This window comes from Chelon labrosus (assembly GCF_963514085.1).
Source record: "Chelon labrosus genome assembly, chromosome: 24".
Classification (NCBI taxonomy): Eukaryota; Metazoa; Chordata; class Actinopteri; order Mugiliformes; family Mugilidae; genus Chelon; species Chelon labrosus.
In genome coordinates, this window is record NC_140357.1 from 12508209 (window position 1) to 12648136 (window position 139928).

Here is a 139928-nt window from a genome sequence, read left to right on the forward strand (position 1 = left end):
ATCCTTTGCTGCCTCCACTCTCACCCCCCCCACCACCATCTGATGGGATTAGAAGCTCCTGGTTCCTACCTGATGGCCTACATATACTCCTCCTCCTCCTCCTCCTCCTCCTCCTCCTCCTCGTTTGGAACAATTGAACAGGTTTATAGGCTGAGAGCGACTGAGGTCTCAGTAAAGGTCACGACCAATCACAGAGCAGCAGCATCAGCATCCACCATCAGCTGTTTAGTCTCATTCTGAACCAACAGACTCAAGTTGACTGACTGCTGCTCCTGGTAGAAAGGAGTCTGCTTCCTCCTCCTCCTCTTCCTCCTCCTTCTCCCTTCTTCTTCTCCTATTTCCTCCAGGGCTACTTTTCTCCACCTCCTCCTCTTTCTTTTTCATTACTCTCTCCCCTTCCTCCTCTCCTCCTTCTCATCTTCCTCCTCTCGCCTCTCCCTCTCTCATCACCTTCCTCCTCTTGCCTCTACTTCTCATCCTCATCTTCCTCCTCCCAACTCTCCTCTTCGTCTTCCCCTGCCTTCTTCATCTTCTTCCGCTCGTCTCTCCTCCTCTCCCCCTCATCTGTCTCTTCTCACCTTCATCCTCTCGCCTCTCCTCTTCATCTTCATCTTCCTCCACTCCTTCTCCTCCTCTCCATCTTCCTCATCTTCCTCTTCATCTTCCTTCTCTCGCCTCTCCTCTTCATCTTCCTCCTCTCACCTCAACTCTCCATCTTCATCTTCCTCCTCTACCTCCACTCCTTCTCCTCCTCTCCATCTTCCTCATTTTCCTCTTCATCTTCCTCCACTCCTCCTCCTCTTCATCTTCCTCCTTTCATCCTCTTCCTCATTTTCCTCCTCTCGCTTCGCCTCCTCCTCCTCATCTTCCTTGCCTCCTCTCCTCATCATCTTCCTCCACTCCTCCTCCTCTCCATCTTCCTCATCTTCCTCTTCATCTTCCTCCTCTCACCTCAACTCTCCATCTTCATCTTCCTCCTCTACCTCCTCTCGCTTCTCCTCCTCATCATTATCTTCCTCCACTCCTTCTCCTCCTCTCCATCTTCCTCATCTTCCTCTTCATCTTCCTTCTCTCGCCTCTCCTCTTCATCTTCCTCCTCTCACCTCAACTCTCCATCTTCATCTACCTCCTCTCGCTTCTCCTCCTCATCATCATCTTCCTCCACTCCCCTCTCCTCCTCTCCATCTTCCTCATCTTCCTCTCATCCTCATCTTCCTCCTCTCGCCTCACCTCCTCACCTCCTTCCCTTCTTCCTCTTTCCACTTCCACCTCCTCCTCCTCCTCCTCCTCCTCCTCCAGTAGAGGTGTTGCTCTTCATCAGTCAAATTCTCCAGGGTAAACACACGTGTGTCTGATCAGATCATTTTATTTCGTCTCCATGGAAACGGTCCATCTCTGATCAGAGCGACTGATCAGGTTGAAGACGTATTGATCCAGAGAAGAGGAGGACAACATTCATTCATTCATTCATTCTCTGTAACTCCTCTGGAGGGCAGTGGAGGGCAGCTGGAGCCTGTCCCAGCTGTCACGGGGGCGGGAGACGGTGTCCACTCTGGACAGGTCTCCAGTCTATCTCAGGGCTGTGATAGGAACATGTCTCTGATAAATTAAAAGAAAGAGTCTCTTCCTCCTCTTCTTCTTCCTCCTCCTCTTCTTCACAGAGCTAATCCTCCCACTCAGTAACAGCAGCATATGGCGAACGCTAAGCCGCCGTCAGGTCATCACCGCCGGGCTTCAAACTCTGCGAGCCGCTGGCGCCTCAGCAGCCGTCGGGAGGGATTAGCGGTGAGCTACACTCCAGTGAGCCGCAGCTTCAAACTCAACGAAAAGATGTTTATTAAAAGTTGGTCAGATTAGTTGATTGATCAATAAATAACCTGGAGAGGTGAGCAGCAGGTTCAGATGTCAGTCATCTTCAGACGCTTCTCACTTCACTCTCAGGGTTTTTAAGGTGTCTTACGGCAGAAGCTCGGTGACGGACAGTCGGGTTAATCAGGTTGTTTTTAATCTGGTTGAGGAGCTCTGGGTCCTCTTCCTGTCATCATGATCAGCTCTATGGTTTCTGCTTCAAGGTCACCTGCTGCTGAAAGGTCACAGAGGAGAAAGTCCTGATGCACCTCCTGTCCTGTTGTTGCTTTCACCATCTCTGTGGTTGTTTTGCATCTAGTTAAGATCATTTTGAATCAATTTTAAGATAATGTTGCATATTGTTTTGTTGCTTTGAGCCTGTTTTGTGGTTGTTTTTCATGTTTTTGCATCTGTTGTCATTTGCTGTTTGTTCTTTGCCTCCTGAGTTGCTTTGCGTCACTTATTTGTGTCATTTTGGGTCCATTTCTATCTATTTCAGGTAATTGTGTGTCTGGTTGTGGTTGTTCTGCATCTCGTGATGACTTTGCACCATTTGTGTTGCTCTCAGCCTTTTTGTGGTCGTTTTGTCTCTATTTGTAGGTCATTTTCATCCATTTCTGATCACTGAGTTTCATTTTTTGGTCATTTGACATCTTTTTGGAATCGTTTTGCATTGCTATGAGCCTCTTGGAGTTGTTTTGTGTCTCTTTTAGCCCATTTTGCATCTTTTTGGATTTGTTTCGGTGGCGTTTCCATCTATTTCAGGTAATTGCATGTCTGGTTGTGGTTGTTTTGCGTCTCTTTGAGATGATTTTGCATCTTTTTTGGGTGTTTTTGTGCCTCTGTGGTTGTGTTGCATCTAATTGTGAAGACTTTGCATCGTTTTGTGGTTGTTTTTTGACATTTTTGCATCTCTTTGGTGCCATTTCCATCTCTTAGTGGTCATTGATTTGTGTTTGCTTTATGTTCAGATGCATGTTTTACTTAAGAGCTGTTTTCTTTCCATCAAAACCTAAAGATTATATTTATTTTAAGGCCTCATAACGATCCTAAAGTGCACAGTGTTTGGTCCAGAGTTGAAACAACCATTTAATTCTCACTTCCCGTGCGCTTCACCAGCTCAAATTCACCCACTTAAATGAGATTTATACGACTGCACACAAACACACACTTCCCCTGACAAAATTAAAACCGAGTTGGTGCAGTTTTATATTGAAAGCGACCGCCCTCATAAAGAGCGTGTCTCGCCTCCTCGGCAGCTTCATCAATCACCGCCGATAACGACGATCAGTCGGGAGGAGCTCGGGCGAATGAAGGCCGAAAAAACATTTAGGCGAGCGCCGCCGAGGAGAGGTGTGAGATTAATGGCGATAGCAGCGACTGGGACAGAGCAGAGGTGCAGTGGGCAGAGTTTTAACACTTAAATCAGAAGCAGATTAATGCGGACACGTCGGTGTAAGTATTGGACTCAAAGGAGCAGCCTGTCAGGCTCTGCTGTTTACTTGTTCCCTTATTATGTCTCAGAAGATTAAGAGCTCATCATTAGAGAAGGCTGGGCAAAGGAATGATGGGAAATGTGGTCCAGATGAGGAGGAACTTGAGTCGTCCTCGGCTTACTGAAATGTCAACCCAAATCTTTCAAGTTAACCGTTGCATATTTTTTTAAAAACATATATTTTGTGCAGTATTTCTTGATGTTCACTGATAATTGTGCAAAAACATTACAAGCTGTCTTAATAGGAAACTTGCCGTTGTTTATTTGCACAAAAAAAATAATAATTTAAAGCTAAAATCACCTCCAGTCCACCTCCATGTCTCTGCACGACAACTAAAGCTGTCTTAGCTTTAGCTTAGCATAAAGACTGGCTGCAGATGCTTGATTGAATTCGTGCAAAAACAATCAGGATCCGTCAGTTAACAGATTATTGTGAGATTTCAGATGATGTTAAATTGAAAATCTTGAGCTTTTGCAGACGTTTCTTGAACCCAACTTTTTTAATTAACATCGCTTGCAACCTTTTAACCAAACCGCTGATAAACTGTCTTCTTAAACCTCCATTTACAAGGTTATTGTCTATTTTAAACCTCGCTTTCATGTTACGTTATCCTCTGTTGATCATCCTCGACTGAGTGTCCTTGAGCGATACTCCAAATCTCCTCTTGCTTGTTCTCTTTGTACGTCGCTGCAGATAAGAGCAACAGAAGATGGAACATGCGGCCGATGCAGAGGATCCAGGATGCAGTGGCATGGTAATCGTTTAGCAACCAGGGATTTAGGGATTTAAAAGGCCTGCCCTTCAGAAAGTAGCATCATTTGGTTTCATCGTGTTGACAGAGTGCTCTCTGTATTTCAAACAGCAGCAGGGGGTTTGCAGTTTGATCAGCAGCATGAATAAAACGCCAAAAAAATAAAAAAAAACATGAGAATTTATGAAACTGGCTATTGTCCAGCCCTCTAAAGGATTCTTGAAGTGATTTATGGTTTGCTAAAATACAAATTTACCATCAGCAACGAGCACTAAATCCTAAAAAATGCTGCCTAAGGACAGAGGGGGCTGCACATTTCAGGTGTGTGTGTGTGTGTGTGTTTGCGTGAAGATACAGCGCTTTAATCCGTGGCCTTTCCCTGCTGCTAAAAACCAGAAAGTGATGAATAAGTAATTTCCCCGTGAACATGTTGTGCAGCCTCGAGTGAGGAGTCGTTGTAGATGGAGGCGAGAAGAGGAACGGGACCATTATAGGACCGTTTGTGGATGAAATAGCTTGTTCTCCCTGCAAAGAGGGGAGAAAAAACAAACTAAATTTCTACGACTTTACACTTTTGTGCTAAATTCCTGTGCATGTAACTGAAGATATGTAAGAGCCAAACGCAGAGAAGAGTTTAAAGGAACTTACAGAAGAAGAAGTGCAGCCGTCTCTGAGCAGGATGAACCCTAAATGAGTCAAATTAAAGGCGTCCCAAAAGAGAATAAGTCCAAGAGTAGCTCAAGACAAGACACAACCCCGATTAATATGACACTTCCTCTAACTGGTAAGGTTGCTGGTCAGGTGAGTTTCGGGTCACCAGTCACATCTTTAAGAAAACTTAAAGTCTAGCTTCTTTCGTTTTTGTTTTTTTGGATTATCCCACGCTTCATTGACCCCTCCATCCACCCCAATCTCCTCTTTTGCTTTTGAAAGTCCCCCCTTATGCGTTCCCTCCAGGCAAATCTGACATAAAAGACTCATATTTTTGTACATTAACTTGCAGTTTACTGTATTGTTTTTATTTTTTTTATGACAGGACAAACCAAACTACTATTTTAAGCTCTCGTTCGCTTCGCTTTCCAGGAATTCCCATGCCTGCTATTCATCAGAAATAATAAAACCCTTAAATTCCTGGCGTTCCTTCCCAGAACCAACCTGGCTGACAAGCGAACGCTGCCGAGGTATTCTGATGCAAAGCGAGCTGCACTGATAGCGAGGGCTCCTCGATAAAACGCTGAATAGAAATGGAAGGCTTTTTTTTTCTTTTTTTAAACGTCCCACGGTTCCCATTCAGCTCAGATGAATAGACGCTTCAAATCCAGTCTGGGCCTCTGATAATAAGAGCTGAACCACGGGGCAGCAACGGCTACTCTCCAACGGAAAAAAACATTTATCTCTTTATACAACTCCCTGCTTTCTCAGGTTTCTCAGGGGGTGTCTACATTTGCTCGTGGTAAAAAAAATATCTTACGCTGGAAATGTCCTGCAGAAAAATATGTTTATGTAGATTTAAATAACAAGCGTCGAACATTATTGCTTCTTTTTTACTGCTGATGAGTCTGAATCCAACAGGGTCTAGGTCTGAAATTAGATTCTTGTTTCTGAAATACTTGCAAGTTAGCAAATGTTAGCATGCTAACAAGGCTCTCTGTCATCCAGGTCGTAGTATATCCAAAAAAACAAGCTGAGACTAAGACATTTCACCCAAGTCTTCATTTTTAAAAGACTTGCAGGGAGTTTGGGTTTAAATAGGAGCTGATGGTAGCGATTGATGCAGTTGACCGTCCACCATTTTGGCTCCTACCACCAGATTTACCATGCATGGAGTTTCTGGTCAAAATCTACCGGTGACACACAGCTCTTACCCAAACTAAAGTTTGGATCACTGGATCATTTTCATCCATTTCTGATCACTGAGTTTCATTTTTTGGTCATTTGACATCTTTTTGGAGTTGTTTTGTGTCTCTTTTAGCCCATTTTGCATCTTTTTTGAGTCGTTTTGGTGGCATTTCCATCTATTTTAGGTAAGTGCATGTCTGGTTGTGGTTGTTTTGCGTCTCTTTGGGATGATTTTGCATCTTTTTCGGGTGTTTTTGTGCCTCTGTGGTTGTGTTGTGCTGCCTTTAGCCTCTTTGTGGTTGTTTTGCATCTAATTGTGAAGACTTTGCATTGTTTTGTGGTTGTTTTTTGACATTTTTTGCATCTCTTTGGTGCCATTTCCATCTCTTAGTGGTCATTGATTTGTGTTTGCTTTATGTTCAGATGCATGTTTTACTTAAGAGCTGTTTTCTTTCCATCAAAACCTAAAGATTATATTTAAACTATTTAAACTAAAGTTTATATACGACTTGGGACCCAAAACAAATGTCGTTCAACTAAAGGATAGTAAGAGTACAAGTCCAGAAACAAATATGAATCATTCTTTGTGCAGAAACTTGTTCAAATGAAGTGTCAGATTCAACTGCAGCTCTCAAAGTGCATCGTCCAAGGTGACCTCTGCCCGCCGAACAGCTACGAGAGCGAAGCATTGATCTCCAGTCGCCTTACAGATATCCATCGCGTCCCTCTCTCGGCCCCGGGGCAGAGCGGGACGAGGCAGCGTGTGAAGGGCCAGTCAGATAAATCGCCTTGTGAAGCTGCTGCAGCGTTCATCACGCGTTCTCTCCATGTGTGCAAACAGAAAAGGCAAAGAGACGCCTTCTGGAACAATCCTGCAGCTTTTCGGGATGTGACTGAACTGTGAAAATGAACGAATGAAGGAGAGCGGAAGAAGATAAGAGCTCATGAATTAACAACAGAGAAGACTTCTTCTACCTTCATGTTGGTTCAGATCTACAGAGCGTAGAATGCTGAGACACAAATATAAAGCTTTGTGCTTTTAGGGCAATGCATTTCAATTGATTTCCTCTCTTTGTCCTTCTCCAGCGGTTGACGCTTGCTCTAATTAGCCGCCTTGTTTGGAGACTTTGGATGCCGCCTTCACAATCTCCCTCAGGCGTGACTGAAGGGAAGCAGAAAGGCTGAAGGGCGGAGACGATGCCTCGCTGTGGCATGTGGACGCTCGTCGTTTTCCTGTGGTTAGGACAGACTTCAGGATGGGACGATCAAAGTCTGGTGGATTTAGTAGAGAATAAACAACACAAAGGTATGAAATATATCATTTTTGGTTGTACATTGTAGTATAAGTTCATATTATTGTGCTTTGGGAGGACTAAAAACAATTTACTCCACAGAAGAAGTTGACTAGTTGGCGCTAACTAAGATTATTTTGCATATGCATCTCAAAATTTTGACTTTATCTCCAATTTTATTCCTTATTCACATTCTCCCCTCCATTTGAATCCATTTTATTTATTTTATTTGACAATTTGTGCAATTTAGTTTATAGTTTTACTTTCAAATTCATAATTATCTCTTGTAATATTGTTGTATGTTTGTATTATGGGCGTGTCTTGCTGTTAATTAGCTGATTAAATGCTTTTCATTACACCCCCGCACATTACAGTGGCTCCGCCCACTCAGGTGGCTCCGCCCTTACAGTGTGGCTCCGCCCCCTCTGGTCCAGCAGCGCTTCAGTCCTCCGGCAGAGCGGAACAGAGACGCACGGGACTACTCGCTCTTCCTTGCATGTGTCACCTTTAAGAACAAAAAAAATAACTTAACCGACCGGAAACTCTTTTTATTTTATATTTAATTTAATTTAAGTTATTATCTTTTTAACCTTTAAAACAAATGACGCGAGAGAAAACGAGGAGAAGAAGAAGCAGCTCCCCATCAGCTCTCTCCACCTTCCCCTCACTCCGCTCGTTCTCTGAGCTCTCATTCAGCCGGAGGTCAGTTCACGTTATAACCAGTTTTTAGATTTAATTACTTCTGATTGTCTCTTAAAAGGCGCAAACGCACAGATTTCTTGTTAATCTAGTAAAAGAACGTGTCAGGATAAATTCGGCTTTACTTACATGCCTGTTATATTTTGTTACGGTGAGTTTATAGTTGTATTTATCCCACATAATGACTTTTCTGGTGTTTTATGACTATTTAACAGCTCCTGCAGAGGTCTGCGACGGGTTTAATGTGCTTAACAGTGACAGTTATGATTCTCTGGGATTATACTGTGTCATATTCATATGATTTTATTATATTAATAATATACTATCCTTATAATGAAGCTTTAAATGCTGTCTGCAGTATATAAATACACATGCCCTGGCGTTAAAGCGGTGTTTTTGCAGAGCAGAGCTCGGCAGCAGATGGAGGAAAACGACTGGAAATAATAAACCGGCAATTAGCGAGTATTGTCACGCGCGTGCACACACATCCACATGCACGCGCGCTCGTCTCCAGCCCCTGCCTCCTTAGCTCTGTCAATAAGGTCATCTGATAAGCTCTGATAATCAGCCTCCAGGTTTAACAGCACCGTGTTTCTCTCCATCATCATCCTCCTCCTCCAAACATATTCCCTCATATGGATCCTCCTCCTCCTCTTCCTCAAAGATTCTTCTTCTTCTCTGGTTTTCTTCTGTCCCGTTTCATTCCTTCCACTTTTCTTCAGGACTTCCTTTTGTCTTTTTCATCCCTGTCCTCCTCCTCCTCCTTCCCTGTTGTGTTCTTCCTCCTCCACCCTCTTCCTCCTCACTTTCTTGTTTGTCTTCCTTTTTTTGTCTTATGAACGTCCTCCGCTTTGTCTTCTTCCTCCTCCCCTCTTCTTCGTCTTCTTCGTCTTTGACTTTTTCTTCCTTTTCTTTTCTTCTTTGTCATCCTACTCTCTCTTCTTCTTCTTCTTCTGTTTGTCTCCTTCTTTGTCTTTGGCTCCTCTTCTCATTTTCTTCTTCATATTCTTCCTCATCCTATGCCTCTTCCTCACCCTACTCTCTCTTCTTCTTCTTCTGTTTGTCCCCTCCTTTGTCTTTGTCTTTTTCTTCCTCTGCTTCTCATGTTCTTCATATTCTTCCTCATCCCACCGCCTCTTCCTCTTCTTCTTTGTTCATCTTCTTCCCCACCCCACTCTCTTCTTCATCTTCTTATTCTTCATTTCTTCTTCATCTTCCTCATCCTACTGTCTTCTTCTTCTTTGTCATCCTCCTCTTTGTTTCCTTCTTCCTCCTCTTGCCTTCTTCTTTTCTTCTTCTTCTTCTGTTTGTCTCCTTCTTTGTCTCTGGCTCCTCTTCTTCTTCATATTCTTCCTCATCCTATTGCCTCTTCCTCTTCTTCTCTGGTTCATCTTCTTCCTCATCCTCCTCTTTGTTTGTTTCCTTCTTCCTGCTCTTGCCTTTTTTCTTCTTCGTCTTCTTCGTCTTCTTCCTCTTTGGTTTTTTCTGGTGCAGACTTAGCAGGACCCATTAATGCCACATTAAAGGGAAATAATCTAGAAATAAACATGAGTTATGCTCTAAATGTGACCAGGGTGGAGGTTAAACTGCGCTCAGAGCGGTGGCCCTCAGAGCGGTGGCCCTCAGAGCGGTGGCCCTCAGCCGACGCTCATTAAACCAAATGAACTCTACAGAAATAAAAGGTGCAGCCTTTAATTGGAGCCGAGCGCCGTCCTCCATCGTTCCTCACTTTTATTTGGCAGCGTTCAGACTCACAAGGACGTCTCTGACCCACAGCTACAGCTCAGGTGTAAACAGACGTCCTCCAGGTGCATGCTGGGAGCTGAGCTGCATCGCCGCAGGGGCCGCAGTGTTTTCCTCTCTCTCGCTCTCTTCGTCATCCTCTCTTTGACTCCTCTTCCTCCTCTATACATATTCCCTCTTGGAGGATTCTCCTCCTCCGCATTTTTATCTACTCTTCCTCCCCAAAGATTCTTCTTCTCTGGTTTTTCTTGTTCTACCTTTTTTTGTGACTTCATCTTGTTTGTCTTCACATTTTTACACTTTTATGCACATCCTCTTCCTCCTTCTTCTTCTTCTTCTTCTTCCTCCCCATCCTACTGTCCTGTCTTCTTCTTTTTCTTCTTACTCCACTCGCTTTTTATTCCTCTTTTTCGTTTCTTCTTCTTCATCCTACCTGCTATCTTCTCCTTCCTTCCATCTTCATCCTGTGTTCTTCTTCATCATCCTATCTTCTCCTTCTTCATCCTTTCTTCTACTTCTTCCTGATCCAGTCTTCTCCTTCTTCATCCTTTCTTCTTCCTCATCCTATCTTCTTTTTCTTCATCCTTCCTTCTTCCTCATCCTATCTTCTTCTTTTTCTTCCTCTTCTTCTTCTTCCTTCTCCTACCTTCTTCTTCTTCCTCACCCTAGCTTCTTTCTCACCCTACCTTCTTTTTCTTCTTCTTCTTCTTCTTCATCCTCATCCTACTTTCTTCTTTTTCCTCACCCTACCTTGTTCTTCTACCTCATCCTACCTTCGTCTTCTTCTCTACCTTTTAAAGAGGCGAGCAGTAGAAAGCAGATTTCTACAGTCCAGATCCAGATGAGGTGTCTTCTCTTATTCCATTTTTATTGAAGTGAAAGCTTCCTCTGCTCCGTCTTTTATCCCTTCAGCATCCAGCTTTGATCTGGGCTTACACAGAAGGTTTTAATATTGCCGCGTATCGCTACGAGCTGGCGGTTTTGTTTCTCTCTGAAACAGCTGCGATGGAAGAATGATAAACTCTCCTGGAGCACACGGCTTCTGTAAAACGGTTATTACAGTATCGTTCATCCGGGGGATTAGCACCGAGGGCCGACTCGTGGCTAATTAAACTTTCGACTCCGTTCGCTCCGTCAGCCTGACTGAAGCTGAACTATTTCACAGACTCGGATATGAATGCAGTCCTTGTTTCCAACTCTGAGAGGCTAACCCAGAAACCTTCTAGTCGTTTGTAGTTTTTGTTTTGAGCATTTCCATCTGTAAAAGAGTTCATTTTGATGTTATTTGGTGTTTTTACTCAGATTTCTGCTCAAATCCTGGACGTTTTTTCTCTGCTTTAAGGAAAGATTGAGCTTCCAGGAGTCTTGAAAGCCGTCCTCCCCTCCTGCTGCATTTAGCGGGGACAGTCTCTGTGTCATATCGAAGCAGGCGACGGTGTCTTTGTCTGTTTGCGTCTTATTGATCGAAGCTGCTCCCTCCGCCCGCTGAGCGCTCATTTTCCAGCGAGGAGAAAGGAGGAGTGTTTATCGATGGATTGACACCACGCTCCGTAAGGATGCAGGAAAATGAAATGTCACCTTGGAGGAATTTGACCAGACTTCTCCTCCCAGCATGCACCTCTGCTCCAGAGTGGAAGCTTTGGAGAACGCTTTGTGTTTGAGTTACACTGTCAGATATGTTTTCTGAATAATGTTTGTTAGATTACTTTCCTCTGTGTGGAAACAAACTCGTGCACATGAATGAAAATCTTGCAGAGAAATTCAGCTCCACTCTGTGACGATAATCAGGCCTCTTCTTCTTCTTCTTCTTTGTTCTTCTTTGTTCTTCTTTCCCCATCTCCTTCTCTTCCCCCATCTAATGATTCTAATCAGGCGTCTTCACGGGGTCTCCCTCGCTCTGTCTTTCTTCAATCCGATTAAAACGCCGTCCCGTCATTAGAGTTCAGATGCAGATCTTCCCGCTGCCGTCCCACAGGTATCGGCCGTCCTCTTTCTCTCTCTCTCTCTCGGGACGGTTCTCGCCGGCTGTCTAATCGGATCACCGTCCTCTGCTGACTCTTGAGTTTTCACGCGCAAATTGAATCACAGCTCAGCTCTGACAAGGAGATTGGGAAGTTGCTCGACACGATCTGAGATGTAGAATAAATATGGGAGAAAAAAAGGCTGAAGCCTCTGAGACGGGCTGTGGACAGGAGGACAGACGTATGTGGACGTCAGTGTCCAGATACTTCATCCAGGCAGAACATCATCATCACTCCTCCTCCTCCTTCTTTTCTTCTTCTTCTCTTTTCTACTCTTGTTAGTCTTCTTAGTTTTTGTCTATTTGTGCACAGGCTCCTTCTTCTTCGTCTTCTTCCTCTTTGTTTCCTCTTCCTCTTCTTGCTGTCTCGTTCTGTTCTTCTTTGTTTTCTCCTTATTGTCTTCTTCTTTTTACTCTCTCGTCTTTTCTCTTCTTCTTCCTTCTCTCTTCTCTTCTTCTTCCTCATCCTACCTTCTTCTTCTTCTCCTTCCTCCATCTTCTTCTTTCTCTTCCCCTTCTTCTTCCCTTTTCTCTGTTCTCTTCTCCTCGTCTTTGTCTCCTTCTTCCTCCTCACTCTCTTCATGTTCTCTCTTCCTCTTCTTCTTCTCCTTCCCTCCTTTTTTCTTGTATCACATAAACCGATCAATTTCTTATCTGCAGCTTTTGCAGCAGAAACCATTTATCCAAACGCTCTAATGTCCTCGTTATCTAATGTAAAACTGCATCACATGAGCCCATCTCGTTGAATGATGCTCTTTACTGGCTGCTAATGTGACATTTAGCTGTTTTTCTGTTCTGTTAATGTTTTAATGTAAACTAATGGTTTTTTTTGTGTGTTTCGTTTCCCATCCAGATGAAAAGCTGCAAATGAGCCAACGTTTCCACGAGCATCGGCGATGGCTGCCCATCGAATCATCAGAGCGACGAACAACAATCACGTCCTCCCTCGCTGCAAGTCTGAGGGGACGCTCATCGACCTCAGTGAAGGGGTCACCGGGGCCAGTCTCAATGACGTTAAAGGTCAGCCTCGGCGCTTTAAATTCATTCAATTAAATCACTCTATTGTTAAATGGTGTTATTCCCTCTCTCACGTCTCTGGCTTCACTCCGTTACAGCTTTTTGTTTACGTGCTCCACATACGCTAATGAGCTGACCTAAAAATAGTAAATTTATGCGTTGAATTATGCAGCTCGTCTGCTCAAACATACCTGAAAGATTTATAGATGGATTCAGATGATTAGAAATACACCAGTCAAATAAACTACTGACCCATTTGGACGGAAATTACTGCAATAAGTTGGAGCGCACCAGTCCCAAAACACTTTGCAATCTGAATAATTACAGCTGCCATCTCTTTCCTTTTCAGTGCCTTCTCCCAGTGCCTTGAGACTGGACACTTCATCCTCCTACGGAGCTGCACAGGAGGTGGTTGCCATAAAGGATTACTGTCCGAGCAGCTTCACCACGCTGAAATTCTCCAAAGGCGATCGCCTCTATGTGCTGGACACGTCAGGTGGAGAGTGGTGGTACGCGCACAACAACACAGAAATGGGATACATCCCGGCCGCCTACGTCCAGCCGGTCAACTTCAGGAACTCTTCGCTTAGCGACAGCGGGATGATCGACAGCGTTGGCGAGGGGTACGAGGACGGGTCGAGGGAGTTTGGAGGTCTCGGGGAGTGGACGGGCATGAGCACGAAGCCCTCCTCAATTTACAGCAACACCCCCTTCTCTGTGAACCCCTTTATCTGTCCGTTAGATCAAAACTATCGAGACGTAAGTGTGAGGAACTCAGCAGATCTTATTCTCTTTGACTCTCTGGCGTCGCCGTCATCTTGCTCTAACTTTAATACTAGTGCAACCATGAGCAATGGGTTCAGCAGCTGCCATATTAACAGTACCAATCATCCCACCAGCCCCAGCCAAGAGGTTGCACCCCTCTACCACAGGGATAATCCATTTTTCAGGAGTAAACGTTCCCATAGTCTGTCTGAGCTGTCCGTCCTGCAGGCGCAGTCGAATCCAACTTTACCTTCCTCTGGTTTCTTCACGGGACTCAAAGCTCCTTCACCAGAGCAGTTTCAGAGCAGGGAGGACTTTAGGACTGCTTGGTTGAACCACAGAAAGCTAGCCAGGTCTTGCCATGACCTAGACTCCTTGGGTCAAAGTCCCGGATGGGGTCAGACACAGCCGGTGGAGACCAATATAGTGTGCAGGCTGGACTGTAACGGAGGGGTTGTTCAGCTTCCCGACACCCACATCAGCGTCCACATCCCTGAGGGCCACGTCACCAACGGAGACCACCAACAGATCTCCATGAAAGCCTTACTGGACCCTCCTCTGGAGCTCAACAGTGACCACTGCTCCAGCGTCAGCCCTGTGGTGGAGATCAAGCTCAGCAACATGGAGACCAAGTCCTTCATCACGCTGGAGATGAAGGTCTCGGTAACCGTGAAGAAAGAGAGCTGCCACACTGCCAACCTGCTTTGTGTTCGGAGCGATTGCAAGGAAGGGCCGTACACGCCGATCCCCAATGCTTACATTTACAAAGACACAGTCCAGGTGCAGTTGGACAGTCTCGAGCCGTGCATGTATGTGGCTGTTGTGGCTCAAACACAGTACATCAGCATCAATACGACTGTTTGGGACCATGTGCAGAGGAAAGTAACTCTGGGTGTGTACGGACCCAAGCACATTCACCCTTCCTTCAAGACAGTCGTGGCCATGTTTGGGCATGACTGCGCACCCAAAAACTTATTGGTGAACGAGGTGGGCCGGCAAGCAACCACAACCCCGCCAGTGGCGCTCCAGCTGTGGGGGAAGCACCAGTTTGTGCTGGGGTACCCTCAGGACCTCCAAGTTGGATTGTACTCCAACATGTCCAACTACCAGGTGAAGGAGAGCGAGGGCACCGGGGTTGTTCGTGGATTTCAGGTAAAACTGGGGAAGGTCAGCAGGCTCCTGTACATGATCACGTCGCTCAACCCCAGCAGCATCTCGGACTTCACTCTCAGGGTCCAAGTCAAGGACGCCCTCGACTGCATCCTCACCCAGTTCTGTGTCCAAACGCCGCCACCGCCACCAAAAACCGGTGTGAGGATTACAGGCCAGAGGAGATTTCTGAAAAAGAAAGAGGTGGATAAGATCGTCCTCTCGCCGCTCGCCGTCACCTCCAAATATCCAAAGTTTCAGGACCGGTGCATTACAAACCTAAAATTTGGCAAGTTGATCAAAACTGTTATCAGGCAGCACAAGAGTACGTACCTGCTAGAGTACAAGAAGGGGGATGTTATTGCTTTGCTCAGCGAGGAGAAAATCAAACTACGAGGGCAGCTGCGAACCAAAGAGTGGTACATTGGATACTATCAGGGGAAGATGGGGCTCGTCCACGGCAAGAACGTTTTGGTTCTGGGTAAGGTCAAGCCCGTTTACTGGTGTGGGCCGGACCTAACGACGACAATGCTGCTGGAGCAGATCCTGAAGCCTTGCAAATTTCTCACATACATCTACGCCACTGTGAGGACGGTTTTAATGGAGAACGTGGGGAACTGGAGGGCGTTCGCAGACGCACTCGGGTACGGGAATTTGCCGCTGAATTACTTTTGCCGGACCGAGCTGGAGAACGAAGCGGAGAAAGTGGCGTCGGTTCTGGAGAAACTCAAAGAGGAGTGTACCAACATGGAGAACAAGGAGAGGAAGTCCTTCCAACGGGAGCTCATGATGGTAAGACAAATACTTTTAAGTTTGGTCTTATTGTGCAGCGGCAGCCGTCAACAGTCGAACCTTGTGACACTAAGTCACATGAATGATAAACAACTTATCTTACAGCCTGAGGTGACTCCTAGTGGAAGTAACCGTCACATGAAAAATGGCAAAGAATAGAAATGAACTTTAACATCTGTACATCGGGTGAAAACCACTCTTTCTTTTCCCAACGCACCGCATGATGCAAAATATTCCCGAAGCATTTCCCTCGCCAGACGCCATTATTCAGAAAGCACTTTAGCAAAGCAACTTATTCTTGATGAAGTGTGCATGGTGCTGTAGGTTTCGGTCATCGGAGCAGCTGGAGGTAAAGTGCCTTGCTCAACTGGGACTTTGACTGTAGATGTTGTAGATGTAGATGCAGGCAGGCTTTTATGTTGTACATGGGCTTTTATTCTTGCAGCTATCTCCAGCTTTTCAACTGTGTGCACAAAGACTGGCTTGGCTTTTTTATCTCTCAGCAATCCTTGACTCCACTGGGTTTAATATTTTTCCAATATTTGCTGGACGCCCTCGGATGTCCTTCACTGAAGTCCAGCAGTTTTCTTTTTCTCGTTACCAAGGACGGATGGTGAAGAAATTCATCCCGCCGACCTAGACGCAGAGATTTGTTCAACACATGACTCCACCGTAGAGCAAACAGCAAACCCTATAAATGATCAATTGCTTCCTGTATCCCTTGTTTGCATTTTGAGTATTTTTATGTGGAAATTTCTTTCTTTTCCCATCACAAAATGCAATAGGGATCCTTAATGATCATGATTTTATTTTAGATTTTTGATTGGATTGATGGTGACGCTAATGGTGATGCTAATGGCAAAGCTAATGGTGGCACTCCGAGTTAGATGAGAAGTTCTATAACCATTGTGTTTTCATGCTCAGTGTAGCACTTCAGCAGGGAGATTATTAGCTTAGCATGATGAGCTAGCATTTACAATGAAATGAAAGTGTTAAGTCACACTCAGTGTAATCAAACCCCAAATTAGCTCGACAATGATGGACGGTATCTTTAGGTACAAGTTAAACTATTAAAATAATGTCATTATAATTATGTTTGAATAAAAGTTTAATGGCGATGCTACCGGAGGTGCTAATGGTGATGCTAATGGCTAACATGGCAGCACTGCTTTCCAGTTGTAATCTTGACGTTGCTGCTCTAGAGAGTCTTTGTTGAGTTGTTGTCTGAAACACAACAAGTGATGAACATACTGGGTCCCTAGTTGAGGAAATACTTATATACTAGCCACTAAAGTTGGAAATGGACGTAAACATACTGTTGCAACTGAAGTTGATGATTTGTTGTAGCCCTAATCAAAACAATATTGCTGCTTTAGAGGAAATATTCCCTGCAGAGCAGCTCTTTATATTCCCTTATTAAGCTGCTATTTTTTTCTTCTTCTTAGACCTTTTCACATGAGCACACCTTTAATTAGAAACCCTCACGCCCCCCTTTCAATAATTACAGCAGTGTGCTAACTTAGCTGTTTCAAAACCCAATAAAATATTGTCTAATTTGATTTGCGTCCAGCGTTCGATGCCAAACGACAAACGCTTCACGACACCAGCCAGAGTTTACCGCTCTCAATTACTACGGGGGCGTAGCGTTTGCAGCAAAGCGGGACGTAAGCAGTTTCGAGGCGTGCTGGCACAGCTGGATTTTTCTTTACCTTGATGAGGAGAGCGCTTCCTGCTGCTTCTCTTCATCTAAACACTTCCCTGTGGCTTTTTTGCATCCCTGCACTGCAATATTTGATCTGCTTACATAATCATCAGATGCATCCATTTGTTTTTATGTAGGCTGATTCTTGTTGAACAATTGCGACACAAACAAATCCATCTTCAGCCTCCTGCATGGCCACACATATGCTAATCGGTTTACCCTGCTGCAGACGGCGAGGTAAAGACATTACATTATACAGAGGAAGGCAACAAGTTATTTTGAGCCAGACACTTTAAAATGAAAGCACTCTTGGTTTAGGGTTTTTACGGCAGCAACCTCCGAGCCGACAGGTGTTCCCATGTGAAATGTGAGCAGGCATCGATCAGGACAGAGCTGGAGGCCTGAGGGGGCATCCGACACCGCCCCGGCAGATCTCTTAACGCAGCGTATCGAGTTACAAAGGCGGAGGACGAAATGAGAAAGCCGTCCCTTGTGCTTGTCAGTGGAGGAGAGCTTCGTTTAATAATAGATCCCTGCACAGAGGCGGTGAGAATCACTCCTGCAGGGGACGTAATCAATCCCCCCCACCCTACCCCACCCCTATTATAGAAAACGAAGGCCTTCAGTCATAAAACCCAACAGTAACGGCACCGCAGCGAGCAGAGGGTCCACAGCTCGGAAAATTAGACTTCTCCATAAATGCACGGCCACTCTCTATCCCCAGTGACACCCAATAAAATCAGCAAGTTAATTAAGCGATGAATATTTAACAGCCTGCCTGATTATTCAGACCTGCCCGCTGCAGGTTTTACTGGGTCACAGATTAGAAGTGGATCTTGTGAAACATGAGATCCTCTGAAGGAGAGAGTTCAGTCTGCGAGGAGACACTTTCAAAAAATAAATCCTCATTTAAGTCCCTGAACTGATTCAAAAAGTTCAGGAGTCATGCCGTCGGAAAGGGCGAGTTTGTTGACTTCGCAAAGGATTTGCTGCAGATTTATCAGACCGCAGATTAGAAATGTATCCGAGAAACTTGAGATCCTCTGCAGCAGAGTTAAAGTTCCTGCTCCATAAAACAAGTGATCAAGGAAGCGTTTTGGACGGGGAACTTGTGAACACCAGCCTCCAGAGAATATTTTCTAAAGAGTTTGGTTAGTTATGTGAATAAAATCTAACAAAATGTCCACCCCTATGCTCTAATTCTGATAATAGCAACCAGAACTTGAGTCTTGTTGATGGTAATCAATATGCAGCACCGCAATCTCCCCCCCGCTGATTCTGAAATGTCTGGTGCACTCAAGTTCAGGAGTCCTGCCGTCAGAAAGGTCGAGTTTGTTGACTTTAACGTAAAGGATTTAAGCATTTTGTCCACAGATTGGTGCATTCTGCATGACTGATTCAGTTAATTAACAACGGTTTGCATAATCTGCAGCTCAGTGTGGAAAGGAAAGTCATTAAGTCTGCTTTTTTTTGTTTAGTGATTTTTAGTGTTTCTGTGAGGAAAACTAATGAGATATCTCAGTTGCCGACAAAATAAATGAAGCTCACGTGCGTTAAAAACTCAATTTAGCACCTAAAAATAGAAAACGCTCCGCTCCACGAGAGACTAAAGCGTCCAAGCGGTTTGAGATGCAGGAAGCCCCGAAGCAGACGGACAGACGGCGCTGACAGCTGAGCGAGCGGCTGTCAGCTAAATGAGCTTCACTCTTTAAAAAAAAAAAAAAAAAGCTTCAACAGGAGGAAGAGTGAAGAGGGAGGGTGGTAATACTGACAGGTAGAAAAGAGAAAGAGAAGACGAGACGGAAAAACCAGCACAGCTCAAACAAATGAGCAATGGAGTCCCACAGGGATCTATTCTTGGCCCACTGCTATTCACAGTATACACATGTGACGTTTTTCTTCTTAATGAGTACATCAACATCGCTGTCTGTGTACATAATACTCTTTTAAGTCTTGTCTACTTATGTACTCTGCTTCCTACGTCCATATTTGGTGTCTAAAGTTAGTTAAGCCACGCACCCTTTTTAGTTGCTGTTGCTCAGGCTGTAAATATTTGCACAAAACCTAAATATGGGCTCGTTTTAATGCAACTTTTTAACCAGTCCTGATAAGAAGATGAAATATTGAGGAGAAGGGCTTTAAAATGAGACAAAAGTCATTTTAACTTGCAAATATCATGTAAAAATAGTGGCGTTTGAAATATTTTAAGACATTTTTGTAGACAAATCTGCTTTCTTTCCTCAAATTTATGTTATTATTGTTGCAGCAATCCGACACAATAACAAATATTCTCCAGAATAAGCTCAAAGGTGCTGCATGCATGCTCCAAACTTGTGCATCCAGCTTGGGGACTTTCTTCATTTCTGCTCAAGGAGGTTTGATTCTGCTGTGCATCTAAAATAATACAGGCATTTAAAGGAATGTGCGTTAACTTATATGAGCAGCGTTATCTCAAATTAAGTCCAGAAAACTCAAGAAATAGCAAATCAGCAGAGAGGACAAGCTTTAAATTAGATTAGACTGAGGAACTGAAATGTAAATGACTCCGTCTGGGACTGAAACGACAGCTGACCGAGTGTCCTTGAGCAAGACGCCGACCTACGACGTCCAGTTTGAGCGTGACGACACTCCATCTGACCCCGGGACCTTTATTTTGAATCACAGACTCCTTCCTGTTTCCTGTCATGCCTCTTTGCTTTTTAATCCTTTCCGGCTTAAACAGCACAAACACACACACACACACACACACACATACACACACACCTCCTGCACCCACAGCAAGATCCTGATTTGCATTTGAACGCATCGTTTCCAGACGGGCAGCGTCCTGACCGCCTCTATATTTAGACTGAAACCTGTGTGAGGGCGGATGAAGGTCAGAGAAGTGGCCGGGCAGGTGGTGCAGAGAAAATAATCTCAGAAACGTCTGACCTGGACATTGTAGGTTATTTGGGTTAATTAACTTTATTGCAGAGTCTGTAATAGGAAAAAAAAGACACAAGAGATAAAGGAGTATAAAAATAGATCAGTAAGGAGGCAGTGAGTTTACATTTAATTCATATTTTGGTGCATTTTTCTCAATTTAAACCAAATCAAATATTTATTTATGGACAGAAAACGGTGAAACAAGTGTTCATATTTGTTGTGTGTTCATAGAGAGTTCTAGGAGCTCAGTCTGGACATGAATAATTAATGCATAGGCTGATCAGCTCAGTGGCTTTCAATGGATGCTGCTTTCCAGGAACAGCAGTGTGAAGGGTTTCATTTACCTCGATTACATGTGTGGGGCTTTTTAATGCTTTTAATAATAAATATTAATGATTATCGCCCATTAAATGCACACGCACACGTGTCCAGTGTATCTGGTAGTAAAGCTACTCTTGTTTCGAGGGTCGACGTTGAAGGGACTAAGATGTTTTTTTGGCTTTAGCTCCGTAACGCAGCTCGACAAAGCTTCATGTGTTTGATCCTCTCCAGCAGCTCTGCGAAACGCGACTGATCTCCAAGCCAAGCTGCCTGCTGCCCAGTCTGCTTTCCTGGCAAAAAATTTAAGATCAGTTTTTCCTGCTGTGGTGCTACCGCGCATAGCCGAGCCGTGATCGCCTCTGTGTGTTTTAGATTCTGCAGAAAACAGAAGTAAAAACTGGGAAACTACATGAAATTAATACTAAAGATGATCAAACTGCAGAACATTTCTTATTACGTGCACTCTCTCTATGTTTTATACATATATAGAAAATAATATATCTGGAGAATCCTCTTGAGATGACTCACGTTGCGTTCAAGGCGTCTGAAGGCCATTACGACGAATCTTATGTGAAAACCCTCGATGACGAAGGCGTTTCACGCAACGACGAACGCGGGCCGCTGATGTGACCCGACGAGGCCGCTAATAAGCCGAATGTTTGCAGCGTTGGGAAAGTGGAGAACAGAGGAGCAGTGGCATGTTCAGCTTCGATTAGACGGCACCTCCATCACAATAAGGCTACAGGCTTAAAAAAAAACTAAAAATTGCAAATTGAGGCATCGCTTTTGCTGCAGATTTAAACACACATCTGCAAACATGAAGGGAAACCTCCAGCTGTGAAGAAGCTGTTCGCCCAAAGTCTTGTATATCTCTGGACAGACGTGAAAAAGATCTCAGTGCTGCTTTTCAAGAAGGAGGAAATCTTGCCTGGAGTCTATTTCCCTGTCAGCTGCTGTTATTAAATCAGTACTCTTTAGCCCTCATTTAACCGGGTTAGCTCAGCAGCAGCCTGAGGAGCAGGACTACGTACAGAGCCTTGTTTATTCCTGAACTTACTCTCAACTTTTGGCTTTTTGTGGATTTAGACACTAAATCTTTTCCTGACATATAAAGGCACAAGAGACCGACTGGACGAGATTGATAACTTCCGCTTTAGAGTTTCAGCTTCTTTTAGGAATTAAGGTCAATATAGGCTCAGACAGGTAGCAGTAAGTAAGATGGTTAACTAGCAGCTGTCCCAAATAATATCTGCTCTGTCTATGGTTTTGGTATTTTGCTAATAGCTACTGTTCACTTCCATGCCAAATAAGATCTAAATTCTCCGTGGTCCCAGAAAACGTCCACTGGAATTCATCCGAGATGGATCCTCTTACCATAATTACTAAAGTTAAACCTCAACTTGTTTTCAGTGCAACAGAAATAACACACTTAGACAATCTGATCCATTCCTACATACAAATATTTCTTCTCAGTGCCTCAGATATCAAAAACCCAAATGCTTTCTTTAATTAAAACTCTACTCGTCCTTTCTTTTAACCTTTCTTTTAAGGCGTTGCTGAAGATGGACTGCCAGGGTCTGGTCGCCCGGTTGGTCCTCGACTTCGTCTTGTTGACCACGGCGGTGGAGGTGGCGTCCCGGTGGAGGGAGCTGGCTGAGAAGCTGGCCCGGGTGTCCAGGCAGCAGATGGAGGCGTACGAAGCTCCGCACCGGGACAAGAACGGTCTGCTGGACAACGAGGTGAGAGATCATGTGCAGCGGGTTTTCTACATTTCTGCGTAAAAATGACTTTTGACTGTTTATATCTGTGAGCTGTGAAGAAATAATAGCAACTAAATGTTTCCGGTAATTGCTGACCGGTCTTTAACAACTCGTGTTCTTGGGCTAGTTGTCTTGCTGCATGACCCAGTTCAGTCTCTTAAGCTTCAGCTCATGGACAGATCTTGTTTATCTGCCCCTGCAGTCCATGTGGAAACCAGCCTATGACTTCCTGCTGACGTGGGCCGCCCACGTCGGTGACAGCTACCGGGACGTGATCCAGGAGCTCCACCTCGGCCTGGACAAGATGAGGAACCCCATCACCAAGAGGTGGAAGCACCTGACCGGCACGCTCATCCTCGTCAACTGCCTCGATACCCTCCGCAGCGCCGCCTTCTGTCCGACCGGCTATGGAGACTTTGCCGTCTGAAAGTTGTCTTCCGATGGCGGTGGAAGCGACTGGAGGTCAGTTCTGAGGTTCGCCCCGTGGACAGGATTAACTGTGGCAGTCCCATGAAGCTTTCAAGAACAAGTGCACGTCCTAATCTTTTGTTTGGAGTCTTGCATCGAACAGTTTCTGGCACTGGATGAGTCAAAGCGAAACTAAAGCATCTCCCTCTCTCTTCATGTTGTTTTTCCTTCTTTCTGTCTCCATCTCTTTTCTACCTCACTCTTTCTGTCTGTCTCCGTCCCTTCAGTCTTGACCTCTTTTCCATTTCAGTGAATCATCAGATTTTTCTTGTCGCTCCTTTCCGTCACCCTCAGGACAACATCGGAGACCTCAGCCACTGCAGTGCACATCTGTGACATTTCCCCCAATATTTAACAGTTGATTTGACCTCCGCGTAGAACAGTCATTTTTTTTACATTAAAAAAAAAAAGCTTTGTTTTGATTTTGTGATCAAGTATAGTCCATCAGCTTTGGTTTCTGCTTTCAGTATCATTTCTCTTGGGTATGTTTATGTGTGTGTGTGTGTGTCTGCTGCAGTGTTTTGAATACGATCTGAACAAGAACCGCGTGACGAGTTTATATATTTGTACCGAAACTGACCGAGTGTGGACGCAGTCGTAAATGAAATCTGTTCAGAAAGTATCAATAAAATCCAGAAATTGAAAAATATTTCCCACTCTGCTTCCTGTCCCAGTTCCTGACCTATCTAGACTTCTGAAGGTGTGCTGTGGTATCTGGTACCAAGATGGGATTGGATTGAGATCTGGGGAATCCAGTTGATAGTTTATCCTAAAAGAAAGGTGAAAACGGGTGAAACATCTTCAGGAAACTCCGGGGATATATCTGGTATATATGTTCCTCAAACCTCCAAATCACCAAGAGGCCCCTTCTATCAGGGAATACTATTTCCATAATGGGATGGACATGGTTTCCAACAAACCAGATGAATGTTAGGACCTAATGTCTCCCAGCAGACTCCTTTCTGTCAGAACCAGCAACAACTTCTTCATCAGTTTAAGCTCCAGTAGCTCGTCTTGTCAGCCTTCTTAACCTTGGCCTTGGTCCATGACTCTCTCTTTGGTTCTATTCCTTCCTTGGACCACTTTTTTTTTTTTTTATCTGACTACTGCAGATCGGGAACATCCAACAGAAGCTGCAGTTCTTTGACCCAGTGGTGTAGCCATCATGGTTCGGTCCTTGTCAAAGTCTCTAAATACCTCAAATTGAACATTTTCCTGCTTCTAACATCAACTCTGAGGACAAAATATTCATTCAATACATCTTTGTTGTTGTTGTTACTCAATGTGCTTTATGGTCAGATGCATCTGGAGGGTGAGGTGAATGGTGCTGATTATCTGGGTGTCACGGTTCGGTTGGGGGAGGGTGGTTGTGGTTCAGTATCTACCCATTTGCTCAGACAGGTGCCATGCATTAGGTGCAACTGATACTTTGAGCTTGTGCACATTCTGGGGATTGAACCTTATGGTTTGTGGACAGCTTGCTCTACCTACTGAGCTATAACCACCCACCCAACCATGCTATCCAGATAATCAGCGTCATTCCCTTCACCTTTCAGCCGGCCATGATTCTCCCTCTGAGTGTCAGAGCAGATTCCTGAACACATTCTGATATCACACATGAACGCACAAACAATGTCATGTAGCGAGGCATGCACAAACGGCACACATGGATGCACACGGAAGCCGATCCCGCTCTCTTTCCCGGCCGAACGTAATCCCGCCTCAAACACACTCGCACACAGTTTAACGTACTTAATTAAAGCAGATAATTATTCTCCCTCAGAGGACAGGCCACCTTGACGGCGTCGTCCTTCGCCTCTCGATGACTCACCCTCTACATTCCTGCTCGTCTCCTGGATACGACTCGACACTCGAACCAAGGCTGTGTGTGTTTATGTGTTGGATTTAAAAGCTTGGGTGAGTTTCGTGAAAACTGAATTCTTTTTCCATCTCTGTTGATTTTTAAATGAGATTAGGAGACAAGAGATATTTGATTTAAGTTGTTTGTTTCACATTTATTTATGTACTTGTCATTATTGCGACAAAAATATGTTTCGTTTGAGGCCAAAAGCTCTGTCTCCACCACCTCCCAAGGGAAACCCAACTGTATAAGTAAATTCTGCCTGTTTGTGGCTTTTTACAGCTTTTATTTTGAAAATTCCTCACAGATGCTAAGGAAAATGAACCCAGAAACAACAAGGTAAATATGATGGACGGACCAACAGAAAGGCAACCATCACATAGTTGGAGCTAACCAGCTAGCCTCAGCTAAATCTCCTCAATTTCATGCATGGACCTTTGCCTCCATCTAATTATCTATTGGTGGGGATACAGATAACAATCACACACAGAACTTTGTGCAGAAAGTTAGCTTTGCATTGATATCTCACCATGTCTTGGGGATTAGTTTCCCTGGGGAGTTGCACGCATGAACAACTGTGATATCTTTACGGATTCTATAATGTGCACAATCATAGAATTTTGATGATGTACAGGCTAAAGGAAATGTCTAAAAGTTGAATTGTGTGCACAACCGTAGTATTTTATAGCCAGATTCTCTTTCAAGAGGTAACCACCCAACTGTGGAGACTCGGCCTGGTTCTATTTCTACTAAAACCTTGGTAGAATATGTGTGCTTTGTGGTATTTTTTACAAACTCTCCGTCCAGTTCTAGTCAACTGGTTACTGAATGGGTTCAGTGGCATCTCTGTGCGTGATATCATTGCTATCAGTTTACCGGCAAATTAATCCGACCAGGGTCATGCATATGGAGTTTCTGCAGCTATTTCTGATTTATTAGGTCTTTTTTTAGGTGAGCGAGCGTCACCCACCACCTGAATGTGAGAGGAAACAGGGCTGTTCTCTTCTCTTTGTTAATTTGGTTCAAACTGACCAGCTTCAATCAGCCCTTTTTGAAAATGCAAAACAGGTGGCGAGATGAAAAGCTCGGGCCCGCCGCTTCGTTTCATCTGCTCTTGTTTCCTGGAGTTCCTGGAGGACGTGCGGAAACCAGGCCAGGTTTGGTTTCATCCTCTTTGGCCCTGAGAGAAAAGAAGAAACAGAAACAAAGCTTTAAAATGTCAGTATGCACATTCAAACCCAAATTCAAAAACATGCTGCTTTGTTTTAACAGTTTTAATTCACATTTTGGTTTTATTTTTAAGTTATTAGAGATCAAAAGGGTTAAACAGTAAGGGAGACTCTTGTTTAATGGATGAGAAGATGGTCCAACATCCAGAGAGAGAGACAGTTGTGGTTTTATCTTTTTCTTACCCTCTGGTTCCATCTAGTGGTCCAAACGCCACATGACCACATCCAACTAATTCTCATTTAGTTCTCATTCTTCTCTCTAGTAACTCGTTTTTGTCTGAATCTGAGCAATAAAATAAACGTATTAGCTGCTTCAAACCAGAATCTGACTAATTCTAAGAGCTAACTTTATTTTTTATTTTATTTTATTTGATGTTTTACAATAAAAAAAACATGGATAACAAAGAGGTTCATGGTTAAATTATTACAAAACGCAACCACATCTGTAACATTAGGACTGTGTCACGTAAAAAAAGATGTAAATCAAAGATTAAGTATTTAGATTTTTGTATTTTTATTGGTGGTCAGGTGTAGTTATGACCACTAGGTGTCCGTGTATCACAGCTCGGGAGTCTGAATGCGCAGAGGAAACGCTGCATCCACACCTTTCACAATAAGATCCTCCTTTACTCTTGTAAATGTGTGCAACAAGAGCCACTAACAGGCTTTTATTTTAAAAAATCTTTCGCCAAACCGGAAGACTGAACGTCTCTGGTGTAACTTTACGCACCTGTACATGGCATCGTTCAGACCCACGCGTCACACTCCATCACTCGTGTTTGGGTTCCTGCGTGTGTTCAGCCGCTGCACACTTGGAGACAAACAGCCACGAGCAAAGACGTGATGTGACACCCGGCCGGCGCGTAATTTACGCATTTGGAGAGCGGTGCCGAATGCGTCCGTGAATGCGCCATGATTTGACATTTTCCTGGACGCCTTGGAGTGAGTCCAGGGATGCTGCGGCTTGTCTGGCTGCCGGAGTGCCGCCGCGCAACCACAGGCTGTGCCCTCCACCTCTGCTGAACAGGAGAGGCGCGGATCAGGCGGTTTTGTTGCGCGTTTTCTTGGGACTAACCTGCCATGGATCCCTCCTGGGACATTTAAGCGTCTCCTGATTTTGCACCATGGGGAACAGTTTCTCCAACCTGGCTGCCTTCCAGTCCCTGCACATCGTTATGCTCGGCTTGGACTCCGCGGGTAAAACCACCGTCCTGTACCGGCTCAAATTCAACGAGTTCGTCAACACGGTTCCCACCATCGGATTCAACACGGAGAAGATCCGGCTGGGCGGAGCGGGGGCCTCCAGGGGCATCAGCTGCCACTTCTGGGACGTCGGGGGCCAGGAGAAGCTGCGGCCCCTGTGGAAGCCCTACAGCCGCTGCACGGACGGCATCGTGTACGTGGTGGACTCTGTGGACGCCGAGAGGCTGGAAGAGGCCCGGACCGAGCTGCACAAGATCACCCGCTTCTCCGAGAACCAGGGGACCCCGCTGCTGGTCATCGCCAACAAGCAGGACCTGCCCCGGGCGCTGGATGTAGGGGAGATCGAGAGGCAGCTTGCCCTGGCCGAGCTGAGCCCCTCCACCCCGTACCACGTCCAGCCAGCCTGCGCCATCATCGGAGAGGGACTGGACGAGGGCATGGACAAGCTGTATGAGATGATAGTGAAGAGGAGGAAGTCACTGAAGCAGAAGAAGAAGAGGCAGTGATCCCATTCACAGAGAAAAAACATTTAGAAGATGGGAATATATATTTATAGTGATGCCACATGAGCTCCCTCCATAAACTCATGAATATCCACATTTTCCTGCAGGAATCTTCCAATATATTTGCATATTAAATCATCATGAATGCTATAAAGTCACTGAAGAGTTGTTATAATCTCAGATTTATTGGAAGAACATTGACGTTTGCCTCGTTAGTCGACTGTTTTGACCTTCCTTACTGGCCGTTAGTGTCTCTGATGCAGGAATCTTGACCTGGACTGTTTCACTGTAGCTGAGATTTTTATTTTATTTTATAAAGAGTGTTGATCTGGTGTGAGACTGGGGATGGACAGGCTGGTGTTTCAACCACCTGTGATCATTCCTCCTCTGGAAGCCATATCGGAGGCCGTGATCTCTGTGAACAGCTGATTTTTGTCTGTAAGAGTTGTAGTCGTTGCCAAATACTGGAAGAGAGCGAGTGTTCGACATCATCAGCAAAACTAATCCAACAGTTTCTTAAATCATCCCTGTAATGTTTGTCTTTTGCAGAAAACTCATGAGCTTAGCATGATCTACATGAGCCTCCTTTTAACCCAGATTTGTTAAACACGTCTTTGCACTGAAAGGCCACGAAATATTTCACAAAAATCAGAACAAATGGCTTTGCTGCGTAAGTCCATGACTTACGTTTGCACAGCTTTCAGTTTCTTCTCCCTGCTCTTCTTATAAGGCGACTATTTCCATTCCTTTTTAACCAAATTCGCTTCAGAATTAAACTGGATCTGATCCCAAAGACAATTTGAAGACGTTTCATCAATGAAGGACACATGCGTTTTGTTACAGTTTTTAAATCAAATTTGTCCAAGAATTAAACTGGATCAGAAATCATTTTTGTTTTACTCAATGTTGCAAACATTTAACCACGAAGGGACTCGAACCCTCAATCTTCTGATCCGAAGTCAGACGCCTTATCCATTAGGCCACGTGGTCTCTGATTTATGATTGAGGAGGGGGAAAAATCCAGTTTAAAAACAAAACTTAGAACATAGTAATTTTGAAAGTTTTCATTCACAGATTAAATCAGACACCGTATCCTTTAGGCTACGCGGACGCTGCTTATGAAGTTCCAAAAAAACTAAACTACATTTATAAGTTTGTTCCAGAAACTAAACTGGAACAAGATCTGACACTAAAAGCTTTTATTTCTTTCCTCAAAGTTGCCTGTCACATTAAAAACATTAAAGATGTTTTAAATTGAAATGTCAAAGCACTTTAACTTTTATAAAGTAGCTTCATCGCTAACTAACATTTCAGTTGCCCGACCATCTTAAGCGAAAAAGTGCATCATCGTCGACATATAGAGTGACCTTGGCCGAAATCAGATTCAGCTCCTCCAGATTCGATCAGCGGTGTTATGAGTGCAAGGAGACAAAATGTCTTCCAGTAACAGCCATGAAATGATGAAACAAACGTTTAATCATCCAGATTAAACAAATAAAATGCCATTAGCTCTGGACTGACAGGACTGTTGAATGTCTTACAAACTGAATCCAGCTGCTGCAGCTTGGAGAATATTTAAACCTATAGCCTGCAGCATGTTAGAGGTGATTGTGTTTTGAAGATGCTTTTATCATTATTGAACTCGTAGCTACCACCAGGGGCCAGACGTGAATGTTACTCCAGTCAAAACGTCGTATATTCCCGACATTGTAGTTCAGCTGAGCTCAAGATTGCATGACAGCGACTCCTTCAGACGATGTAAATTATACAGTTCCGTGTTGCAGCAAAGATACAGCAAGACCAAACGATGTATAACATGCCAAAATGAAAAAAAGAAAAGAAAAACGAATAAAGTATTTTTGGGATTAAACTCTTTGTAATTGAACTTGTCTGTGTGTGTTGTCTGTTTAGTTTCCAAAGGTTCAATCAGGCTGGGGAAATTCCCTGCATAGAGCCATGCTAGCAGCACTGTGCGACTTTGAGCTAACAGCTAATGCTAACACATTAACTTAAGCAGGTATGTGGTGTTAGCATGCTAATATGTTAACTTAAGCAGAAATGTGGTGCTGGAACGCTAACATGTTAACATAAGCAAGTATACACGGTGTTAGCATGTTAGTTTAAGCAGCTATATGCAGTACTAGCATGCTAACACCTTAATGTAAGCAGATATACAGTGCTAGCATACTAACAGGAAGTGTTGTGATCACATTGTTTAAAAGATTGATTTTTGGATAACTTTAAGAAACTCTGCAACATGGACAAAGTCTATGAATGTCGGTTAAACTGAGAAATACGGGATTATTTAATGTAAATAATCAAAGATGAACGTGATTCCTTTCTCCATTTAACTTCTGTCACGTTTGATGTTGTGTAATTTGTGAAAATTATGCAGCGATAACTCTAAAAACAGGCTAAAATACCATGTCGGTGTTTTCCTCCTCCTTGTTTACAGCTGTGTTACCTTTCTGCAACTAAACTGTTATTATGGTTTGTGTCGTGTAGCTGCTGTCTGCGGGTTAAACTGCCCGGGAGACGAAGAAGAAGTAGAAGAAATCGATTTAATCTGAATATCTGAGCTGAGAGGAGAACATGGGAGTCATGGGAATCCAGGGTCTGTGTGCGGAAGTAGATATTTTAAGCTCCGACTGGATCTCGGAGGATTTAAAACTGATCCCATAACAAGAGTTATGAACAACGAACAGTGCATTTTATTCTCAGGAAGCTCACATTTCTTATGTTTACAAAAAGTTTCTGGCAATGGAACAACAGTAGTAAGAGAAAGTTAGGAAACTAGTTGCAACCTAGTCAAGAGGAGCTCAGGGTGGATGGCTGAGTCAACAAAACACTGGGTTTAAACTTCACGTCTTACCGATTCTTTTACTTCACTGATGAACAAATATGCAACTGATCAAAAATTTGTGAAAACCCTCCCCTAAAGTGACGCTCAGCACAGCCCTCTGAGTTATTTAACTATTTTTATTTGTGTTGGCGAAGAGTTGAACGGTTGGATCATCATAAAAATTCCCCTTCAGGTTGCAAATCAAATTGATCTCCATTTGAAAATGGTTGTTTCAACATTCCTGGATTCTGAAAGCGGCTAAATCTTAGCAACTCACAAAGCAATCGCTGAGATACGCCAATAGATTTTAGTTATTGTTGCCATTTTGCGGAGGGAGAATCAAATTTATGCCATTTTAAAGCCTCATACAAGTCCTTTCTTCACAGGTTCTGTTTCCAAATCTCTCAGCTGTATTTAGGCGTGTAGTTTGCCTCCTTTTCAAACCGCTGACAGAGCGTTCAAGCTCCATATTCAAGCGGTATTTTTGTTTTCCGTGGGTGGGCGTGAAGGAGATTTTGTGTTTTATCTGCGGCTTCCTCCTGCACGATAATCCTTCACACTTGCATGCTTGCAGTCCAAAATGGAGGACTGTCACGTTTCAACACGCAGAAGCTTAGAATATGGTGCTCAATGTGCACGAGTGAGATTATTTTATACCTATTGAATATATTTGGTTTAATTTTAAATGGAAACAACGCAACTTCAGCTGTTTTAGTCAGTCCACGAAAGCAGAAAGCAGAGTTCTTTCTTTGTCTCCAGTGCAGACAGAAACAGTTGTTGCATAAGTTTGTTGTCTTAATGTCAGTCTTCTGTTGAGTCAACACAGGCTTCACTGATGATCAAATGAGAAGCTGTTGAGACAATAAAGTTGTGCTGATCCTGACCTTTTAGTCGGCTCTCTGGTTTTGGTTTGCTTTCTGCAAGTACAGGTTCTCGTTGCAACATCTCACCGGAAAAGTAAAATATGCAAGAACGACTTTATTTTGCTAAGGATGGAAACCAAAATGAATCAACTCCCCTGTCTAAAATACCATCCCAAAATCTTTCCCTCTATGTGGACATGATATCTAGATGCAGAGAGTGAAAACATGAGGCCTGAAATCTGCTGTGAATTGAAACAGAAGCAACAGCTGCCTCCGTCTGAAAGCAAAGAAATCTGCTCAGATGTGTTTTTCTGTGTAGGTGGCAGCCGAGCTCTGATTCTCTCTTTGCCAAAGCCAATTATTTCAAATGTGCCACAGACACACACACATTGACAATGAGGATATTTAAATGCGTGCAAATCCCATTTTTGGCAGACAACATGAATCTTCCTTTCAAGGAGGAATCATAAATAAAGTTCAGTGAAATTTCCAGGTCAGAATTAAACCGGAGCACATTCTTCATTCTGTGCTGACTTTTACATTATCCATTTTATTTAAGGATATGTTGCTACTGATATCAGATACCAAGAGAGGATGCAAGAAACACTCCTGAAGCTGACTTTTATGAGATAGGTCTGGACCTATCTCATAAAAGAAAAGGGCGTCAGATTTATAACTTTAATGGGAACTGTTTGGTGGAGTTTGTTATTAACATGTTAAATTACACGGCTCACGCCTGTATTCCAGAGGGGGACTCTCCCAGATGATGCAGGGAGAACATTTGACTGAAATAAACTGAAACACACTGAAAACACCCAGACCACACTCAGAAATGAAGCTGTCTGCCTCAGAATTACAGCTTTTCTGTTTGAAGTGGCTCTAATTCATGATAAGGAATACAATTTGATTGCCAAACAGGGCTGGCTCAACAAAATGAGTTTTAAAAAATGTCCTGAACACGACAATTTATTTTGGTAGCCATATTTTTTTGTAGTTCACTTTGAGATAATTGCTAACACCATTGTTTTTAAGTTTAAACTAGTTCAATGTCAATAAATTTAGCTAAAGATTAGTTATTTAAAACATTACTGTCATGGTTGTGCAGCTAACTGACTCAAATCTTAGCTAGCTTGGCTAACAACTTGAGCTAAAAGCTTTGCTAGCAAGCAATTAAATATGTAACTTTACACTTGAAAAATGCAGTTTAATAAAGATGTTGAAGATTTTGAATAAAATTTCACCAAACTAGCAAAACATACTCCAAATAAACCAATGCTATTTGACTAAACGAGTAAATAGCATCAGTTACGTTAGCATAATTGCTATTTGTTCTAGAATGCATGGTCTGAAACACATTACTTTTTGCCTACGCATGTAACTAAAAGAAAAAATGCACTTTTTGATTTTCATAATATTTACACTGACTTCCTGCTTACAAAGTGCTTAGACTTAACTGAAGTGCTAGTAGCTAAAATAAAGAAGCTGCCAGGAAGTGATGTGAAATATTTAGAGTACTGTGTTTGACCTGTAGCCTACTATTGTTTATCATTATAAAAGTCTGTTAAATAAAAAAGTCGCAATCAGTTTCCAACCATGTGGTTTTGGGACGTTTTGCTAACCGGTGATGCTAGCTTGTGATGCTAGCTTGTGATGCTAGCTTAAGTGACTTCCTGTTTACATTTCTGGAGTTTAAGTGGTGAAATCTGATGTAGTAAAACACTAATTAGTTGTTACAAAGAGCTAAGGATAAACAATACTTTAAAATGTAAACCAAAAACAAACATTTAATCCATTCACTGTCAGATTTTTAGCTCAAACATGAAATGGGAACTCCAGTTGGTTTTGATGATTTAAAAGCATCACAGTCCCATGTCTCCTGTTCTCAAAATATTTTTCGCCCATGTGGATCTGAAAGGATGTTTGGGGCTTTTTGATGCTTTTATCTAACGGCGACTCAGGCTTTCATGTGATTTTGGTCGTAAGTAATGACCAAATGGACGCCACGACAAAAATGTCTTTGTGGTTTCTGATGTTCTTGGGTTGAAATAAGTAGCAAATCCACCTCAGGCATGAAACTGGCATCATCAGGCTTTCTATTAGCTCACAGTCTGCCAGAAAAATGACTCAAATGTTGCACAGACATAAAAATGACAGCGTACTATATTTAAATACTGTTCTTTCTCCAGTATGTGCTGGCCTCAGGGCAAATCCACAACAGATTTTTCCTCACATCACCTCATGCTCTGTCTTGTTAATTGCTGAGTAAGTAAATGAAAGTGGTAGTTTCCTCACTTGGAAGACGTACGCTGTACTTATGTAGGGAAATAATCTCGCAAGAACCATTAAACCGTGGCTGAAAATTGGCAGGGCACCTAACTGTATGGGGCAATTTGCTGGGTTACAGTTTAATATGGTTTATTGTGACACCTTGTGGCCGATATATGCTTTGACTTAAATCTCTTTAACTTCTAAATCAGAACATCAGCATGGGTTAAAGCCAAATTTTTTCTCAATAACTGATGGATCAAATGATAACGAGCTGACAGGCAATCGGTTCTGCAACAGAAAATAAAAGAGGAGAAGGAAGAAATATAAACATTTGTATAATTGTTATTTCTACAATTAAAACAAACGTATTTTTAATTTTTAAATGGTGCCTTAAATGGGTTAAATTTGAACATCCTGCTGACTCATCCTGGATTAGGCTTTTTGGAGGGGGTGCGGCCTCCCTAGTTTTGTATTTACACAAATAAATGATTTACATTGTGCACTCCAATAAAATTGGTTAATCATTTTGTGTAACAAAGTGATAAACCCACAAGGACTTCTCTTACAATTACACTGAATATTTTAGCTTAGTTCAGGTCTTTGCAAAGTATTTACCACGTTAAATTATCATGGTGCTCTTATTCAGATAATAACACCTTCTTTTCCAGTGGTTGTTCCCTCATTCCTTTTAGATAGGTGCGTATTTGTGTAGGCACAAGCTGTGTCTGAGAAAAACACCTACATCTGATTCTGATTTCAGATAAGTCTGGAGGTCACAAAATCCTGAAAACAGCCTCCAGGATCCCAAAAATGATTGTTGTTGTACAGCCTCAAACATATTTGGTTTGTCTTAAAGGGTTTGTCGTCTCCCCGGGAAGCCTACCAGGTGTAATAAGTTAATGAAACTTGATCCGGTGAGAAAAGGTGGAGCTGTTTATGTGGAACCTGGGAAAAAAAATCTTGAGTAAATAAACTTGGAGGAGATCAAACAGGGACAGGGATGGATCAGTGCTCACGCTGCTGGGTTTTCCAGCACTTTCCCACACTCAGGCATCTCTCAGAGGTTATGAAGTACAACTTTAACTCTGTTATACCTGCGACCTGTGCTGCACAGTTGTTTTATGTGCAAAAGTGAATGGAGACTGGACCAAATAATTCTTCAAATAAACACAAGGAAGCTCCAAAAATGATATGCTGGACCGGATTATACTGTTGCATACTTCTTATGGCTTTTTGACTGACATTGTTTTTGCTGCAGGGTCTGCCCTTGGCTGCCTTCACTGAAAAGCAATGACATTGCATTGCAACTATAAATTATTATCAGTAACACCACAAAAGCAAATATTTAAGCCAGGGACAAAGGTCAAAGCTGACCCTTGTTTTAAATGCACGTCTTCTAACTTGACAGGAAGTCAGAAATTACAAAAAAAATGGCTAATATTTATATATTAAAAAGGTTATTTAAAAAAATTATGGGTCATTGTTTGTGGGATTTGTATGTGTTTTGCATTTGAAATAAATTAACCTTAATTTAATTTGAAAAAAAAAAAAGAAGAAGAAGAAAAAGAAAAAACCGTTAGTATTTTATTGTGAAAGTGTCCTGGGGCGGAAGTGCTGTAGTTTCCACTGTCCCCATAGAGACCAGTCAATGATAGAGACATTAAAAGACAGCCCGGGGACTGTCCCCTTGATGAATTGTTGTGCTGCACTTGAAAGATGTCTACAGGGACGGAAGGAAACGCTTTGTGCTTCTTTGTGAACGGGAAAAAGGTGAATTTATCCATTTTATTTACTTAAATCAGCGCCTTGTATTAAGTTTAGCTAGTTTTAGCCGTTAACGGCAACGGTTTATGAGGCTAACGGTCGTCAGTTTTCAAGTTTAGTTTGAGTTTCTTCTTCGACAACATTTATATTTTACTGTTTTTTTTTTTTTTTTTTTTTAATGAGGCAAAATTGTAGAATAAAAAGTGAGTTAAATTAATTTTAATTTTAATAAATTAGTATAAAATCTCTGTCTAGTTGTAAGAATAAATAAAAAGCAGGTGCCAAATAATTTTGAACCGTTAGACGCTGCGGCGGAAGTGGGCCAAATGATTAACAGAATAAAAGCTCATCAAGCTTATTTTTTTTTTTTTTTAAACAAAAAAAAACAGCTTGTAATATGAGCTAACTTAGCATTTAGCTGGGCAAAGATCAGTTTATAGTTTAAATGCACCTTGTTACCAATCAACTGATGTTCATGTGTAATTAAATATATCACAAACATGATAACTAAGAATTATTGGATTTATTCCAACCAGAGGGAAACCAGCAGATCAAGATTAGGGGATCAGTTTGGGTCAGTGTATTCTGACTGAAGTGGTTACATGAGCCAGTTTTATTCTGATTATTAGTGGAATAATATTCTGCGTATTTCATGTGAATCCTGCTGCTTTCTGTCCAAACAGGTAACAGAGGAACATGCAGACCCTGAAACGATGCTGCTTCCCTTCCTCAGGCAGGAGTGTATCCTTCACATCAACCTACACAATTAAACATGTTTGATGAGTTTGTATTACTTCCTCTACATCTCTTATGTCCTTAACCGTTGCTGCAGTGAGGTTAACTGGAACCAAGTATGGCTGCGGCGGTGGAGGCTGCGGGGCGTGCACGGTTATGGTGTCCCGCTACCAACCAGCAACCAAAACCATCATGTATCCTTTATCTGATGACCCAGATCTGCACCAACTCTCCCTCCACAGTCAGTTCCTGTTCCACAAATTCCAAAATACCCAAACGTTTGCCATTTTATTAACAAAATTAGATTGTAGAAAACAAGAGTTCAATGTTCAGCTGGTTATCTGCCAACGCGGTTCAGATGTCGCCGGTAGTTTCTCTTGCTGGCACCAAACCAGTTCAGCTTTTGCTTCACTGACACAAACACAGACTCACATTCAGATCCAAAAACAGAGAGGAAATAAAACTGTTTTTATTATTTATTATTAATTATTAACCATTGTTAAAAAATCCAGATGTTTGTCATTATTTCATACCAGAACACTCAAAACACTTACCGTCCCATAGCAGACTTATAAATATCCAATTTTAAACAAAAGTCTAACATTTTTAAATATCTGAACGGCTTTATTATTTGCAGGATATGCATCTGCACCATATGTGCCAGATTTGATGCTTCCCATTCAGACACATTACAGCTGCAGGGGGACCAGGGGCCTCATGTACTAACAGTTGCGTAGATTTCCTTCTAAATCGTGACGTAAATTCAGATTTAGAAGCATTTCGAAGCACATTTCCTTTGTACATCCCGATTGAACGTACCTGACTCCTCCCTGTCCACGCCCCTTTTAAATATGCAACTCCGTGTCCACGCCCATTTTAAATATGGAAATTATATTTAAATTGACCCTGCACCTGAGATTCCCCTCTCTGCGCGATCAGAAAACGAAAACATAAGAATGAGTAAGACGGGAAAGAAGAAGAACTTCACAGAAAGAGAATTGGAGACGCTACTCACTGGAGTGGGGATGCGTAAAATGTCCTCTTTGGCACGCTGCCACAATGTTTACTTGCATCTGCACACTGATCGAATGAAAATGTTTCCTGTTGACATTTACAAATTCATGCGATGGCGCTTTTATATCAATGTGTGTGCAGTCGATAGCTCTGATTACAGTCAGAAAACCGTCTCTGGCTGCAGATTGCTCTTTAATGTTGACCTGTTCAGATGCATTGTGGGTATCTGATATACCTGGCTGACATGAGGATAACTCCGTCCCACACTGCTGGCATGGCTCTGCTCAGGGTCGACCGGCTCAGTCCCGATCGGTCGGAGTAATAGTTTTCACATTGATGACAGTTTCCCGGCATCACCTCTAAGTGTCGCCAAAGGATTCGACATCTGTAGAATCCTACTTACGCCAGCCACGTTGTTGGCGTAGGGACGTACAAAATTCCCGGACATTTCACTACATACATCTGAACTTTTACGTGAGCGAGTACTTACGTAACGTTTTTGTACTTAAGCAACGTTCGTACATGAGGCCCCAGGTCTGCATCAAAACTAAAACATCCAGCTCAGTTTACCTTGACTCTACCTTCAGCCATTACTCGGCCAACGCCTGCCTCCTGCCGCTCTGTCAGCTCCACGGAGCGGCCATCACCACCGTGGAGGGGATCGGGAGCACCAAGACCAGAATCCACCCGGTACAGGTCAGTGCTGGGACGCTCTCGCTCGTCATTAGATAGGACTGTGCTACAAAATACAGGATCAGCTAATCGGCTGCTGTTCCTCCAGGAGCGAATAGCGAAGGCTCATGGATCTCAGTGTGGCTTCTGCACTCCAGGGATGGTGATGTCCATGTACGCTCTGCTGAGGAACAAGCCTCAGCCGACCATGGAGGACATCACTCAAGCTCTGGCCGGTTCGTAGCTTTTGATTTCTCTCATTTTCTCTTTTTTTTATGAGTAAAACCATCAACATGGAGGTACTCCCTAAATTCCAGCCCTGTCCTGACTGTGTGCTGCTCTCTCAGGTAATCTGTGCCGCTGTACTGGATACCGCCCCATCGTGGACGGCTACAGGACCTTCTGTCAGGTACACATTGAACATTTACAGGTGTGATGGGAGGCCTGCAGAAAGGCTGAACAGTTAATTTTGACATCAAACAGGAAGCCAACTGCTGCCAAGCCAATGGAGACGGAAACTGTTGCCTCAACGGAGACGAAAAAACTGATGAGTCCGAGCAGGTGAGTTTCTTTCAACATCCTTCCTGCTGCCCTGCTTTGATTTATCATCTTTATCATTTTTCTTTTTCTTCGTCTGCAGGAAAAGCCACGACTGTTTGGAAAAGAGGAGTTTCTGCCATTGGACCCGACTCAGGAGCTCATCTTCCCTCCAGAACTGATTGTAGCTAATGCCTGAAGTTGATCGGTTTTTTTTCTTTTAAAAGTAAAATATATGTTTATAAAAACTGAGTTTCTTTCCTCACAGCTGATGGCAGAGACGGCAAACCCACAGACTCTGACCTTTCATGGGGAGAGGATGCGCTGGGTGTCCCCCGCCTCGTTGGAGGAGCTGGTCCAGCTCAAGACGAGACACCCCGAGGCTCCTCTGGTGATGGGAAACACCAACATAGGTCAGCAGGAAATCCTGAGCTGATATGATGCAGGGAAAGAAGCCAGAGTTACACATATTCTTTGTGTTTTAGGTCCAGACATAAAATTCAAAGGCGTGCTGCATCCACTGATCGTATCTCCAACCAGAGTGGTGGAGCTGTTTGAGGTTTCTCAGACACCTGAGGGTGGGTACACCTCTACCTGTACAGTTAGACTGATTCATGGGGTTTGTCTTTAAGTTGAGGTCTGTTGTTCTCTGCAGGAGTCTGGGTGGGAGCAGGCTGCACTTTGTCTGAGCTTCACTCTCTCTTGGAGAAACTGGTTCCTCAGTTCCCGGAGGAGAAGACGGAGCTGTTCAGAGCCCTGGTCCAGCAGCTGGGAAACCTGGGAAGCCAGCAGATCCGTAATGTTGCTGTAAGGAGAATTCATTCACATTTATTATTTTAACAGAGTCACATTTACTCTAGTTACTCCTGTAGCTGCTGCAGTGAAGACTTGAAGTGCTTGAGCTGAATGAAATAGGACCTGAAACAATCTGAGTTTCTCCTTCCTTTAATCTGACGTTCTGAGTTTAAATCTGTGTTTATTTTTATTTATTTTCATATTGAGTCTCTTGGAGGCCACATCGCGAGCGCGTATCCCAACTCAGACCTGAACCCTGTCTTGGCTGCAGGAAGCTGCAAAGTCAGCGTCATTTCCAGCGGTGAGTCGCTGCCTCTTTGATTAGTTTTAGAAACCAAAGAGAAAGATTCAAGAAACGAGTTCTGTCTGAATCCACCAGGAGGAAGACGACAGGTTCCCATCAATCAGGACTTCTTTGTTGGCTTTGGGAAAACCGTCCTGAGGCCGGAGGAGATTGTTGTCTCTGTTTTCATCCCATTTACCAGAAAGGTATTTAAAAAGCTTTCAGACGACCTTATCCCTCGTTGACTGGATGTGAGCGTGTACCTCACTCTCTGCAGGGGGAGTTTGTTCGAGCTCTCCGTCAGGCTCCAAGGAAGGAGGTCTCCTTCGCCACCGTGACCACCGGGATGAGGGTGTTGTTCTCAGAGGGGTCCAGAGTGGTTCAGGACGTCAGTCTTTACTTCGGAGGAGTTGGTCCAACCACCATTAGTGCCCCCAAAACCTGCACAGCCATCATCTCAAGGTCAGAGACATGTTTTCTTGCCTCATGTTCCCCTACACCAGTCTTCTTCTTCTTCAGAAACCAGATTCACTCGATACTGTTCTTTGTTTCCATCAGGCCGTGGGATGACGAGACCCTCAGCCGGGCCTATGACGTTCTTTTGGACGAGTTGACCCTCCCTCCCTCTGCTCCTGGAGGGATGGTTGAGTTTCGTCGTTCTCTTACTCTCAGCCTGCTCTTCAAATTCAACCTGGAGGTTCTGCATAAGCTCAAAGAAATGGTAAAGAACGGAGCTCACTGGAACACTCTTTACATTGTGTACCTATTTCTTTTTTTACCAGAGACGTTGTCTTTTCAGAACGTGATCAGAGACGAGCTTCCAGAGAAGATGCTGCCTTTACCTAAAGAGATCCAGCCCAGCCTGCAGGAGTTCCACGTGAGAAAACCACTCAAAGAACTTCTTATACTACCTGTAAACTACCTGTAAATGCTTCGTTCTTGTAAACCTGACTGCTTCCTCCTCTTCTTCAGCCGGTGCCAAAGGACCAGCGCGAGCAGGACCCTGTGGGGCGTCCCATGATGCATCGCTCTGCCATCAGCCACGCCACAGGCGAAGCCATGTACTGCGACGACATCCCTAGAACAGACGGGGAGCTCTTCATGGTTCTGGTCACCAGCTCTCGAGCACACGCTAAGATCACGTAAGGAGAAGGTTTCTTATTGTGCAGCAGCGCCCTCTGATCAGAACGTCTGACGCTTCTTTTGTCCGACAGAGAGCTGGATGTAACAGCCGCCCTGCAGGTTCCTGGTGTGGTCGACGTCATCACAGCCAGAGATATTCCTGGGAAGAAAGTACGCACGATGTTTGGCTATGACGAGGAGCTGCTCGCTGAGGCCGAGGTAGAGAGAATACTTCCTCTTAACTATCCCAGGAAGAAGACGCTGCTGTTGAACATGTATCGTCTGCAGGTGTCACGCATCGGGCAGATTTCATGTAGAACGACTTGTGTTCTTTGACTCGTTTTCTCGCTGCATGACCCAGTTTCTCTTCTCTTCCCAGTTTGTCCACATGATGTTGATCATGTTGAAATGTTGTTTTGAGAGCAGCTTCTTTGTCCTTGTCACTCTTCCATCACACCATGGTTGTTCAGTGTTCTCCTGATGGTGAATTCGTGAACATTAACCAATGAGAGAGGTCTTTAGCTGCTTAGAAGTTGAGGACAGTCTTACTGTCTGACTGATTGATCTGTCTCGGTTGCAGGTGTCATGCGTTGGTCAGATGTTGTGTGCGGTGGTCGCTGATACGAAGGCGCACGCTAAACGTGGAGCGGCCGCTGTGAAGATCAGCTACGAAGATTTGCCGGACCCCATTTTGACCATCGAGGTCTGTCTCTTTTTTTTCTTCTTCTTCGTTACCGTCCACCAGCACTCCTTCATCATGCTCCTTCCTCTTCCTCGCTGCGACAGGAAGCCGTGGAGAAGTCGTCGTTTTTCTTGCCACGGAGAACGATTGAGAGAGGAAATGTGACCGAAGCTTTTAAAAACGTCGACCAGGTTCATGAAGGTAAAAGATTTCTTTTTATTTTTTATTTTTACATGGAACGAATAAAAACTGAACCAGATTCTATTGTTCTCCTCAGGAGAGATTCGAATGGGAGGCCAGGAGCATTTCTACATGGAGACTCAGAGCATGCTGGTCGTTCCTGTTGGCGAGGAGACAGAGTTCAACGTCTACATCTCCTCTCAGTGGCCGACTCTAGTTCAGGTACATTGATACATATTTTTTGTGTTGAAAGAGATGCTTAAGCTTTACTAGCTCAGAAGTGTTTATGTTTGTTAAATTCCTGTTTGCAGGATGCAGTTGCAGAGACGTTGAACATCCCGTCCAACAGAGTCACCGCTCACGTCAAAAGGGTCGGAGGAGCTTTTGGAGGGAAGGTCATTAAAACCTCCGTCTTGGCCTGTATCACCTCTGTGGCTGCATGGAAGTGAGTCACAGCTGATCACACCTCACATTAACGTCCGTCTTTGGTGATCTGATCACAAGTGTCCAGCTTTAAGTCCAGTATTAATAAAATAATCTATGAGAGACAGCCGCTGTATTCTACTGACCACACGATGGCGCTGTTTATTTACATACAGAGAAGCTGAGATCAAATCTCAAGTTCTTGTTCAGGGTAAATAAAAATGTCCTGTAACTGTTTTAAGGACCGGTCGTGCTGTTCGCTGCGTGCTGGAGCGAGGCGAGGACATGTTGATCAGTGGAGCCCGACATCCTCTCCTGGCAAAATACAAGGTACAGCAGAGTCAGCTCGGGGGAAGTCTTTAAATCTGTAATAATAATAAAATAAAATAAAATCAATATCTGCTTGTTTCAGGCTGGTTTCATGAAGGATGGAAGGATCGTGGCTGCAGATATCCAGTACTATGTCAGCGCCGGAAACACTGTAGATGAATCTGTTCTGGTAGGTGAAGGAGATTCTTGCAGAGCTTCAAGAATTGTAGAGGAGTTCTTTAAGTTTTCATTTTTTATCTTGTTGCAGGTCGCTGAGAAGATTCTGCTTCACATGGACAACGCTTACAAAATCCCCAACCTGCGAGGTCACGCCGGCGCCTGCAGGACCAACCTGCCCTCCAACACCACCTTCAGGGGCTTCGGCGTCCCCCAGACCGTCTTTGTCATGGAGAACATGGTCAACGATGTGGCCATGGCGCTGGGACGTCCTGCACACGAGGTTGCACCTCATCCCTCTTCATGTTTTATTGATCCTGTAAAACTGTGTCTAATGTTGTCGTTGATTGTTCAGATTCGGGAGGTCAACATGTACCGCGGGCCGTCAATCACTCACTACAAGTTTGAGTTCAGCCCTGAGAACCTGCTGCGCTGCTGGGAGGAATGTAAGATGAAGAGCGACTACAGCGCCCGCCGCCAAGCCATCGACCAGTTCAACAAGCAGAACTGCTGGAAGAAGAGGGGGATGTCCATCAATCCCATCAAATACGGCATCGCGTTTGCAGATGGCCTCTTGAACCAGGTCTGTGGGGCTTCATTTGGTCTCTCTCTTTGAAAAGACAGAAAACAAAACTTTTTCTGTTTGTGTGTGAAAGGCTGCAGCTCTGGTCCACATCTATAAAGACGGGTCTGTTCTGGTCTCTCATGGTGGGACAGAGATGGGTCAGGGAATCCACACGAAAATGCAACAGGTACACTCACGCAAGAATACGATATGAATGAATAGTTTATTTTTATATTTTTACACTGCCTCTCAAACGTTAATCCGCTACTGAAAATAGTCCCTGATCAGTCCTACAGTGATCAGCTGTACTGGTTTTGAAAGTCTCATTTTAATTCTCAGTAGATGAATATTTACTTTTTATTTTTTTCTATCTGTGTCAGGTTGCGAGTCGGGAGCTTCACATCCCGTCCTCAAAGATCTACATCAGTGAAACCAGCACCAGCTCCGTTCCCAACACTTGCCCGTCTGCCGCTTCCTTCGGCACCGACGCCAACGGCATGGCGGTCAAGGTGACGCCCACTTCCTGGAGCTGTTCTCTCTCTCTATTTAATGTCTTTATTAAAACTAATAACCGTCATCTTCCTCTCTATCAGAACGCCTGTCAGACTCTGTACCAACGACTGGAGCCGATCAGGAAGAAGAACCCCAAAGGATCATGGGAGGACTGGGTATGAACTGATAATTGAGGAAAGCTGTGACTGGAGTTTGAAGTGTTTGACTTTGATTTGAATGCAGGTCAGCGGCGCTTTCCTTGAGAAGATCAGTTTATCAGCTACTGGATTCCACCGGTACGACACAAACCTTCATCCTGTTTGAATCGTTATTGAATCCAAATGAAGTAATCAGTGTCTTCCTGGGTGTCCTCAGAGGTCCAGACCTGTACATGGACTGGGACAAGATGGAGGGTCAGCCTTACGCCTACTTCACATTTGGAGTTTGTTGCAGTGAGGTGGAGCTGGACGGCCTCACTGGAGACTACAGGGTCAGACTGGTTGAACATCAATCTCAACTCAGTGTCAACGTTTTCAGAATTTGAACTTGTATTTATCTGCTTCTTCTTTTTGCAGACGGTGAGGACGGACCTGATGGTCGACATCGGCAGAAGTGTGAACCCGTGCGTGGACATCGGCCAGGTGAAAGTTTAAGAGTTTAAACTTTAAAGGTTATTCCTTAAACTTCTGCTCACCTCAGATTGTCTCTAGACCAGGGGTGTCAAACATACGGCCCAGGGGCCAAAACCAGCCCGACACAGGGCCCAGTACTTTAACTGCAAGTTTTAAATCTCTATTGACGGATATGAGCTCTTCCTGCAGGACAGTGGAGCTCTTCAGACAGCAGATCTGGATCCAGCAGACACCACGTCCTCTGGTAGAACAGGAGACTGTCTACATGCAGAACTGAAATGATTCTTTAACTTCCTCCTCTCAGATTGAAGGAGCGTTCATGCAGGGTTTGGGCCTTTACACTTTGGAGGAGTTGAAGTTTTCTCCCTCTGGGCTCCTGTACACTCGAGGTCCGTCCCAGTATAAGATCCCAGCGATGTGCGACGTGCCGCTTCAGTTCAACGTCTACCTGCTGCCGGACTCCGACAACCCCCACGCCATCTACTCCTCAAAGGTTGTCATCTCATTCATTTCTCTTTCTTTTTTTGTCTGTGAGTTCTTAACGGTGACTTGATGAGTTCCTGACGCTCATTTATCTCTGCAGGGTATCGGGGAACCTGTTCTCTCCTTGGGCACCTCAGTGTTCCTCGCCATCAAAGACGCCGCTGCCGCCGCTCGCTCAGAGTCCGGTTTAGTCGGCACGTTTCGTCTGGACAGCCCGGCGACACCAGAGCGAGCCTGTCTGGCCTGCACCTCCCCGTTCACTCAGAAGGTCACTATCCACCCTGAGTGCTTCTTTTAAAAAGATCTTCATTGTTTCACCTCTGAATCCTCAGAAAGAAGAAATTATTGCAGCAGACATTTATTGATGCTTTTTGTTTGATTTTCCAGATCCCAGCGAGTGAACCAGGATCATTCAAACCGTGGGCCTTAAACATCTGAGCCTGAATGAACTGACTCAACTAACCATAATTAACAGTTATTCCACTAATGCTGCAGAAATGTATCACAAAGAAATCATCGTTTATTCTCAACCATGTCAAATGTGAAAGGATTTTACAGTCTTGTTCTTTTTTTTATTTTAATTAAATTAATCTAGTGTTTCACATGTGACAAAAAACAGTAAATCAAAAAAATCTGATTTGTCTTCTTGAGGGCTGATCACACATCGATGCACCACGGGACGGCGCTCTTCCCCGTCGGAGATGAGGCCTGAAGGAGCAACAGGAAGTGAAGTTAGAGAGGTGTTTGAGAGGAGGAGGTTAGGAGATGCAAGTAAGGAGAGCGTGCTGTGTCTCAAACTGTGTAATGAATACTTTAAAATGAATGCACTCTGTGATAAATTGTCTGGAATTGTTTCTGGATGTTCCATATTTGAAGAAAAGGTTGGATTAGGTCCGTGTAACGCTTATCAGTTCAATTTTCTAAACACAAACGGACACTTGGAAAAACAGAAAAATAGATTAAAATATCCAATTTTTCATTTTTTTCCGCTTTGACAAATTAAAAAATTAGATTTTTAAACTGTTTTTCCAATTTTCTGTTTTCATTCAGAGGATCAGAAATTTAGAAAATTACAAAACTGTGTAAAAATTGCGTCTGGGCTCCAATTATTCAATACTGCAATGATATTCTCTCCCTCGTTCCACGTAGTTCTATGACGTTGCGCCGGTTGTGAGAATTGTTTGGCTACTGGCTAGTTATCATGGGTGTGTCTGGGTGTGTTTAGGCGGGCATTCAAGAAGACTCGGGGCAGTCATGTCGACGCTGGATAACTACGAGAATATAATCCGAAATCTTGTTGAGAATGTAGGTTATACTTGCGGGCAAGTGCAAAACTTCTTACAGACGAACTTTGGACTGAACAGGGGGGCAAGCATCTCGTCATTGTACAAGTTTTGCATGGATCGTAACATACACAGGCTTGATTATGCAAGACTAGGAAGGGAAGGGACAAATCAACTTGTCACGTCAGCAGCAGCCTCAAGTGGTCCTGTGTATGGGCGGAGGATGACGACCGGTTTACTGAGAGCGGCAGGGTTCCGGTTAGGTGAGAGAAGTGTCAGACATGCACTTGCACAGATGACTCTGCTGTATACTGAAATGAGGAGAGAAGGCACAGCGAGGCAGATAAACCCTCATGTGTACTATGCGGAGTATGCAGGTCATAAACTGCATATGGACCAAAATGAAAAACTGATAGACTTTGGGGTCACAGAGGTGCTTGCAACTGATGGTTTCAGTAAGATAATGGGTTATTCAGTGATGCCCATAAAAAACAATTTGATAATATATGATGAGGTATACCGTGACTTATGTCTCAGGCATGGGTTGTTTGACCAACTTAGAGTGGACTACGGCAGAGAATTTTACCTCTGTTTGTATCAGCAGAACAATCTGCAGGCACACAGAAGAAACACTACCAGACCACCATATATATACAGAGCCAGTCAAAGTAAAATCACACAGCAGAGCGCAAGTGGGTAGAAGTTAATTCTAGAGTTAATTATCCCATAAAATCACTCTTAACAGAGATGGCAAATGAAGACCTGATTGACATGGATGATCCATGTGCTAAATTCTGCATCTCCGAATTTGCACAGAGCTGTTGCAGAATTGGTATACAGAAGTTTGTGTCTGCATGGAATGATGTGTTATTCCAAGTTCACAAGGCAACAACTTCCGTCCCCGAAGGTCTTCTCCCACCTGCGGAGGTTGTGGCTGCAGAGTATACAATGTATGGAGGATGCCTTACACATCCAACAGCATATGGAACTGATCCTCTTGAAGGACAACCTGAACTGCAAGCGCAAAGGGAAGCACTGTTCTCAAACAGATATAACTTTGAAGATATATTTTGCTGTGCAGTTACGTGCAGACCTGTTCAAAGAGGCTGTTATGACCTATGTAGATACTAGCTTTAGACTTTTGTGAAGAGATGACATCAAGTCTATACAGGCAACCAAGTAGCCATGTTAAATCCATTTCCCAGACTGACAAAATCTACGGAAGCACTGCTGTAACATTTGTTTTTATTTTGTCAAGACTTTTTTTGTCTTCATTTTTTGAAATTTCAAACACACAAACTGCACATTTCAAAAATAAAGTCAGAACGTGAAAACTGTTTACTTAATCTATTGTTACTGTTGTGATTTTGAATCACTGGTTGAAACAATGTTTCAAGTGAACAATTCTCAATGCAAAGTACTATTACTGTGCTAAAACACTAATGTGGCATTGATGTGCCTTCATTACAACATGGCAACAACTTCACTGAATGCAGTATTACAAAAGTGAGTCTTTAAACATGTACAGTGCCCTCTACATTTATTTGTACCCCTGGTAAAACCTGGCTAAAATAGGTATTTGTCTGAACACAACAACTGAACACAACTGAAATCTTTTCCCCTATGTTTTCATTGTGAGAATCTAACCAGGGATGCCAGAGGGTGCCAACATTAAACTAGTTTGGAAAGGACTTCAGTCAGGCCCCTAAATTGAACAAGTTTGGTAGAGAAGGAGATGGCCTTACAATAAAGACACACGTCATTGTCATTGAGGTATCTCTGCACACATTCTCCACACCCTGCCAACTGGCCACAGCAAGCTGTCACCAGCAAGATAGTATCAGGGATCTGCATGCACATTCTGCAGGTCACAGACACTCGCAGAGTTGAAACAACCTGAACACTCTCAGATAATGCACTCATTGTTTGGTTCATTGTGTCTAATGCCTGCAGTTTCACAACAGCCTGATTAAGACTACCCTTCATTTGACTAACATCAACAATAATACTGTCAAATTTCTCCACCACATCATCTCGCATGGCTGCAGTTGCATTTTTGATCTCAGTCAGGTTTTCCAGGTTTTCCAGTGTAGAGTCGTAATCCTCAGCTTGTTCGCTTCTGTAAACAGACCCCCCCCCCCAAAAAAAAGATGTGATGAGCTTTTAAAAATGCTGACAACTGCTTCCAAAACAATATAACATCCAGAGGGTAACACCAAAGTCCTTTTAGGCAAATCATCCCACTCTGCGGCCATCTTACAACACACGCTGGGCAGATATTGGGCAGCTATTTTCCTATTCAAGTTAATGGGGAGGCATACAGGTAGGGGCAGGATATGTGTAGGGACTACTGCCATATTGGCATTACAAACTAACCCCATGCGTTTCTATGGAGGATTCTTTAAGTGCTGTGTCTCCTCATTAGAGAGTATCTGGTAACAATACACACCTTCTTTTTTTAGACGGTGCACCCTGTTTGTGCAGCTTGGTTTGATCCGTGCTTTTCACGGCATAGACCTTCCTGCTGGGGGTTTTCCAAAAGTCCAAGGCTGACGATAACAGACAGAGAGAAATGGAAAGCACAGTTAAGTCTTGTGAAACCTCAGTGGTTCCTTGTTGGTGGAATGAGTTGCTCAGTGCTCTCTTCCAGTGATAGTTTGGGGTTTTTCAAGAGGGGTATAAAGACATATCTGTTCAACATGTACTTAGTTTATTAAGCATTTCATGCGTTATGGTTTGTATAGTAATCCATTACACTGCGCTTTGATATAATTTTTCAGCAGATAACATTTACCTCTTGTTTCAGCTGAATCCGTAATGGTTATGCCTTTGCTGTCGCAAATAGTGAAAAGATCCCCCGAATTAAGGTATTCCTGGACAGTGGTGGCAACATGGTCTACCCCTCCACCATCCGAGATGCTCACATGTACAGAAGCTGCAGACACATAAATCAATATTTAGTATCAATCTAAGAACGTTCAGCATCAATTAGGTGGGTGTAATTGATATAAAAAGAACACATACTATATGGGCACATTTTTCCATGGTCATCGATGTCGCACACAAACACCTGCTTTCTTATAGCCCTGTTTTTTTTTTGCGGGTTGTGAAAGGCCACAGATGAGCTGGATGCTGGTGGTGGTCGGGGCCTATGACTAAAATAAAATGGAGAAGCCTGTGTTAACGCTTTGTTGAATTACTAGGACATAAAGAACGCGCCTCCATAGGACTTCCATAGACCTCTGAAGTTCTTCTACAAAAAAGCTACCATTTTTGCCCATATAAGGAGATCCGGTATCTTGAGATTTTTCCTATGGGAAAATAACATGGGAATTTGGAATTATCACACCTGTTAAACGACAAAAACGAATATGCAGACGTTTCCCCAAACACACTTTTGTCCTCTGCCTTCGAGTGGATACTGTGATCTCCGGTACGTGAAGACGGCACACTTTGATTTTTGCTACCCCAGAGCTAACTTGCGATGCAACTTGCCATTAAGTTAGTTAGCAAGTGCGAGAGTTTAACAGGTGCGATAATTCCAAATCCTCATGTTATTTTCCCATAGGAAAAATCACCAGATACCGGATCTCAAAGATGGCAGCTTTTTTGTAGGTGAACTTCAGAGGTCTGTTGGATTGGATTGGATTGGGGTTGGGTGAAGTGGGGTACCTTTGAAGCAAATGTTGGCCTACTTGATTGTAGGGCAGCTGGGCTGGCACACCAAAGGGCAGCTGGGCTGGCACACCAAAGTCTGTGGCTGAACCACAAACTTCAAACGATCCTTGGTTTCTCATCAAGTCTGTCTGGAAGGATCCGTTGACTCTCGGAAAAAATGTGTCGTGCGTGATGTCGTCTTCTAGATAAAGTCCATCTGGTTCCACCTGGTGAGATATACAGACATGTTTCACTACGAAACAAAACACCTTCATTTCACCCCTTATAAATGCCTTATTTTTTACCTTAAAACCCTTCTATAATTAAGTAGTTTTTAAGTAGAAATGTGCATAGATTAAGGTCGATTAAGGAGAAAAACCTACTGAATTTACCCCTTAATTTTTCGATTTATTTAATTCGATAAAATTAAGATATACTTACAGTGTCCTTAATTACCCCTTAATCACCGCAAATAAAGGGAGCCCCTTACCTGACACCTTAAATGTAGATTAAGGGGTCACACTTTAAAATGGCATTTCAAGGTAAAATTAAGGGCGAATGAAGTGGCCACTTCTAAATGGGACCCACTGTATGTGGTAACACAGCCAATACATTTTTTCAAATGTGCTTCATAACTGCACTATAAACGCAAAAATCTGAATTATACTTCTCCCTTCACCCAAATAATGAAGGTGAAAGGAAGTTATTAAGCCTTAACGGTAAACAAGCTACAAATACGACATGAAGAAAGTTATTTCTTTTTTTGTGGGATTTCTTGAATTTCCCCTTGGGGATCAATAAAGTATCTATCTATCTATCTATCACATTTGCAAAGGTGACTTAGTAGGCCTATGTTGTCGTAAAAGTGGCTCTCCTTTTGATTTTGCACTGCCAATGTGGCTCTTGTGAAAAAAATAGTGAGGATCACTGCAATAGCAGCTACTCTATTGCTAATTGCCATCAGCTCATCAGCCTCATAGCACTGCTATGGAGGTCGATAGTTTTGTAGCACAATCCACAAAATATCTAGCCTTGTATGTAGTTACAAACGCCACATATGCAGGCTACACCCCGGAAAACATTTTAATTACGGTGTTATCGCTTACAAGACAAATAGAACGGGCCATGTCTTGTAAGCGCGACTTGCAACTCGAGAGTGACGTCACATCCGTGTTTGTTACGGCGGGTTTTTGCGTTCTGTTTTGTACACAACACGACAGGTCGGAGAAAAGATGTTTATAGTGTTTATCTCGTTTACAGTGCAACCACGGCGGATTTCACATGTTCACTACATATTACACAAACATATTTCACAGTTTGATATCTGAATATTCCGTTCTGATTAACGTTAACGATAGCCTACTGCTCCGCTTTCTGCTCAAGACTCGGCACTGTTGTCATAGCAACATGGAGCGTCTCCAGCCAATTTAAACTGCACAAGCTACAAAATAACTTATTAAGCGGTATTTAGCTGTAGCGCCATGCCTATTAGGTAACCGTATACACTGCTATGTGTACGACTTCTACATTTGGTTACAACAAAGACAAAAGTGCTTAAAATAGTCGAAAACCACAATGTTTACTACGTGTGATGCTCGTGGTAGCCATCTTGGAAACTGAACTCGGGGTCCTCTGAGCCTCGACGAGTTGACGACCTGTATATACGACCTCGGGGCTAAAATAATAGCTAAAATAATATTTAGCTATTAAGTTAAAAGCACCAAGCTTACTTACTTTAAATATAGACACTAGGCGATCTCTAGTTAAGTCTGTGCTGGATATTGATAACCGTTTCACCTGTCGGTGAATGCTGAATGTTTTTGGTTCTATGAAGTCAATTTCTAACACGTCGTCCATTTTTGTAGCTAATAACTGTCTGGCTGCTGCTGTGCTGGCGTGGGGGCGGGGCGTAGCTAGCGAGGCGGGAGAGGGAGAGAATAATAATTGAGTAATTGGAGCCCAGACGCAATTTTGCAAATTTCTAAATTTCTGTTCCTCTGAATAAAAACAGAAAATTGGAAAAGCAGTTTAAAAATCCAATTTTTTAATTTGTCAAAGCGGAAAAAAATGAAAAATTGGATATTTGAGGTCCGTGTAACGCTTATCAGTTCAATTTTCTAAACACAAACGGACATTTGGAAAAACAGAAAAATGGATTCAAATATCCAATTTTTCATTTTTTTTCCACCTTGACAAATTAAAAAAAAAAAATTGATTTTTAAACTGTTTTTCCAATTTTCTGTTTTTATTCAGAGGAACAGAAATTTAGGAATTTGCAAAATTGCGTCTGGGCTCCAATTATTCAATACTGCAATGATATTCTCTCCCTCGTTCCACGTAGTTCTATGACGTTGCGCCGGTTGTGAGAATTGGTTGGCTACTGGCTAGTTATCGTGGGTGTACAGGGGGGCAAGCATCTCGTCATTGTACAAGTTTTGCATGGATCGTAACATACACAGGCTTGATTATGCAAGACGAGGAAGGGTTTACTGAGGGAGATAGAGAATAATAATTGAGTAATTGGAGCCCAGACGCAATTTTGCAAATTTCTAAATTTCTGTTCCTCTGAATAAAAACAGAAAATTGGAAAAGCAGTTTAAAAATCCAATTTTTTAATTTGTCAAAGCGGAAAAAAATGAAAAATTGGATATTTGAGGTCCGTTACAAATTTCTAAATTTCTGTTCCTCTGAATAAAAACAGAAAATTGGAAAAGCAGTTTAAAGATCCAATTTTTTAATTTGTCAAAGCGGAAAAAAATGAAAAATTGGATATTTGAATCCATTTTTCTGTTTTTCCAAATGTCCGTTTGTGTTTAGAAAATTGAACTGCTAAGCGGACCCAGTTTGCTTTATATCTCTCAAACCTTAAAATATTCAATTTACTGTCAAAGAAAAACAAGAATATGATATTTGTCACATTTGGCACTATGTTGATAAACTATACGGATCTTCTCTGTTGTGGCAGGGGAGCTGAGAGTGAAAGTTTAGTGTTTTTGTGCAAAAATGAGTGGAGATTGGACCAAATTATTCTTCAGATAAACACAAGGAAGCTCCAGAATGATCTCCTGAACACGTTAAGACCAGATTATTTTGTTGCACCTTCCAGAACAGCTGCCGTGTCGCCCCATCCTTTAACTCCCTCTTGTGACTTTTTGCCTGATATTGTTTTTGCTGCAGGGTCTGTCCTTACCTGCCTTCACTGAAAACCAATCACATTTCCTTGCATCTTTAAATCATTATCAGTAACACCACAAAAGCAAATATTTAAGCCAGGGACAAAGGTCACAGCCGACCCTTAGTACATCTTCTAACTTGCTGTATGCTTATACAACTAAATAAAGAGACTGTTGTAAGATGATATAAGTTATGTTTTTATCTCTACCTCTTTATAATGTTGGCTATAAAGTTTAATTTATACAGGACCGTGACTGCACAAGTAAATGGATCAAGTCAGAGTCAGGCAGCCATGCAAGACAGGAAGTCAAGCAGCAAGCAAAGGTATACTACTAAAATACACCTGTACAACTGTTTATCTCTTGTGCATTTTTATGAAACTTTTCTTTTAATTGCTAAAATTAAATGTGGGTCATTCTTTGTGGGGTTTGTATGAACCTTAATTTGATTTGAAGAGAAAAAGAAGAAGAAAAAAGACTGGTGTTTTATTGTGAAAGTGTACCTGGGCGGAAGTGTAGTAGACTCCACTGTCCCCACAGAGACAGTCAAGGACTGTCCAGTTGCACTTGCAAGATGTCTGCAGGACCGGAAAGAAACGCTTTGTGCTTCTTTGTGAACGGGAAAAAGGTGAATTTAGCCTTTTAATCCTTAAACTGTCACTTTGTCTTAAGTTTAGCTTGTTTTAGTTGTTAACGGCAACGTTTTATGAAGCTAACGGTCGTCAGTTTTCAAGTTTCATTTCCTCCTCACGTTATTGACATTTATATTTTAATGTTTTGTTTGTTGTTGTTTTTTTAACAGCAGATTTGTTGGATAAAAATTCAGCTACTTTAAAGGCTAACTCGTAAAAGCTGTGTCTAGTTTAATAAATATAAAATAACAACAGGTCAACGGTCAGACGCTGAGACGGAAGTGGGTCAACTGGTTAACAGAATAAAAGCGCAACTAAAACTCCCTAAACATGTCGCACAATCTGATTAATCACAGAATAACGAGTAGTTTGCCTTTGTTTTAAAATCTTAATTCTACGTGAACAGTTTGTAATAATATCTAACCTAGCAGTGAGTTGGGCAAAGTTCACTTTCCTACTTTAAGTGCACTTTGTAACCAATAAATTAATTCTTATTGTGTAATTAAAAATATCACATGCAGTTTTGAAGGTGTAAGTTCACAGATTTCAGGGAAGAATATTCCAGGTAATATATCATTTTAAGGCCATAAACGTACTTGGATTTATGCATGTAGAGTTTAAACTTTGAGCTCATCACCATCGACTGCAGATTCAGGGACTATAGTGCATTGTATCGTGCATTCATGCAAAAGTAATAAATTACACACTATGTCAATTGTGAAGCACGAATAGCAGGATATTTGTGGGCAGAACTGAAAAAGTGCACGCTTAAGAAGTTTGTTGAAGGCTACCTGAAACGTTTAACCCAAGTTAAACGATTTAAAACCAATAAAAGCCAAAATAAATCTTTATGACTATTGTTCTGACACAGCTAAAGTTGTGATCCTAACTGACATATGATGGGATATAGACACTAAATAAAGATCAGCAGATCAAGAGTTTACTTGGTTATTAGGGGATCAGTTTGGGTCAGTGTGTTGTGACTGAGGTGGTTACATGAGGCAGTTTTATTCTGATTATTAGTGGAATAATAATCCTGCTGCTTTCTGTCCAAACAGGTAACAGAGGAACATGCAGACCCTGAAACGATGCTGCTTCCCTTCCTCAGGCAGAAGTGTATCCTTCACATCACACAGTTAAACAAGTTTGATGAATTTGTATTACTTGCTCTGCATCACTTGTGTCCTTAACCGTTGCTGCAGTGAGGTTAACTGGAACCAAGTATGGCTGCGGCGGTGGAGGCTGCGGGGCGTGCACGGTTATGGTGTCCCGCTACCAACCAGCAACCAAAACCATCATGTATCCTTTATCTGATGACCCAGATCTGCACCAACTCTCCCTCCACAGTCAGTTCCTGTTCCACAAATTCCAAAATACCAAACGTTTGCCATTTTATTAACAAAATTAGATTGTAGAGAACAAGAGTTCAATGTTCAGCTGGTTATCTGCCAACGCGGTTCAGATGTCGCTGGTTATTCCCCTCGCTGGCACCAAACCAGTTCAACTTTTGCTTCACTGACACAAACACAGACTCACATTCAGATCCAAAAACAGAGAGGAAATAAAACTGTTTGAAAAACAGATGGTTATTTCTTCAGCTGTTCATTTTTTTGGACGATAAACAGTTAAAACTATTTAATTGTCCACCAGTTTCCATTGTTAAAAAATCCAGATGTTTGTCAGTATTTCATACCAGAACACTCAAAACACTTACCGTCCCATAGCAGACTTATAAATATCCAATTTTAAACAAAAGTCTGAACGGCTTTATTATTTACAGGATATGCATCTGCACCATATGTGCCAGATTTGATGCTTCCCATTCAGACACATTACAGCTGCAGGGGGATCAGGTCTGCATCAAAACTACATCCAGCTCAGTTTACCTTGACTCTACCTTCAGCCATTACTCGGCCAACGCCTGCCTCCTGCCGCTCTGTCAGCTCCACGGAGCGGCCGTCACCACCGTGGAGGGGATCGGGAGCACCAAGACCAGAATCCACCCGGTACAGGTCAGTGCTGGGACGCTCTCGCTCGTCATTATATCACATGCTACAAAATACACGATCAGCTAATCGGCTGCTGTTCTTCCAGGAGCGAATAGCGAAGGCTCATGGATCTCAGTGTGGCTTCTGCACTCCAGGGATGGTGATGTCCATGTACGCTCTGCTGAGGAACAAGCCTCAGCCGACCATGGAGGACATCACTCAAGCTCTGGCCGGTTCGTAGCTTTTGATTTCTCTCATTTTTTTCGTCTTTTATGAGTAAAACCATAAACATGGAGGTACTCCCTAAATTCCAGCCCTGTCCTGACTGTGTGCTGCTCTCTCAGGTAATCTGTGCCGCTGTACTGGATACCGCCCCATCGTGGACGGCTACAGGACCTTCTGTCAGGTACACATTGAACATTTACAGGTTTGATGGGAGGCCTGCAGAAAGGCTGAACATTTAATTTTGACATCCAACAGGAAGCCAACTGCTGCCAAGCCAATGGAGACGGAAACTGTTGCCTCAACGGAGACGAAAAAACTGATGAGTCCGAGCAGGTGAGTTTCTTTCAACATCGTTCCTGCTGCCCTGCTTTGATTTATCATCTTTATCATTTTTCTTTTTCTTCGTCTGCAGGAAAAGCCACGACTGTTTGGAAAAGAGGAGTTTCTGCCATTGGACCCGACTCAGGAGCTCATCTTCCCTCCAGAACTGATTGTAGCTAACGCCTGAAGTTGATCGGTTTTTGTTCTTTTAAAAGTAAAATATATATTTATAAAAACTGAGTTTCTTCCCCCACAGCTGATGGCAGAGACGGCAAACCCACAAACTCTCACCTTTCACGGGGAGAGGATGCGCTGGGTGTCCCCTGCCTCGTTGGAGGAGCTGGTCCAGCTCAAGACGAGACACCCCGAGGCTCCTCTGGTGATGGGAAACACCAACATAGGTCAGCAGGAAATCCTGAGCTGATATGATGCAGGGAAAGAAGCCAGAGTTACGCATATTCTTTGTGTTTTAGGTCCAGACATAAAATTCAAAGGCGTGCTGCATCCACTGATCGTATCTCCAACCAGAGTGGTGGAGCTGTTTGAGGTTTCTCAGACACCTGAGGGTGGGTACACCTCTACCTGTACAGTTAGACTGATTTCTGGGGTTTATCTTTAAGTTGAGGTTTGTTGTTCTCTGCAGGAGTCTGGGTGGGAGCAGGCTGCACTTTGTCTGAGTTTCACTCTCTCTTGGAAAAACTGGTTCCTCAGTTCCCGGAGGAGAAGACGGAGCTGTTCAGAGCCCTGGTCCAGCAGCTGGGAAACCTGGGAAGCCAGCAGATCCGTAATGTTGCTGTAAGGAGAATTCATTCACATTTATTATTTTAACAGAGTCACATTTACTCTAGTTAAAGACTTGAAGTGCCTGAGCTGAATGAAATAGGACCTGAAACAATCTGAGTTTCTCCTTCCTTTAATCTGACGTTCTGCGGAGTTTAAATCTGTGTTTATTTTAATTTTTTTCCATTTTTACTTAAGTCTCTTGGAGGCAACATCGTTAGCGCGTATCCCAACTCAGACCTGAACCCTGTCTTGGCTGCAGGAAGCTGCAAAGTCAGCGTCATTTCCAGCGGTGAGTCGCTGCCTCTTTGATTAGTTTTAGAAACCAAAGAGAAAGATTCAAGAAACGAGTTCTGTCTGAATCCACCAGGAGGAAGACGACAGGTTCCCATCAATCAGGACTTCTTTGTTGGCTTTGGGAAAACCGTCCTGAGGCCGGAGGAGATTGTTGTCTCTGTTTTCATCCCGTTTACCAGAAAGGTATTTAAAAAGCTTTCAGACGACCTTATCCCTCGTTGACTGGATGTGAGCGTGTATCTCACTCTCTGCAGGGGGAGTTTGTTCGAGCTCTCCGTCAGGCTCCAAGGAAGGAGGCCTCCTTCGCCACCGTGACCACCGGGATGAGGGTGTTGTTCTCAGAGGGGTCCAGAGTGGTTCAGGACGTCAGTCTTTACTTCGGAGGAGTTGGTCCAACCACCGTTAGTGCCCCCAAAACCTGCACAGCCATCATCTCAAGGTCAGAGACATGTTTTCTTGCCTCATGTTCCCCTACACCAGTCTTCTTCTTCTTCAGAAACCAGATTCAGTCGATACTGTTCTTTGTTTCCATCAGGCCGTGGGATGACGAGACCCTCAGCCGGGCCTATGACGTTCTTTTGGACGAGTTGACCCTCCCTCCCTCTGCTCCTGGAGGGAAGGTTGAGTTTCGTCGTTCTCTTACTCTCAGCCTGCTCTTCAAATTCAACCTGGAGGTTCTGCATAAGCTCAAAGAAATGGTAAAGAACATAGCTCACTGGAACACTCTTTACATTGTTTACCTATTTCTTTTTTTACCAGAGACGTTGTCTTTTCAGAACGTGATCAGAGACGAGCTTCCAGAGAAGATGCTGCCTTTACCTAAAGAGATCCAGCCCAGCCTGCAGGAGTTCCACGTGAGAAAACCACTCAAAGAACTTCTTATACTACTTGTTAATGTTTCGTTCTTGTAAACCTGACTGCTTCCTCCTCTTCTTCAGCCGGTGCCAAAGGACCAGAGCGAGCAGGACCCGGTGGGGCGTCCCATGATGCATCGCTCGGCCATCAGCCACGCCACAGGCGAAGCCGTGTACTGTGATGACATCCCTAGAACAGACGGGGAGCTCTTCATGGTTCTGGTCACCAGCTCTCGAGCACACGCTAAGATCACGTAAGGAGAAGGTTTCTTATTGTGCAGCGGCGCCCTCTGATCAGAACGTCTGACGCTTCTTTTGTCCGACAGAGAGCTGGATGTAACAGCCGCCCTGCAGGTTCCTGGTGTGGTCGACGTCATCACAGCCAGAGATATTCCTGGGAAGAAAGTACGCACAATGTGTGGCTACGACGAGGAGCTCCTCGCTGAGGCCGAGGTAGAGAGAATACTTCCTCTTAACTACCCCATGGACAGATGTCCTGACATTCTCTTTAATAGTTCACTGGTAAAATTCTGAATTCTTTGGTCCATCAATGATCACAAGCCGTTCAGGTCCAGATGAAGCAAAACAGGCCCAAACCAGGACATTACCACCGCCATATTTCATGGAGGATGAGGTTCTGGTGCTGGAATGCAGTGTTGTTTCATCTCCAAACATCACGCCTCTCATTTAAATCAAACTATTCTACTTTAGTCTCATCTGTCCACTAAACATTGTCCCAATAGACCATCTTAAATCTCCTCCATTTGTTCTCAGCCTCTCTGACTGACTGATCTGTCTCGGTTGCAGGTGTCATGCGTTGGTCAGATGTTGTGTGCGGTGGTCGCTGATACGAAGGCGCACGCCAAACGTGGAGCGGCCGCTGTGAAGATCAGCTACGAAGATTTGCCGGACCCCATTTTCACCATCGAGGTCTATCTCTTTTTTTTCTTCTTCTTCGTTACCGTCCCCCAACACTCCTTCATCATGCTCCTTCCTCTTCCTCACTGCGACAGGAAGCTGTGGAGAAGTCGTCGTTTTTCTTGCCTCAGAGAACGATTGAGAGAGGAAATGTGACCGAAGCTTTTAAAAACGTTGACCAGGTTCATGAAGGTAAAAGATTTCTTTTAATTTTTATTTTTTTTATTTTTACATAGAACAAATAAAAACTGAACCAGATTCTATTGTTCTCCTCAGGAGAGATTCGAATGGGAGGCCAGGAGCATTTCTACATGGAGACTCAGAGCATGCTGGTCGTTCCTGTTGGCGAGGAGACAGAGTTCAACATCTACATCTCCACTCAGTGGCCGACTTTAATGCAGGTACACTGATATTTATATTTTGATGTCACAAGAGCTGCAAAAGCTTTACTAGCTCAGAAGGGTGGATATTGGTTAAATTCCTGTTTGCAGGATGCAGTTGCAGAGACGTTGAACATCCCGTCCAACAGAGTCACCGCTCACGTCAAAAGGGTTGGAGGAGCTTTCGGAGGGAAGGTCACGAAAACCTCCATCTTGGCCTGTATCACCTCTGTGGCTGCATGGAAGTGAGTCACAGCTGATCACACCTCACATTAACATGACCAGGAACCATCTTTAAATCCAGGTGTGAACTCTGATCTGATCTCAGACCATTATGTGGAGGTGGTCTGTCCTGGATCACATTGAAGACCACCTCCTCAACTGGGACTAAATAAATCATCACCTGAAAAGACAAAAGCACCACAAGTGATGTCTGTTCATTAGTAATGAGAGCTTTTAAAGTAACTGGTAACTAAATAAGAAATATATTTAAACAAGACCGGAGAGAGAGACTTTACAACTTGTTCCAAAATATGTATCATCTCCCTAAGTCATCGCGTTTCTAAAACAAAACAGCTGTACAGGGACATTAATCCACTGGAGACAGTTAGTGTTTGTTTACAGACAGACACACTGAGATCTTAAGTGCTGGATGGTGACGAATGTGGAGACACATTTTAATACCAGGTGTGAAGAAGTGTCCTGTAACTGTTTTAAGGACCGGTCGTGCTGTTCGCTGCGTACTGGAGCGAGGCGAGGACATGTTGATCACCGGAGCCCGACATCCTCTCCTGGCAAAATACAAGGTACAGCAGAGTCAGCTCGGGGGAAGTCTTTAAATCTGTCCTGGGATTTAAATAAAATCAACATCTGCTTTTTTTCAGGCTGGTTTCATGAAGGATGGAAGGATCGTGGCTGCAGATATCCAGTTCTATATCAGCGCTGGCAACACTGCGGATGAATCTGTTCTGGTGGGTGAAGGAGATTCTTGCAGAGCTTCAAGAATTGTAGAGGAGTTCTTTAAGTTTTAATTTTTAATCTTGTTGCAGGTCGCTGAGAAGATTGCGCTTCACATGGACAACGCTTACAACATCCCCAACCTGCGAGGACATGCCGCCGCCTGCAGGACCAACCTGCCCTCCAACACTGCTTTCAGGGGCTTCGGCGTCCCCCAGACCCTCTTAGTTGTGGAGAACATGGTCAACGATGTGGCCATGGCGCTGGGACGTCCTGCACACGAGGTAGCACCTCATCCCTCTTTATGTTTTCTTGATCCTGTAAAACTGTGTCTAACGTTGTCGTTGATTGTTCAGATTCGGGAGGTCAACATGTACCGCGGGCCGTCAATCACTCACTACAAGTTTGAGTTCAGCCCTGAGAACCTGCTGCGCTGCTGGGAGGAATGTAAGATGAAGAGCGACTACAGCGCCCGCCGCCAAGCCATCGACCAGTTTAACAAGCAGAACCGCTGGAAGAAGAGGGGGATGTCCATCGTTCCTATCAAATACGGCATCGCTTTCTCAGAAGGCTTCTTGAACCAGGTCTGTGGGGCTTCATTTGGTCTCTTTGTCTCTTTAAAAAGACAGAAAACAAAACTTTTTCTGTTTGTGTGTGAAAGGCTGCAGCTCTGGTCCACATCTATAAAGACGGGTCTGTTCTGGTCTCTCATGGTGGGACAGAGCTGGGTCAGGGAATCCACACGAAAATGCAACAGGTACGCTCACGCAAGAGGTTCTGGACCGAAAAGAATAAATACACAATGACTGACAAAATAATTTGTAAAAAAATATATATAGAAAATGATTTTTTTATTTCTGTGTCAGGTTGCGAGTCGGGAGCTTCACATCCCGTCCTCAAAGATCTACATCAGTGAAACCAGCACCAGCTCCGTTCCCAACACTTGCCCGTCTGCCGCTTCCTTCGGCACCGACGCCAACGGCATGGCGGTCAAGGTGACGCCCACTTCCTGGAGCTCTTCTCTCTCTATTTAATGTCTTTATTAAAACTAATAACCGTCATCTTCCTCTCCATCAGAACGCCTGTCAGACTCTGTACCAACGACTGGAGCCGATCAGGAAGAAGAACCCCAAAGGATCATGGGAGGACTGGGTATGAACTGATAAGAGAGGAAAGCTGTGATTGGAGTTTGAAGTGTTTGACTTTGATTTGAATGCAGGTCAGCGACGCTTTCCTTGAGAAGATCAGTTTATCAGCTACTGGATTCCACCGGTACGACACAAACCTTCATCCTGTTTGAATCGTTATTGAATCCAAATGAAGTAATCAGTGTCTTCCTGGGTGTCCTCAGAGGTCCAGACATGTACATGGACTGGGACAAGTTGGAGGGTCAGCCTTACGCCTACTTCACATTTGGAGTTTGTTGCAGTGAGGTGGAGCTGGACGGCCTCACTGGAGACTACAGGGTCAGACTGGTTGAACATCAATCTCAACTCAGTGTCAACGTTTTCAGAATTTGAACTTGTGTTTATCTGCTTCTTCTTGCAGACGGTGAGGACGGACCTGATGGTCGACATCGGCAGAAGTGTGAACCCGTGCGTGGACATCGGCCAGGTGAAAGTTTAAGAGTTTAAACTTTAAAGGTTATTCCTGAAACTTCTGCTCACCTCAGATTGTCTCTAGACCAGGGGTGTCAAACATACGGCCCAGGGGCCAAAACCAGCCCGACACAGGTTCCAATCTGTGCAAAATTTACATTGAGGACATGAACTGCAATTCCTCATTTGTCAAACAGTTTTACTAAAAGTTTTGGACATAACAAGACACTGAGACCCAGAACTAAACGGCCCCCCCGAGGTCAAATTGGGCTGAACTAAAATGAGTTTGACGCCCCTGCTGTAGAGAATGATTAAGGACAAAAACAATCCAGTGAGCAGGATCTCTGTGGACGGATATGAGCTCTTCCTGCAGGACAGTGGAGCTCTTCAGACAGCAGATCTGGATCCAGCAGACACCACGTCCTCTGGTAGAACAGGAGACTGTCTACATGCAGAACTGAAATGATTCTTTAACTTCCTCCTCTCAGATTGAAGGAGCGTTCATGCAGGGTTTGGGCCTCTTCACTCTGGAGGAGTTGAAGTTTTCTCCCTCTGGGCTCCTGTACACTCGAGGACCGTCCCAGTATAAGATCCCAGCGATGTGCGACGTGCCGCTTCGATTCAACGTCTACCTGCTGCCGGACTCTGACAACCCCCACGCCATCTACTCCTCAAAGGTCGTCATCTCATTCATTTCTCTTTCATTTTTTTGTCTGTGAGTTCGTAACGGTGACTTGATGAGTTCCTGTCGCTCATTTGTCTCTGCAGGGTATCGGGGAACCTGTTCTGGCCTTGGGCACCTCGGTGTTCCTCGCCATCAAAGACGCCGCCGCCGCCGCTCGCTCAGAGTCCGGTTTAGTCGGCACGTTTCGTCTGGACAGCCCGGCGACACCAGAGCGAGCCTGTCTGGCCTGCACCTCCCCGTTCACTCAGAAGGTCACTGTCCACCCTGAGTGCTTCTTTTAAAAAGATCTTCATTGTTTCAGTTTCTGAATCTTCAGAAAGAAGAAATTAGCCCTAAATCCAACGTTTTAGAAGCTTTTCAAGGCAGTAACTAATTAAATAAACACATAAATTAGATTTTTACATTTGTTTCTTATCGTAAACTCTTTGCAGCAGACATTTATTGATGTTTTTTGTTTGATTTTCCAGATCCCAGCGAGTGAACCAGGATCATTCAAACCGTGGGCCTTAAACATCTGAACCTGAATGAAAACTGACTCAACTAACCATAATTAACAGTTATTCCACTAATGCTGCAGAAATGTATCACAAAGAAATCATCGTTTATTCTCAACCATGTGAAACGTGAAAGGATTTTACAGTTTTATTTCTTTCTGTGTGACTAAAACCAGTAAATCACAAAAATCTGATTTGTCTTCTTGAGGGCTGATCACACGTCGATGCACCACGGGACGGCGCTCTTCCCCGTCGGAGATGAGGCCTGTAGGAGCAACAGGAAGTGAAGTTAGAGAGGTGTTTGAGAGGAGGAGGTTAGGAGATGCAAGTAAGGAGAGCGTGCTGTGTCTCAAACTGTGTAATGAATACTTTATCTTGATTAAAATTAATGCACTGTGATAAATTGTTTCATTTTACTGTCTTAGAAAAACAACGATATGTTAGAAATGTGTCACGTTTGGCACCATTTTGGTAAACTGGTCCTGACAGGCCATGCGGATCTTCTCTGCTGTGGAAGGGGAGCTCAGACTGAACGTGTCCCCCAGTCCTCTCTCTTGGCGCGCTGCAGCAACGGCCGCTTTGATGGCGAAGAAAATAGTGGCGCCAAAGAAGACCGGAGGCTCGCCTATACCCTGGAACAACAACGAGACAGTCAGTCTAATATATAAAAACACTTTGCAAGATCAAGATGCATCCTAGCATCCTCTGCTACCTTAGATGAGTAGATGGCGTGGGGGTTTTTCAGAGTTGGCGAGCAGACGGACGTTGAGCTGAGCCGGGACGTCGCACAGCGCTGGGGTCTTGTACTGGGACGGACCTCTGGTCATGAGGACCCCGTCTGGAGAAAACTGCAGCTCCTCGATGGTGTAGAGGCCGACGCCTTGAACGAAACCTCCCTCCACCTGCAAGACACCAACATCGTCGTAGAGCTGTGGTCGGTATAACCTCAAAAAACACTTTAATTGTCAAAAAGACGGTGTTTTTCTTGCACCTGTCCAATGTCCAAAGCTGGATTGATGCTTCTACCAACGTCCATCACAATGTCAGTGCGTATGTTCTGCAGCAGAGAGACACGGTTCAGTTTCTTTTAAGGAGGAAGCAGCTGTTTGATGTGTAATTTTTGTGTAAGCGAACAAAACTAGAGTTCACCCCGGTGAACTCTGACCTTTTCAGGAGGCAGGCCGCAGCGAACGGCGACCTCGTGCAGGACGCTTTCCATCACCGTGAGCCCCTGAGGCCCGCCGAAGCCCCGGAAGGCGGTGTAGGAGGGCAGGTAGGTTTTGCACACCACGCCCCGACCTCGCAGGTTTGGGATCTTGTAGCCGTTGTCCATGTGGAGGACGGCTTTGTCCATGACCTGCAAAACACAGCTCGGAAATGTTTGGATCTTTACAAATACGTGGAGTTATTTGTTAGCTGCAATAACGGCAAATCTCTTACGAATGCCGATTCGTCCAGAGTACATCCTCCGTTGCTGTAGTAAGTTTTTTAATCTGACCTGAGTGAAGGCGGCGTGCTGAGTGCCTACAAACAAATCCATCTCTTCGTCCTCTCCTTTGGGAACAGCAATCACTCCCTGAGTCTCCAAGTAGAAATGTTCCTGACCGCCCATGTAGATCTGATCTGCAGCCACCGATCACAATGTTCACACACGAGGAAGGAGCAGCTTCTACTTTTATTCTAGGTGAATTTTTAAAGTGGTTTACCCTCCAGGATATCTTCTCGAATCGTTTCTAATCCTGAGCGTCTCGTTACCTGGACCGGGTGGAGTTTAGTCCTGGTGCTGCCGACGCCTTCGACCGTCACCACGGCAGCTCGGTGCAGGGCGACGACCGGCTGCAGGCAGGCGTTGACGGCGTGTTGTCTGCACAGGTCAAAGGTCACGGAAATAAAAAAAAAACCTCAGGAGTTAATATAAACTATGAAACTACGGTTTAGAAAAAGGATGCACGACTCTCTCCTGGGTGCGGTCGCATCTGGACACCATGACGGTGCAGGCTCCACATCCTCCACCTCCACAGCCGTTCTTAGCACCCGTCTGACCGACTGGTGACAGGAAGAGGTCAGGAAATTAAAGTCACTGCTAGATTTATCAAGTCAGAGATTAGAAGAAGACAAACCTTTCCTCCTCAGAAAACTGAGCAGCACCTCCTCTGGATCTGCGTTCTCCTCGACAACCTTAAAGGAAGGAAGTAAAAACTGAACCGTTTCAAATCATGTTTTCATCAGGTGACTTCACGCTTAGAAATAACCTCTGTCAGGATGTTTGTGTGTGACTGTCATGAGCTTCATGTGTCCTCTTTATGGTCATTTATAATCAACACTTTAATCCAGCAGCACATACACTGCTAACCCCAATAATTAGATTAAATATTAACCTTGATATAGTTCCCTGTCTCTAGCCTCATCTTCCTTTTAAATATATTACAGAAATATTTTCATCTTTGTCGTTTACCCTGAAAGATTCTATATTAAACGTCATCTTCAGTCTGAAAAACATATAAAAAAAATGCATCAAATTAAGTTTTTATTGTGATTTTTTCTCCTACTGTCACTGTTTAATAATTAACTTTTCATATTGACTTGTTTTCTGACTCTTAATATTCTCATTTTTATCACATTTATAGTTGTATGTATCCAGAAACTGCTCGTATCTCATCTTCTTTTACAAGAATGACTTTCCAAGTACATTTCTTAACCATCAAAATGACCAAATTTCAAAGTGCTTACCTTCCTCCCATTGACGAAGACAACCAGCTCACTTGGCACAGACATGCTGAGAAGATGAAGTGGTCTCCGGCCGACGAGCAGGTCCGTGTGAAGCCTCGGCTTTTGTGCCGTCGCATCTTTTAAGAGCTGATCTGCATCACTTCACGTCACATGTTTGAATCCATTGGTCTCCTGGCAGCGCCACTGCAGGTCACTGCTGCACCTCTGATTTATTTATCTGATGATTTAAAGAGTGAGCTGAAGGTGCAAGTTAAACAAACTCAACCCTGTGTTGCAAAAACACTTTTTTTATTCATTAAAAATCATCAAAAACCTAATTTTATCCAAAACAAGGTAGAACAATACTACAATAAAATGTGTGTGCAGTGAAATTAGTATGCTTTTATTTGTAGAGCGTGATATATGTCAGTAATTACATAATAATATTGTAATAACCTTAGTGTAGAGACTATATCAAGGTGTTTTTGTCCCCTTTAAAGTATCTAGATTATTTTCAAATAAATATATATATTATTGATAAAAAGGAGAGATTTGAAGCTAGTACCACTTTACACCTCTCGTCCAGTTAACACAAGTCAGCAAAATCCATACATTTGTCCATCATTTGTCCAATTTTTGTCTTTATTAATACGACGGCGTATTAGGGCCACATTAAGGGAAAAAAAAATCAGAAACTTCGAGAATAAAGTCATAATTTACGAGAATAAAGTCGTTATTTATGAGGATAAAGTCGTTATTTATGAGAATAAAGTCATATATTACGAGAATAAAGTCGTTATTTATGAGAATAAAGTCATATTACGAGAATAAAGTCGTTATTTATGAGAATAAAGTCGTTATTTATGAGAATAAAGTCATATATTACGAGAATAAAGTCGTTATTTATGAGAATAAAGTCATATTACGAGAATAAAGTCGTTATTTATGAGAATAAAGTCGTTATTTATGAGAATAAAGTCATATATTATGAGAATAAAGTCGTTATTTATGAGAATAAAGTCGTTATTTATGAGAATAAAGTCATATATTATGAGAATAAAGTCATATATTATGAGAATAAAGTCATATATTATGAGAATAAAGTCGTTATTTATGAGAATAAAGTCATATATTACGAGAATAAAGTCATTTATTACGAGAATAAAGTCGTTATTTATGAGAATAAAGTCGTTATTTATGAGAATAAAGTCATATATTACGAGAATAAAGTCATTATTTATGAGAATAAAGTCGTTATTTGTGAGAATAAAGTCATATATTACGAGAATAAAGTCGTTATTTATGAGAATAAAGTCGTTATTTGTGAGAATAAAGTCATATATTACGAGAATAAAGTCGTTATTTATGAGAATAAAGTCATAATATTCTAACCTGTTGTTTTAGAGGAAGACAGTTGGTAAAATGAGGGCCGTGGAGGATTTTGTGGAGTTGTACTTTAGGATAGGTTTCACAAACAAGGAGATACTTAATCTTTTGGCACATCAGCATCACATCATTATAAGTATTAGGACTTTAAAAAGAATATGCAAGAAAATGCATCTTTTCCCGAGAAAGAACCAGACGGACTTGGAGGAAGTCGCTGCTTTTGTGGAGGGGGAAATGGATGGAACTGGTCAACTGCAGGGTTATCGGTGGATGCATCAGCGGGCCATTCAGAGGGGTTTCATGGTGTCTCAAGAAACAATCCGACTGATAATTAAGATTCTGGATCCAGAGGGAGTCGAGCTCCGGCGAGCACGGCGGATAAATAACGACTTTATTCTCGTAATATATGACTTTATTCTCATAAATAACGACTTTATTCTCATAAATAACGACTTTATTCTCGTAATATATGACTTTATTCTCATAAATAACGACTTTATTCTCATAAATAACGACTTTATTCTCGTAATATATGACTTTATTCTCATAAATAACGACTTTATTCTCATAAATAACGACTTTATTCTCGTAATATATGACTTTAGTCTCATAAATTATGACTTTATTCTCATAAGTTACGACGTTATTCTCGAGGTTTGTGATTTTTTTTCTTCCTTAATGTGGCCCTAATACTCCGTCGTAAGATATAGAGTACAAGTAAAATTATTTTATTTATTTATTTTTTGCTGAGCGGAAATCCCCTTTAAATCGCGCATGCGCAGCGGGTGGAGTCTGCGGAAGTCCTGACGGGAAGGTCTTTTTGTTTGGGCCACTGAGAGACTCGACACTTGCTTCAATTCCCCCCTGGTTCACAACCGTTTTTTATCTGCATTAATTTCGGTGAGTACCCGTTAATCCCGGCCTCCCCGTGTCAGTTCATACCCCATCGATCACGTAAAGGGGCCAACGTGTCTTGTTAGAAGGTGTTAAATACCGTTTTTTTAGCCGGGAATGGAGCCATCATGGGCGCCGCTGGAGGGCGAATTTTGTGTTCTTTCACTTCGGCTAGCTAGCGTTAGCATTCTGCTTTCTGCTTTTATTTAAGTTAACTTCTATATTACTACGAAGTTTGTTGTGACATCTTGACAGCGGGTTACATTTAAGCACATATCAGCTCGTAGTCTTTATTTTTAAAGCCGCGATTTAGCTTTAAATGAAAGATGGCTAGCCAGCTAGCGGGCCCGGCTAACCTGCCTGCGATGCCTCAGCGCATGGTGAGGCCCGGAGTTAGCCAGCTAGCCAGCTAGCTAGCTAGCTAATCCACAGTTACCTGAAGTTTTGAAGATTCCTGTTAATAATAAAGCAGTTGACTGAACTTAGAGTTATTAAACAAAACGTTTTCAGCCTCATTATCAAACTTATTCGCTCTGATTAAACCCTTAAACCCGTAAATCTGATTAATCTCCAGCTCCGTTGTAGCTCCTCTTTTGTCTGTTTGGTCCTCCTCCGCTCTGGTGTGGCTGAATATTAAAGCCCTCACCTGTAGTTTGGTTTTAAATAAATCAGTGCTGCGGGTTTAACATGTAGACTTTTTATTATTGGATTGTAAAAAGATTTATTTAACAATCTAATCCTAATAAAAAAAAAAATAGGCAAATAAAGCCTTACTGTAAAACGAAACTACATACATTTAAGCTAATAAAGAGCAGCACAGGTGACATTTATTGGATATTATATTTCAATAAATGCCATAATAAATAAAGGTTATTTCTAAGTACACACAGTGTTTTTTCTAAGAGTACATCTGTGCCCACAGGCGTCAAACTTTATTGCGCAACTTCTGCCAGTTGACAGTGTGAACACCTGGATCACCTGGCAGCACAAACCCCAATTAAATGAAGCTCTTCATTGTCTGCTTGTCCAAACGTTAACCGCCTGTGTTTTGTCTTTTCTTTCTACCAAGGTGTCTTTTATGAATAATCAAAAGCAGCAAAAGCCAACGCTAACCGGCCAGCGTTTCAAAACGAGGAAAAGAGGTCAGTCTCTTTCTCCTTTTATTAACGTCGTAGCAGCTCTCTCCTGCTCAGGTGTTCTTCTAAATCCCAACCTTTGCCTTCCCACAGATGAAAAGGAGAGATTTGACCCTACACAGTTTCAAGAAAGTATCGTACAAGGCTTGAATCAAACTGGCACTGATTTGGAAGCGGTTGCAAAGTTCCTTGATGCCTCTGGCGCCAAGCTCGACTACCGCCGCTATGCCGAGACGCTCTTCGACATCCTGGTGGCCGGCGGCATGCTGGGTGAGCTGCTGCCGTATTGATCGGCACTCGCGCGCCGTTAAATTACTTAATAAGTCCCGGCTGTAGGCAGGAAGTCTTGTGTTATTGACTTGCGTTTCTCCGCTCCAGCCCCAGGCGGGACTCTGTCCGACGACATGACCCGCACCGAGTTCTGCCTCTTCACGGCACAAGAAGACCTGGAGACCATGCAAGCATACGCTCAGGTAGAAACCACACATTATTAGACTTTTAAATAAATAAAATGATACGTTTTTCTAAACATTTAGCGGTTGTTTTGTGCCCTCAGGTTTTTAACAAGCTGATCAGGCGTTACAAGTACCTGGAGAAGGGTTTCGAAGAGGAGATCAAGAAGGTGAGTTCTGTTTTTTTAATGTAGTTTGAAGCGGAGTTCACAACTGGCTGTGCTCGTTGGACGGGTCTCTGCGCTGGGTTTGTTCCAGCTGATTCCCGGCAGCTTTGACAGGTCCGGCGTTGAAGTCGTTTTTAAATGTAAACTGATAAATCTGTAGCGTTAAATAAACCTTATTATTTTTTATCTTCCCAGTTGCTGCTGTTCTTAAAGGGGTTCACGGAGTCTGAGCGCAACAAACTCGCCATGCTGACCGGCATCCTGCTGGCCAACGGCAACATATCAGCCTCCATCCTGAACAGCCTCTTCAACGAGAACCTCGTCAAAGAGGGTGAGCACTTGTGTTTTTTATTTTAGGAGCGAAATCTGTGGAAATAAAAAGGGAGAGCTTCTTTTCAAACGTGTTTTATTTGATCTCTTTTCAGGCGTATCTGCAGCCTTTGCTGTAAAACTGTTCAAGTCATGGATCAACGAGAAGGACATCAACTCTGTTGCTGGCAGTCTCCGCAAAGTCGGCATGGACAACAGGCTGATGGTAAGCCGACGATCCCAGATCTCTCTGCTCCTCGCAAGTTGTCGCTCTTATCTCCGATTGTTAAGACTCGTGACTGTCTCTGCTTCACAGGAACTCTTTCCTGCCAACAAACGGAGCTGCGAGCATTTTTCTAAGTACTTCACCGACGCCGGGCTGAAGGAGCTGTCCGACTTCGCCCGCAACCAGCAGTCCATCGGCGCCCGCAAAGAGCTGCAGAAGGAGCTCCAGGAGCAGATGTCCCGCGGTGACCCTCAGAAGGAGGTGAGGCTGGAGTACAAATACATAAATGATTACCTCAGCTCTTGAGATGTTGCAACACGTCTCTTAAACCTCTATCTGTCCGTGTTCGTCCCTCAGATCATTGCCTTCACCAGGGAGGAGATGAAGAAGGCCGGCCTCTCTGAGCAGGCGATGATCAGCATCATCTGGACCAGCGTGATGAGCTGCGTGGAGTGGAACAAGAAGGAAGAGCTGGTGACCGAACAAGCCATCAAACACTTGAAGGTAGGGTGATGCGCACGGTCGTGGATGTCGGTTTTATTCTTGTGGAACTTTTTAAAAACCTTCGGGTCTTCGTTGTCTTCTCCTCTCTGCAGCAATACAGTCCTCTGCTGAAAGCCTTCACCTCCCAGGGTCTGTCCGAGCTCAGCCTGCTGCTGAAGATCCAGGAGTACTGCTACGACAACATCCACTTCATGAAGGCGTTTCAGAAGATCGTGGTGCTCCTCTACAAAGGTTGGTGCCTGATCGTCTTTCCTTAAACCTTTTTAAACTCTTCTACCGTTTACATTTCCCTCTTTAACGCGCCTCCTCTCGATCGCAGCGGACGTGTTGAGCGAAGAGGCCATACTGAAGTGGTACACCGAAGCCCACGTCGCCAAGGGGAAGAGCGTTTTCCTCGAGCAGATGAAAAAATTTGTCGAGTGGCTGAAGAACGCAGAGGAAGGTAATTACCCTCCAGCCCGGGGCAGATAGTTGGACTTGTTGCGGCAGGAGAGGGCCGACACCGAAGCTGGCTGGCGTCCTTTTAGCTGCGCAGACGCATTTAGATCGATCACGCTTCTACAGTCTTCTCTGACGTCGTACTTTTTTAAAAATCCAGTCAGGCCTGATGCTGCTGCTCTGAGTAATGGACTTGTTGCACGATGCAGGAAATGCCGTTTATTTATTTATTAGAGATTAATTTGAATCTTAATTTGTTTTAAACCCAGCCCTGGAAAAATCTGACTCTTGTCTCCATAATAAACCTTTAATTTCAGACTTTATCGACCATTAAACACCTTTTTTTAACATAACACAGCCTTTTAACTGACTTTTATCTCTTCTTCTTCTCTCTAGAATCAGAATCGGATGAAGAGGAGGCGGACTAAGACCTCCAACGCCAGATGAGCTTTGTTTTTTTTTTTATTTTTTTGTTGTTTTTTTTTACAAATAGCAGCAGGAGCAGTAGAATGTCTTCGCCCTTCTTTCTCTTCTACCTCCTGTTACTTATTCACCCCCAGACACTGAAATCCTTCCACTCCAAACGACAAAAATGCTATTTAAACTAAAAAGGAAAGAAAGGGCTCGATCCTTTTTATGACGTAAAGTGGAAGCAGGATTAAACCAGAATAAATCTCCCCTTCTCTCTTTAATATTATTATTATTATTATTAATATTTTTGTTGTAATGCCTTCTGTAATTTGGATTTAAAACAAAAAAAAAACATTCCACGTGATCTCGATGGCTGCTGCTTGTATGAATTTAAAGTTTGCCTTCACGCCATGCGAGAATAAGGCCGACAGAAACCGTTAGCGCAGTTTAGCCAAAGGTTATTATTATTATTTTTATTATCGTCCCCCCTTTTTATTATTTTGGCCCGGCTCATGTTCAGTCTTAAACTTCGCCTTTTTCATTTTTTTTTTTTGGACTTTTTGGGGGTAACCCTGTACTGCCTGTCGAGGCCTCTCTGGTCAGCCCCCTCCCTCCCTTCCTCCCTCCCTACATACGCCCCCCTCCTCCTCCCCCCTCCCCATAAGATGCCTCGCCAGCCAACGGATTATTGGTTTCTACTTTTCTTTAAATCTGATATAAAAACCAATTTGACTTTTTTATGAAATAAAATAAAGATTATTGAAATGGTTCCTACTGTCATTTTTGGATATTTTTTAAATTCTTTTTGTCATTTGCTGCAGAAATGCATTAAACACTGATCTGCCACAACATTAAAACTAGAGTCCTCATCTGGGCTCTTGTAGCGCTGCCATATAAACCAAAACGTACCAAAAAAACACCAGAACTTCTGTTTTAACGGCGTTTAAATCCTGGAAGACGACGACTAAACACGTCTGCTGTGTGGAAGGAGTTTGTTTGGTGAACGTTTAAAAGAAGAGAAAAGTTTCCTGGAGACAGCGTCAAGGAGAAACATCTTCCAGAAAGGGTTAGGGAGTTTATGGCAGCGTTGGATGACCAGAACATTTCTGGAGTAGAGAACACAAGGTACCAGCTACCCTCTCCACACTACATTAACTTTGACTGAAAGATTTATTGGACTGAATCCAGTCCACTCTAGGAGAAGACAAGGAAGACAAGGACAGACTTTAGGAAGCTACAGGAGACCAACTCTAGGGGAAGACAAGGAAGACAAGGACAGACTTTAGGAAGCTACAGGAGACCAACTCTAGGAGAAGACAAGGAAGACAAGGACAGACTTTAGGAAGCTACAGGAGACCAACTCTAGGAGAAGACAAGGAAGACAAGGACAGACTTTAGGAAGCTACAGGAGACCAACTCTAGGAGAAGACAAGGAAGACAAGGACAGACTTTAGGACGCTACAGGAGACCAACTCTAGGAGAAGACAAGGACAGACTTTAGGAAGCTACAGGAGACCAACTCTAGGAGAAGACAAGGAAGTCAAGGACAGACTTTAGGAAGCTACAGGAGACCAACTCTAGGAGAAGACAAGGAAGACAAGGACAGACTTTAGGGCGCTACAGGAGACCAACTCTAGGAGAAGACAAGGAAGTCAAGGACAGACTTTAGGACGCTACAGGAGACCAACTCTAGGAGAAGACAAGGACAGACTTTAGGAAGCTACAGGAGACCAACTCTAGGACTGGACAGGTTGAATATTAAAATATAAACTGAACTGGGCTACAGTAGCTTGACCCATGACCTTGTCTCTGGTTCTTCTCCTTCCTTTGACCTCGTGTTCCTTCTCTTCCTCTTCTTTATTGTTCTGCTTCCTCCTCCACTTCCTCGTCTAACTATTCCTCCTCCACATCTTCCTCTACTTCCTCCTCCTCTTCCTCTAGTTCCTCCTCCTCTTCATTTTGTTCCTCTACCACCTCCTCTTGTTACTATTCTTCCACTTTCTCTTCCTCTGCTTCCTCTTCTCCGTCTTCCTCTTGGGTCTTTGAGCTTCTCTTCCTCCTCCTCCTCTTATTTTTCTACTTCCCCTGCTTTCTCATCTTACTATTCTTTCTCTTCCTCCTCTTCCACCACTTCCTCTTTTTCTTCCTCTCCCTCTACGTTGTCCTCTTCTTACTATTCTTCCTCTTCCTCCTCCACTTTCTCTTCTTCGTCTTCCTCTTTCTCAGTGGTCCTTGGTCCATGTCTCTGGTTCTTCTTCTCCTTCTTTCGACCTTTGACCTTCTCCCTCCTCCTCTTCATCCACGTGGGCATATTTCCTGCTTCCAACATCAACTTTAAATGAATTAATGTTCAACTTGTTCCCTAACGCATCTCACCCACTGACAGGAGCCGTGATTTAAAGCGTTCGGTTGGTGCCGAAGCACATTTCAGACGATGAACACAGACGGTTTTATATCCTTCTTTATTTTTATTGTACAAAAATACATTTTCTCTTCAAGCAGCTTCTCTGTATTTTGCAAAGCACACAGTCGTCAGGTTTTCAAGTACTTCTTTCTTTTTCTTTTTCTTTTTTTACAGTCATGTTACTCGTCTGATCTAGAGGTAGGCCTTCAAGGTATTTAAAACATGTCTGAGGTAGTGTGCAAGTAGGGATCCGGTTGTTTGTAAAAGGATTAGCGTTTACATATATTTATATATATTTATTCTCCAGATCGGTGCAAAAGGAAGGCGGCCTAGAGCCCGTCCTGCAATCATGGGCTCACAAAACGTCGTCGTTCTTTAAAAGTGATAAAAGAGAGAGTGTGCAACAACGCAAAAAGTAAACATTTCACCACGCTGACGGATATAAATGAGGAGCTAGCGTTCCTGAAGTGCAACGACTTATTTCTAGGATTAGCTTCGGGATTAGCGGCAGAGAACTAGCATCTTTATCTGCATATAGAGAAACTTCTTTGTCCTTTTTTTTGCACCAAACTACGTGAAGTCGTCCTGAGTTTAACACAAAATAAATATTTGTGAAAGCATGCACTTAAGGTCGGGTTGTTGCAGAGCCGTGCAGACGTTTAGCTCTGAGCTAAGCTGCAACGGAAAATGCCTGTTTGTGTTCAGACGTCGACGCCCTGAGCAAATTCACATCTTCTTGGATTCTCTGTTTCTTTTAACTTTGGAGATTCCTCCGTTTATTTATTAATGTTAATTAAACAAATCTCAAAGAAAAGACCAAGTGTTTGTGTTTATATTAACAGTAATGGATCAGCCACAACATCATGACCACCTACATCTAGATCTATGAAGCTGCAGATGTGTGGCCTCCTTGTTTGTCCTACAACTCGCTGCCTAATGTTCATTTCTGTTTTGGTCTTTTTGTGAGATTTGTTAAGAAAATCCTGAAAGCTGCACTTTAACCTTTGATCCTTTCTTTGCAGGGTATGGTGGACAAATGTCTCCACAGCTGGTTGCACATCTGGGGCAGAAAGATTTGGGCACGGGTTTATTTTAAATGCTCGGAGCAGAAAGTTCTGTCTTGGAGCTTTTTAACCGACAAGAGAGCTACTTTGGTTTGTGTTCGGCTTCCACTCTAAACCCCGACATCTCTGCGTTTATTTTTGGGTAAACTTTAAGCTTCAAACCAGTCTGTGGCAGGAACCACACTGGTTCCCTGTTGGTCTAAAGTGTTGGAGTTCTGCTGTCCACCATTAGAGGCCGTACGTTAGTTAGCAAGCGCGCCTGCTCCATTGTGACATTTCTGACAGGATCTGAAGGTAAGGCAGAGCTGGCAGCAGCTGCTCCTTGGTTTCCTTCATGAGTCTGAAGGACACTTGTTTCTTTTCTTTTTTCTTTTTTCTCTTTAGGAGTCAGACATTGGTGGAGCGTTGAGGGCGGAGGACTAAAATAGCCCCACGTCAGGTGCAACTTTACACACGGCTCAGGTTACAGCTCAACCAAAACACGGGAGAGTTCAGAAGCAACAGAAAGTGCTTTTCAGTGATAGAGCTGTCTTTTTTTTTGGTTTTTTAGTCTAATCCAAAAATAAATATATATTTATTATGTACAAAGTCCTACATGTAAACAACAGCGTCGGGGTCGGGGGACTCCTCGTCTCCTCACATCGCAGCAGAGTGCTTCCCTCCGTCTCTGAGCTGTGGAGGAAAAAGAAACGCTTCATTCAGACCTGGATAACTTTAGAAAACCTTTTAATACTGTAGAAATGTTAGTGGCATCTACAGTCAGCAGGTTTGCAGCTGTAACTCAACTTAGAATTAACTAAAATAAGTCAGAAACCATCACACACTGGAGTGTTTACATTTTCCTTTTGGTTTTGCTCTTTAGTCCATTCTCAGATCTTTAATTTCAATCTTAAACCATGTATGGATGAAATAAACCCTCCTCACATCTGAACCTTAACCTGCACCTGAGTCTCTTTAAACCTCTTTAAGGCCTGTTTCCATTTGTGTTGACAGTCTCCAGAGAAACAGGTGCCACTGTGGTGAACCCAGATCACCGCTGACCTCCATAAACTCAGCACCTCCAGGTTTATTTTCCACATAAAGAGGATGCAACCTGTACAGGTGCCTCATCTGCTACTGCTTGAAGGGTTTGGGGTCAGATCCTGCACCTCTCTGCTTCTGCGTAATGATGGTTTCTCCAGGAAATGTCGCTTATTCTATTACAACTCGTGCGTAACTCATGCGTAATTGTTAACACAGATGGACACTCACCAGTTTCCTCTGATTGCTGAGGCAGAAAGTGCAAATGGGCCGCAGAGAGGGCGCGCTGAGGGCGGCGGGGCCGTGCAGGATGCCCTGGTAGCGGAGACAGGGCTGCCCGTCCAAGCAGTCGTCCCCCAGCAGCAGCACGTTGGCCAGGTGGGAGATGTAGCTGGAGGCCAGGCGCAGCGTCTCTATCTTGGAGAGCTTCCTGTCTGCGGGCTCGGTGGGAATGAGGGTGCGCAGCGCCGTGAAGGCCGTGTTCACGCTGTGCGTCCTGTCCCGCTCCCGCGCGTTGGCCGCCTGCCTCTGTTTGCTCACGCCGGACAGGAGCGCGTCTCCTCCGGCGCCTCTTCCATCTCCGCCGCTGCTCCTTCTCCGTCTCCTCCTTCGCAAACGCTGCGCACCGGTCCGAGAGGCCACCGCCACCTCCTCTTCCTCCTCCTCCCCCACCTGTCCCGGGTCTCTGCGCGGGCTGCAGCCGTCGGAACTGTCGCTGGCGCTGTCCAGGCCGTCCAGGTCGGAGGTGAAACCGTCGGGTTGCGCGTTGCCTGTGGACTTCATCCTGGTGCTGCTCTGACTGGAGCTGCTTGGGGGGGCCGTGCGGGAATCCGGCGCCCTGCACTTTATCCTGAGGGTGAAAATAGAACCGGGGGGTCGAGCAGCTGCCGTCGATCCGGTGACCGAGGGTGTTTGCGCCGTCCTCCGGCCCCCCGGCGCATCGGCGTACTATTTCTAATGAATGACGGCTGCTTTCTGGGTCGCCTGCCCGCCGCGGAAAAGGGAAGACAGGTGGAGCTTTGAGGGAGGGGAAGAGGAGGAGGAGGCACCTGTTGTGGTCTGGAGGATACAGGTTTAAATTAGGCACGACCGATATGGGCCAATACCGGAGTTATGGAGGAGGAGGAGGAGGAAGAGGAGGACTTATTTTGGAAATAAATGTCAAGTTTTATGGGTTTTAAAGGTTTTAAATGTGATACAACAACTAATAAGTAGTGTCAGTATTTGCTCCTGGATCATTTGCACATCTGGACCCTGAGCTCCAGGTGTAAATTGAACAGGAAGCACGTGGTCTGGATTCATCCTTGTAGTTCAGGAAGCAAACCCAGCTGGGATTAAAGTTTTATTAAAACTTTATATCTTTAGGTGCAGTTTCAGATATTTTGCACCATTATTTTTTGCCTCTTCTTTTATTTTTTGAGCTTATTTTGTGTTAATTTCTCTTGTTTGTGTGTTTAGTTTCTTATTTTACATCAGTTCATCCTCCTCATGTGCTCTTCTCTTATTTATTTATTTATTTTAATATCTTTTCTCTTTATGTCTTCAGGTAAAATCCTCTCTGTGACTTTGCTCGTGAACTTGATGCTCAGTCCACAGTCTGTGGGTCTTTTCCTGTTTGGCATCCAGCGTTGGAGGATAACTTTGCGGCCTTGGCCGGCGGCTCTGCGCCTCCACTGAGTGAACAGTCCAGGTGTGGCCGCTCTGTTCTGCCTCTACTCACCATGATGGACACATGCACCCTCCTCTTCGTCCTCCTCCTCCTCCTCCTCCTCCTCACCCAGTGCCATCTTTGGGTGGTGGATATAAATATCTGTGAGCGGACTCGGAGCTGTTTTCAGGTTGTAACTCATTCAGATTACAACTTTTTAATCTTTCTCCTGCAAATAAACTTAAAAGTTTTCTCCTAACTTATTCTCTAAACTGAGTTTTTATGCTTTTCTGTGCATTTTATATTTTCTGAACATTATTTTTTATTGTTGCCACTAGAGGGCAGTGACTCCCCAGTGATCCTGCAGATTAAACCTGCAGCAGGAGGCTGAAAGCGTCTATCTGCCTCCATAACATGAGATAAATACATTTATTAGGACGTGTAGCAGCGACAGAGGCAGCAGACATCCCCTTAGAGGAGGTTCAAGAGTCAGTGTTTGGGCCAGAGTCTGCTGCCATAGAGGAATCCTAATTAGTGCAGAGCTAATGTGGCCTCATTAATCTTTTAATCCTCATTTCCCCGGAGGCCTCCTCGGCCCTGACCCCGCTGGCCGTGAACTTGTCTGGCCCCCGCAGCAAAGTCAAATGCCTCTCTGCTGCAGACGAGCACCGGAAGAAAAGAAAATGTGTGATTTTCTGAAATAATTTCATGCTTTTAGGTGTTTTTTAATTAATCTTTGACTGAATCTTTGCTTTCAGGTGATGCAACGGCTCAGATGTAAAGGGATTGTGGAGAGGCTGAAACTGCTTCTCACAGAAAGATATGAAAGGTAAGCTTCCACCAAAACAGGAAAAAAACAACCTGCTCTGCAACTATATTTGTGTTTTTTAATATTATTTATTCGTGAAATAAAGAAGAAATGCATCAGAGCTCCAGCTAATTATGTGCAGTCAGTACTAACCTTTCCTAAAGATAATTATTTGAATGCTTCCTACATTTTTAATGCGTCTGCATCTTAGAAATTATAATTTTGAGTCGTATTTTATTATAAAGGAGTAAGTCGTGCTAAACCGAATCATTCAAAGCCAGAAGAAAAATCCGAAGCGTCTTTATTTTATTTTTATTTTCTTACAAAACATCCAGTAAACAAAGTTTTCACAGGAAACAACGCGGATTATACACGAAATATACAACAAGAGACAACCAAATAAATAAATACTCACACAGAGGTTTGGACTCGTGGTAAAAAATAAAACGTTAATTATTATTAATATTATTATCATTCTTATTATTTCCTCAGGTCTGGTGCTATGCTAGGCTAACGTCAGGTTTAGATCCGGAGGTCGGTCAGTCGACGTCAGCCTCGTGGGATAGGAAGCTGGAAAAAACGGAAAAATTAAGTTATATAGATGTTTATCATCTCTTTGCTGTCATTTTGTGTGTTTCACATCAGTTTTTGTTGATTTTGCATCTCTTTTAGCTTGTCTTGTGTTAGTTTAACATCTCTTTGTGTCCATCTTCGTCCTCCTTTCTCTCGTCTTTACCTCGTCTAGTTGCTTTGCTCTTTTTCAGAGAGAAAACTGACACCAGGACACCAAAAAAACAAAAAAATATGTGTATAGCGAACTTTAAGAAATGCAAAGTCATTAAAAACAGATGTTAGCTGCAAAGAAACACACAAAGCAGCCACAAAGATGTTAAACTGACATTAAGCTGCACAATAACGATGCTAGACGTTCGGCGTTTCATACCCTCTTGGAGCACAGAGACCCAGAGTATCCCGTCCTGCAGGCGCAGACGTTTGGTCGCACACAGCGACTCCCGTAGAGACACTTCTGTTCACAGCGAGCTGTCAGGAGATTCATTATTATTATTAATATCATTATTTAATGATCGGTGTCAGCTCAGATTTATTTTCTTGTGATACTCACGGATCTGGCAGAGCATGCCTTGCCACCCCGGGGGGCAGAGGCAGGTGTTTGGACCGACACACTCTCCTCCGTTCAGGCACCTCTGGAGGCAGCTGGCTGAGAGGCAAGACACACAAACACTTCATCACATACGAGCGATGAGAAGAAGAAGATGATGAGGAGGAAGAGGAAGAGGAGGCTTACGTTTATCACACGTGCTCCCTCTCCACCCGGACGGACAGTCGCAGACGTCTGGACCGACGCACCGGCCGCCGTTCATGCACATGGGCTCACACACACCTGGAGAGAGGCGGAGAGAAAAGTCTTTTAATCAAAGTTGTGGTGCGTGAAGTTTACAAGAGGATTAGAAATGCTTTTGTGCGGCTAACATCTCTCTGTAGTGGTTTTCCGTTTCCTAATTTCTGCTGTGCACATTTCTTTTTGTGCGCCCTGGTGTCTATAGTTGGTTCTTTATTTGGGGAAGGAGAAGAGGGGGTGACGGGACAATGGAGGACTGACTTTTCTCGCAGCGTCTCCCGGTGTATCCCTGCAGACACGAGCAGACGTTGTTCCTCATGCACAGGCCGCCATTTTTACAGGGAGGGCTGCAGACGGCTGGAGGAGGAAGAAGAAGAAGAAGAAGACATTTAAAGGTTTGTTTTTAAACTCGTGCAGGTGTGTTTAGTTGTAGATTTACCGTTCTGACACTGAGCTCCGTAGAAGCCGTGAGGACACTCGCAGGCGTCTGGCCGAACACACGAACCTCCGTTGAGGCAGACAGGAGAGCAGAGAGCTGGAGGAGAAGCAACGACGCATGAGCACAACCACAAAGACACCATCAACTCAACAGGGATTCAGTTTGTCTCTCACCGGTCTCACAGGACGGTCCCGTCCAGCCCGGAGGACACATGCACTCGTCCGAGGACACGCACCGGCCTCCGTTGTGACAGTGACGGCTGCACACGACTGCAACCAACAAACATTCGCTGCTTAATTTAAAATAAATAAATAAATAAAAGCGGAACAGATGCATCGGTTGATGTGAACTCACGCGTCTCACAGCGAGGACCCACGAAGCCGTACGGACAGGAGCACGTCTGCAGGCCCACACAGGTGCCTCCGTTTTCACACGGTAACCTGCACAGAGCTGCAGAGACGGAGCTCAGTCAGCTTTTATTACTTTAGGGTGAAAGACTTTACTCCAAGTACTGCTGGAAACAACTTCTTCTAGACTTTAAACTCATCCAAAGTCGTTCAGACATCTCCTATCTTCTCATCTCGGCCTTGTCTCCGTTCCCACTCTCTAATTAAAACTACTAAAGCTGATCTTTGCTGTGCTGCACGGCTCCGACCTTGAGGAATCAACTTCCTCATAGCTCCATCTTTCTTTTTAGTTTCCGGTGCCACGTTAATAAATAAATGACGTTTACCTTCCTGACAAGTCTCGCCGTGGAAACCTCGGGGACACTGACAGACGTTGGGGGCGATGCAAACGCCACCATTCACGCACTCAGGATCACAGATCGCTTAAAAAATAAATAAATAAATGGCAATTACTGAAACATAAAACAGTTTTTTAACTACTTTAATCATGCAAAAGCTCCTTTACCCGTCTGACAGTTGGGTCCGGTGTACCCTGGTTTGCAGCGGCATGTGTTGGGTGCAGCACACTCCATGTTTCTACCACAAGCGTGTCTGCAAACAGCTGGAGGCACAAACGGAGACGCATCGGACAGAAATCCTGCAACTTGTGGACTCGAGAAGTTAAAAAGAAGGCAGCGTACTTCATGCAGCTTCTGCTGGAACCACCGTTTAACCTTTATCAGTTACCTTGACAGAATCGTCCGTCCCCTGTGTATCCCACGGGACACCTCCCACAGCGGAAGCCCCATCCGTCCACAGCTGGTTCACACTGGACGCCAGGAAAGCACGGCCAGTCGGCGCAGGTCGTCACATGTTTGTCGGCGGTCGTACCGCTCCTGGCCCATTGCTGGATGGAGGTCGCCCTCTGCACCGGGGAGCTGAAGACCTTCTTACTCAGCGTAGTTAACGTCAACGCCGGCGTCTGCTGCTGTGACGGCCTCTCCGATCCAGACTCGGCCTCGTCTCCGTCGGCAGAGAACTCGGACTCGGACAGCGAGTAGGACAGAGCGGTGAGGGCCGCCGTGAGAGGGAGGGCGGGTCTCAGAGGGGTCCAGGGTTTGACTTGGGTGGACGCTAAGTGGTTGAGGCGAGGCTGCGTCGCTCTGTGGGACTGGGTGGAGACGTGAGGGGCAGGTGGGGTTACCTTTAGAGGCAGGGCGCCCGTCAACGCTGCTTCAGGCTTCTGGGAGATTTAGAGAAGGAAGGAAGGAGCGTTACAGGAGGTTAATGTCCCAAAAGAAGCTGAAACGAGGACAGAAACAGTTCCTCATGTGACTCACCTTGGCGGCCGTCACATGAGGAACCACAAACTCCCTCGAGGTAGCGATGCTAGATCCAGTCCTGGAGGCAGAAGTGACCGCCTCTCTCCTCCCCGTCCCGCCTCCCCTCCCCACGGACGAGGACAGGTGCTTGATGCCGTGCCTGCTGGGGAGGCCGGGCAGGTGGAGCTGGGACACTCTGCTGCTGCTGCTGCTGCTGCTGCTGCTGCTGCCGTGAGGGGACCGGCTGGACTTGCCTTGAGTCTGGAGATGATTGGATGCTGAGGGAAGACGGGAGAAGACATCATGTGTTTAATATCTAACAACAGGAGCGTGCACAGTCCTTATTTGTCTGCACAAACACTTTGTGACTTTCCAACAGTAAAGGGATTTACGCTGGAATGAAACCGTCTCCTTCCCCTCGTGAGAAATAACGCTCAGCAAACATTCACACAGTCTCCAACCATTTACCAGGAATTTATCTGCCGCCATAAACGACATTCTTTCCAGTCAAGAAAAACACATTAAACAACATCGGGGGGCGACCGGAGCGTCACAGGAACAAAATAAAAGATCTAAAAAAAGCTGCAAACAGATGTTTAGTTTGAAAAAAACAAGCTACTTGTGACAAAGCAAATTAGAAGAAAAGAAAACAGTCTCTTACCCTCCTTGGAGCTCTTCATGCAGATGCGACCGTTGCCGTAAAGTCCAGGCGGGCAGCGTCCGCAGACGTAGCCCACGTGTGGCGGCCGGCGGTTGATGCACTGAACCCCGGGGAAGCAGGGCCTGCTCGCACACGTCGCTGAAACGTTGACGGCCAGAGGCTGAGCTGATCCTGGGAGACACAAATGTATGATTTAGTTTTTATTTTTCTTTCATGCATGCATACATTCCTGGTCTTACCTGCAGCTGCTCCACCGCCGTGTGAAATCTTCCCGATGCTGTTGCTGATTCTCGTCTGCTCGACTGAGTCCGTGTTAGCTCTGGATGGATTTGCTCCTTGAGTTTTCCTCAAAGGATCCGTGTTCGTTTGGGAAACAGCTGGAGCGTTTGACGGGCCGTTAACTCCCGTCGTCCTTCTCCACGCGGCGGTCTTCGCCTGCGGATCGGTTATTGTAAAAGTCCTCCCCGCCTCGGCCCTCGTCGAGTTCTGCTGTAAAGCGTCCGTCTTTATTTTGGGTGGAAGCCGCAGAACGTCCGGGATCCTCAAGGCGGTCGTCGCGTGAGGAGCAGATGTTGGAGAGACGGCAGGAGGCCTGAGGACTGCTGCATGAAGAAAGAGATTATATGTTTGATTGCAGTCAAACAAAAAAGAAACGTTGCAGCTTTGGAGAGACCTGACGTCCCGTCCCTTGAGCCCTCTGACCTCTTTTAACTGGAGCCTCCTGATCTCAACAGAAAATGAGACAAGAGCGTAAAAAGGAGGATCATTCATCACAGACGGCTTTTACGTCCATGACATTTAAGATTTAGGAACACCGTGCAGCTCAGAGTTTTGTATCTTTTGCTCTGAACTGAACGAGGAGGTCAAACGAGTCAAACTAAAAGTCCTTTGATGGGACATAAGCGGTAAAACAAACGGGGATGAGTGATGATATATCAGTTACTTTAATTTATGCTATGAGCTTTGCTTGAGTCACTTTAAAACCTCTGAGTTTTAACTTCTCTGCAGAGCTGCACAAACTTCAATTCTCCAGCTTCGCCTGTTGCGTCAACGTGAAACAAACGTCTCACATCAGCACGCCGTGGTGTTCCTCGGTAGACTTGCATCAAGTTAACTTACGGGCAATATTAGTGGAGTGTGCAGCACATGCTATCAGCCATCTGGTTTCTATTATAGTGCTCATAGCGCTGTAGCCCTGCGGGGAGAGTTCCTCAGAGACGCAGTTCAAATTTACTCAGGACAAAAGCAAAACCAAAAGTTTTTCACTGACAGATAATAAACGTTAAGATAAACAAGTGTCGGGCAGGAAGGCTATACAACGCTGTCTTACCAGTGCAGGATGTCCCATTTCCCAGCATGCCTTTGGGGCATGGGCCACAGCCGTAGGAGCCGAAGCTGTTGAAGCACTGGACTCCTGGAAAACAGGGCTTCCTCTCACACTCGTTGACGTCTTCCAGACACGTTAAACCTTAACAAAAACAGGAAGTTAATTTCGTGATCGTTTGCTTTGATCGCAAGAAAGTTTTGTAGGTTTTAAATGAACCTCTTAACCCGGCAGGACAGTTGCATCTGTAGCTGCCGGCCGTGTTGATGCACTTGCCGCCTGGGCACGGGTTGGACAAACATTCGTCTACGTCCTTGTCGCAGAGCTCGCCCTGGTTTCCCTCGGGACAGACGCACAAGTACCTCCCACTGCCGGCGGGGAAGTTGACGTCGGTCACGCATGTTCCTCTGTTCTGGCATCCACACGGCACCACGTCAATCTGCGTCACAGGTGGAAAAGAACGTTTTTAATTCTGTTAATATAACATCTAACATGTGCATGTTCTAACTCTACCTCCACAGTGAAGGAGCTCTGAGCGTTGCACTCGTCGGACAGCGTGAAGCGGATGGAGCGCCTTCCCCGGCGGCCCTCTTCTTCTTCGGAAAGCGAGGGGACCCTCCAGATGAGGAGGCCCGCTGGGGAGAGGACGGCCCCCGCCGGGCCCTCCTCCAGCTGGAAGAGGAGCGCCGAGCCCTCGGGGTCTGACGCCGCAAACTGGAAGACGAAATTCTCCCCGGCAAACGTCTTCAAGACGTCGCCTCGAGGTCGGTGGAAATTTGGCGGCTCGTTCACTGAAATCAGAGGAAAATCAAATAACTTAAAGGAACAGACTGTTTGTTTACTTGTTCCGTTGGACGACAAGGCTTCCTGCGTCTTTACATGCAAAGCTTTGTTTGGCAGAAACATTCCTCCGGGACGCTCGTTCCTGGAAAAACGATTGCGAGCACGCACGTCCAAGTTTGGAAGCTTTTCTTTCCAAACTGCAGCTCTCAGCTTCCCAGAGGTCACGCAGCATCCTCCACAGAGATCAAACAGATGTTCGCTGATGAAACGCCAAGAATTAAACCAGAGGACGCTGCTGTTAGTGCTAAATCAACTTGCAACTGTATGTTTTTGCAGAATCTGCTAAATTTAAGGCAGTGTTTAGCCATATTTGCACAGGATTAAAATCACAAATGACCTTTGCACTCAGGTTTCCAGGTGAGGCTAAAACGAGGCTTAATTCTGCACATTACTGCCGTGCAACCTCGCTATTACGAGGATGATTTCCAGCCTCTGCTGCTGTGGAAGTCAACCATGTGATTTACCCCCTCTCCTCTCTCTCTCTCGGGGCGGTTAAGTGACAGGTCAGGGCATGCTGGGAAACTTAAACCTCCGCTCCTTTGATCTGCCGACGGAGGCAAACAGGACCACAGTGGGACGGCTACCACGGGCCCGTACCTTGGTTCACGGACCAGGTGAATTTGGAGGCGTCGGGTTCGCAGAGGAGGCAGGGGCTGCTGGGATTGGAGTCGCCCGCTGCAAAACACATCCCGTCGATGTTACACGTCCGCTCCTGGCCAAGAGAAACAGAGCACGACGGTGTTTGTGCAACACTATAAAAAGATATTTCTTCAAGCTGTTCCCCTTTTCCCCGAAGACGCCAGGTGATGAACAGGAAAGCTGCACATCGTCTGCTACGTCTCTGCCTAATTTAATTTGCTTAAGCTTTGGCAGACACGTGCAAACCTCCTGTCTGCAGGAAACCTCTTCTAACTTTTATTACTTTAATGCATGTACATGTTTTTTTAAATATCCAGATGCTGCATGTTGGGAAATAAAACTCTAGTAGGACGCTACTAAGAATCTGAGTTACCTTTAACTTACAGAGTCCTGAGCGCGACGCCTCGCAGACCTGGCAGACGCCGTCGTAGATCGTCAGCACTTTTGCCTGGCTGTACTGTGAGCCGTCGTTGGTCACCTAATAAGAGGAGGAAGAGGAGGAGGAGGAGTCAGTCGACAGAGAAGATGGGGATAAAGATGCTTTAGTCGCAGGTTAATATGTGATGCAGCCTCGCCTTAATCTCCCAGCGTGCGTACGGTTTGTCGTCCATCATGAAGTCTTCGGTGTTGACGGCGGTGCTGCTCAGAGACGGCACAGCGCAGTCTAACGCCTTGGAGCTGAGGAAGGTGGCTTTAGTTCTCTGCTTTTCCCCCGGAACCCAAACTTTGTTCATGAACTGTGGGAGAAAACAAAAAGAAAACAGTGACACTTTAGTCTTGAAGCCTGATGTTTGAGCTCTCTTTTTTTATTCCTATCTCACCTTCAGTCTGGTGGCGTGGCAGCTCAGCTCGGTCGAGTCGATGAAGCCGAGGCCAAAGACTCGAACGCTGCGGCAGTCGAAGGCTCGGATGTCGCAGAGTCCGCCGTTCTCCAGGTCGGTTATCTCGATCGGCTGGCCTATCAGAGGAGAAGGGTTTGTAGATGAATCCTTACTTACACATTTAAAATCCAGCTGTTAATTCCCGTCGTGCTCACTGATGGTCAGGCTGCAGTCGTGGAAGCTGTAGCTGGGGAAGCACTGGCAGCCCCACTCTGTGCAATCCCCGTTACCGTTGCAAAAGTTAGGGCAGCGCAGCGCCATCGCCACCTCCCCAGACGCCCCCGGAGGGCTAGCCTCCTCCAAAGCCCTCTGGGTGCGGTTCTCCAGCAGCCTCCTCTCGCACTCGTTCTCCAGGTACGGCAGCAGCGCCTCCTCCCAGCCCAGGTCATCTTTGAGCTGCAGGTCCAGGATGCAGAGATCCACCGCCTCATCCAGGCGGCGTCCCAGCAGCCCCCGGCACACCGTGCCCACGGTGGAGTTGGCTAAAGCCATCTGGCACACTTCAAGGGCTTTGGCCGACGTCAGGCCGCTCGGCGTTGGCCACTTCGGATGCACCTCTGTCCGAGTTTCCGCCAGGTGATCCTCAGGGAAGAAGTAAGCCAAGCTCTCCATATCGACCTGGCTGAGGCTCTGCGCCATGAAGACAGGCTGGAACTCATACGGCGCCTGTCTCTTCGGTCTGTCTGCAGAAAGCAACAGATCCTCCCTGAGTTCACCGACCAGTTCTGCATCACTGCTCGGATTCTCCTGATGCCAAAGGTGCCCCGTCTCCAGAGGATGTCCGCTGAAGGCAGACGTGTCCAGGATGCTTTCTTCTCGCTGCGGGCTCTTGACGTATTCCACTGTTGTGTCCATAGACGGGAAAACGGATGTGTAATCCACGTTATCGTATGCTACGCAGTCGGAGCGAGCAGAAGGATTGTACGAGCTCCTCATGCCTCTGCCGGCAGGTTGAGAGACGCTGAATTGTTTCTGGCACTGACAGAAAGGCCTCCTGACCTCCTGCGTCGTCCCAGGAGGCGTTTTGTCGAATAAACTCTCACCAGGAGCGATCCTAAGAAGGGACATAAAAAGAGCTGTAAATAATCCATGCTCATGTTTTTAGGTTTGAATCGGCGCCACAGACTGACCTCCATTCCTCTATGAAGCGATGCAGGTCATCAGGGCCGTAAGAGACGCCCTTAGAGCCTAGGAAGTCGTTGTTGCCGTTGCGATCGAAGGTGCCACAAAGGCCTCGAGTGTTGCTGTAGTCGACGCTCGGCGCCCGGACAGACAGACTCATCCCCCAGTCGCCAACATCAGCCCGGACAAAGGCCCCGGAGGGAAACATCAACTACAGGAGAGAGAGAGAGAGTCGCATCAGAGACAACCAGCGTGTAATGACTCTGCAAACAAATAGACACCAGTGTCAAAATGTTCGGATACCTACGGTGACCTTCTTCCCCTGGTGGGACTCAAGCACTCGGACCCGGCTGCCGTCGCCGATGTTCCTCAGGGTGAGCTGAGGCCTGGTTTCTTGCGGCTGGCCGTTGCACATGTCGAAGACGGCGACCTCGTTGCCCTCTCGCACCGCGACGCCACAGTTGCAGGCGACGGAGTAGTGCCGGCTGCCGCAGTCCCACTGACGGGAGTGGACCTCAAACTCCCTGGCGAGGCTCCGGTACAGGACGAACGTGCCCGTCTGGTGGTTGTCGTAGCGCCTGGCAGATTCAGAGTCAGTCAACGTGGAGCTGCCGTTGTAAATTAACAACCGCTGACAAGCTTTTAGGAGGTAAATTACCTGCCGTCTAGTGTAATGACATGTGGGTCAGTCAGAGAGTAGCAGATGGAAGTGGGAACGTCCTGCACCGTGACCTGGGGGCAGAGGTCGGAAGAACAAAGATTAGCGGGGCTGCACCCTCCGACCCTCTGACCTTGGGCTTTGATGTTTTCACTGAACACAGATGGGAATCTCCTCTGCAGCGCAGCGCTCAGAGACACGATGTCTGGAGGGCTGACGTCATGGCTTACAGAACATTACAGCTTGTGAGGAGGCGACTAAAGACAGGTATTTAAACGTCACGTCAAACAGAGACCCCCTCTAATTAGAGTTAATACTCACTGGTTAAAGTATGATTAAGATTATTGATGCCTTAACTGATGCAAGGACGTTTATTGGTGGACAAAGTACTGGGAATTTATCTAAACGTTTAATTCCAAACTCACTTTGAGGGACATTGGGACGTAGCTCCTCCAGAGTCGAGGCGCGGTGGCTCCGGGTGAAGCAGCGATCAGGCTCGGACGGTTCCCGTCACGCGTGAAGTCGGTCACGGCGGTGACTGAAAACGTGGCCCGGCCGCAGCTGCTGCCGCCGCCGCCGCCGTCCTGGCTGCAGGTGTCGGGCTGGATCTGCACCTGGCAGTCGGACAGCGCCACGTTTGAAGCCTCGTGTCCGACGCTGTCTGTGGATTTTAAAGCAGCAGAAAAGACGGCGTTAGCGGGGAGGACGCAGCGGCCAGTTCTTCCAATTTAAGTTTTATTATCCAATTAAGAAGGTCTAAAGAGGGGCATGTTTGGTCAGCTGTGGTGGATTCTGTGTCTCCAAACAACAGGTGTAGACTTCATTGTCTCCCTCAGATAATTAAAGCTGACAGCACCGGTGTAATCTGCTGCTTTCCCGCAGGCCTGACCTGGGTCATGGACGCTGAGGGCCAGAGGGACTCCACACTGGTGGCCGAGGTCGGAGCCGAAGCAGGGGATGGGCACGGTGCTGTGGACGGTCACCTCGTGCTCCTTGCCGTTCTCAGATATGTGCAGCGAGTCTGGAGAAAACTGAAGGAGAAGAAAGAGGTGATGCAAACGCTGCCAGGTTTCTCAAATTACTACAAGAACGTTTCTTACCTTCAGTCCGGCGTAGAAACCGTGGCTTTCTTTTGGAGTGGATCTGCTGTGGCTGGAGTTGACTCTGAAAGTCGACACGCTGCAGGAAAACTGCAAAGAGCACATGAATAGATGCTTGAATGCTTTAACGTGCATTCAACAACCTCTTGTTCTTTGCATCTGATTTTGCACTGCAGCAAGAGCCACCAGAACTCAGACGGCCGTTGCAAAGCAAAGTAGAAGATGAAGACGTCGTGTTGGACGTACCTGTAGCTCTAACCGGTGCAGTCGTACAGTTTTGTCACCTCTAGTGTCTGCGTCTCTCTCTAAAGCAATAAAAGCTTCACTAAAACCATTAACATCTGTTCTAATTGGGTGTGAAAGAAAGAAAGATTAAGGTTTGAGTGTCAGCGCAGCTTGCAGTCCACACCTCCGAGAACGCTTAACTGAAAAGATTTAGACGACCTCTGACCCGGCCCAGCTGCCGCGTCAACATGTGTCAAAGGCGGGGGCCCCTCTGCACCTCAGCACCCTCCAGACCCAACTAACACAACCCAGGTGTCCGGTTGAGGCGGCTGCAGCGGGACTGACATCATGTAGAAAAATCTAATAATCTCTATGTTTCCACGCAACAAGTAATGTCTCCAGGAAATGAGAGCCGTCAGCGGCCTGGGGACGAGGAGCAGAGTGATGACATGCCGGAGAGAAGAGGCGAGGTTAATCATAACAGTTATTATCTCTGGTGTAAAAAGACTGGAACTGTGTCAACAAACCGCGTCTGTGGATGCTCAGCTAACAGGTTTACCACCGCTCTAAATTAGCCGTCGTTTACCGTGAGGTTTTATGGGCGATAACTCACCCACGCCGAGAGAAAACCACAGCTGACCTCAGGGAAAGGTAAAAACTGATTCAATCTTTTGTGTCGCTTGGAAAGAAAACAGGGACGACCTCTTGTTGAGGTTCTGCAACTGCAGAGTTGTTAACGTTTTCTACATTTCTGCATAAAAGTGACTCAAAACTTACTCTTCTATTTGGTTATTCTGCAAAATGAGCCAATATTATGTATCAGTGAGGTGCAAAAGTAAGTGCACTTGCAGGATTACGAGTTTGGAGATGAAACAACACTTCATTCCAGCATCAGAACCTCATCCCGGCCACGAAACCAGGACGGCTTGTCCTCATCGATGGACCAGTGGATTCTGAATTCTACCAATGAGCTGAATGTGAAGAGAAACTGTGTCATGCAGCAAGACAATGAGCCCAAGAACACAAGTCGGTGGACCTGGACCTGAAACCCACCAACATCTCAGAGCTGAAGTGGTTCTGTTCTGAGGAATGGGCTAAAATTCCTCCAAGCTGCTGTAGACCACTGATCAGCTGTTACCAGAAACATTTAGTTGATGCACCAATAGGTCACAGCTGATACTGGAAACAAATACACATCTCACATTATGCAGAAATAGAATATTCTTTTAAAGCGTCGCTGTACGTACATCTGTCCGTGAAGAAATAACTTCCCTAGAATTCATTTGGTGTAAATGGGACCCAGGTGGAGCGAGGCTCTTCCAACCTGCAACTGATTTAACTTCCCCACCCTCCTCTTCCCTTCTCGGAACGGGACACGACACATGTTGCCTCTCTGCTTTCGCTTTGTAACGCCGAGGCAGAAAAAAAGGTCAGCGTGACCCGCGGCCTGCTTCTCAAACTCTCTCCACGTGCTCCCCCTCCACCCCACCTCTTGAAACTTTCGGCGGCGTCTGGCAGGAATTACCGTTTCTCCGAGCCTGAAGTGAACGCCATCCATCTCCACCGCGGAGAACGGCTTCAGAGTGGATTCCTGCCTGAGCTCGGCCTTCATGCTGTGGCCGATGTGTCTGGCCCAAACCACCTGGAAGCCCAGCGCCTGGCTCCACGGCGGCGGGACGAAGGAGCATCGAAGGTGGACGCTGTGCCCGATCAGCTCTGGGGTGATCACCGGCCGGGAGGGCAAGGACGGGACGGCAGCTGAAACCACACAGAGGATCATGTTTTTTTATTTATTTTGACAGTAAAATACAGTTTTCTGAGCTAGATCCAGATGTGATGTCTTCAATTCAATTCATGGAGCTGGACAGCAGATGTTTTTGGTGATTTAAAGAGTGACCTACCTTTGCATCGACCATTAACTTCCACTTCTCCTGGTGGGCAGAGTCTGGGACCCAAATCTGGAGCAACTGAAACATGAGATTTATCAAAAACCTTCTTCTTCTTCTTATTATTATTAGGCTAAAAAATATGATGCAAAAGTGTTATTTCAGCTAAATCCAAAAGAAAAACAGTTTTTTTGTGCAGACTGAATGTCACATCTTTATTTCTTTGCAGAAATAAAAACCTTAGAAGTTTGCAGGTTCAAGCTGATGTTGCGACATGAGGTAGGTTTGCATTTTATTGTTTTTGGTGCGCTGACTTAGAGGAGTTGAAGTCTAATTAGTTCAGATTTCAATCTCTCAGGTAGAGAGGAATCCGTGCATGTCCTGGAATAGTTTAGTTGGGTCGAAACAGTAATGATGATTTGAGATTCAAGACTTAAATATGATTAATATGAGTAGGGGAAGTCCAAGGTCAAACTGTGTAAACCTCATGTATTTATTAAGATCTGACATGTTTGCAGGAGGACTTAGCTCCTAGCAGATCACCTCTACTGGCCTTGCAATGGCTTGTGCAAATGTATTTGGGTGGTGCACGGGCGTAATTGTCCGAAACACTCTTCGGCTGCAGAAGCTCACGTTGCACGAGAATGATTCGAGATCTAAAAGCTCACACCTTTGGCGCAGTATCCCATGCACCCCTGCGTCGGCTGCAGGTAGTAAACCAGGAACTCGCCACAGTTCCGCACCGTGACGGGGATGCGGAAGAGGCAGCAGTCCTTGGCGCTGCCGTGGAAGAACTGCCAGGTGGCGCAGGCGGAGAGCTGGCGGACCTCGCCGGGCCTCGGCAGAGAAGCGTCCTTCAGCGACAGCCACACCGGAGCCTGAGTGCCGCAGTGGTTCATCTGCAGGAGGACGTCAAACAGAACAGAAACAGTCATTATCTGCAAGAAGGGAAGTTATTATCCCCCTGCACCTGGACTGGAGCTGCTTATTATTATTATTAAACTCATTTTGATGTCACCTCAACGCAGGTGGTCGGCATCTCCGCCGGCTTGTTGTTGATCCTGAACCTGTACCAGCCCGGCGACAGCGAGTGGTCACAGATCAGGTCCTGGATGGCCATGTTCTGGATCTCAGTGGAGTCGAAGTCGACGCTGCGATAGGGATTACGCAGAGTCTGATGGCCTCCTGGGAAGCACTCGGGAGCTGAGGAACGAGAAGACGTCAAAACTGTTTCCAGGAAATGAAAAAGCAAGAATCTCAGGCCGCGATAAGATCATCGTATTTATCTCTGCAGCTGTGAACAGGACGGAGCTGAGCAGACAAAACAAGCAGCTCCTGATGTTGTGGGAATTAACTCATGAAGCTGTTTCTCACCCTCAGCTGACCGCAGGTGGAAACAAACCTTATTTATAAACCTGTAACTGACAGAAACACATAAAGACTTGTTGTGAGAGGCGACAAAATGACCTTGAGGTGAGCAGAAGCCTCCTCTAAGCCTCACAGGTTGAAATGTAAACTGCTAAGAATAACAGACATTCCTGTGAGACTCTTAACCAAAACCACCGACGCTTGACAAAGACCCCCCGTTCACCACCGCCTGCAGCTGGAGGCTGAAACAACCCTGCAAACGATCTGAGCAGAACATGAGGAACATTTCCACACTTCAACAAAAACTCGTCCCTTGTTTGAGTTCGATCGTGTAAAGTTGGGGCGGCGGGGGGGAAGCAAACATTCGTCAAAGCCGTGAATGGACAGGGCGATGTTACTGCCAGTGATCCCAGGCCTAAACAAGCCTGCCCAGGCTGCCCTTCACGTTGACAGCCCCTTGAAAGCCGGTGCTTTTGTTTACACGGCCGTACGCCTCGTCTGGAAGCTCCTCGGACAAGACTCCGGGTCACAGGTTACTCAAACAACCAGGTCCTCGGGACAATCGGGAGATTCCTGGGGCCTTGGGCTAAACCGTGCCTATTTGCGGCTTAATGAGTTTACAGAGCTGGAGGGGGAGGGAGGAAGGGGTGAGCTAATGAACCGTCCCCCGGGAGGGAGGGAGGGAGAGAGGGAGGCACAGATGTGCAGGGACTCTGCAGGGGATTCTCCAGATTCTCAGGAAAGAAGATTAATTCAGGAGAGCGTGGCGTAAACACAACTGAGGTCATGGGTCTTTTCCCTTGAGGAGGGAAATTAAAAGCAGTAACAATATCTTAACACTTCTTGCCAACATCTGAATTAGGTTCAGTTTAACGTTTTGTGCAGACATCATCTGCACAAAACGTTAAACTGAAATGATGCTACAGACTGTGGTGACCCTGTGACCTCCTGGTTCAGGTATTCACACCTTTCACTTCAACTTCACACGCCAGGTTTAGATCTGGAGACAGAGAGTGAACAAAAAGAGATAAAGTAAAGCTTCTTCTTTCTTCTTCTAGATTTCCTCTCTTGCTTCTCTTAAGTAACTTGAAGCTGAACTCAGACTCTGATGAATCGCCCGAGGGAACAGTCCTTCTGCATGAATCCTGCAAATCTGTGCACTGTTATTTAATCCCTGAGGGTTTACGAACACGTTGGACACGCTTTCTTCCGCTGTATCCGCTGTACAATAACAAAAACTGTCAAACTGTCCAAGACTCTCAACTATTTATTGGTTTTTACCAGATTCTCTTGATAACTCGAGCTGTGCCTCGGAGCTTTGACCCTAAATTGTCCTTAAAGAGCCTCAAACTCAGATTAGTGACTCCTCCTCTGACAGAATATAAGAAGAACTGCTTTAACCACCTTTTAGTCTGAAACATCTGTAGTAAACCTTCTATGTTTTGGATGTTTAGTGGGATCTAGAGTGAAGTTGGGACAAACGGGAGTTGTTTCAGACTTTTTTTGGACTCAGGGCTGAATACAAAGCTCTACCAGGACCCTCTGTGTTTCATTTTACGACGGTTTGCCTTAAAGTTTACGACAGCCTGCTTTGATCTGTTGCTGGATACCCTGGAGACAAAGATAGGAGGCAGGACGATCAGATCCAGCTTTGAGGTTTGAGGTTCTGACAGATCAGCAGAAACGTTTTGTGCAACAACATTTGTTTTTACGGTGGATGATACAGAGTTTAAATCCTAGCTGCATCTATTTTATGATTCTGACTCTGTCTGTTGTTGCTTTGCAGCATTATCTCAACTTTTTTTCTTCAGTTGCTTCAAAACATTCCACATGCAGAACTTTATCTCAGCTAATAAATATATGATTGCCTCCAGAGTTTCCATAAATGCTGCAGGGAGGAGTGATCAGGATGGTAATGCAGCCTCTAAAGACAAAAGACAAGCAGCTCTGCAGAATCTGATGCTTTTAACAGGCAAGAGTTTATTTTTTATACAATCTGATTAAAGTAAAACCTGAATGAGAAGCTGTGTGGGTTGTTTAAGTGAAAACTTACAGGTCCAGCTCCTCTGCAGTTGCTTTTAACGTAACTCCAGTGATGCGTACTGTTCAACTGTTTGAACTTGACCCGTACAAAGTTGTTCTATCCACCTACCGTGTTGCGCTTGCGCCCCGCACTGAACGAGCCACAGCAGCGCGACGCGTAAACATCCGAGGAACGAAGAGCGCACCGAACCAAACGCGCAGCGGAGCATGGCTGCGGCTCCGGGCTCAACAGACGCAGCAGCAGGTTCGCCTCAGTCTCCCGGTCCCATTGAAGGTTTGAGGGAAAAGGCTGCGAAAGTGGCGCAAACTTTACTCTTTTTTATTTTTTTTTTCTCTTTCCCCCTGATAATTAGAGGGAAGTTTACGCCGCGCTCTCCGGAGACTGGCACAAGATGACAAAGAGAGGAAGGAGAAGAGGGAGGAGGCAGCAAACCGCAGCCTGCTCCAGGAGGTGGGTCCTCTTCTGTGATCCCCGAAACAAACGACCCTGTCTGAACATCACGTGGATGAATCGATGAATCATCTGAGCAGCTTCCATCAGAGCTGAACTTAGGACTGTTTAGAGTCACTGATGGAAACCTGGAGGTAAATGAGACCTCAGAGTCAGAGCTGGGGAAGAATGAGAGGTTTTTATTCCTATTATGATCAAAAAAAGAAGAAAAGAACATAAATTACTAGAAAATAAACTGAATTTATTTCCTCAGTCGCTGCTAAACATCCTGCAGAATGTTTTGCACATTAAACTATTTCTGGCTTTAAAGCATTAATGCAAACAACAGCAGATACAGTACAAGACAGTCAGTGCTGCATCCTCTCTCCCCAGAGTGGACACTAAAGTGGTTTGCCTCTTGTTTTATTGAACCTTCCCTTGTTTTATGTTTTCAGACTTCACTGGAGTTTATTCCAACTGAAAATAAACTTCCGTCCTGAGCAGTTTGACTGTAAATCTCTTGAATTTATTTCCCCTGTGGCTGCAAAAACAAGTCTTTTGCATCATTTCTCTCCAGAGTGGAAACAAAACTTCTTTGGTTCTTGTTTTACTGAACCTGTTCCTACAAATCTTTTCTTGCTTTATATCCTGAACATTTGGACTCTAAATCCATCCCCAAAGGATGTGAAACCCTCCAGTGAGGAGCCCATTGCGTTCCCTCTGTTCATTATCTCTTCATGTGACTGAAAACAGTTTGTGACTGAGCTGATTTCGCTGCCGGAGGAAGTGCCAGCCTGCCGAGCTGAAACGGAGAAGGTCGGCCTCCCGGGTGTAGAGTAAACATCAGGTGCTGGAAGCTGTGGAGACACAACGACATACCTTTCCACTAAATGAAAACCCCTGAGCGGAGCAGCAGGTGTTCTGCACTCGCCTTCTCATTGAGAAAACTTCAGACCTCCAACGAGTCGAGTCCTCTCCCTGAATTATTTTCTCCAGACTGTCTCTTTGAGCTCATCGCCCGTGGCAGCTCTAATTCACGGCTATTTGGGGATTTTCTGCTTCAGTTCTGCAGAAAGACGTCAGGAGACATTATGCACAATGTGCAGGTAGCTCCTGCAGGTTAAGGTGGAACTGCTGAAACAGTACAGCATCTGTCTTCTCTAGGGACGTGGAGAAAACAAAGCCAGTTCTTTGTTTTGACATTAAAATTTGAGTTTCTTTGGTCGACTAGAGTCTGACCCGACCCAAGAACCAAACCACAAACACCCTGTCTACTTGAAACCTTGATAAGGTTTATAGTTATGCTGCTATAGGCTGCTGGGGGGACGTCCCATGATACACCAACCCCCCATCCTCTAATTTCTCATCCCTAAACCTCCCTTGTCTTCTTGTGAGTCAATCTTTCATGCACCATGCATCAGCTTTATCTCGTAGTCTTTGTTTGCATCATGACTAGACTGTACATTCATGCTTTTGTCAGATGCATGAATCGTCGTCTTCCTCCTCTCCTATCTCGGCCTCAAGCAGATGAGCTTAAGGTTCTGCTCAAGGTTTATTCCTTTCTCTCTGGGCTTCAGGCTCTTAAAATAGTCGAAAAACTGAACCTACACGAAACAGATTCAAGATCTTATCTGTTTCTGTCGTGTCACGTCTGATAATCTACCTTTTAAGCATCTTTAACTTGAATTTCTGACAATTTATTGCTCCAACAGAGCTACGACAGCTCAAATTAAAGGTGTTTGACCAGATTTAAGTTAGATTTTCTTTTGTTGTGCAGGATTTTATGCAAATTTACAAAAAAATTAGCGTATAATTTCACGTCAGCAGATCGTTTTTTTATTACAATAAAAAACTTTCAGACGTTATCAAAATGATTTGTGGTGTTTATCCTTATTTTAGTGTATGAAAGTTGGTTGGAGACATGAGGGGACTTTAAAGACAAAATAATCTATTTTTCTTTCTCCCTTTGCAGTTTCCTTCAGAACATTTTGTGCTCTTTCTAACAGGAGCTTTTTAGTTGTGTCAAACCTCCTCCCACCTATCTATGAGTTCAAATTATCGTCCCAGGACGTAAATTAGAAGCTGACAAACTAAATCCTCGACCTGCCCTGAAACTTCATCTTGTCCTGTAGCTTTCCTCTTTTTCCACACCTGTCCCAGAGCCACGGCGTCCTCCTCAGACCGCCGCCGACTCTTTAGGTGCAGCGGTGGGCGAGAAGACGTTATCCTCCTTTGATGTTTGCGCCCTGAGAAACGTCGAGGGGGGAGGTTTCAGGCCGGCCTCCTGAGCGCTTCCAGATGTCACACATCCTCCCGCTGCTGTGAGAAAAACAAGAAGAACATACAGGAGGCATGTCGGCGGCTGCGACGGCCCCAAACATCTTGCCACCACATTGTTTCTGCGCTCTTGAAAACAGTGAGTCATTCTGGTCTGTGTGGCTGCAGCTCCAACGTGTTTCTATTAACACATCTCTCACTGAACATTGTCTCAAATGAGTGATGCTCTGATGGATTTAACAACGAGAGCGGTGGGAGTAGAACATGTTTACCACTCGCTTTGTTCATGTCTGCTTTTCTTTAAGAATTTACAACAAGCTAATTGGTCGTTATTGGTTCCAGCTCTTGTGGAAAACAAATGAGGAACCGTATCTTTGTAATGTTACATGTTAGTTCTGGGGCTGAAAGTGCTGGCCGGGCATCTGAGAGAGGTCGGGCGGGGTCAGAGGTCAATCAGCTTGACCCTTCTTTAGATTCCCTGACGGTCGGGTCAGACGTAAGAGTCTCCAGCAGTTGTTTCCACTTAAGATCAACAGCCTCATAAATGATTCTAACACGATAAACGCGACATTAAACGTCTCTATTGGCCAACTTTAAAGAACACCAGAGAGGTTTGAGGGTTTGTTTGGGGGTTCCTCTGGGAATCTTTTCGGGTTCCTTTTAAAATGAACATGCACCATAGTTGAGGAATGTAAGTGGACTGATTTTAGACTGGTATTGGACATAGTAATAGATTTGGTTCTCATCTGCTTCTAGACACAACCTAGTTTTGGATATGGTTTTTAAGACTTATTTTTAAACTGGTTTTGAACTGGTTCTAGACAGGTTTTGGACATTGCATTGGTCTTGGGTTTGAACTGGTTCTAGACTGATTCTGGACTGGTTCTAGACTGGTTTTGGATGTTGCATTGATCTAAACGTGGTATTAGTCTTGTTTTCTAACTGGCTTTGGACTGGTTCTTGACTGGTTTTGGATGTTGCATTGGTCTTGGGTTTGAACTGGTTCTTGACTGGTTTTGGACGTGGTATTGGACTTGATTTTGAGCTGGTTCTGGACTGGTTCTAAACGGTATTTGTCTTGGCTATAGACATGGTATTGGCATTGTTTTTCAGCTGGCTTTAGACTGGTTCTAGACTGGTTTTGGACTGATTGTAGACTGGTTTTGGATGTTGCATTGGTCTTGGTTTTGAACTGATTCTGGACTGGTTCTAGAGGTTTTGGACATGGTATTGAACTTGATTCTCTACTGGCTTTGGACTGGTTCTAAATATGGTATTTGTCTTGTTTATAGACATGGTATATGACATGGTTTTGGACTGGTTTTGGACTGTTTTTTTGGGCTGGTTTTGGTCTTGTTTTCCAACTGGCATGAGGAACATAAAGTGCAACAGACACCTTACAAACCGCTGCAGCAACAGCTCAGCAACATGAAACGAGTTGTGCTTCGTTGCAGGGTTGATGCAGTGTGGTTGGAAAACTTGACCTTCTGCAGGGGTGGGATCTGCAGCTAACGTGACAAAATGAAAGCAGACGGCTTAGTGAGCTGTGAGGAAGAGACGAATAATGAGGCAGAAGAAGAAAATGAAAGTAGGTGAACCACTCGGGACACTTAAAAAGCACTTTAAAATATATATATGTATATATAAACACATCCTGGCTGCATCGATGTGTGAATGTTTGGGACAATTAATGGTGTTTTCTTTAGATTAATGCAGAACTGGTGTTCAACTGTTTTTTTTTTGTTTGTTTTTTTTTTGGCTGCTTTTGGACTTATTCTACACATGGCATTAGTCCTGGATCTCATCTAGTGTCAGACTAGTTTTAAACTGGTTCTGGACCTTGTATTGATCAAAGTGTGGTTGACCCTGTTGCTAGGTATGAGTCATCATTTCAGAAGGTGTGATTGGTTGATCCTAAAAGCTAGATAAAAATACCGTTTTGGTGATAATTGGCCTAGAATGGACCGTCAAATCAACAGACTTAATAACAGAATCTAATCTCTATGAAGACTGTGTAATTATAAATAATACTTTACATAAAAATAAATAAATAGTAAGCTATACTTTAAAAATGATCCTACAAAATGTGTGATTAAACCACAGTATTCACATGCTGATAGTTCTATTTATTTGCTTCCATTCATTTACCATGCTGGTCATTTTTGCCCTTCATCCACTTGGTATTAACGAGGGTAAAATGTCTCAGCTTTCATCAATTTCTGTGATTGCTAACCAGCCTAGAAGAAGCAGTGTTGGTTGGTATTCAAATCTTCCACAAACCGAACAGCAATTTTTCCTGTTTCTAAATACCTCAGTGTTGTGATGACTTTCATTTCCGGTTATATTGCGATTGTAACAAGCTTGATTGTCATTCAGTGTTTGGAGAATATCTCTCCTGCCTCTTCTTTCAGTCATCTCCTCTGCTTAAGAAATTCCTAAGCCTCCTAAAAGTCCTCCTCCCTGCTCTTAACAGATCTCACCTTAGGAGCTCTCTTAAGAGCTAAGATTCTGTAGGAATACCTTTTATCTTTACTAGGATCCACTCTTAACTTTGAGGGGAAATTCTTAGAGAACATCATGATTCTAAGAAGTTTCTTAGAATTTGGCCACTAGGAGCAACTCTTTGCGCTACGAATCTTTAGGAATACGAGCCCTGGTGTTTTGTTTCTCCAAATTATCTGGAGATCTCGCGAGATTTGTGACGGGAACATGTTGAGTGACAGGCTCTTTGTTTACTGCTCCACTTGGTTGATGTAGTCTTATTGACTCAGATTGAGATCCACCGCTTTAAGATGATTTATTCTGGAGTTATTTATTATTATGGATCCATAAAAGGTGTTAATGTAAAATGTAGGACTTACAGATGAGTCCATATGTCACTGCTACAGACAAAACAATTGAGATTCATGTTTTCTTGTGTTTCAAAGCTTTTTTGTGGTTTTCACAACTTTTATTTGTGCGTCATGAGAAATCTGTTTTGTAAATGTCAGGTCTTGTGTGGTCTTAAAAAGATTTAACTCTCAGTCTGACTCGTCTGTGGCATAAATCAACTCTTCAGTGTGGTTGTTATGAAGCTGAATCTGTCTCTTGTGTCCTCAGTACGCTGTAGAGTCTCAGATCTCTCTCCCAGACCGACACACCCAACACGTCTGTCAGGGATGCGTCGTCGGCTTCCTGATGGTCCTTTAACCCCTCTCTTTAACTCTTCAGGCCGTGGTGGGGACACGACCTGAGAACTCGTTTCCAGATGAATAACGGTAAAGAAGATCCTCTCAGCTGCTTTCTTGCTGCACGCTGCCATCTTCTGCTCTCATTGGATATTACACCAGGATCCATCTTCATGTGTTTGACCCTTCTTCTGTTTTCAGTGTTCCAGCTGCAGACCCTCAGCAGAGGTGCGTTGTCTAAAATCTGAGCTTGTGTCACTTCTTCTACCTCAGAGTTCAAGCTCGTCCAGCTCACTCTTTTAAATCAACACACAGAAACACTTGTGGTGCAAATATAGCGCTCACTCTTCTCAATTCGGTTTAATTTTTATAGATAAAACTCAATTTTCTTGCATGTGCGCCAACTTTCTGTCACTTAAACCTTCAAATAAAGTCAGATAAAGATATTCTTGTGTATAATCCAGCAGCAGGTTGTGTTTCTTGATTTCTCAAATATGCAGAATTGCTTAAAAGTGTCTGCACAGACTTTTAGATTGGCTCTGCTCTGTTTAATGATGATTTCAGAGTTGGATGAGTTCACAGGTGACCTCTGGGTTTAGTTGTTGCTGCATCAATAATCTCATCAGCTGACCTCCCTCCATCTCAGCTCCTAATATCTGTTGTTTTCTGTGGCCAAACAATGAGCTGTGAGCTCTCCCTCCCAGGTCACTGAGTGTTCCCTGCCAGCTAATTACAGCAGGGCCTCTGCACAGGGTGGGGTGAGGGTGGGGGCGGCGTATTTCTGACAAATGTGCCATCTCTGTAATTAGCTGGAAAGCAACATATGAAACATTAAACACGGCGGGCGCCGACGACAATCAAAACATTTCATTTGTTGTCAATTATTCATTACTTTGAAGGTTCTGAAGGGGTCGTTAATATGGAAATAAGCTCGCCATGCTAACAAGGTTGTAGTATCTGATTCTTTTTTTAGTTTTATTTTAGGCTAATATTTAGTGATTTCCTCTCTTATTCATGAAGCCTGCTCTTCAAACAAAACAAGCCGCTTTAAACTCTGTCTAATGGAACTCTTTGATAGCTTCAAGTTCAGCTTCTCGTGAAGTTAAACCTCCCAAAACTAATCCAGTAGCTTTTGTTTTTAATGTTATTTAACCGTTTTCATGTTTTCATACCTGACTGTGTTCCTGTCTACTTCCTCTCACAGGCTGTCGAAGCAGACCTGCCAAGAGAGAGAGAGACTGGTCCCCGAAGTTCCCGTCTGCAGCTTTTCACGGTTTTGCCCCTCTACCGTTAATTAACGGGATGAAAAGTCACCACTACCTTTTCCAGCTGTCAGATCGTAGAGACGTCGACTGTAAAAAGAAGCCCTGTGGCTATTTAAGGTAATTACTTCTGCTTCCTGTTACCTGTCTCGTAAACCTACACATGATGGACTTGGAACTCATTCCATAAAAGAGATTTTATTTTTAAATATCTATTGCAGTGCGTCTTAAGAACAGTTACAACTAAATATGGAACCTCGTCAGGCTACCAGCCACCAGCACAAGTTATAGTTTTTCTTTTTAAGAAGGAAGTCCAGCTCTGTCCTGGGCTGCCCCTTGGACTCAGTGAGGGAGGTGGGTGACAGGAGAGTTCTGGCTAAACTGTCCTCCATGCGGGACAATGAGTCCCACCCCCTGCATGGGGACCTGACAGGACTGAGGAGCAGCTTCAGTGACAGACTGCTTCACCCTCCATGTGTGAAGGAAAGATGCAGAAGGTCTTTCCTTCCTGCTGCTGTCAGGCTCCACAACGAGCACTCCTAATATGTGCAATATATCTTGTAGATTTTTTTTTCTTTTGAATCTTTTGAGAAATCTTTTGAGATTTATTTAATTTTTATTTTATTTTATTTTATTTTTATTTCACTTATTTAAGTTGTTTTTGTACTAGAGAGAAACGTTGGCGGAGTCAAATTCCTTGTATGTGTACATACTTGGCCATGAAAGCTGATTCTGAATCTGATTTATTTATTATATCTCTGCCATTTCTGCATGCTGTTGCAAACTGCAATTTCCCCATTGTGGGACAATAAAGGTTTTTCTTATTCTTATGCTTATTCTTATGTCCTGGTTGGGATTTTTTACAGTGTATCTTCTACTTATGTTTTTATAACTCTGTCTCCTGTGTTTTTTTGTTTTTTTTATTCCTATTAATTTCTGCTTTTTGTTAAGAATAGCGGTATTTTTTCAGTGCATTTCCAGCACACTAAACCCATGTTTTTTTTTTCCCATGTACATTTTAGTTTTATTTTTTTTCATTTTTCTATAGTATATTCTGTTTACCCTTTTTAACAAGGCTAACAATTGTATCTCATTTTCTTAATTTTACAGGTTGTCTTCTGGTTCTCAACTTTTTTTACAGTGTGTCATTTACTACATTACATGACATACTATACGATGACACTTTTCTCAACATCTGATACGTTTTTTTTCGACATAGTATACTATGACATTTTTCGAAATACTATACTATTACGTTTTTTAACGTACTATACAATGACTTTTTTAACATACTCTACTATGACATTTGTTTGGACATTAGTATGATATTTTTTATGATTTTTTTTTCAACATGACATTTTATATGATTTTTTTCCAACATGTTATACTATGATGTTTTTGTCGTCATACTATTATAGTATGACTTTTTTTCGACATACTACAGTATGACATGTTTTTTTGCGACATACTATACTATGACGTTGTTTATGTTTTTTTCGACATACTATACTATTTTTTTCGATATGCTATAGTATGACATTTTTTGATTTTTTTCGACATACTATAGTATGACTTTTTTTCGACATAGTATACTATGACATTTTTTATGATTTTTTCGGCATACTATAGTATCACTTCTTCTCGACATACTATGCTGTAACGTTTTCGTCGACAAACTATAGTATGACATTTTTTTTTTTTTCAACATACTATACTATGACGTTTTTTTTCGACATACTATTCTGTGACATTTTTAGGATTTTCTCGACATTCTATAGTATGACAGTTACTACACTATGACATTTTTTTATGATTTTTTCCGCCATACTATAGGATGACTTTTTTTACATACTGTAGTATGACTTTTTTTTTAGATACTATAGTATGACGTTATTTGTTTGACATACTATACTATGACATTTTTATGACTTTTTTCGGCATACTATGACTTTTATTGACGTTTGATCCTGTAAGAAATCATTGATGTGAATGTTATGGTTTGCATTGCACGTAATCAGTCAAAGTTAAAGAGGTTTGCAAATGTTTAGTTTTTCTAGTTTTTGGTGTCTGTTTGAATGTTTGCCATCAGTTTGTTTAAGTTTTGTATGAATACAGTCAAAAGTGTAATGATTGTCAGGTTTGACTTTGTCATTGTTGCTTTTTCATGTGTATTTATGCGGAGCACCTTAGGCTGTTCACATATTTATTCACAGATTTAATAAAGTCGAAAAAAGTCATAAAAATGTCATAGTATAGTTTGTTGAAAAAAAGCATAAAACATGTCATAGTAGTATGTCGAGAAAAATCATAAAAATGTCGGAATAGAATGTTGGGGGAAAAAAGTCATACTATAGTATGTCGAAAAAAGTCATAAAAAATGTCATAGTATAGTATGTCAAAAAAGTCATAAAAATGTCATAGTATAGTATGTTGAAAAAAAGCATACAAAATGTCATAGTAGTATGTCGAGAAAAATCATAAAAATGTCAGAATAGAATGTTGAAAAAATGTCATAGTATAGTATGTCAAAAAAATCATAAAAAATATCATAGTATAGTATGTCGAAAAAAGTCATAAAAATGTCATAGTATAGTTTGTTGAAAAAAAGCATAAAAAATGTCATAGTAGTATGTCGAGAAAAATCATAAAAATGTCAGAATAGAATGTTGGGGGGAAAAAGTCATACTATAGTATGTCGAAAAAAGTCATAAAAAATGTCATAGTATAGTATGTCAAAAAAGTCATAAAAATGTCAGAATAGAATGTTGAAAAAAAGTCATAAAAATGTCAGAATAGAATGTCAAAAAATGTAATAGTATAGGATGTGTAGGATGCCTCGGATTGCGCAGTCTCGCACAAACTAGGCTCGTGTCCTTGGCGTGTGCCTGTGGCTAACTCTCTGTATGGCATCAATTGTTGGTTGTGTACATTTGTATCATCTGTCCTAATCTTCCATAGCCTGTATTTCACATATGAGTGTAACCAGGGTTGGGTCAGATTACTTTGAAATGTAATCGATTACTGATTACAGATTACATGGCAAATTTTGTAATCAGTAACGTAATCTATTGGATTACCCAAAACATGTAACGTAATCTGATTACTTTAGGATTACTTTTTACACAACTTGTACAAGACATACACAATCTTATTTTCCTCTGTCTTTAATTCAAAGTTGTGGCGATGTTGCCAAGTACTGAACGTATTTTTGCCGACTGGAACAGGTCTATTCCCAGATAGCAAGAGGCTGGCGGACCACCGTCAGCCCACTGGGGATAGACCTGGCAGTCTGCTGGAGTTTTGCTCATCGGTTCACTGGCGGTCCGCGAGCGAGTTGTCGTCAAATGCCCCAATATTTTGTCACTATTGGTCTAAAACCTTTTTCATTTATTCAGTTATACTTCATCCATCACTTTAATAACATTTCATGTATTTTCTTAATATTCATGATAAGTTAAATTTCAAGAGATGGTGGTCCAACGGTGGACCACAAGTGGCATGCCACCAGTGGTCTGCTATCTGCCAATCTGATTTTGCTATCTGGGTTGGTTGACGTTGACGGTTCCTCCATCTTGGGTTTTGATTTGAACCTTTTTCTTGTCAAGAAACTACACAGGCAAATGGATGATAATGACATCTAGTGAACAAACAAATGGGCTGCTTGTCAAATGAAAACACTGGCTAGGCTATCATAAAAAAGTTGCATTGTTTGCATGATAAAATGTAATCAGGTAATCCCCAACAATGTAACTGTAATCTAATTTCGCATTTTTGTATTGTAGTCTGGGCTGATTACAGTTACTTGATTTTTGTAATCTGATTACGTAATCTAGATTACATGTAATCAGTTACTACCCAACCCTGAGTGTAACATATTCAGTCTTGTTGATCTGACATTAAACCGCACTGAAAAACAAGGAGATGAGGCAGCCAGTACTTGTGCCTCATGGAAGAGGGCGCTAGTGAGCCACTGGTTCATGCTGTTGCTCTTCTTCTACGCTGAGTAAACTGTACTGTCGCGGTCCGTTTATTGGGAATTTTTCTAAAACATTAGTTTACCTGGCAGTACAAAATCACTAATAATGTTAATTATTATGACAAAGTCGAGTACTTTTGAAATACTTGAGGCGTTTATTAAACTTTATTTAGTTTTTGGATATTAGTATTAACCGGAAGTGCTAAACAGGTGTCGGTTAATTAACCTGATGAGCGTTGAGCATGCAACGTAACTTCAATCTCGAGCTAAGATTTGGTTTGTTTTAAAATAAAATAACTTGCGACTCTATGAAGAGGAAATACATGAAACAATAGACACGAAGACATCGAGAGTTATGTCCAGGTACAGTAATATTCCGTGTTACAGCAGCTACCTGCCCTGACTACCTGTTCGTGTTTACCTGTTAGCTTCGAAGCTAATAGCGGTGTAGCTTGTGTTGTTTTGCTAAAGTTGAGAAGAAATATTCTGTAGCTTTGCACCTGCTTCATCTGAATTGTCAATATTAATAGTAATGCTGTTATATTTTGAAAGCAGTTGAAGATCACACAATTGAATTAATTTATATTTAATAAAAATATCATGGTATACGTTGTAAAAAAAAAAAAAAATTAATGTCAGTTTCTTAAAACTCAATCGAAGAGAGAAAAACAACACTTTTTTAAATAAAATAAATAAAATAGAATGTAAACCGGAAACAACTCAGACTTTATTGTAAGGATTACGTTGATAAAACATTAGTTTACCTGACAGTCCAAAATCACTAATAATTATTATAATTTAGGATTTGAATAACAAAGACAGGTACTTTTTAAAAAACTTGGGCAGTTAGTTTATTTAACTTTATTTAGTTTTTGGATACTGGCACTAACCGGAAGTAGTGACCAGGTGTCCGTTAATTAGCCTGATTAACGTAACTTCGGTCTCGAGGTGTTGTTTGTCTTAAGATAAAACATTTTGTGACTCTATGAAGAGGAAATAAAAAACAGACACGAAGACATCGAGAGTTATGTCCAGGTACAGTAATATCCCGTGTTAAAGTTGTCAGCTACCTGCCCTGACTACCTGTTCGTGTTTACCTGTTAGCTTTGAAGCTAATAGCGGTGTAGCTTGTGTTGTTTTGCTGAAGCTGAGAAGAAATATTCTGTAGCTTTGCACCTGCTTCATCTGAAATACCAGTATTAATCGTAATATTGTTATTTTATATTTTTAACGAAGTTGAACAAATGTTAACGTTTACTGTAGCTAAGACTTAAAAATAATATATTTATTTAATTATTTTATGCACCTGGAGGAGATGTTTACATTTAACTGCAATGCTTTCGTGTAATTCAATCGAAGAGACAAAAAGAACAAACATTTTTAAAATAAAATAAAATAAAATGAACCGGAAGCAACTCACTGACTTTATTGTATATAAAGGATTACGTTGATGAATAAAACAATCGTTTACCTGACAGTACAAAATCACTAATAATTATTAAAATTAGGACTTAAATAACAAAGACGAGTACTTTTTTAGAGTACACCTGAGGAGTTTATTATTATTTAGATTTTGGATCTAAGCAATAACCGGAAGTAGTGAACAGGTGTCGGTTAATTAACCTGATTAACGTAACTTTGGTCTCAAGCTAACGTGTTGTTTGTCTTAAGATACAATATCTTGAGACTGTATGAAGAGGAAATTAAAAAAAATAACTAATTAAAATAGACATGAAGACAGAGTTATGTCCAGGTACAGTAATGTCTAACTACCTGTTCGTGTTTACCTGTTAGCATCGAAGCTAATAGAGGAGTAGCTTGTGTTGTTTTGCTAAAGTTAAGAAGAAATATTCTGCATCTTTGCACCTGCTTCTGAAATTAAACTGGTTTGAACATCGATTCAATATCAATCGTAATAGTTTACTGTTATTTTATATTTTGAACGAAGTTGAATAAATGTTAACATGTCCATACAGTACCAAGCCAAGACTTAAATTTATAAATATGTTTAATAAATGATGTTCAGGAAAACAGTCAGTGATGCAGTGAGTCTCCACCAGGACCAAGCCCTGTTGTTACTCCTGAAATCCTGCTCAGAGAAGACGGAGAGGTCAGAGACTTCACGGTAAATCCTGCAGGGATTCAGGATTCATACAGTTCACACTAAATGAATAAAAACATTTTGATTTCATTTGACCCTTGTGCATGTCCTCATCTCTGTTCCAGATTAACTTCAGCATGGACTCATGGAGAGACAGGTCTTAGAAGTGCTCCGTGGTGTTCACCAAACCAACAGATGATCCCTCTGCTTCTTCTGGGACTCTGAGCCAAGCGGTGACTGACCAGGACGCTGGAAAGTGACCCAAGCCCAGGACATGTGTCTGATCTGGAGGATGAAACACAGCCAGCGTCTAACTGCAGGTGTGTTGGCTGCTGTCGTCAGATACAGTCATGTTTCAGGATGATGTGAAATGGTTTCCTCAACTTTAGTTGCACTGCTGACGAGAATATGACTGAGGAGTCATTAGTGTCTCTTTATCCACTGACTAATGATCAAATTATCATCTACATTTGTCCTTTAATGAGAGGATGTCTCTTCTTTATTGGAAGATCTGTTGTGTGACACCCTGTGGGCCTCAAGGCCTGTTGTCTGTTAAAGATGGCTACTAGGATCTGGGGAGGGGCTTATTTTCCCTTATTGCTGACACCTGTTACCGCCCACCTATATATACACTGGGGCAGGCAGTCTCAATCTCTCTCTCTCTCTCCTTTCTGGGTTGTGGTTTGAAGGAACACAAGGGTTTGATTGTTCTCGCTTTTGTGCAGTACTGTTTGAGTTTTACTTTGAAAGAAACGTGTGTGGTCTCCACATTTTGTCCTTCCTCTGAGCCAGGTCGTGACAGTTGGAAGAGTAGATCTAATATGATATGAAGAAACTGAACACTAACTTTCAGCATCAACATGAGCTAAAGTTTAATATGTTTATCACGTGAGACATGAGACATCAACACATCCTCCTCCTTCTGTTTCAGGTGGGTCTGTGGGATTCTCCTGGTTGCTGCCAGCGTGCTGGGCATCATGTGTTGGTCTCCTCCAACTTGAGAAACTGTTCAACAGCATCAGGAGCATCCAGTTCTTCACGGTAAGTTCAGCTTTTTGTTGTCTTCTTTCTGTCTGGTGGAAAAGTATGCATTTTTATTTAATCACCTGTTGTAAATGATCTGAAATCAAGAACAGTAAACTGATGTATGTTTGTAGCAGGTGGGGGAACACGCTGATGGACGAGCGCCATCTACTGCAGCCTTCAGGACAGCGCCGCAGAGAAGAACCTAGACGTGACGCTCTGAGGGCAGCTCTGCCAATCATGTCATGTGTGTTTGTGACTAAATGGAATGTTTTAATAAAAGTCAGAAAAAACAGCTGGATGTGTTTCTGGTCATTGATAATATTGAGTGAATGCTGCTTTTTAAAACATGAACTCTACAGCTCTGACTGTTAGAGAGTTGAACAAAAGGTAAAAGTAAAGCTAAAACACTTAGCTGTTAGAGAGTTAAACCGTTAGAGAATTTAACAAAAGGTAATGCGTGGTTTGTGAGAGGCTTTGCCTCTCACAAACCACGCCGGTTTTTAAGATCGATGAGAGGGGGGAGGTGGGTTTGTGAGAGGCTTCGCTTCGCTCCGCCTCTCACAAACCCACCTCCCCCCTCTCACCTGTGGTTGGGAGGGAGTCTTTGAGAGAGAGTTGAGAGGTGGGGTTTGAGAGGCGAAGCGAAGCGAAGCCTCTCAAACCCCACCTCTCACCTGTCTTCGCAACTGATACTTTGAGCTTGACACTCTGGGGATTGAACTCCTGATCTTATGGTTCGTGGACAGCTTGCTTTACCCACTGAGCTATGCCACCCACCCACCCTACTATGATTCTTTCTCTGAAATAACTCAGGTGGTGAGGAGGACTGTCTGACCTGGAGATGAACACACAACCTCCAAAACTTCACCACACCTGAGTGACACGGTCAACGACAGACAAACGTCCTTTTAAAGCCTCAGACTGATGTTTCACCACAAAACCTGGCTGCTGCTGAAATCACTTTTACAACAGGGACAAAATATTATGAACAATCCAGATAAAAAAATAAATCAGTCATTCTTTGTTTGACAGAGAAGCTTTTATTTTCTCCACAAACATTAAATCACATTTTAATACACTTTCCTCTTAGGCCTCACTGTGGAAGTACATTTTATCATTTAATAAAAATAAATCTGTCCAATGAAAGTGACTCTTATTTACAATTACTACCGTTTCACAGTAGTCGTTTTTTTACTACTGGCTGCAGGTACAAGAATATATTTCACTGTGCATTGTACTATGTATAACTGTGCATGCAACAAATAAAACCTATCCATCTGTCTATCTTAGTTTCTCTACCGTTTCTGCGGAGACTGTGCTGACCTGATGTCAGAAGGTTTCTCTGTGAAGCTCATGATGAGACGAGCTCTGAGGAAAGGTACAGTATGAGAAGGTGACGAAGTCAGACGACGACTCATCTTCAGTTTTCATCTGGAAACTCATCGAAACGAAAAGACGACGACACATCCTGGATTTACTGAAGGAGGAAGAGGACACAGAGACACAGAAACATTTAGAGGATTCATCAACGTCCACAAAATTCGAATTAATCTGAAAAGTGACTGAACTCAGTCTAAATGACATGAACAGCTACAAACAAACAAGAGGAGGACGTTCCATGTGGAGTCAACCAGGAGTTCCCGCCTCAGACGTTGATCATTTGTTCCTGTTGAAGAGTTAACATATGTGATGGAAAGTTCAAAATATTAGAGACGCCGTTTATCTAATTAGAGCTGCTTTTACAGACGGAGCCTCAACATTTTAATTTACAGACCAAGTATTGATTTAAACACTCCATCTACATTATTCTTCTTATTTACAGACAGATACTAACTTGATGTTCAAGTTCCTGTCAGATTTAACTCTGACATGACTGTATGCAGACAGGTGTTTGATTTTTATTATTTTATATTTCTGCTGCATCACTTTTAAATAAAGGTTCATCTCATCTTAAATAATCGCCCCGTGTCTCTATAATTTTGAGATGATCAGTAATAGACTGAACTGTCAGGACATTTGTTTCTGCAGTGATCAGATCAACAACTTTGTACATCAGATACTTTACTTATCAGTTTTATTGTTGATAAAATACAGAAAATCTGCTTTAAATCGACATTTATTTTGTCAGTTTATTATTTTTCTAAATGCAGGTGGATTTCACCAACGTGTCTGAAATGTCCGATTTGTCCTGAATGCAGCGGATTTAGCAGGAAGTGGAGACAGCAGAGCAGCAGTCAATGGCAGCAACACGTTGCCTCTGTCCGTGTGTTGGTTTAATGTTTCTACAGTGAGTTGACCAACTGTCAGTCAGTTCAGTGACTTAGTGGTGAACACTGAGACTGAGAGGAAGCAGCAGGTCAGTCTGCAGAGTCTGCTTTTACTCTTTAACGAGTCAATTCAACAGTCAGAGGCGGGAGGACGCTCGCTGCTCTGAAAACAGACTCACCTGCGCAGGTGAACGCAGCCTGTTCATCAACACAAACACTGCAAACAAACCGACACCAGAGTAAAGGAGAAGAATGAGAGGAACGTTTTTACCTTCAGCAGGAGAGAAGAAGCCACGACGATGAGACTGAAACATCCAGAGGAACAGGAGGAGGAGGAGGAGTGATGAAGCTCAGATACATTAGAGTCACACCTGATCCTGATCGATGTAATCAACACAGAGGACAGGAAGTGGTTAGAAACTACCGCGATCACTGCCCTCCAGTGGTCACCGCCAGTAACTACATATATAGGTATCCTAGTAACTCCTTGTTCTTAGGTCCTCTCTTCTCAGTGGCTCTGGAGCTGTGGCTCATGATGTGAAGCCTTTCCTCAGAGATTATGAAGGTTTGGGTTAAAGCTCTGGATGTATAAATCCATTGTGAATATTAATACCAAGATGACAGACTGAAAAGATGTAAAAATAGGTATGTTAGGTAAGTGTTGTATGAGCTCTGGCTTAGAGGCTTGGAGTTAGGTGGAGGAAGCTTTTGGGGCTTCTTCCTCAAAAAAAAATTCAAAGCTTCAAAGCCTCAAAGACAGACACTACCAGTGACATCCAGTGGTCATCTGCAACTATAGCAGCCTTCCAATGATTCACACACCATGCTGAATCCAGTTCCACAAACAACAACAAAAAAACAAAGTCAGTCAAGACAGAAAGGCTTTAAGAAAGAGAGGAAGCATGTGGGTGAATAGCTCAGGCTGTTAGAAGAGTGTTTGGAGAGTCTTAAGACATGGGTTCAAACCTTTTGACAGTCAGTGACTTCTGAAGTCCAACACTCAAACTAAAGACTGAAAGGCTCAAAGAAAGACTGGGAACACATGGAGAAATAGCTCGGGGGGGGGGGCAAGAGGCGAAGTGTTTTAAGAGACACATATATATATATAAACATACACACACACACACACACACACATATATATCTTAAAACGTCATAGTATAGCATGTTGAGAAAAATCCTAAAAAAATGTCATAGTATAGTATGTCGAAAAATCATAAAAAATGTCATACTATATTCTGTCGAATAAAACATCATAGTATAACATGTCGAGAAAAAATCTTAAAAAATGTCATAGTATAGTATGTCAAATAAAACCTCATAGTATAGTATGTCGAGAAAAATCCTAACGTCATTTTATGGTATGTTGGAAAAAATCTTAAAAAATGTCACAGTATAGTATGTCGAATAAAACGTCACAGTATAGTATGTCGAGAAAAATCCTAAAAAATGTCATAGAATAGTATAGTATGTTAGCCTGGCTGACGCGACTGCACATCTCAATGAGATGCTGGTCTGGAAACTACGTGTTTATTTTCTCGTATTTGAGGCGTGGTTTTACAAATGCCTAGAGCCGTTTATTGGGCGCTACGAATGTCTATCAAATGCGCCTGGTAATTCCCATGCTGCCTTGCGCGCGATTCATAGCCAAAGCCTGTTGGTAGCAGAGCAAACACATCCTTCTTGGCAAAGAAGTCTTTCAACGCCAAACGTTGCTCTTTTTTAAAAATAAACTTGCGTTCTAAGCTACTTAAAACACTGTCTAAGGCTGCATCGAACGGTAACGTTAGGTCCGCTGCCATGTTGAATTAACACACTACAAGCTTCGGTGTCGCGCATAGACGTCGTCATCGTCTTGCTGCCCCCCCCGTTCTGTGATTGGTTCCCTATCTCAGGAGAAAATATGGGCGATGGTTTCCAGACTGCTTTTGCAGCGAGAATGAAATCGCGCGCAAAGCAGTATGGGAACACCCAGGCTAATAGTATGTCGGAAAAAATCCTAAAAAATGTCATAGCATAGTATGTCAACAAAAATCTAAAAAAAATGTCATAGTATAGTATGTCAACAAAAATCTAAAAAAAAATGTCATAGTACAGTATGTCGAAAAAAAATCATAAAAAATGTGGGACTCACCCTCTGATCACCTCCTTCCCTGTGAGGATCCAGTTTCTTAGTAAGGTGCCTCAGACAGACACGAGGCCCATCACGTTAGGAACGACCAGCAGAATCCCACCAGCGTCTCCAGATTTAGGAGGTGGACCCACCTGGAACAGAAAGAGGGAGGAGAAGCTGCTTTCATGTGTCAAATGACTCTTACGTATTTAAAGTTCTGATCACCTGAATATTAGAGCATCCCAACTGTGAAGCACGGGGTGGAGGGGCAGCGTCATGTTCTGGGGGGTGTTTTGCTGCAAGAATGACTGGTGCTCTTCAGAAAATACACCGTGTCACGAGGAACAAAGAGTATGTGGATATACCGTGGTCTTACAAACGGACCATGAACAGAAGAATACTTCCAAACTTCCTCCAGTTCTATCTGGAAGTATCAACTAACATTTCTGCAACTTCTCCTTAGAAGCAGAGAAAATAAAACAAAAAACAGAATCGAAGAAAAGTAATAGCGTCTTTATTTGGATTTACAATTGGTCACATTTGCACAAATAAAATCTATTTTTTTTCTCCATACAGTTAAAATATTTGTTCATCATACATGTGTACGCAAATATATGCAATGAGAAAACATTACAACAACTTTTACATGAGTTTACATTTGATGGCTGCAGGTTTTTGGAAAATATCTGGACAGCGCTACATATATGTGCATACAGTTCAATACTGTTATGTACATTTGAGGTATGTTTTGCATAGATATATATGTGAAACAAATATATAGTTCTTCTTAGCCTCCCAGCTAACAGTAGCGGTTTCTAGCCTCCTAGACCAGCGAGCCCATGGCCATCATTACAACATTAAATCTGCATATTATTCTTTGTATTTCATTTTACAGCACAGTCACTTTAAGCTCAAGAAAGAAGCCTCAGGAAAGACAATAGCCGCCTCTCTTCAATTATTTATTCTCACATCTACCCCTAAAATGAAAAAAATAATAAAATAAATGACAAATGCTAATTGTGGTCCATCCCCCAGCTGGGCATCTGAGTGCTCATTAGTTTTAAAGAAGGCTAATCCATTTAGGTTTCTGCATATTGATATGCCAGTTGTGTCTAATGGTGGAACAGGCATCCGTCAAGGTAATAGAGCATAAACACCTGCAGGAGCATTAGGGGGAAGTCAGCCTGGTAATAAAGTAGGTGTTAATTGGTGAGGGGAGGACTGTCGGCTAACTCATGTGTGTAATGTAGAGGCGGGTGAAGAGGAGAGGAGGGGGAGGATTCATCAGATTTCACCCTAAAAATCATGTCACTTAGAAAACCCCACGCTGTGAGCTGCTTTTGAATTTACTGCTAGACATTATCTACAAATATTGTTTTAAAGTTAAAAATGACGTAGTGTAAAGCCAATTAGAAAATAATCAATTTGTGTAAATTAAACAGTTAAAATGTAACGTTGGTTATTTAAACCGTCTCTAAGTTGATTATTAAAGCGTCTGAGGTGAAGCCTCTACTTCAGTGTACCTGCAGGACTTGGCTGCAGTCAGACGCTACTTCCCGACTCGTAGCTGGTCGCTGGCGGCGAGAGCTGCTCCTAGAGTTTCGATGAAGCGGTGGACGTCGCTGAAGGAGTTGTAGAGCGGCACCGGAGCGACTCTCAGCACGCTGGGTTCCCTCATGTCGCACTGAGCAGCAGGAAAAAGAAAATCACAGTCACGAAGAGTCAGTTTATAAAAAGATGCAGTCGTTTATCAGCTACTCACAGCGACACCCCTCTTCTCCAGCTCCTGATGGACACTTCTGATGGGGACGGAGAAGGAGAGCGACAGCTGGCAGCCTCTCTGCTGAGGGTCCGAGGGCGTGATGACGCGGACGTGAGGTTTGTGAGGCTGAGCCGGGTCCTCGGTGTAGTGCTGCTGGATCAGATACTCCAGATACCCCGTCAGCAGGAGGGACTTCCTGCGCAGCGCCTGCATGCTGCTCATGTTGAACACCTGGATGTGGAGAAAGCCTTCAGACATCATCTCTGCACGTTGTTGTGGAAGAAAATCAACCTAAACCTTCCATGAAACTAGAAAACCAGAATGCATGTTTGTAGGGCAGTACCTCCAAACTGGCCTGCAGGGGGCAGACCAGCAGGATGGGCTGGTTGGACAGTCTGAAGCCGCTCACTCCGGGCTGCAGCTGCAACACTGAAAACAGAAAAAGGGTCAGAAACATGAAGATGGATCCTGGTGTAATATCCAATGAGAGCACAAGATGGCAGCGTGCAGCAAGAAAGCAGCTGAGAGGATCTTCTTTACCGTTATTCATCTGGAAACGAGTTTTCAGGTCGTGTCCCCACCATCCCACCAGCCTGAAGAGTTAAAGAGAGGGGTTAAAGGATCATCAGGAAACACTTGGAGTTTATTCTCTCATCATTTCTTGGAGTGTTCCTTACGCTGGTTTGATGGTGTCTTTATGTTTCTCGTGGACAAATGCTCCAGCCAGACCACCAGCACCTGAGTTTATATACTGCAAACATAAAGAGACAGAAAGTCATCTCACAGCACTTTCCTCAACTCAGTTCTGTTTCCTGTCAGCTGACCTTGTAGGTGCACCAGCAGGCGAAGTCCACGCCCCAGTCGTGCAGCTTCAGCTCCGCATTTCCTACAGCGTGGGCGCAGTCGAAGCCGACGAAGCATCCCTGACAGACGCGCAGAGAAAGGATTAAAGCTTCTCTGAATTATCAGGATGAACATTTATTTTATTGTTACAGAAATCTAACACTTGGACACTTGTGAGCATCTCCTCTTTACCTTCCTCTGGCCGGCCTCAGTTATGGCGGCCATGTTGAACAGCTGACCGGTGTAATACTGAACGCCGCTGAACATCACCACGGCGATGGAGTCTCCCTCCTTCTCGATCACCTCCAGGATGTCCTCCGTCCTCAGAGTGTCCTCCCCCTGACCAGACAGGAAGCAGAATCAGTGCTCATGTTGTGTCTCCAGGTTACCTCTGATATTTAAGATTTACCTCCAATACATTTAATTATCACTGGAATCAAGATTTGGAGCTTTTCAGATAAAACTCTGTGAGAGTGTGATACTTTCCCAGCTGAGGACTGAGTTCTGGGTAAACATGTGGGGCGTACCGGTCTGGGTGAGAGCATCAGCATGCTCTGATGAGGGTCGAATCCTCTCAGGACGATCTGAGACTCTATAGCGTACTGAGGACACAAGAGACAGATTCAGCTTCATAACAACGACACCGAAGAGTTGATTTATGCCACAGACGAGTCAGACTGAGATTTAAATCTTTTAAAGGCCACACAAGACCTGACATTTACAAAACTACAACAGATTTCTCACGACGTGCAAATAAACGTCATGAAAACCACAAAAAAGCTTTGAAACACAAGAAAACATGAATCTCAATCATGATGATCTGGTTTCTCATGTGAAGCTCGCTGCATTTTAAATAACTCCAGAATAAATCATCTTAAAGCTGTGGATCTCAATCTGAGGATAAATAAATCAGTAAAATAAAAGGAAGAGGACAAACTGCAGCCTTAGCTAACCAGTGAACAAACCACAACCAGTGGATGGACTCACATGATCTGAAGGAAAGGCCTTGTGCTCCAGGAGGATTTTGTGTCGAGCTGCAGTTGGTTTATAGAAAGAAAGCTGCAGGATAAAGACATGAAATGATCCTTAGACTTCTTCTTCATCTGCTCCTTTTTGTTATTCCAGGTGTCGTGTCTTTTTATTTACTTACCAGCAGAAGGTGTAAATTAACCGTCAGTCCGTTCATCAGCGCCACCTCCTCAGTTTTAGCTCCTGAGAAACAAAATAAAAATCCTTCAAACAGTCTGGAGCTGGGTTTTAAACACAATTAATAATTCCTGAAACACTGGGAATAAAAACTCATGTAGGGCTCAGACTGATCAGAACATTAACATCAGTTCTTGTCTCTGTCTTATTACATATACCAGGCCTCCATGTGAACTCTGGACTCTAGAAAACAGACCTGGACAGAAGAGTGCAGTGACCTGAACACAGAAAGATGATGAGGAACGTTGCAAAACCAGTGCTGAAGAACGGACCTCTGGATTCAAGCGTTTAACTCTCAGCTACGACCAGGACGAGTGAGATTAAAGTGACTTAATATCACTGATGAACGTCAAACAGGTTCTGCAGCAGGACAACAAGGAGCCGTCCAGAAAAAATATCTGCAACAGCTGTTCTGACCTCAGCATCGTGGAGCCAGTCACTGAACGTACATGCAAGGTGACGTTAGACCAGTTTAGTCCAGAATCAGACCCAAACCAGTCCAAAAACCAAGGCTAAAATTCAGGACCAAAACCAACTAAAGCTCAGCTCAGAACCAGACTAGTCCACAGCTGGTCCAAAAAAGAGAAAAACTTGATGTATACAGCCAACCGAAAGATAAAAACCAAGCCCAAAACTAGTTCAGACTTCACATCTAAAACCAGCCTGAAATCAGTTTAAAAGCCAACCAAAAACCAGTCTAAAACCAGGACAAATACCAAGGGTAGAACTAGTCCCACACCATCTGAAACACAAGCCCAAAACCAAAAGTTAAAATAATCTAAAGCAAAAGTTCAAAACTAAAGAAATATCAAACTAAAGATTATGATCTGGATTTTATAATTAAAATATAAAAGTATAGTATGTCGAACAAAATCATAAAAAAACGTCATAGTATAGTATGTCGAGAAAAATCATAAATGTCATAGAATAGTACGTCCAAAAAAACGTCATACTATAATATGTCGAAAAAACCTCATAGTACAATATGTCGAAAAAAATCGTACAAAATGTCTTAGTATAATATGTCAAAAAAACGTCATAGTATAGTATGTCGAAAAAAATCCAAAAAACCAAGGCTAAAATTCAGGACCAAAACCAACTAAAGCTCAGCTCAGAACCAGACTAAAACTAGTCCACAGCTGGTCCAAAAAAGACAACAACTTGATGTATACAGCCAACCGAAAGATAAAAACCAAGCCCAAAACTAGTTCAGACTTCACATCTAAAACTGAAATCAGTTTAAAAGCCAACCAAAAACCAGTCTAAAACCAGGACAAATACCAAGGGTAGAACTAGTCCCACACCATCTGAAACACAAGCCCAAAACCAAAAGTTAAAATAATCTAAAGCAAAAGTTCAAAACTAAAGAAATATCAAACTAAAGATTATGATCTGGATTTTATAATTTAAAAAAAAAAAAAAAAACATTTAACAGGTTTTAAATAATATCTTAACACCCTTTTACATCAACAAGTGAAGCAGTAAACAAAGAGCCTGTCACTCAGTATGTTCCCGTTACAAATCTCGCGAGATCTCCAGCTAATTTGGGAAACAAAACACCTGGCGTCTAATTAGATAATTTTAACATCTTTAAAATGTTGATAAAGTTATTTTAAAGCAATTTAACTCCAACGTTACAATAACAGTGATAAACTGTGAATCTCAGTGAGCTAACACAACATAACGGTTCACGTAGCTAACGTTAGCATTAGCTTTGATAACGATACACCGATACACATTGCAGGGGGCAGAGCGTTACAACTTTACAAGGTTCAAAGTAAAACTCATTGTCAACAATCAGCTACTTATGTCAACTTGTAAAAAGATGAGTTTACTTACATTTCCTGTCGTCTTGCAACGTTTTATTTGTGTTTTAATCCTAATTCTCCGACGCTGTTTCCACAAACGTTGATGTCATCAAAGGCCCGCTACGTTCACTTGTGTTTCCGCTTGTAAAAAGTCTTCCAGGTCAGGGTATATCCAGTAAATACAGTTAAAAACAAAGTCAGCTGGACTTGTTTGAGTTGTCTAGGAGACTTTTCATCCGAGCCTTCAGGTGTAAGTAACAGGTGGCAGGTTTAGGAGTTTAATTGGAACACCTGTGGGTGGTGCTCACCTGGAACCCACGTGACTAGAGTCTATACCTGACAACACACTTCAGCACAAAGGAGGTGGACGCTAATTATCAGCCACTTAAAGTCTTAACACTTGTCCCTAAAAGTTTCTCGGTTGATTTAGGAGTTTCAGGACATAAATGGGTCAATAGAGGACCACTAGTTGTGAAACACAAGTCCAATACAAAGTCTACAACTGGCCCAGTCTAGAATCTGCACCAAACCAGTCAAAAACCAACAAAAATCTTTTTTACTGCATCAAATGTTTTAACAATTATAATTTACTGCATACAAAACAAGATGCACAAGTTGTATTTTACTGTAAAAATCAAAAACATGATCCTCTCTCTGATTTCAGCTGCCGTCCCGTCCTTGCCATCCCGTCTGGTAATGGATGACCCCAGGACTTGCTGGGCACAGCATCCACCTTCGATGCTCCTTCGTCCCGCCATCATGGAGCCAGACGCTGGGCTTCCAGGTGGTCTGGGCCACTCTGAAGCCCTTCTCCACGGTGAAGACTGAAATATTATACTTGTGTATGGAATAAAATCATCTGGAGTTAAATGTCTGTTGTTTTTTATTTACTATACTTTGCTGCCATCCAGTGGGAACACTGAGTCATGGAGGGCATTTATACTTGCACGCATTTACAGATTTATGCAGCTCTCTGTGACTTTTGAGAGAAGAAATAAGACAGTAACATACTATTTCTTTATTTAGAAGTAGTTAAACAAAAACTAACATGAATATCAGCTACATTTAATGGTCTAACGTGTTTTTCCAGCCTTGCAAAACTTCTCACTCTACGTTTGAATTTACACAAAAGTGAAACCACATAAAAATGGGGAACTAATCCCTGTTCTGTGTACACAGAAGGACATTTGACTGCAGGGATTAGTCTGATCCAGGAAGCGTTAATAAAGAGGCACCGTCTGTATCTCTCCAGAACAATCATTAACCTGACAGCGCTCGCAGAGGGGTTAAAGAGCATTTCCAGAGCAGAGGATTCACTCGGTGTGACGGCTGCTAGTCGAGAGGAAGCTCATCTGCAAAAACCACAGTGAGTACAACTTCCACTTTATGAACTGGCATTTAATCGATTGTTTAAGTGTGAGATAAAACTGTTTACATGGGTCAAACTAAAACCAGGGTTGAACAGAAGTTAAACAAATTCAACATGTGATCTTTTGACCTCTGGATAAAGTTCCGCATTTAAAAATCAAGCAGTAAAATAAACGTTTTCACAGCAAGAGGGAGCTGAAGGTTAAAGCCATGAAAGAAAACAGTGATATTTTAAGAAGAATTATCTTTGCAACCGCCGTCCCCCCTCTCTGCAGATCTGCTGCACATCATAATGGATGAGTTTGACGCCTCAAATCCCAGAGAAACCGTGGAGCGAGTGTCGGCGTCGCTGGGCTGCAGCCCGACCTCTGCAGAAGTTGCCGCGTACTTCGACGAACACGACAAACTGCGACATCTCCGGGAGAAATTCCTGGTGCCTAAAATTGCAGATTTGCCTCCTTGTGAGTCAAGTTAGATTTAAGATGGAGGAGCATTTGAGGTTGTTTAATGATGTCAAAATGATTCAGGTGTCTTTTTTCTTTTGCACGTATCCGTAGCTGACCTCTCGCTGGGTGATGGCACCAAGGACTGCGTCTACCTCGCCGGGAACTCTTGTGGGCTTCAGCCCAAAATGGCCCGGAAATACCTGGAAGAGGAGCTGGAGAAGTGGGCCAAAATGTATGCTATAAACTAACACCTGTTAGTTAATGAACTACTTCTTCAAACAATGGCATTGTTCTAAAGCAGTCTTTTACAGGGGGGTCCACGGCCACATGGAGGGCTCACGACCTTGGGCGTGGGCTGAAAACGACATTGAGGAAATGATGGCTAGAATTGTTGGTAAGAAACGCTGAGATCTGAGTCCGGCGCTGGTTTTATTTGAGCACAACTGTGAAATCTGAAAACTGAATGACTAAAGAACACGACCAAAACAAAGGCAACCTGAAGATATTTCATCCAACTAGTTCTTCTAAATGTGGAGAGGAGTTTAGATGTTTATTTGGAACATCTTTTAGGGGACAGGTGTTAAGACTTTAAGTGGCTGATAATTGGTGTCCACCTCCTTTATGCTTAAGCGTAACAGATTCTAGTCACGTGGTTTCCAGGTGAGCACCACCCACAGGTGTTCCAATTAAACTCCGAAACCTGCCACCTGTTACTTACACCTGAAGACTCGGATGAAACGTCTCCTTGACAACTCAAACAAGTCCAGCTGACTTTGTTTTTAACTTTATTTACTGGATATACCCTGACCTGGAAGACTGAGAACCTTCTCAGCCTTTTTACAAGCGGAAACACAAGTGAACGTAGCGGGCTTTGAACGCACCATTAATCACATCAACGTTTGTGGAAACAGCGTCGGAGAATTAGGATTAAAACACAAATAAAACGTTGCAAGACGACAGGAAATGTAAGTAAACTCACCCATTTAAAACTTGACATAAGTAACTGATTGTTGGCGATGAGTTTTACTTTGATTCTTGTGAAGATCTAACGCTCTGCCTCCTGCAAGGTGTATCGTCAGGTGTTAGCTCACTAGTTTTCACAGTTTGTCATTGTTATTGTAAAGTGGCGATAAAATTGCATTAAATTAACGCTGATCAACTCGTTGCAGATGCTAAAATGAATAATTAGACGCCAGGTGTTTTGTTTCTCCAAATTATCTGGAGATCTCGCGAGATTTGTGACGGGAACATGTCTTTGTTTACTGCTCCATTTGTTGATATAAAAAGGTGTTAAGATATTATTTAAGGCCTGTTTAACGTCCAATTTTAAATCTGTACATGTGTCAATATTTTAATTATAAAATCCAGATCATAATCTTTGGTTTGACATTTCTTTGGAGGTGGTTTTGAATTTAGTTTTAGATTATTTTGACTTTTAGTCTTGATATTAGTCTGGTTCTGAGCTGAGCTTTATTTGGTTTTGGTTCTGAATTTTAGACTTGGTTTTTGGGGTTTTTGGACTGGTTTGGGCCTGATTCTGGACTAAACTGGTCTAACGTCACCTTGCATGTACGTTCAGTGACTGGCTCCACGATGCTGAGATCAGAACAGCTGTTGCAGATATTTTTTCTGGACGGCTCCTTGTTGTCCTGCTGCAGAACCTGTTTGACGTTCATCAGTGATATTAAGTCACTTTAATCTCACTCGTCCTGGTCGTAGCTGAGAGTTAAACGCTTGAACCCAGAGGTCCGTTCTTCAGCACTGGTTTTGCAACGTTCCTCATCATCTTTCTGTGTTCAGGTCACTGCACTCTTCTGTCCAGGTCTGTTTTCTAGAGTCCAGAGTTCACATGGAGGCCTGGTATATGTAATAAGACAGAGACAAGAACTGATGTTAATGTTCTGATCAGTCTGAGCCCTACATGAGTTTTTATTCCCAGTGTTTCTGGAATTATTAATTGTGTTTAAAACCCAGCTCCAGACTGTTTGAAGGATTTTTATTTTGTTTCTCAGGAGCTAAAACTGAGGAGGTGGCGCTGATGAACGGACTGACGGTTAATTTACACCTTCTGCTGGTAAGTAAATAAAAAGACACGACACCTGGAATAACAAAGAGGAGCAGATGAAGAAGAAGTCTAAGGATCATTTCATGTCTTTATCCTGCAGCTTTCTTTCTATAAACCAACTGCAGCTCGACACAAAATCCTCCTGGAGCACAAGGCCTTTCCTTCAGATCATGTGAGTCCATCCACTGGTTGTGGTTTGTTCACTGGTTAGCTAAGGCTGCAGTTTGTCCTGTTCCTTTTATTTTACTGATTTATTTATCCTCAGATTGAGATCCACAGCTTTAAGATGATTTATTCTGGAGTTATTTAAAATGCAGCGAGCTTCACATGAGAAACCAGATCATCATGATTGAGATTCATGTTTTCTTGTGTTTCAAAGCTTTTTTGTGGTTTTCATGACGTTTATTTGCACGTCGTGAGAAATCTGTTGTAGTTTTGTAAATGTCAGGTCTTGTGTGGCCTTTAAAAGATTTAAATCTCAGTCTGACTCGTCTGTGGCATAAATCAACTCTACGGTGTCGTTGTTAGGAAGCTGAATCTGTCTCTTGTGTCCTCAGTACGCTATAGAGTCTCAGATCATCCTGAGAGGATTCGACCCTCATCAGAGCATGCTGATGCTCTCACCCAGACCGGTACGCCCCACATGTTTACCCAGAACTCATCCTCAGCTGGGAAAGTATCACACTCTCACAGAGTTTTATCTGAAAAGCTCCAAATCTTGATTCCAGTGATAATTAAATGTATTGGAGGTAAATCTTAAATATCAGAGGTAACCTGGAGACACAACATGAGCACTGATTCTGCTTCCTGTCTGGTCAGGGGGAGGACACTCTGAGGACGGAGGACATCCTGGAGGTGATCGAGAAGGAGGGAGACTCCATCGCCGTGGTGATGTTCAGCGGCGTTCAGTATTACACCGGTCAGCTGTTCAACATGGCCGCCATAACTGAGGCCGGCCAGAGGAAGGTAAAGAGGAGATGCTCACAAGTGTCCAAGTGTTAGATTTGTGTAACAGTGAAATAAATGTTCATCCTAATAATTCAGAGAAGCATTAATCCTTTCTCTGCGCGTCTGTCAGGGATGCTTCGTCGGCTTCGACTGCGCCCACGCTGCAGGAAACGCGGAGCTGAAGCTGCACGACTGGGGCGTGGACTTCGCCTGCTGGTGCACCTACAAGGTCAGCTGACAGGAAACAGAACTGAGTTGAGGAAAGTGCTGTGAGATGACTTTCTGTCTCTTTATGTTTGCAGTATATAAACTCAGGTGCTGGTGGTCTGGCTGGAGCATTTGTCCACGAGAAACATAAAGACACCATCAAACCAGCGTAAGGAACACTCCAAGAAATGATGAGAGAATAAACTCCAAGTGTTTCCTGATGATCCTTTAACCCCTCTCTTTAACTCTTCAGGCTGGTGGGATGGTGGGGACACGACCTGAAAACTCGTTTCCAGATGAATAACGGTAAAGAAGATCCTCTCAGCTGCTTTCTTGCTGCACGCTGCCATCTTGTGCTCTCATTGGATATTACACCAGGATCCATCTTCGTGTGTTAGACCCTTCTTCTGTTTTCAGTGTTGCAGCTGCAGCCCGGAGTGAGCGGCTTCAGACTGTCCAACCAGCCCATCCTGCTGGTCTGCCCCCTGCAGGCCAGTTTGGAGGTACTGCCCTAAAAAACATGCATTCTGGTTTTCTAGTTTCATGGAAGGTTTAGGTTGATTTTCTTCCACAACAACGTGCAGAGATGATGTCTGAAGGCTTTCTCCACATCCAGGTGTTCAACATGAGCAGCATGCAGGCGCTGCGCAGGAAGTCCCTCCTGCTGACGGGGTATCTGGAGTATCTGATCCAGCAGCACTACACCGAGGACCCAGCTCAGCCTCACAAACCTCACGTCCGCGTCATCACGCCCTCGGACCCTCAGCAGAGAGGCTGCCAGCTGTCGCTCTCCTTCTCCGTCCCCATCAGAAGAGTCCATCAGGAGCTGGAGAAGAGGGGTGTCGCTGTGAGTAGCTGATAAACGACTGCATCTTTTTATAAACTGACTCTTCGTGACTGTGATTTTCTTTTTCCTGCTGCTCAGTGCGACATGAGGGAACCCAGCGTGCTGAGAGTCGCTCCGGTGCCGCTCTACAACTCCTTCAGCGACGTCCACCGCTTCATCGAAACTCTGGGAGCAGCTCTCGCCGCCAGCGACCAGCTACGAGTCGGGAAGTAGCGTCTGACTGCAGCCAAGTCCTGCAGGTACACTGAAGTAGAGACTTCACCTCAGATGCTTTTATAATCAACTTAGAGACGGTTTAAATAACCAACGTTACATTTTAACTGTTTAATTTACACAAATTGATTATTTTCTAATTGGCTTTACACTACGTCATTTTTAACTTTAAAACAATATTTGTAGATAATGTCTAGCAGTAAATTCAAAAGCAGCTCACAGCGTGGGGTTTTCTAAGTGACATGATTTTTAGGGTGAAATCTGATGAATCCTCCCCCTCCTCTCCTCTTCACCCGCCTCTACATTACACACATGAGTTAGCCGACAGTCCTCCCCTCACCAATTAACACCTACTTTATTACCAGGCTGACTTCCCCCTAATGCTCCTGCAGGTGTTTATGCTCTATTACCTTGACGGATGCCTGTTCCACCATTAGACACAACTGGCATATCAATATGCAGAAACCTAAATGGATTAGCCTTCTTTAAAACTAATGAGCACTCAGATGCCCAGCTGGGGGATGGACCACAATTAGCATTTGTCATTTATTTTATTATTTTTTTCATTTTAGGGGTAGATGTGAGAATAAATTGAAGAGAGGCGGCTATTGTCTTTCCTGAGGCTTCTTTCTTGAGCTTAAAGTGACTGTGCTGTAAAATGAAATACAAAGAATAATATGCAGATTTAATGTTGTAATGATGGCCATGGGCTCGCTGGTCTAGGAGGCTAGAAACCACTACTATTAGCTGGGAGGCTAAGAAGAACTATATATTTGTTTCACATATATATCTATGCAAAACATACCTCAAATGTACATAACAGTATTGAACTGTATGCACATATATGTAGCGCTGTCCAGATATTTTCCAAAAACCTGCAGCCATCAAATGTAAACTCATGTAAAAGTTGTTGTAATGTTTTCTCATTGCATATATTTGCGTACACATGTATGATGAACAAATATTTTACCTGTATGGAGAAAAAAATCGATTTTATTTGTGCAAATGTGACCAATTGTAAATCCAAATAAAGACGCTATTACTTTTCTTCGATTCTGTTTTTTTTTTTTTCTGCACTTTTTAGCAGGTGGACACCTCAGGTCAGCACACAGAGTTTAATCCTTAGTAAACTGTCTTCTAAGGAGAAGTTGCAGAAATGTTAGTTGATACTTCCAGATAGAACTGGAGGAAGTTTGGAAGTATTCTTCTGTTCATGGTCCGTTTGTAAGACCACGGTATATCCACATACTCTTTGTTCCTCGTGACACGGTGTATTTTCTGAAGAGCACCAGTCATTCTTGCAGCAAAACACCCCCCAGAACATGACGCTGCCCCTCCACCCCGTGCTTCACAGTTGGGATGCTCTAATATTCAGGTGATCAGAACTTTAAATACGTAAGAGTCATTTGACACATGAAAGCAGCTTCTCCTCCCTCTTTCTGTTCCAGGTGGGTCCACCTCCTAAATCTGGAGACGCTGGTGGGATTCTGCTGGTCGTTCCTAACGTGATGGGCCTCGTGTCTGTCTGAGGCACCTTACTAAGAAACTGGATCCTCACAGGGAAGGAGGTGATCAGAGGGTGAGTCCCACATTTTTTATGATTTTGTTTTGACATACTATACTATGACATTTTTTATGATTTTTCTCAAACATGCTATACTATGACGTTTTATTCGACAGACTATACTATGACATTTTTTCAGATTTTTGTTGACATACTATTCTATGAGGTTTTTTTGACATACTATACTATGACATTTTTTATGATTTTTGTTGACATACTATACTATGAGGTTTTTTTGACAGACTATACTATGACATTTTTTCAGATTTTTGTTGACATACTATACTATGAGATTTTTTTGACATACTATACTATGACATTTTTTAGGATTTTTCTCGACATACTATACTATGACGTTTTTTTCGACGTACTGTACTAGGACATTTTTTAGGATTTTTGTTGACATACTATACTATGAGGTTTTTTCGACATACTATACTATGACATTTTTTAAGATTTTTTTCGACATACTATACTGACATTTTTTAAGATTTTTGACATTTTTTTCTGATTTTTGTTGACATACTATACTATGAGGTTTTTTCGACATACTATACTATGACATTTTTTAAGATTTTTTCCGACATACTATACTATGACATTTTTTAGGATTTTTCTCAACATACTATACTATGACGTTTTTTCCGACATACTATACTATCTCATCTTTTTCGATTTTTCTCGACATACTATACTATGACGTTTTTTTCGTCATGCTATACTATGACATTTTTTAGAATTTTTCTCGACATACTATACTATGACATTTTTTCAGATTTTTTTTTGACATACGTCGTGCTATGAGGTTTTTTTCGACATATTATACTATGACATTTTTTTTCGACATATTATAGCATGACGTTTTTTTGACGTACTATACTATGAGGTTTTCTCGACATACTATATTATGACATTTTTAGGATTTTCTATAGTATGACATTTTTTTGGGTTTTTTCCTACGACACTTTTTTCGACATACTATACTATGACATTTTTTAGGATTTTTCTCGACATACTATAGTACGACGTTTTTTCCGACATACTATACTATGACAGTTTTTCAGATTTTTTGATTTTTTTCCACATACTATACTATGACACTTTTTTCGACATACTACAGTATGACGTTTTTTTCGACGTACTATAGTATGAAGTTTTTTTCGACATTCTACTCTGACATTTTTATGATTTTTTGACGTTCGACGTTTTTGTCGAAATACTGTACTATGACGCTTTTTAAGTTGTTTTCTCGACATACTATATATAGTATGACGTTTTTTTTTGACATACCATACTATGACATTTTTTCAGATTTTTGTTGACATACTATACTATGAGGTTTTTTCGACATACTATACTATGAGGTTTTTTGTTTTTTTTGACATACTGTACTATGACATTTTTCATGCTTTTTTTCAACATACTATACTATGACGTTTTTTCGACATACTATATTGACATTTTTTTCGACATACTATACTATGACATTTTTTAGGATTTTTCTCGACATACTATAGTACGACGTTTTTTCCGACATACTATACTATGACAGTTTTTAGGATTTTTCTCGACATACTATAGTACGACGTTTTTTCCGACATACTATACTATGACAGTTTTTCAGATTTTTTGATTTTTTTCCACATACTATACTATGATGTTTTGTTCGACGTACTCTATGTGTGACGTTTTTTCAGCTTTTTCTCGACATACTATACTATGACATTTTTTATGTTTTTCGACATACTGTACTATGAAGTTTTCTCGACATACTATATATAGTATGACGTTTCATTCGGCGTACTATACTATGACGTTTTTTTTGACATACTATACTATGAGGTTTTTTCGACATACTATAATATGACGTTTCTTTCGACATACTATACTATGACATTTTTTAAGATTTTTTCCGACATACTATACTATGACGTTTTTTTTGACATGCTATACTATCTCATCTTTTTCGATTTTTCTCGACATACTATACTATGACGTTTTTTTCGTCATACCATATTATGACATTTTTTAGGATTTTTCTCGACATACTATACTATGACGTTTTTTTCGTCATACCATATTATGACATTTTTTAGGATTTTTCTCGACATACTATACTATGACATTTTTTTCGTCATACTATCCTATGACAGTTTTTCAGATTTTTGTTTTTGACATACGTCGTGCTATGAGGTTTTTTCGACATATTATAATATGACGTTTTTTTGACGTATATGAGGTTTTCTCGACATACTATACTATGACATTTTTTTGGGGGTTTTTCCTACATACTATGACGTTTTTTTCGTCATACCATCCTATGACATTTTTTAGGATTTTTCTCGACATACTATACTATGACATTTTTTTCGTCATACTATCCTATGACAGTTTTTCTGATTATTTTTTTTTTTTGACATACAACGTCGTGCTATGAGGTTTTTTCGACATATTATAATATGACGTTTTTTTGACGTATATGAGGTTTTCTCGACATACTATACTATGACATTTTTAGGATTTTCTATAGTATGACATTTTTTTGGGTTTTTTCCTACATACTATGACGTTTTTTCCGACATACTATCCTATGACATTTTTAGGATTTACTATACTATGACATTTTTTAGGATTTTTTCCGACATACTATACTATGACGTTTTTGTCGACATACTATAGTATGAGTTTTTTTTTACATATTATACTATGACATTTTGTACGATTTTTGTCAACATACTATACCATGAAGTTTTTTTCGACATATTACAGTATGACATTTTTTATGATTTTTTTTCTACAGGACAAATAGATTTTTTTTTTCAACATACGACATATGAGGTTTTTCCGACATACTATACTATGACATTTTTTAAGATTTTTTCCGACATACTATTTGATGACATTTTTTCGACAGAGTATACTATGACATTTTTTAAGTTTTTTTTCTCGACATACTATATATAGTATGACGTTTTTTTTTACATACTATACTATGACATTTTTTAGGATTTTTCTCGACATACTATATTATCTCATCTTTTTCGTTTTGTCAACATACTATACCATGAAGTTTTTTTCGACGTATTATAGTATGACATTTTTTATGATTTTTTTTCTACAGGACTAATAGATTTTTTTTTCAACATACGACATATCAGGTTTTTTCGACATACTATACTATGACATTTTTTTAGGATTTTTTTCGACATGCTATACTATGAGTTTTTTTCGACATACTATGATATTTTTTAGGATTTTTTCCACATACTATAGTATGACATTTTTAGGATTTTTCTCGACATACTATAGTATGTCGTTTTTGTTTGACATACTATACTATGACATTTTTTAAGATTTTTTTCCGACATACTATACTATGACGTTTTTTCGACATGCTATATTATGACATTTTTTATGATTTTTTTTGACATACTACAGTATGACATTTTTTTTCGACATTCTATTCTGACATTTTTATGATTTTTCATGATTTTTTTCCACATACTATACTGTGACACTTTTTTCGACATACTATACTATGACATTTTTCATAGTAGACATTTTATTCAAAATAAGGTACACCTTTAGTGAAACGTGATGCAGCAGAATATAAATATATATATATATGTGTGTGTGTGTGTATGTATGTATGTATATATGTATATGTGTGTGTGTGTGTGTGTGTGTGTGTGTGTGTGTGTGTATATATGTTTCTACACACAGCTACAGCAAATCCAGAATGTATCTTTTCAGATGAGTCTGAAGATACGTCGTCATCTGACTCCATCACCTTCTCATACTGTACCTTTCCTCAGAGCTCAGAGAACATTTCTGACTCCAGGTCAGCACAGTCACCCCAGAAACAGAGAAAGAGTCACTTTTTTTGGACAGATTTATTTTTATTAAATTATAAAATAAACTTCCACAGTGACTCCTCGCAGAAAGTCGTATTAAAATGTGATTTCTTGTTTGTCAGAGAAATAAAGACGTTTTATCAAACTAAAAAGTGATTTGTTTTTCGTCTGTTCATAATATTTTGTCTGAGTTGTAAAACACATTTCTGCAGCAGCCACCAACACCTCAATAAGAAACATAAAGTTTGTGACAAGGTCAAAGTAAACTGAGATTGATCTTCATAAAGGCATCTCTGTGTGTTCCTAATAAAGAGCTGCATTGAGGTTTTGTGGTCAAACATCAGCCTGAGGCTTTACAAAGACAAATCTTCATGTTCAGCTCCAGGTCAGACAGTGACTTGAAGGAACTCCTTCTCACCCAGAGGAGTGGTTTCAGAGAATCTGAGTCTTTTCATGGAAAGAATCATGCATCTGAGTCAGTGGATTCACGAGTCGAAGATCCAGAGAGCCGAAAGAGCCGCGAAAATGGGAAAGACGGGGCTTGAACCCCGACCTCCCGGTGTCAAACCCTCTGCTTTACCACTACACTAAAGTCCAGCTGCTCGCCGAGTCGTCTTGGAGCCGAGTAGTTACCTTTTTTGACCTTATATGATAAATAGAAGTTAAAAATTTTCAAAATTGAGTTGAGCAATAGCTCAGTGCGATAAAAACATGGCGCCCGACCCGACGTCGCGGGTTCGAGGCCAGCTTTGTCCTTTGAATTTTTTTTTTTGGTAGTGTCGTTTAAAACACTTCCCCTCCTGGCCTCGAACCTACTACCTCTCCTCCCCCAACCCTTCTCCTTACTCCCTGAGCTATTTGCTCACACTTACTACTACCTTTTTTGGTAATTTTGGCATCTAATTTTGGACAAAAAATCTCAAAAAAAAAAAAAATAGTAAGAGTTAGCCCCGCCTCTCCAAGACTCCGCCTCCGACTCTCGGCTCACTTCGGCTCACGGCTCACTTCAGCTCTCGGCTCACTTCAGCTCTCGGCTCACTAAACTGTTGACTCTGCAGCTCCAACACTTGTGGCTCCAACACTTAGAACCTGGAGACTCTCCTTTCACCACACTCTGTAGTCTGGGTAGAAGACTGAGGGCTTCAGTCACATGGCTGTTGACCTAAGAAAATGGACATTTTACACAAGTGGGCATTTTAAGGAATGAAAGAAGGAGGTTGTTTGCATGGTGGAATAAATACTTTAAAAAACTTTAAACTTAAAAAAAAAAAAAATCATAATTTATTTCAAAGAATGGCTGCATGTTAACAGGGATATTACTGAAATATATATTTTCATTAAACATGTAAGCAGCTTTATAAGAATTTCAAAATAAGGGCTTGTCTGGATAAGATTTATATTGTAAACAGTCATACAGTATCTCCACATATTCTGATTTAGATTTAATTTAACATTAAACTTCTGGTCTTTGCCCAGAAAAGACAGAATAAAGACATTAAATTAGACAGTAGAAAAATGGCATTTCTTGTTAGAAACAAGTTTACTCTAGGCTCTAGAAAGGCTTTTAACTCCACTTCCTTGCAGTTCTACTATTTACCTCCACTGCCCCTCATTACCAGTTGTGTCCAAAGTGTGCAGCCACAACCACCCCTATCCCCTTGTATGTGAGATTCAGCAACAATTTCAATGACACTTAGTTGAAGCTTTTGCCGCTTGTAGTTTTAACACAACATAAGCAACTACTGACAGAATTCTAATAACTTTGGTAATCCCATGTCCTGTCCTGACCTGACCTGTCCTCTTAGGAGGCACTTTGGTCTACCAGCCACACAGTTTTCCAGATTCAAGTCGTGTTTATTCCACAATACGTTCATAAAAACACACAGAGGTGTGAAATACTGTTTCTCCTCATCCCACCATGCTACACATGCTGACAAGACACAACCAATAACCACAACTACTGCTGCACTACTCCATCTACTACTCTACAACACATGACGACACAGATGATCTAAACAGAAGATAAACTGAATCTACAAGTGGAACTTTGAACTACACAGTGAATGTACAATAGTACTATATACAACTGTACATGGTTATATTTACAACTACACACTTGAGAGAGCTACCTATATAGAGAATGAATGACTGAATGACTGAATACTGGTATTGGCAGATACATGAAAGAGTTCAAATTGCCACATAAGCGTTTACCTGTTGGCAGAAGAAAAGTGGAGACCTTGACCTGTCGATGTCCTGGTGGGGGGTAGAAGGGGGACGCCCATGATCCTCTCTGCTGTGTTCACCACTCTCTGCAGGGTCCTTTTATCAGAAACGGTGCAGTTTCCAAACCAGATGCTGCTCCAGGTTGTTATGATGGCTGGAGGTGGTGAGGGGGAGGCTTGCCTTCCTTAGCGTCCTCAGGAAGTAGACGTGTTGTTGAGTCCTCTCGGCGACAGCTGTGGTGTTTTCGTCCGATGCACTGGAACTTGGTGCCCCTGATCCTCTCCGTTGGTTCGGCTAACACAAACTACCGTTCGTATTTCCGTGTCAAACGTGTCCGCGATTCCGCTTCGATTTGGCGGACGAAAACAAAGACGGAGAAAACAAACACAGAGCTGACTGGAGCCGCTGCGTCCATGCGCGCCGCCATCTTGATTTGTCACCTGTGGGTGTAGAGCTGATCCTTGAATCGTAGCAGAGTGACTGTGATTGGGAACCTGCCTGACACCAACATGGTAGCATCTACACTGGGACACTGGCTTGTGTTTGTATCTCATGTTGAGTCTCCAGACATCATAGTATATTCAGGTGGAGGTATGTTGCCAGAGCTTAACTTCAATCATCAGGAATGAGTCACAGGACTGGACACTTGCACAAGAAGGTGTGCACGAGTTGGAGTCAGTAATGTATCTAAATAAAGCACATAATACTCCACATCTTTACTTGCTGATTTCATGTCAGCGTCTTTCCTGACTGTTGTGATTTTGTCTTTCTCTGTAGGCCTACACTCATGTCATGTCTCACCCAAGTAGTTTTTATTTTTTGCTTTCAAACCCTACCTGACCATTTGTTGCATCACAAACTGAGAGGAAAAGACATAAAAGTGGCTGCTGGAGCTCAACATGCACTTTGACCCGATGTCCGTTATGCAACCAAGAGGAGCTCTTGACAGCTCTCAGACGTCCACCTTTCAAGGAGAGACAGATAAATTAGCCTTTAGTCTGAGAAGGAAACGGAGAAACTTCTCAGAACACAGAGCTCTAGATTTGATCCCTTGATTTCAGACTGAGCCATATCCACAGGTGATTTCACTGAGATACTCCTCAATTTGAAAGTGCAGCTTTTTGTTGTTGTTTGTTGTTGTGTTCACTGAAGAAGAAAGAACAGTAAAACTTCAGCTGACACTTTTTTCGACATATTATACTATGACATTTTTTATGACTTTTTTCGACATACTATACTATGAGGTTTTCTCGACATACCAAACTATGACGTTTTTTTCAACATTTTATTCTGACATTTTTATGACTTTTTTCGACATACTATACTATGACGTTTTTTCGACATGCTATATTATGACATTTTTTGATTTTTTTCGACATACTATAGTATGCCGTTTTTTTTGACGTACTAAAGTATGACATTTTTTTCGACATTCTATTCTCACATTTTTATGATTTTTCTCGACATACTATACTATGACGTTTTTCCGACATACTATGCTGACTTTTTTCGACATACTATACTATGAGGTTTTTTCGACATACATTTTTTGACATTTTATTCTGACATTTTTATGACTTATCTCGACATACTACTATGACATTTTTTATGATTTTTTTTCCACATATTATACTGACATTTTTTATGACTTTTTTTCGACATACCATACTATGAGTTTTTGTCGACATACTATACTATGACATTTTTTAGGATTTTTTTTTGAAATACTATACTATGACGTTTTTCCGACATCCTATGCTATGACTTTTTTCGACATACTATACTATGAGGTTTTTTCGACATACATTTTTTGACATTTTATTCTGACATTTTTATGACTTATCTCGACATACTACTATGACATTTTTTATGATTTTTTTCCACATATTATACTATGACATTTTTTATGACTTTTTTTCGACATACCATACTATGAGTTTTTTTCGACATACTATACTATGACATTTTTTATGACTTTTTTTCGACATACCATACTATGAGTTTTTCGACATACTATACTATGACATTTTTTATGATTTTTTTCGACATACTATACTATGAGTTTTTTTTTGACATACTATACTATGACATTTTTAATGACTTTTTTCGACATACTATACTATGAGTTTTTCGACATACTATACTATGACATTTTTTATGATTTTTTTCGACATACTATACTATGAGGTTTTGTTCGACGTACTATAGTATGACGTTTTTTCAGATTTTTCTCGACATACTATACTATGACATTTTTATGTTTTTTCGACATACTATACTATGAGTTTTTCGACATACTATACTATGACATTTTCTATGCTTTTTTTCGACATACTATACTATGACGTTTTGTTCGACGTACTATAGTATGACGTTTTTCAGCTTTTTCTCGACATACTATACTATGACGTTTTTTCGACATACTATACTATGACATTTTTAATGTTTTTTCGACATACTGTACTATGACATTTTTTATGCTTTTTTTCAACATATGACGTTTTTTCGACATGCTGTACTATGACATTTTTTATGATTTTTTTGACATACTATAGTATGACTTTTTTTTTGACGTACTAAAGTATGACATTTTTTTCGACATTCTATTCTGACATTTTTATGATTTTTTTCAACATATTATACTATGACATTTTTTATCACTTTTTTCGACATACGATACTATGAGGTTATTTCGACATACATTTTTTGACATTCTATTCTGACATTTTTTATGATTTTTTTCCACATATTATACTATGACATTTTTTAGGATTTTTTTTTTGACATACTATATACTATGACATTTTTAATGACTTTTTTCGACATACTATACTATGACTTTTTTTCGACATACTATACTATGACATTTTTAATGACTTTTTTCGACATACTATACTATGAGGTTTTGTTCGACGTACTATAGTATGACGTTTTTTCAGATTTTTCTCGACATACTATACTATGACATTTTTATGTTTTTTTTCAACATACTATACTATGACGTTTTTTCGACATGCTGTACTATGACATTTTTTATGATTTTTTTCCACATACTATATACTATGACATTTTTTATCACTTTTTTCGACATACTATACTATGATATTTTTTATCACTTTTTTCGACATACTATACTATGAGGTTATTTCGACATACATTTTTTGACATTTTATTCTGACATTTTTATGACTTATCTCGACATACTATGCTATGACATTTTCTATGATTTTTTTCCACATATTATAGTATGACTTTTTTTCGACATACTATAGTATGACGTTTTTTTCGACATTCTATTCTGACATTTTTATGATTTTTTTCCACATACTATAGTATGACGTTTTTTTCAACATTCTGTTCTGACATTTTTATGATTTTTCTCCACATACTATAGTATGACGTTTTTTCGACATACTATAGTATGACGTTTTTTCAACATTCTGTTCTGACATTTTTATGATTTTTCTCCACATACTACTATGACATTTTTAATGACTTTTTTTCGACATGCCATACTATGAGTTTTTTTCGACATACTATACTATGACATTTTTTAGGATTTTTTTTGACATAATATACTATAACATTTTTCATGAATGATGTTTTTGTCAACATACTATAGTATGACGTTTTTTTCGCCATTCTGTTCTGACATTTTTATGATTTTTCTCGACATACTATACTATGACATTTTTTATGATTTTTTCAACATACTATACTATGACATTTTTTATGACTTTTTTCGGCATAGTATGACTTTTATTGACGTTTGATGCTGTAAGAAATCATTGATGTGAATGTTATGGTTTGCATTGCACGTAATCAGTCAAAGTTAAAGAGGTTTGCAAATGTTTAGTTTTTCTAGTTTTTGGTGTCTGTTTGAATGTTTGCTATCAGTTTGTTTAAGTTTTGTATTAATACAGTCAAAAGTGTAATGATTGTCAGGTTTGACTTTGTCATTGTTGCTTTTTCATGTGTATTTATGCTGAGCATCTTAGGCTGTTCACATATTTATTCACAGATTTAATAAAAGGCAGAAACACCAGCTCTGTGTCTGTACTTCTGTGGCATCAAAGTGATCACGTACATCAAGAACAGTTTGTGTGATCTGCATCAAAGAGGTCAAGTAAGAGTTCAGTCCTCAGAGCTACCAAAGTCCAACACTTAGAGTTTCTACCACTGGAGGTGTTCAGGGTTGAGGGTTTGATCTCTGTCATGTGTAGAATATCCTCTGGTGTTGGAGCTGCAGACTGAATAGATCACTGACTAGGGGGTGGAACTTCTTCTCAGGTGAAGGCTCAGCCTCCTAAGGGGTGGGGTTATGGGCAAAGGGGCGGGTCCAAAGAAGGGGCAGAGCTTGTGATGAAATTTTGAAATATTTTCCCCAAAATAGATGCAAAATATACCAAAAAGTGAGGTTAGAAGTGTGAGCAAGTGGCTCATGGACCAAGAAGGAGGGTTGGGAGTAGAGCGCTTACAGGTTTGAGATCAGGCGGTACCTACTGTGGTAGCGAGGAGGCAAAAGGTGGACTTGAGCCTGCGACCTACAAGTTGAAAGGTGTCTTTTTATTTGACTGAGCTACTCCTCAACTTGAAAACAATTAGTTTTTAGATATTTTTGCATGTTTATGTCTGGAGGTGTGACAAATGGAGGAGGACACTTCTTGGGAGGCGGTGAGGATGGATCTCAGCAAGTCACTGAAACACTCCAGTCTCCACAAGCTTATGTCAGACCTGGAATCTGACTCAGACACTCTGAGTCAGATTCTGACATAAACCTTCACAGGTTTATGTCAGACCTGGAATCTGACTGAGACACTTGAAAACCTCAGCACACCTCAGTTACACGAAGAAACACTTTTAAAGGAAACTTGAACATGTCACTGTATTAGGGTGACTTGTGAAGACTGGAGTGTTTCAGCGACTTGCTGAGATCCGTCCTCACCGCCTTCAAGAAGTCTCCTCCTCCTTTTGCTCGGGGTTGCCACACCTCCAGACATTAACATGCAAAAATATGTAAAAACATGCCACAACAGTTACCACTCAGCCTCGAACCTGTGAGCTCTCTACTCCCAACCCTCCTTCTTACTCCCTGAACTGAAATTTCAAAATGTCGTCACAAGCCCGGCCCCTTATTTGGACCCGCCCCTTCACCCATAACCCCACCCCTTAGGAGGCTGAGCCTTCACCCGAGCAGAAGTTCCACCCCCTAGTCAGTGATCTATTCAGTCTGCAGCTCCAACACCAGAGGATATTCTACTCAGACACATGACAGAGATCAAACCCTCAACCCTGAACACCTCCAGTGGTAGAAACTCTAAGTGTTGGACTTTGGTAGCTCTGAGGACTGAACTCTTACTTGACCTCTTTGATGCAGATCACACAAACTGTTCTTGATGTACGTGATCACTTTGATGCCACAGAAGTACAGACACAGAGCTGGTGTTTCTGCCTTTTATTAAATCTGTGAATAAATATGTAAACAGCCTAAGATGCTCAGCATAAATACACATGAAAAAGCAACAATGACTAAGTCAAACCTGACAATCATTACACTTTTGACTGTACTAATACAAAACTTAAACAAACTGATGGCAAACATTCAAACAGACACCAAAAACTAGAAAAACTAAACATTTGCAAACCTCTTAAACTTTGACAGATTACGTGCAATGCAAACCATAACATTCACATCATTGATTTCTTACAGCATCAAACGTCAATAAAAGTCATAGTATAGCATGCCGAAAAGTCATAAAAAATGTCACAGAATAGTACGTCGAAAAAACCGTCATACTATACTATGTCGAAAAAACATCATAGTATAGTATACCGAAAAAAATCCTAAAAAATGTCATAGTATAGTATGTTGAAAAAAGGTCATACTATAGTATGTCGAAAAAAACCTCATAGTATAGTATGTCGAGAAAAATCCTAAAAATGTCATATGTCGACAAAAATCCTAAAAAATGTCATAGACAAAAATGCCATACACTCACACATGAAAACAAAAGAAAATTCTCAGCTGCACCGGCTTGCTGTGACCTATCAGTAACTTTAGTTTGTTGAACAAATAACGTCATACTATAGTATGTAAAAAAAAAAAAGTCATCCTATAGTATGGCAAAAAAAATCATAAAAAATGTCAGTGTAGTATGTCAAAAAAAATCATAAAAAATGTCATAGTATAGTAACTGTCATACTATAGAATGTCGAGAAAAATCCTAAAAATGTCATAGAATAGTATGTCGAAAAAAAACGTATCAGATGTTGAGAAAAGTGTCATCGTATAGTATGTCATGTAATGTAGTAAATGACACACTGTAAAAAAGGTTGAGAACCAGAAGACAAAGAAGACAGACCTGTAAAATTAAGAAAATGAGATACAATTGTTTGCAATGTTAAAAAGGGTAACCAGAATATACTGTAGAAAAATGAAAAAAATTAAAACTAAAATGTACATAGGATAAAAAACATGGGTTTAGTGTGCTGGAAATGCACTGAAAAAATACTGATATTCTTAACAAAAAGCAGAAATTAATAGGAATACAAAAAAAAACAAAACACAGGAGACAGAGTTATAAAAACATAAGTAGAAGATACACTGTAAAAAATCCCAACCAGGACATAAGAATAAGCATAAGAATAAGAAAAACCTTTATTTGTCCCACAATGGGGAAATTGCAGTTTGCAACAGCATGCAGAAATGGCAGAGATATAATAAATAAATCAGAATCAGAATCAGCTTTCATGGCCAAGTATGTACACATACAAGGAATTTGACTCCGGCAACTTTTCTCTCTAGTACAGAAACAACTTAAATAAGTGAAATAAAAATAAAATAAAAAAAAAATTTCTCAAAAGATTCAAAAGAAAAAAAAATCTAAAAGATATATTGCACATATTAGGAGTGCTCGTTGTGGAGCCTGACAGCAGCAGGAAGGAAAGACCTTCTGTATCTTTCCTTCACACATGGAGGGTGAAGCAGTCTGTCACTGAAGCTGCTCCTCAGTCCTGTCAGGTCCCCATGCAGGGGGTGGGACTCATTGTCCCGCATGGAGGACAGTTTAGCCAGAACTCTCCTGTCACCCACCTCCCTCACTGAGTCCAAGGGGCAGCCCAGGACAGAGCTGAACTTCCTTCTTAAAAAGAAAAACTATAACTTGTGCTGGTGGCTGGCAGCCTGACGAGGTTCCATATTTAGTTGTAACTGTTCTTAAGACGCACTGCAATAGATATTTAAAAATAAAATCTCTTTTATGGAATGAGTTCCGAGTCCATCATGTGTAGGTTTACGAGACAGGTAACAGGAAGCAGAAGTAATTACCTTAAATAGCCACAGGGCTTCTTTTTACAGTCGACGTCTCTACGATCTGACAGCTGGAAAAGGTAGTGGTGACTTTTCATCCCGTTAATTAACGGTAGAGGAGCAAAACCATGAAAAGCTGCAGACGGGAACTTCGGGGACCAGTCTCTCTCTCTCTTGGCAGGTCTGCTTCGACAGCCTGTGAGAGGAAGTAGACAGGAACACAGTCAGGTATGAAAACATGAAAACTGTTAAATAACATTAAAAACAAAAGCTACTGGATTAGTTTTGGGAGGTTTAACTTCACGAGAAGCTGAACTTGAAGCTATCAAAGAGTTCCATTAGACAGAG

At 42.8% G+C, this 139928-nt stretch overlaps 10 protein-coding genes and 1 long non-coding RNA gene across 13 annotated transcripts; 6 read left to right on the top strand and 5 right to left on the bottom strand.

Annotated features, from left to right (window-relative positions):
• The first annotated feature begins 12223 nt into the window (after window positions 1-12223).
• Window positions 12224-23055, top strand: LOC311509128 (SH3 domain-binding protein 4-A-like). The gene is made up of 4 exons (XM_084574188.1): window positions 12224-12708; window positions 13055-15411; window positions 21910-22098; window positions 22322-23055. The coding sequence occupies exons 1-4, from the start codon at window positions 12585-12587 to the stop codon at window positions 22544-22546; spliced, it is 2895 nt and encodes a 964-aa protein (XP_084430314.1). The 5' UTR covers window positions 12224-12584; the 3' UTR covers window positions 22547-23055.
• Window positions 23056-26416: 3361 nt separating this feature from the next.
• LOC311509205 (ADP-ribosylation factor-like protein 4C) lies at window positions 26417-28128 on the top strand. Its single transcript, XM_084574294.1, has one exon. It carries the CDS (start codon window positions 26802-26804, stop codon window positions 27384-27386), a length of 585 nt encoding a protein of 194 aa, XP_084430420.1. The 5' UTR covers window positions 26417-26801; the 3' UTR covers window positions 27387-28128.
• Window positions 28129-34993: 6865 nt separating this feature from the next.
• Window positions 34994-44659, top strand: LOC311509291 (aldehyde oxidase 1-like; the record flags this gene model as incomplete). Its single annotated transcript, XM_084574431.1, has 34 exons — window positions 34994-35126; window positions 35804-35861; window positions 35953-36049; window positions 37457-37565; window positions 37651-37777; window positions 37889-37950; window positions 38025-38102; window positions 38182-38262; window positions 38347-38491; window positions 38564-38656; window positions 38734-38885; window positions 39081-39174; window positions 39253-39362; window positions 39434-39618; window positions 39715-40033; window positions 40129-40298; window positions 40371-40497; window positions 40859-40981; window positions 41065-41161; window positions 41238-41362; window positions 41452-41585; window positions 41806-41893; window positions 41976-42062; window positions 42141-42332; window positions 42405-42632; window positions 42706-42801; window positions 42995-43123; window positions 43208-43282; window positions 43350-43402; window positions 43482-43596; window positions 43682-43747; window positions 44043-44231; window positions 44322-44489; window positions 44609-44659. Exons 1-34 carry the CDS (start codon window positions 35073-35075, stop codon window positions 44657-44659), a joined length of 4077 nt encoding a protein of 1358 aa, XP_084430557.1. The 5' UTR covers window positions 34994-35072.
• Window positions 44660-54036: 9377 nt separating this feature from the next.
• Window positions 54037-62791, top strand: LOC311509142 (aldehyde oxidase 1-like). The gene is made up of 33 exons (XM_084574210.1): window positions 54037-54082; window positions 54169-54265; window positions 54870-54978; window positions 55061-55187; window positions 55299-55360; window positions 55435-55512; window positions 55592-55672; window positions 55757-55901; window positions 55974-56066; window positions 56144-56295; window positions 56479-56572; window positions 56651-56760; window positions 56832-57016; window positions 57113-57431; window positions 57516-57685; window positions 57758-57884; window positions 58239-58361; window positions 58445-58541; window positions 58626-58750; window positions 58841-58974; window positions 59448-59535; window positions 59614-59700; window positions 59779-59970; window positions 60043-60270; window positions 60348-60443; window positions 60553-60681; window positions 60764-60838; window positions 60906-60958; window positions 61038-61152; window positions 61235-61300; window positions 61773-61961; window positions 62053-62220; window positions 62437-62791. Exons 1-33 carry the CDS (start codon window positions 54055-54057, stop codon window positions 62485-62487), a joined length of 3993 nt encoding a protein of 1330 aa, XP_084430336.1. The 5' UTR covers window positions 54037-54054; the 3' UTR covers window positions 62488-62791.
• Window positions 62792-63176: 385 nt separating this feature from the next.
• LOC311509571 (aldehyde oxidase 1-like) lies at window positions 63177-64409 on the bottom strand (the record flags this gene model as incomplete). Its single annotated transcript, XM_084574804.1, has 3 exons — window positions 63629-64409; window positions 63455-63520; window positions 63177-63365 (listed from the first exon to the last, which is right to left on the bottom strand). Exons 1-3 carry the CDS (start codon window positions 63815-63817, stop codon window positions 63177-63179), a joined length of 444 nt encoding a protein of 147 aa, XP_084430930.1. The 5' UTR covers window positions 63818-64409.
• Window positions 64410-67355: 2946 nt separating this feature from the next.
• Window positions 67356-71864, top strand: bzw1a (basic leucine zipper and W2 domains 1a). Its single transcript, XM_084574211.1, has 12 exons — window positions 67356-67458; window positions 68522-68594; window positions 68682-68858; window positions 68967-69061; window positions 69145-69210; window positions 69403-69538; window positions 69633-69742; window positions 69833-70003; window positions 70100-70246; window positions 70339-70477; window positions 70566-70688; window positions 71081-71864. Exons 2-12 carry the CDS (start codon window positions 68531-68533, stop codon window positions 71110-71112), a joined length of 1260 nt encoding a protein of 419 aa, XP_084430337.1. The 5' UTR covers window positions 67356-67458; window positions 68522-68530; the 3' UTR covers window positions 71113-71864.
• A 3335-nt stretch (window positions 71865-75199) lies between these two features.
• Window positions 75200-76414, bottom strand: LOC311509050 (transcription factor 15; the record flags this gene model as incomplete). Its single annotated transcript, XM_084574089.1, has 2 exons — window positions 75815-76414; window positions 75200-75235 (listed from the first exon to the last, which is right to left on the bottom strand). Exons 1-2 carry the CDS (start codon window positions 76364-76366, stop codon window positions 75200-75202), a joined length of 588 nt encoding a protein of 195 aa, XP_084430215.1. The 5' UTR covers window positions 76367-76414.
• Window positions 76415-78334: 1920 nt separating this feature from the next.
• LOC311509462 (von Willebrand factor D and EGF domain-containing protein) lies at window positions 78335-94709 on the bottom strand. 2 transcript variants are annotated; one of them, XM_084574684.1, is made up of 33 exons: window positions 94406-94709; window positions 91904-92088; window positions 91556-91784; window positions 90901-90966; window positions 90525-90757; window positions 88775-88864; window positions 88564-88705; window positions 88100-88335; window positions 87675-87748; window positions 87324-87594; window positions 87025-87227; window positions 86050-86948; window positions 85835-85971; window positions 85589-85750; window positions 85387-85491; window positions 84972-85086; window positions 84045-84322; window positions 83751-83970; window positions 83538-83675; window positions 82447-82809; window positions 82208-82378; window positions 81565-81824; window positions 80972-81467; window positions 80751-80846; window positions 80572-80667; window positions 80193-80288; window positions 80012-80107; window positions 79839-79934; window positions 79661-79756; window positions 79346-79441; window positions 79163-79258; window positions 78983-79080; window positions 78335-78609 (listed from the first exon to the last, which is right to left on the bottom strand). In XM_084574684.1, exons 1-33 carry the CDS (start codon window positions 94503-94505, stop codon window positions 78589-78591), a joined length of 6060 nt encoding a protein of 2019 aa, XP_084430810.1. In that variant the 5' UTR covers window positions 94506-94709; the 3' UTR covers window positions 78335-78588. The 2 variants fall into 2 exon arrangements, 1 of the variants encoding a protein (XP_084430810.1); XR_014699837.1 differs by lacking the exons at window positions 78335-78609; window positions 78983-79080; window positions 79163-79258 and having other exon boundaries at window positions 79405-79441; window positions 79531-79756.
• A 14526-nt stretch (window positions 94710-109235) lies between these two features.
• On the bottom strand, window positions 109236-111468 carry LOC311509610. Its single transcript, XR_014699851.1, has 3 exons — window positions 111074-111468; window positions 110104-110201; window positions 109236-110012 (listed from the first exon to the last, which is right to left on the bottom strand). It is a non-coding gene; the product is annotated as an uncharacterized lncRNA (long non-coding RNA).
• A 1952-nt stretch (window positions 111469-113420) lies between these two features.
• LOC311509438 (kynureninase-like) lies at window positions 113421-119497 on the bottom strand. 2 transcript variants are annotated; one of them, XM_084574651.1, is made up of 12 exons: window positions 118565-119497; window positions 116670-116731; window positions 116507-116578; window positions 116047-116121; window positions 115712-115858; window positions 115501-115599; window positions 115354-115427; window positions 115217-115269; window positions 115020-115105; window positions 114677-114907; window positions 114438-114598; window positions 113421-113891 (listed from the first exon to the last, which is right to left on the bottom strand). In XM_084574651.1, the coding sequence occupies exons 2-11, from the start codon at window positions 116703-116705 to the stop codon at window positions 114464-114466; spliced, it is 1008 nt and encodes a 335-aa protein (XP_084430777.1). In that variant the 5' UTR covers window positions 116706-116731; window positions 118565-119497; the 3' UTR covers window positions 113421-113891; window positions 114438-114463. The 2 variants fall into 2 exon arrangements, with proteins under 2 accessions (XP_084430777.1, XP_084430776.1); XM_084574650.1 differs by having other exon boundaries at window positions 113421-114598; window positions 118565-119496.
• Window positions 119498-119605: 108 nt separating this feature from the next.
• Window positions 119606-125669, top strand: kynu (kynureninase). Its single transcript, XM_084574369.1, has 13 exons — window positions 119606-120362; window positions 120459-120579; window positions 120659-120741; window positions 122360-122421; window positions 122513-122584; window positions 122970-123044; window positions 123232-123378; window positions 123491-123589; window positions 123663-123736; window positions 123821-123873; window positions 123985-124070; window positions 124184-124414; window positions 124493-125669. Exons 1-13 carry the CDS (start codon window positions 120194-120196, stop codon window positions 124625-124627), a joined length of 1407 nt encoding a protein of 468 aa, XP_084430495.1. The 5' UTR covers window positions 119606-120193; the 3' UTR covers window positions 124628-125669.
• Window positions 125670-139928: the final 14259 nt, after the last annotated feature.

Excerpts from the sequence above, each read along its gene's own strand:
- LOC311509128 (XM_084574188.1), top strand. The coding sequence starts at position 12,585 with ATGGCTGCCCATCGAATCATCAGAGCGACGAACAACAATCACGTCCTC. Across the intron at positions 15,412-21,909 it reads TCCAACGGGAGCTCATGATG|GCGTTGCTGAAGATGGACTG; the intron begins GTAAGACAAATA and ends CTTTCTTTTAAG. Across the intron at positions 22,099-22,321 it reads ACGGTCTGCTGGACAACGAG|TCCATGTGGAAACCAGCCTA; the intron begins GTGAGAGATCAT and ends CTGCCCCTGCAG.
- LOC311509205 (XM_084574294.1), top strand. The coding sequence starts at position 26,802 with ATGGGGAACAGTTTCTCCAACCTGGCTGCCTTCCAGTCCCTGCACATC.
- LOC311509142 (XM_084574210.1), top strand. The coding sequence starts at position 54,055 with ATGCTGCTTCCCTTCCTCAGGCAGAAGT. Across the intron at positions 54,979-55,060 it reads CCAGAATCCACCCGGTACAG|GAGCGAATAGCGAAGGCTCA; the intron begins GTCAGTGCTGGG and ends CTGTTCTTCCAG. Across the intron at positions 59,701-59,778 it reads CTGCGGATGAATCTGTTCTG|GTCGCTGAGAAGATTGCGCT; the intron begins GTGGGTGAAGGA and ends ATCTTGTTGCAG.
- bzw1a (XM_084574211.1), top strand. The coding sequence starts at position 68,531 with ATGAATAATCAAAAGCAGCAAAAGCCAACGCTAACCGGCCAGCGTTTC. Across the intron at positions 69,743-69,832 it reads GCATGGACAACAGGCTGATG|GAACTCTTTCCTGCCAACAA; the intron begins GTAAGCCGACGA and ends TCTGCTTCACAG. Across the intron at positions 70,004-70,099 it reads GCGGTGACCCTCAGAAGGAG|ATCATTGCCTTCACCAGGGA; the intron begins GTGAGGCTGGAG and ends TTCGTCCCTCAG.
- LOC311509462 (XM_084574684.1), bottom strand. The coding sequence starts at position 94,505 with ATGCTCCGCTGCGCGTTTGGTTCGGTGCGCTCTTCGTTCCTCGGATGT. Across the intron at positions 90,758-90,900 it reads AGTTAATGGTCGATGCAAAG|CTGCCGTCCCGTCCTTGCCC; the intron begins GTAGGTCACTCT and ends GTGTGGTTTCAG. Across the intron at positions 81,468-81,564 it reads CTCATGTGACGGCCGCCAAG|AAGCCTGAAGCAGCGTTGAC; the intron begins GTGAGTCACATG and ends TAAATCTCCCAG.
- LOC311509438 (XM_084574651.1), bottom strand. The coding sequence starts at position 116,705 with ATGAACGGACTGACGGTTAATTTACACCTTCTGCTG. Across the intron at positions 114,908-115,019 it reads CCCTGCAGGCCAGTTTGGAG|GTGTTCAACATGAGCAGCAT; the intron begins GTACTGCCCTAC and ends CTCCACATCCAG. Across the intron at positions 114,599-114,676 it reads TGGAGAAGAGGGGTGTCGCT|TGCGACATGAGGGAACCCAG; the intron begins GTGAGTAGCTGA and ends CCTGCTGCTCAG.
- kynu (XM_084574369.1), top strand. The coding sequence starts at position 120,194 with ATGGATGAGTTTGACGCCTCAAATCCCAGAGAAACCGTGGAGCGAGTG. Across the intron at positions 120,363-120,458 it reads AATTGCAGATTTGCCTCCTT|CTGACCTCTCGCTGGGTGAT; the intron begins GTGAGTCAAGTT and ends ACGTATCCGTAG. Across the intron at positions 122,422-122,512 it reads TTAATTTACACCTTCTGCTG|CTTTCTTTCTATAAACCAAC; the intron begins GTAAGTAAATAA and ends TTTATCCTGCAG.